Source organism: Acomys minous (assembly GCF_964271855.1).
Source record: "Acomys minous genome assembly, chromosome: 13".
NCBI classification, from domain to species: Eukaryota; Metazoa; Chordata; class Mammalia; order Rodentia; family Muridae; genus Acomys; species Acomys minous.
In genome coordinates this window covers 30194993-30339171 of record NC_140495.1, presented here as the reverse complement: position 1 = coordinate 30339171, position 144179 = coordinate 30194993, and the positions used below count along the sequence as shown (strand labels likewise).

General features: G+C 37.6%; 1 protein-coding gene, 1 long non-coding RNA gene and 1 pseudogene across 4 annotated transcripts in view; 1 reads left to right on the top strand and 2 right to left on the bottom strand.

Moving 5' to 3' along the window:
• The window catches only part of LOC311580814 (protein arginine N-methyltransferase 1-like), a 1097-nt pseudogene extending 802 nt beyond the window's left edge, over positions 1-295 (bottom strand). Inside the window, exon 1 of the transcript in view lies at positions 1-295. This exon is cut by the window's left edge and continues 802 nt beyond it. The product of the transcript in view is annotated as a protein arginine N-methyltransferase 1-like (transcript).
• A 75686-nt stretch (positions 296-75981) lies between these two features.
• Positions 75982-140595, top strand: LOC311580465 (phospholipid scramblase family member 5-like). The gene is made up of 9 exons (XM_084752087.1): positions 75982-76080; positions 124432-124601; positions 128510-128694; positions 133162-133204; positions 134066-134286; positions 135611-135772; positions 138054-138215; positions 140330-140412; positions 140499-140595. Exons 2-8 carry the CDS (start codon positions 124589-124591, stop codon positions 140366-140368), a joined length of 825 nt encoding a protein of 274 aa, XP_084608213.1. The 5' UTR covers positions 75982-76080; positions 124432-124588; the 3' UTR covers positions 140369-140412; positions 140499-140595.
• LOC311580467 lies at positions 118591-133238 on the bottom strand. Of its 2 annotated transcripts, XR_014773467.1 has the most exons (5): positions 132941-133238; positions 131282-131404; positions 130447-130507; positions 125759-125840; positions 118591-118985 (listed from the first exon to the last, which is right to left on the bottom strand). It is a non-coding gene; the product is annotated as an uncharacterized lncRNA (long non-coding RNA). The 2 variants fall into 2 exon arrangements; XR_014773468.1 differs by lacking the exon at positions 125759-125840.
• Positions 140596-144179: the final 3584 nt, after the last annotated feature.

The window sequence follows — 144179 nt, the reverse complement described above, 5'->3', positions numbered from 1 at the left end:
AAGGAAACCAGTGCCCAAGCTCACATCCAGCACCACCTTGTCTTTGAAGAGATGCCAATTGTGAAACATGGAGTTGTTGTATATAAGGTCTGCACTTCATACTTCAGCAGCACCTTGTGGATGCCAAAGTGAGCATAGGAGTCAAAGCAGCAGTCTTTGGATGTCATGTCCTTAGCGTTGGGCTTCTCAATACTTTCTGCTTAGCCGCAGGAAACCTCCATGATGCAGTTTGGGGCCTCGGCTGCCGCCATCTTCACCCAAATAAATACTCTGGCCTCCGAGACCTCCCCACTTCTCCCAGTAAACTATTTTACAAAGACTGTCTGTGTATCCTAAAAATTGCATGACTTATTTTCATTATAGTAGAATAAAATTCTATGTGCATTATGTATCACATTTTCATTATCCATTAATCACTTGATGGAAATTTAAGTTCTTTCCACTTCTAAACTGTTGGGAATAGAGTGGCAAGGAATATGGCTGAGCAAGTTTCTCTGGAGTAGTAAAAAATAGTTCTTTGGTTTCTTACCATGAATAAATATATCTGGGTCATTTGGTAGATCTGCTGTTTGCTCTTTGACAGTTTTCCACACTGATTTCTTTGGTAGCTGCCCTAGTATGCAATTTAACCAATAGTACATGAGAGTTCTGCTTTCCCCATATCTCTTCACCATCATTTGCTTGTTAGTTAGAATCTTCTTTTTGTTTTATTTTAATTTCATTTAATTAATTTATTCAGATTACAACTCAATTTTTATCCCATCACTTGTATCCTCCCATTCCTCCCTCCCTTCCTCTCACCCTATTCCCCTCCCCTAGATCTGTGACAGAAGGGGACCTCCTCCCCTACCATATGGTCACAGCCTAACAAGTTTCATCTTGGTAGCCTGCTTTTCCTTTCTCTGAGTGCCACCAAGCCTCCTCATCAAAGGGAAGCAGTCAAATATGGAACACCAGAGTTCATGTCAGAGTCAGTCCCTGCTCTCCACACAACCTCAGAGAGTGTCCAGTCCATTGGCTAGATCTGAGTAGGGGTTCAAAGTTTACTGCATATATTGTCCTTGGTTGGTGCAGTAGTTTGAGCAGAACCCCTGGGTCCAAATCTGCCCATCATGATGTTCTTCTTGTAGGTTTCTAGGACCCTCTGGATCCTTCTATATCCCCATTCCCCAATACTTCCCTTACCTAGAAAAAAAACAAATGATCATCTCCTTAGATGCCGAAAAAGCATTTGACAAAATCCAATACCCATTCATATTTAAAGTTTTAGAAAGATCAGGGATACAGGTCACATACCTTATATAATAAAGGCTATATAGAGTAAGCCAATAACAAACATCAAATTAAATGGAGAGATGCTCAAACAAATTCTTCTAAACTCAGAGACCAGACAAGGCTGCCCACTTTCTCCATATCTCATCAATATATTTCTTGAAGTTCTAGCTAGAACAATAAGACAACAAAAGGAGATCAAGGGGATCCAAATGGGAAAGGAGGAAGTCAAATTATCCATATTCACAGATGATGTGATAATGTACATAAATGACTACCAAAATTCCACCAGAGAACTCCTACAGCTGATAAACACCTTCAGCAAAATGGCTGGATACAAAATTAACTCTAAAAAGTCAGTAGCCTTCCTGTATATGAATTACAATCGTTCAGAGGAAGAAATTAGGGGAACTATACCCTTCACCATAGCCACAAACGATATAAAATATCTAGAAATAACTCTAACCAAGCAACTGAAAGACTTGTTTGAAAAAACTTCAACACTCTGAAGAAGGAAATTGAAGATGACATCAGAAGACGGAAAGATCTCCCTTGTTCATAGATCTAGAGAATTAACATAGAAAAAAGGCCATCTTACAAAAAGCAATTTACAGATTCAATGCAATCCCTATCAAAATACCTACACAATTTTTTAAAAAACATTGAAATCTCAGTTCTCAACTTCATATGGAAAAACAAAAAAACATAGAATAGATAAAACAATCCTGAACAATAAAAGATCTTCTGGAGGAATCCCCATTCCTGATCTCAAGCTGTACTATAGAGCAAGAATAATTAAAACAGCATGGCACTGGCATAGCAATAGGCTGGTTGATAAATGGAATTGACTCAAAGACTCACAAATAAATCCACACACATACGGACACTTGATTTTTGACAAAGAAGCCAAACCTACTCAATGGGAAAAGGATAGCATCTTCAACAAATGGTGCTGGTCTAACTCGATGTCTCCAATGTAGAAAAATGCAAGTAGACCTGTATTTATCACCATGCACAAAACTCAAGTCCAATTGTTAGTTAGAAACTTGATCGTAGCCATTGTAAATGGAGCCACGTGAGATCTCAGAGTACCTTCAACTTGTATTTTTCTTATTGCGGATGCTGCTGAATATGTCTAAGCCATTCTTTATGTCTTCCTTTGGGAACTCTCTGTTTAGATCCATAGCTCATTTTTAATTGGGTTTTCTTTTCCTGGTTCTTTGTTTCTTGAGGTGTGTGTGTGTGTGTGTGTGTGTGTGTGTGTGTGTGTGTGTGTGTGTTGTCTAGATACTAGCACTTTTACTTTCTTCTTTATAGCTGGCAACGATTGTTTTCTTAGTCTGTGTTCTTCCTTTTAACTCAACTGATTGATTCATTTCCTACACAGAAAATTTTCAGTTTTATATGTCTCATTGTTAATTATTTGCTTAATTTCTTAGTGAATGAAGTTCTATTCAGAAAGCCTTTTGATATATATATATATATATATATATATATATATATGTTATCATCCACCAGTTTCAATGTTTCAGGTTTCACACTGAACATTTTAATCTGTCTGAAGTTCATTTTTGTGCAGGGTAATAGAAGTAGGTCCAATCTCATTTATCTACTTATGGACATAAATTCTTCTCAGCATAATTTGTTGTTGCAGATGCTGTCTTTGCTCCAGTATATATTTTTGTAATCCTTATCAAATATTAGATGGCCTTGATCTTTATGCTTAAGAGTGTTTTTCATAGCCTAGATATATTATGCTTCCACATGAATTTTAGAATTCTATTTCTGTGAAGAATATTTTAGGTATATCTTTTGGGGTTGAATTAAGTCTATCACTTCTTTAAATATGCTTAGCCTTGTTTTTTGCTAATCTATAATATAGCTTTATACTTTCATAAACTATGGGCTTTTTATAAACTAAATCATACAGGAAATTGTTTGCAAGGTGAGTTTAGAACAGATAACTAATGACAAAGTTAACCCTCAAGCATGTCAGAGATCTACTTAATATTGCATTTAGCATGTGTAAGCTTATTATGATAAACAGAGGTTTCCAAATCATAGCAGTAGCTCTCCATGATTTCCAAAGAAGACCAGGGCACCACAACAAATAACTTCAACCCTAGATTGTGATGTGCTAACCATTAGACAAGACTGCCCCAATACCTAGCCCTCTGCTGAGGACCAGCCTGAACTGTGTACAAACTGAACACCCAGAGAGCTATTGTTTCATGTTTCTGACAACCAGGTGAAGTCAGTCTCTCCATGTTCTTCTTCAACAGAAAGAGCCTCTTGTTCTGTGTGCCTGATTCCCATGGAGCCATGAAAACCATAGGAGCATGGAACAACTAGGTAGTGGACAATGTCTGACTAGTCATCCCTGTCATTTTGATTAATACCTAGATTCACTTAGGTTACAAGTTATCCTTCTCAAGCCTCTGATCACATTGACCACTAAGCTAATGGTAGCTTGATAGCTAAGAAAGAGGCAACTAGCTCCTTATCCCAAAGTAATTCACCATGTTAATTCACTAGTCAATTCATTAGCTAGTTAAAACTACTAGATAGTAGATTGCTTACTTTAAAAATCAAGCAAGTTTGTTTTACTAACAAACCTCATATTAAAGATAAACAGGCTTCAGATGCCTTCTCAGTCCTCTTCATATTCAGAGGACCAGACTTTAAGGCTCACTCCTAGAGCTGCTACAGTTAGGTTTAGATAACAGCCTAACTTGTTACCAGACTTTAAGAAGCGGGTATCACCTGCAGCTTTTTACCATTCCTTTAGCTAAAGAAGTGACGGCTCACAGAAATTCACCTGTGTCTCATGGTAAATAATTAGATACAGGGTCTGATGCAAAAGTTTAGGTTACAAAGGAAAGCTTCCAAGAAACTATTTGAGGGTCTAAAAGGGTGTTTTTAAGGTTGGCAGATGAGAGCTATGAAGGTCAGAGGGTCTAAAAAGGTGATTTAAGATATCCCAAAAATTTTTAAATGCTTCAGATTTTTTTCTGCCGGTATGCTATTGTTGTATTAACTGTTCAGAGCTTTGACATTAATCACTGGAGCTCTGATTTATTAATCTAACTCTGATAGAGCATTCCACTCTATGATGCACTATTTTAAAGCTCCTTGGTTTGTCTCTTAAATATATACTTAAAACATTTCTCATTGGGCTAGAATTACACACATTTGTTCTTCTAAATAAAGGGACTCTTTTATGTTGTGTAATCATAGTAAACATTAAGATCAAGTGAGTTTTTGCCCTTCTGCTCCACAGGAGGTTTCTGCCCTCTGTTAGGACACCCACGTTACTATTCCACAGATGTCAGAAAGATATGTAAGGCTTCTGCCTTTCTTTAACTCTCCTCAAAGAGTATTTACGCTTTTAACCCAAAGTTTCTCCCCAAGCCTCTACTATGCTATAATACAAAATTATATGTCTACTACATTGTTCTACAATCTGTGTTTCACTGCAGAGAGCAAACAATGGTGATGCTAACATGTCTAAAGTTTATCTCCTTTGTAAATGTAAAAAAAAAAAAAAGCTTCTTGTAAGCTACAGGAAATCCACCTCTCAGGTCAAATGGAATCCAGATAAGCACTGTCAATCATCAAAGTTCCCACGTATCGACTGTCTCAGAGGGTGGGATTCTTCCCCCTTTCCCAGATTTTGTGGCTCCCCTCCCCCAATTTTCTAGTTATCCAATCACTATGTTCATGCATTCAACACTGGCAGATTGGTAAGTCCTCCCTTTTGGTTGGCATAAATGCTTCTTGTCATTCTTGCCAACCTACATCCAAACCCTTCATCTAGGACCTTCTCCTTGGGTGAGATTTTCCCACTAGCATGGATTTCTCTCTCTCCCTTCCTTTCCACAAGCACTCCAAATTATAAGACTAGGCAAACCGTGTCTGTCTGGGCTATGCCGTTAGTTTCTAGCCAGTGCTGAAGAGCCACTGGAACATATTGCTCCAATTTCCTCAACTTAAACCTTGCTCTTGAGGTGCCTTGATGAGTCACTGTCTCCTACTCTCCCCATGGGAAGTCCCTTCACCCTCTGGGATGCCTTCTGGAGAATTTCATGCCTGAATTAAGGACTTCCAAGCTTACACATCTCTGCAACCAAACTAGGCCTTAATATCCCTTAGATGACAGATCCAAAATGAGACCTTTTTAATTACTGCTGGCAATTGAGTAACTGGAAAGAGGTTCCCTGTGTTCAATCTTTTCTCTTCTTTACTCCATACCTTCCCTCTCTGCTCACTCTCCCAAAAGTTTCAAATGTACACCTAAAAGTAATTTTCTCCCTAACCTACTTAACTTTGTCTTCTGGTCACATATATATTTCCCAGTGTCCTGAAAGATTTCCTACACCCAAGACAGCATGATAGCAGCTACCTACAGTGCTCCAGTTTAACCTCATGGATTGTGGCAGCTGGACCTGCATTTTCTCTCATAGCCCCAGATATTCTTAGACTCTGCAAAGCAAATATAACAGCCTTTTTTTTCACAGACTTGACCAACATTTCTTCCTTTTGTCCCCTTATTGCCACCCCAGTGTCAGCAGGAAGCAACCAAAGAAGATTGATTTCTTCACCCCTTACCCATTTAGTATCAACAAACAGCTGGAACGATGTGCTTCAGACCCAGGGCAAACAGCTCAAGGTACTCGCAGCATTACTGCAGGATATGGCTGGCATACCCTCCCCTCTACCCTGAACTTTTTATGGCAGCAACTTTCCCTTCTCCTTCACAATATAATCTGGACATTTTGGTGCTCTTATTTTTTTCTCTTTCTCTTTCCCTTCCTCTCCTTTCATGATGGTCAAGTACTGCTTCCAATGAACTGACAATATATAATTTAACAAGCAGAGCCACTAACTTGCCTCTACATTGCTTATCGTCCACCGGTATTGTCACCTGCTACCGGGTGTGTGCCTGATGCACTTCAGCTGTCACCAGCACCAGACATAAAAGGACCAATACACCACTGTGTGCACTTTTTGTCACTTCCTGGATTTACTTCTATATATCCCCCTAAGGGACACCAACTTCTCCCCCCTCTTTCTCTCTTCTCCTCTCTTTCATAATAAATTTCTTTCCTAATAGTAAATATGTTAAAGCAGATTTCTTAATGATAACAAGAAGAATGGTTGTTTTCACAATAACATGAACATGAGAAGACTTTCCAACTTCTAGAGATCCTTACTTTCTTTCTTCAGATTTTAACCATGTCAATGTATATGCCTTTCATCTACTTAGTCAGGTTAATTACTAGATATTATAATAATTTTTGTTTGTTTGATTATTTGTTTTTGTTTGAGACAAGGTTTCCCTGTATATCCTTGATTGTCCTGAAATGCATTGTATAGACCAGCCTGGCCTTGAACTAACAGATCTGCCTAAGAAGTGCTGAAATTATAGGCATATAATTCCACTACCAGGCAATATATTATAATTTTCCATAACTATTAATTATATCGCTATCATGTTTTATGTTCATATATGTCACTGCACCAAAACAATGTAAAGAAGAGAAAAATAAACTATCCCTAATGAACAACTAGCCTGGAATCCTGTTAAAATACAAGTTCTTATACAATTTAAAGACTCAATATTAACTTATGAAATGTACTTACCCTGTGTGAGACAGATATTAAATACCTCAGCTAATCAAAATAGGATTGTATCTATCATAAGACTGGAAAAGTTTAGCAGTATCTGTAATGGAAGCCGGTTCTCAATTACAGTGGTTGTGGTGGTGTGAGATGATGCTGCAATTACGGAAAATCATAATAGGGTCTAAACGTGTTAATACAGTGACAGATCAACAAACCATGTGAATGTCAACATGCTGTTTAAAAAGTAGATACAACTTGATCACTCTATTATTATACGATGTACTTTAGTAGCTTTCAGAGCCTGGAATAAGATGGAGGAACAAGGAAAAAAAATCTGTCATTCACAAAGATTATGCAAAGTCCCAGAGATACTTTTACTGATTTCTTACATGGATTAATGTCAGCTATAAACGTAACAATATCAAATGCCAATGCAAGACAGGTATCAACTGAAACTTTAGCTTTCAAAAATGCAAATGCAGAGTGTAAAAATGTTCTTAGACTTCTAAAAGCTCAATCAGCACCCATGAATGAATGGATTAGAACTACTGCTAATATTGACCCTAAAGACTATGTACTTTAATGAGAAATAGCCAATAATTCTATATATCAAAATGCCTATTGTTTTAACTATAGCAGAAGAGGTCATTTGACAAGAGATTGTAGGCAAGGCCTTCCTCAAGACTTCTCTAGAAAACCTCATCCATCAGGGATTTGTAGAACATGTAGGTACCTAATCATTGTTACCTAATCATTGTATTTTACAGTAAGATTTCTGATAATAAATATTAGTAATAAAATTTGTATGCCTCTTTCAGTAATGTTTATCACAACCACTTCATCTGCTGACTTTTCACATCCACCTATTGGAATACTTAAGACAGGGTGTCTAAGATAATAAATCATATATTTACAACAAGCTATTAACTTAAGAAACATTATTCAGAGATCAAAGTTAGAACAACTGATCTGGTGCTTTCTCAGAAAACTGGAAATAGATCTATCTCAAGACCCAGCTATTCCACCATTTGGAATAGACCCCAAAGATGTTCCACTACACAACAAGGACATATGTTCAACCATGTTCACAGCAGCCTTATTCATAGTAGCCAGAAGCTGGAAACAACCTAGATGTCCCTCAGTTGAAGAATGGATAAAGAAAATGTGGGACATTTACCCTATGGGATACTACTCAGCTATTAAAAACAAGGAAACCCTGAAATTTGCAGGCAAATGGATGGAACTAGAAATGACTTTCCTGAGTGAGTTAACCCAGACCCAGAAAGATACACATGACATATATTCACTTATAATTGAACACTAGCCCAACAGAGATTTCCCCTGAAAGTCTTCACTTAGATGGAGATTGGGATAGATACTGGAACTTCCTTTTGGGACTCTAGGAGAGAGAGGTAAGGGAGAATGGGTAAATAGAAGGATACAGAGGGTCCTAGAAACCTACAAGAAGACCATTAAGGCTGGTGTATCTGGACCCAGGCAGGTCAGCTCAAACTACTGTACCAACCAAGAACAATGCATGCAGTAAACCTAGAACTCCTATCCAGATATAGCCAATGGACACCACATTCTCCACAATTGTATGGTGAGCAGGGACTGACTTGGACATGAACTCTGGTGCCCCCTATTTAACCACTTCCCCTTGTTGGGGAGACCTGGTGATACTCAGAGGAAGAGTAAGCATGTTACCAGGAAGAGACCTGATAGGCTATGATCTTATAGTGGGGGACAAGGTTGTCTTCTGTCACAGAACTAGGAGAAGGGAAGAGGATGAAAGACAGAGGGAGTGGGAACAAGAAGATACAAGAGAGGGGATAACAAATTAGATGTAATCTGAATAAATTACTTAAATATTTTAATAGTGGTGTCTATATGGAACTCTCTTTTAATTCCAGCACTCAATGGAGGCAGAAGCTTTGAAAGTTTAAGAGTAACCTCATCTGCAGAAGACTCTATTTTAAAACATCTCTTTTGGCCTAGACTGTACCAAACGTGTAGCACAGATAACATTGCTTTCCCTATTCAACAGACCAAATGTCAGTGGCATGCTCTGTCATCCTGTCACCAAGATTAATAGTATCCTCACACTCGTTCTGCAAGTCCTAGAGTTAATAGTCATAGCTAGAACATGTCTTAGTAAATGGCAATCAACTAGCTGACCACACAGGTTCACCAGTAGTATCTATGGTAAAGATGCCAATGATAGAAATAACTACTGTCCAAATTTTCTTGAGATGTCTGCCCTTGAATTGAAGCATCATTCCCAGAGGTCTCACAAGTGGCTTTCAATCTAGTTCGTCCTGAGCCAGAGGTTGAATGGAATCAGTTCCTCTCAAACATTCTATGACATCAACCTAAAGCAGCTTCCTATAATTGCAAATAATATGGATTTTTTATACTCTTTATATTACTGTCATTATAATTTTTACTACAAAACAAATGTACATGAGCACTAAAAGAAGAGCTGTAAGCAAGAACAATACTTTGGGAAATAATTCACAAAGATTAAGGAGAGAAAAGGATCCTTAGCTGTAAAAACAACTACCTTTCAAATCAAATGGCTTAGTATGTACTAAATATAGTATTAAACACATAGTCTTAAATGACAATATATTTTCCGTATCTGTAGATCAGGTGCCCTTGTCATATGCACCCTGTGTATTTCTACTATATCCAATGGCATTATTATTTTTAAAATACATTCCTTCCACACTGAGCTTGAAGTCTGGAAGGATGGCATAAGAATGTAATGTTTTTGATTATTCAGTCATATTTCCAATACCTACGAGATACTGTCCCAAGATATCTTGAATTGTTTATGCTGTTATTGTGTGTTAACAGTCTTCATTGACCCACCCTTGGTTTTGTATTTTAGAATTTTTAGACAGGCATTGTAAGTGAGGAAAGGAAATACAAAAAGGAATAAGGAAAAATATGAAAAGAACGTTTCACTTACAAAAGCAGTATTATGAATCAGGAACCACATTCTTGCTGGTTCTCTGTACACATCTTATTGTTGCAATGCGTTGAGAGCTGTTGTTGCTGGAGAGTGACCAGATATGATTTCAAACTGGAGACCTGTAAGGCCTTTTTTTTCATTCCCTCTCTCCCTTGTTCACACATAGAAACAGACCATGCCTTCATAAAAATGAATAGGTTGCTTTAATTTACTTTATATTTTAACTAGGGTTTTTATTACTTCAGAGAAAATGGTTTGTCATATGAAAATAATATGTTTAATTATGATGTTGAAAGTATGTTTATTTTACTTATTATTTCTGTCTTTTTATTATGTAAATATATATTATACTTGTTAGTTTAGATGCATTACTTGCTTTACTACAAGTTATTTATTAAAAAGGGCCATGACATAATAAGAACATAATCTTTATATACAAATGTATATGTATCATAGAATCCATTTTTCTTATAGTAAGTTACATTTTTATCAAACTTACAAAATAAAAACAGATGGTTATTACGTAAAATGTTAGATTATAATATCTGATACATATATGCTTTGAACATATTCTCATTTTTACTTAAGGCATTGTTACATGAATTTGGAGTTCACTGAAGAATAATTTGAGATTGTTTTGATATATCTAAAAGAAAAACGATATAGCTCTGGAGGTCTTTTGATATATCAGAATAACTCAGACAAAGAATTGCCATGTGAAAATAGACATATCTTCTTGATATTTTCATCTTGGTTTGATTAACAGAAAGAATATTGTCAAAATCACAAATATCCTCATTTTTTATCGTAGCCTGCTAATTGTATGTCAGATTTACATACGCTTATCTTCATGAAGACATCATGCCAAGATGATAGACAACCAATATAAGAGATATTAAACAAAGTCAAGAGACCATGTCTGTATGAATGCATACACTGTAGATATGCTTTCATTGAAATCTTAGACTCATTTGAAGCACACCAAAGACAGAGAATTTTAGCTCCTTCTCCATGAACAATTCCTTGCCTTGGCTTTTGAAAAGAGATTGAATCAAAGGAAGAATTGATGCTTATTCTGCTTTCATCACTTTATTGTGGGTAGAGAGCACCCTCTACTTTCTCCTGTTTAAATAACACCCCTCTTGAAAGAAAAGAAATGGCTGCATCCATGTAGACAATTTGCTCAGGACATCAGAAGAAGGGATTTGTTTATAAGGTTCATTAGCGCATGGCCTCTACTGGCAGTAACCCATGTTCAGGAGACCACCATTGTGATACCCTCCAAAGATCTCCCAGAAGGAGGCAAAGTCTAGGAGGAGAATGCCTTCTCTGAAGTCTCCCACTTTCCATGAACTGGCTCTGCGGAGCCACCCCAGGAGGGGAGACGGGCAGCTTTGAAAGCTAACACCTTTGTTATTCCAAGTGTTAGAGATGAAGCTGAATCTCAGATGCCCCAAGGTCTGTGCATCCTTCACCAAACACAGATGGAAGCTGGACTCTTTGAACTGCTTTGAAAATCTGTTACTAAGCTTTGCTTCGGGTCTGCAGAGCAGCCATTGCTAACCTCTGACTGCTTGCAATTTTTATGGCTGTGTGATGACAAGGGATAAAATAGCTTCATTTTAGAAGCAAATGGTTCATATGCCAAGGATGAGGGGAAAAAAGGGGCACCACCTTAGTAAGATTTTTATCTTAACTACATAGTAATTATACGTGATAGTATTTTTTAAAGTAACAGATTTATAAATAAATCACAAACATTAATATTAATTCATTCACTTTATTATGACAATATTTAGGTTTATAACATCAATAATTTCAAATACCACAATATGCAAAGATGAATAAATCACTTATTGGCATACAGTTCCTTAGAGGTTTGCAGTGATGTTGAAATATATTGATTCTTGAATTCAGAATCAGAAACATCTGGTATAGTAAGTCAATGTCAAGCTCTGGCTTACACAGTGGTTGCATTTAAAAGCATGTTATATTTATCACCATAGCTTTCATTTTCCTGTGGTAGGAAAAACATTCAATTAAAATCACTCTAAATAAACCATCTCCCTTAAGTCAGATTTAGTCAACAGTTTATCTTGTATCTTTTTAGCCTGTTACATGTGCTAAGAGAGAGTTCAGCTGTTCTTGCTTTCCTTTCAGAGATCATTCAGTTTCTGCACAAAGAATCAAGAACTCCTTGCAAACTTGAGGATTTCTGTTCTATTGTTTTTAATAGAAAAAGCAAGATTTGATTAAGATAGAAAGCTGTAGACAGTGGTATGTTCTCAAAGTAGTTCATTGTGCTTTTGTAAACATGTAATATTGCACATTTGTGTGGAAAGTGAGTGTTTACATCTGTGTCCTCCCCATCCCCCCAAAACAATAAAAAAACTACCCATTCAGTCAGCATCATATGGTTTTACTTGTAAGGTGCCTATGGAGACATTAATGTAACTGTTACTTATGGGCAGCTTTTCTAGGCAGGGGTTCAACAGGACCAAAGAAGTCTCCATACAATATATATTTAATAAGAACACAGACTGTAGCCACAGCAGGCTTCCTCCCTGGAGCATGCTGAGGATAACTATGTGACCTGCTACCCTGTCTCAGCGGGTTAGCACCAGCAGGAACTAGCCTACTCAGTAATCTCCACCCGGGACCTCTTGAACTTGCTTGCCTGCTTGCTTTAAAAAAAAAATAGATGTATGTATATATAGAGAGAGCAGGAGTATGAGCTTCCTTCCAGCTCTCACCCCTAGGACACATCAAGAGACTATAAAGTTCTTTATGCTCTCCTTCCTGCCACAGCATTAGCCATGGTAAAAGGAAGACCCTCCCAGCCCGAATATTTACAATCCCAGCCTCGTAGTTGGGTTTAAATGTTTGTTTAACTCACAAGTGGCACTGAAACATCAGTGATGTTTCCAGAAAAGGTTATAGCGGCCATTGCTGGTGATTCATAATAGCTACCTCGTGTGAGAAAAAGAATGTAAAAGGAAGGCATCCCATGGCTGAGAGGAAGTGAGCAGAGAGAGGAAGGGAAGAACATTTTGCCATCTATTTATCACCTACTGCTTGTGGCCCTAACAAAATCAAGTGTGTGAGAGCTCATTCTCCATTCCAAAAAACAAAACAAAACAAAACAAAAACAAAATAACAACAAAAAATTTTAAAAGCCACTTTAAGAAAAATTACTAAGATGAACATTTTAATACTCACGCTTTTATTTTCAATTCTTTTTTATTTAATTTTAAATTAAAATGTAATTACATCACTTTCCTGTCTCCTTCCCCGTCTCCATACTTTGCTTCTCCCAGAGTCAGAGAAATAAATGAGATGATGAAATTTTTAAATGACTAGACATGCATAAAAATCTGAGACGCCTCTAAATACATATACATTACTTGGGAATTGGGCTTATGTCAAGGGCTAGAAGCAGAATTGTCTTGATAGTGGACACCAAGAAAGCTCCAAGCAAAGGATAAAGTAGGGCATGACACTCGTGTGCCTTGATCACCAAGAGTGGATTCACAATGTAGGGTTCATGGTGCAGATGATGCTGAGACGGGGGAGCCTATTTGTGTTATTCACATACAGAAAGGGGGAAACTTAGGTTCACACTCCCAGACTACAACTGTTTCGACACTGGCTTCACTCAAAAGGACATCGTATGCCTGGGAGAAGCTTTGTGACCATTTCTGGCTCATAAAAACAGCTAGTTCCAGGTCCCCCGTTTTTGTTTTTGTTTTTTTTCCAATGCATGTATTACTTAGCTCTTAGAAGAATAGGAGCTCTGTATTCACGGAGTTCAGTACTGTAGTCCATGATGAGTTCAAACCTTTCCTCTGCATGTATGCTCTATTTTCTCCCATCTTTGGGTGCTTTAATCATCCCCTTGTCATGAAGGCCTTACAAGTTACAAAGAAGTTACTGCTGTCAACCCTCGAACACTTTGGATTCATAGTCTTGTTGTCATAACTATACTTTATTTAAATTCCTTCCCCCAAATTTAAGTATTTAAAATCATATAATGTATTCTGCAAGAACTATTTGGACCTTGTCATGGTTTGAATACAAAGTATCCCACATTGTCTTAAATGTTGAATGCATAGTCCGCAGACACTGGCACAATTTTAAAATCAAGGTTCTGGAAGTATCAGGAGGTGGGGACTGGCTAGGGTTATGCCTTTGAAGCCTACTCTACAACTCCTTTCCTTCTCTCCACAATGAGGTGGAGACTAACCTCTCCAACCAGGTTGTTCTGTTCAAGTTCACAGATCCGAGTAACCAAGAAGCCATGAGATATAATTAATCTTCCCAGTATTTGCTCAAAATAAGTTCAAAGTAACTGACACGGGCAAAATAAAATATGATATGATGATACGAAGTAATTTAGTAAAACTTCATTGCTATTCCATACAAAATCAAGGTTCACGCAGCTCCTGACTGAAAAATGCATTAAGCCACATGGAGCAAAGCACGGAAAGAGCTTGCGATACACTTAGCGATTTAGCTCTCATGGCATTGGTGGGCAGCTGTGTCAGTTAACACCCCAGAGCCGACGCGGCTGTCTACTGATGCCACCAGCACCCCAGACTTCATTTACCTGTCATCACAGCCTCTCTTGGTAGGTGGCTTTCTCCTTCAAAGTCATAGCAGTGTCTTCACCATCTTCTGTCACGTGCTCCAGGACGTAAGAGGAGATATGCCAATAGCATGTCAGTTTTTCAGAGTCTCAACATAAAGACACATGTTCCTACAGTTCCGATTATGCAGGGAGACACAACAAAAACAGATTTTTGGAGTGATGCATTTTTCACTTCCATTGAAATCAGTATTGGGGCTGGAGAGATGGTTTAGAAGTTAAGAGTTCCTGTTTTTCTCCTGAGTATCCAGGTTCAGTTCCTAACACCCTCATGGCGGCTCACAGGCATCTATACATCCAGTTCCAGGGGAGTCACCCTCTTCCATACGCACAGGGCACGCATATATGTGCATACAGAAAAGATATCCATACACATAATATAAATAAATAAGCAAATCTTGAATCAGGTTTGTTTATACAAGAAAGGCAGCAACTGTCATAGAATCTGTTGCTGTTGCTAGGAGCACCAGATTGTCAAGTAAAAGCCAACTACTCTGTAAAGGATTTTTCTCAATGATGACTTTCAGAAATCAATTACCTTTAAATTCAGTTTAATTTCAAGATTTTATACAAATTTAGTTCACAAAGAACTATTCTGAAAATATTATGAAAAAACAAGATAAGAATGAACAAGGAATATGGTCTTTCCCTAAGTATCAAGTGAAAGGAAGAAATAAATTCTCAGCCCAATTTACAATAAAGAAACATCAGCCCCAGTACAGAAGTGTTATTTCATGTCCATCATACGGACATGAACTGATAAGTTGAGCAACAAAGATTTACCCTGAAGTGAGATGGTGACGGCCCTTAAATTGTAGCTGAGAGTATAAGTTACACATTTTTAAAGCAATCATGTGCTACCCCTTAAAACTGAAAATATGCAAACTTTGCAGGCTCTATATCTGCCAGGACCTATGCACTGTGCAGAAACTTTTCTGTAGACCCACAATGCGCATGCGCACAGACCACCTTGTTATGATTATCCCCCTACGTGAATTGCTTACGTGAGCATGTTTTTGCGGCATCTGGAATTAACTTTTAAGCGCTTTCTTACTGGTTGCCTGTATCATCCATCCATTTTATGGCTGGACCCGAGATAGCATGCCTGCCAATTCAGTCCTCTACCTAGGTAGCAATACTGCTGTAGGGAGCATTTACAAGTAGCCCTTTTCAATTACCTATGCAGTATTGGAGTCTGAATAAACGTGTTCTGGTTTCATTATTGCTTTGAAAATTAAACAGAACAACAAAAAAATCTTTCCTCTGAGAAGAGTTTTGTTTTCCAGTTCTGTGGGCTGAACCTAGTGCCTCAAAGATTCCAGGCAATTGCTCTACTTCTGAGTTACATCTCAGCTCTCAGAAGCACTTTCATAAATGTCTATGCGGAAACGTCTGAGGTCCTGAAGTCATCACTGAGCACAGTGATGATTCTTTTCTTTCAGAAAAATGAGTAATAAATTTGGCAAAATTTATCTGTAGTGTGATGAAGCAGGGCACACAGGTACCTATCACTCTATTGGGAGCTTGATTTTCTAGCTTTCTATTCCCCCAAAGAAAGGATCAACATCTTGGTTTTCTTTAATAGATCTACCACCTCACAAATTATGAGTTAATTATATTTAAATTTTGATGCTTATTTTTGTGTGTATGTGTCCTCACTGAAGGTTCTTTTCTTAGAGGCCTAAATGTTGATTTTCATACTCACTCATAAAGTTGTCCAGTGGAAGGTATGAAAGAAAAATGCTCTTTCTGAAGAGAATTGAATTTAATACATTTTTGGCATGGACAAACTTCTTTATCTTTCATGTGTCATGCAATTTTGATTGCCACTAGGAAATCTAACAGTCTGCTTCTGCTTTCCCTGATTTGATAGTAATTTAAAGTGTAGACAATTGTTTTGAATTTCAAAAAAAATCCTGATGAGACCTGAATTCCCAAGAATAATACTCTTTTTTCACAATTAGTAAATCAAAATTGATTTTAAATATTTGCATTGAGATTAGCGAGTATAAGTGTGGTATAGAGTGTACTCTTGATGTGCTCAGTAATTTAGAATCATGAACTTCAGCTGTCTAACAGTGACCTCTCTCAATACACTATCAAAACCAACTCTATCTGGAAAAGAGAAACCTATACGTGGATGGGCACTCAACCTTCTGCAGAAAATGTGTCTGGCAAAAACAGCTTTGCTTTAGGAGATTATTGAACGCTTTAAGAGATATTAATATTGAATTCCCCTTTCATGACACCTTAATCAGCTTTTTGGAAGAAGTTATGTACATTATATACAGACCTAAACATTACATTACATTCTATAAAATACAATTTGCTTTTCAAACTAAAATAAATAAATTTAATATAAAAATATTAAGTGAGAAATCATAACTGTATAGTTGTATTTCATGTTGCAGAATTTCCATAGGAAGGACTTGTCCAATGCTTTGGTATAGTATTTATTTATTTAGAAACATATATACCACATATATAGGTGGTATACATATGGGTATCTCTCACATCAGCTATTTAGTAAATATTTATTATATTGACACATAATTAAATAATAATGAGACATTTTTCTTATTTTACGATTTTTATTTAAAATATTTTTCATACATTATATTTTGATCATATTCGTTATTCTTCCCAAACTCCTACCAGATCCTCTCTATGCACCCAATTTCATCTTTTCGCTCTCTTTGTTTAAAAAAAATAGCAAAAACAAATAAAAAAGAAAGATCTAGACAAGCTAAGGAAACAACACAAAATGAGCACACACACACACACACACACACTGGAGTCTTGTCTGTGTTGGCCAACTACTCTTGGGCAAGGGGCCTGCCTGAGGGCATGGTTGGTATAGCCTATCACACTCCGTTGAAGAGAGATGATACTCCCTTTCCCAGCAGGCATCAGTTGCAAACAGTTTCTTGGTTAGGCATGACACTTCCTCTCTGCATCTTACAGCTGGGATTTTTTCTGGTTTAAACCAACACAGGTCTTGTGCATGGTGTCACAGTCCCTGAGAGTTCATATGCCATCACTCTTTTATGCCTGGAAGAACTTTTTTTTCCTGGAGTTACACACACACACACACACACACACACACACACACACACACACACACACACACCTGGTGTTTCCAATCTTTCTCTTTCTCTATATCATAGGTCTCTGAGCCTTGAATCAGACATTCTTTTGTGTTTCCCTTCTCAATTCTGTTCCTGTTACTCAGATAAGGCAGCTTCAATGTTTATTAAATGTCTTAAAATATTTAATAATAAATACCTCATTAATAAGATTTGCCAATTCAGCATTGAAACGTACATTTTCCAATGGAAACATTTAACAATTATTTCCATATATTGTGAATATGCCTACTTCTGTAAATAGTAAAACACACTGATGTATCCTAAACATCACAGCATGTTTCAGGCATATATATATGAACATAATTCTAGACAATTGTTGAGTTGCCCTGTTCAGGATGGACCCTGAAACCTTTGAATCACAAATGTCAGCAGCTTTGATTTGTTGTTGTCTTTTAGAAGCAGAAAATTCCTCAGCTCTCTCACAAATTAAACACTGAGATGGGGACCTCCTCCTTTAGTCCAGTGTGAGTCAGGCATATTGTTGATCTTCATACAGCTTTCAGCAAAAGTTTTGACTCCAGGCTCTTTTGATTCTCAGACTTTACATTTTGTATTTATTTTTGCCTAACTTGCTAGTTTTATTACAGACCTACCTACGACTGATTATTAGTAGCCACACTGCACAATCAATATCGGAACTGCCTTGAAATCTCTTTCACTGAACAAATTAATGCATAACTTTTTATTTTCTTTTGGTCAAATTCTTCTGACAAACATAGAAAGCAGTCACATTCTTTGCCAAAATATCACTATAATGATTGCCAGTGCACTTGCCATACTATTCTCCCCTGAAGCTCCTTGAGTTGGTCGGCCACAGTCCATACTGGTCTCAACACAACTGTCTACTGAACTCCAAATATGCTAGAGTTTGAAAGAAACCCTTTCATTAGGCATACAGTTTCAGAGGGTTAGAGCACATGATGGCAGTGCAAAGCTGCGGTGTCGGGAACAGCTGAGAGTTCACATCTTGGTCCACGAATAGGAAGCAAAGAGAGCTAACTGAAATTAACATGGATTTTTTTTTTTGAATCTCAAATTTTCCTTCAGTGGCGTATTTCCTCCAGCAAGCACAAACTTCCTAACACTCTCCAAGCAGTCACTGACTAGACACTAAATATTTACAACTTATGAAGCAGCTATTCTTGTTTACACCACCACATTGTCACAGTTGCTGTTGGTTATTATGTGCAACTACTCTGTCACATCCAGAAAATACCAAGTTCTTGTAGCCACCAACTCCAGCTCTTACTCTTCCGTAATATCCCTGAGACTTGAGAGATTGGATATAGATGTCCCATCTACCTCTGAAAATCTTTCAGCTTTTTATTGTGTGTACAATGATCTCTTCTGAGTCTGTGTTAACCAGCATCTACTGCAAATAGATGTTTCTGTCATGATGTTGAAGAAGTGCCATAATCTATAAGTATGACTGATCGTTTTTAATCAGTTTAATACTACATATATTTAGCATCATAATGGTAGTGGGCTCTCATTTAAAGCCCATGACCCATCTAACCACAGGTTCTTGGCCCCACAATGGTATTAGGTATGGGTTTCACCTTGTGAGTAGAGCTCTAAACCAATAAGAAAGTGATTGCTTACTACATGGTATTCATGCCACTATTGTACAAGTGAGCGTATCTTTCCAGACCTAGAACTTATTGCAGAATAGTTGATGATTCCTTCTCTTCTTCAGTAGCTTGGTAAGACTGACTCCTAGTTTTCTCCTCCAGCAGCACGCATAACACCTCCCACCACAATGAAAGTTAGACAGTTTCTCCCATTTTCTAATAATTGATTTTGTGGTGCCTTCCACTATAGTCACACTGTCAAATTCTTGAGAGTAGCCAGGAATATTCTTTTTTTTCCAAGATATATATTGTTTTATTAATTTATTCTTGTTACATCTCAATGGTTATCCCATCCCTTGTATCCTCCCATTCTTCCCTCCCTCCCATTTTCCCCTTATTCCCCTCCCCTATGACTGTTCCTGAGGGGGATTACCTCCCCCTGTATATGCTCATAGGGTATCAAGTCTCTTCTTGGTAAACTGCTGTCCTTCCTCTGAGTGCCACCAGGTCTCCCCCTCCAGGGAAAATGGTCAAATATGAGGCACCAGAGTATGTGAGAAAGTCATATCCAACTCTCCACTCTACTGTGGAGAATGTTCTGACCATTGGCTAGATCTGGGTAGGAATATTCTTAATAGGTTGTAATGTTTGGGAGTCTGTAAGTCCTCACTGGCAAATACATTCATGAAAAAGTGACCTATTCCTGAAACTGATATTTTATTTGATAGCCTGTGGTATCTTGCAGGGGCATTGTCATCCCATTATACATTAGTTGCATTTAAATTATTTTTATTATGGAAGGTGTGTCCTTGTTTGAATAGTCTCTCTGTCTCTGTCTGTGTCTGTCTGTCTCTCTGTCTGTCTCTCTGTCTTTCTGTCTCTCTCTGCCTCTCTGTCTCTCTCTCGTGTCTCTCTGTGTCTGTCTGTCTGTCTGTCTGTCTGTCTGTCTGTCTCTGTCTCTGTCTCTGTCTGTCTCTCTCTGTCTCTGTCTGTCTCTCTCTGTCTCTCTCTCTCTCTCTCTCTCTCTCTCTCTCTCTCTCTCTCTCTCTCTCTCTCTCTCTCTCTCTCTGCTTGCTGCCTGCAGATGAGGATATAGCTCTCAGCTCCTTCTCCAGCACCATGCCTGTCTGGGTACCAGTGTACCACCATGGAAGCAAGCCCCCAATTAAATGGTTTCCTTTATGAGTTGTCTCGGTAATAGTGTCTCTTCAAAGCAATAGTACAATGACTAAGCCAGTATGTGAGATAATTAATATAAGTATAACATTTTATTTTACAATTAGTTCTTATTCACTCTCTCCTTCAATACCACATACTTTTCCATGCCCCAATTCTGAGTTCATATCCCATATGTTCCAATGCTCTCTCATCTTTTATATTTCTTCTTTTCTTCAGCTATCTTTTTTCCCCTTTCAAGGGGTACTTTCTAGGGTTTTGTTTAATTATAAATATACACCATTGTATGTCTGTCATGCACACACTCACACACTATGTACACACATGCAATTATGCACATAAAATATAGGATATTGAATCTGAATATGGGAGAGAAATGTGGTGTCTATATTTCTGAGTCTTTGAATCTGGTTTATTACATAATAATCTTTAGTCCCATCTGTTCTGAGGGTCTTACCTTAAAGTCCTTGCTCCATTTTAAATTCATGTTTGTCCTGGATGAGAGGTATACATCTCCAGCCATTCATCTACCTGTGCACATCCAATTAGTATCACTGCACTGTTGCATTTCCCTGACAAATAAAAGAATAAGGAAAGCCGGGCATGTAATCCCAGCACTCGGGAGGCAGAGGCAGGTGGATCGCTGTGAGTTCGAGGCCAGCCTGGTCTACAAAGTGAGTCCAGGACAGCCAAGGCTACACAGAGAAACCCTGTCTCGAAAAACCAAAAAAAAAAAAGAATAAGGAAAGTGTTTATGAACTTTCAATAAAAATAATCAAATGTATTCTTAGACAAAATTAAGTCCCCCAAAATTGGCAATCCACATTGTATTATCAACATTTATTTGTGAAGCCAAGGCAGAGGATTGTAGCAAATTCTTAGCCAGCCTAAACTAAAGCATTGGCAATAGGACGAAACCATTGTTAACTATGGTTAAGTATGGGTTATTCCACTTTTTATGGTACTCACACATTATTTTCTGACTTTATTTATTTGGTTATAAATTTTGTGTAGCTTTGAATCTTAAAAGCCTTAAAGCTATTTTTTATATGGAGTATTTTTGCAACATGCTTACCTTTATTAAAGCCTTATTTCTAACAGGAGATACTATATCAGTACACAAAATCAGAACATCAAAACTCCTTCATGTAAACTTGATGTGTTCCTGGCACAAGCTTTGTGAGGGACTAACATGAGCCAAAATTATTTAATTTCAAAATGTAAACCAGTGAAAATAATATTTATTTTCCTGTGCTTTGAAGTTTTTGTTTATGTCATTTTCACATGGTACTGTGTTATATAAGGACATTATTTTCATACAAGTCCATAAAATGCATCAAACATTACACCATACCTTATTGTCCTTTGACTCTTAGAATCCTAGAGAGTTCCTCTAGACAGTTTTATTTCTATCTACATTTATACTACTACTTATATTTATAAAAATCTAGGCAGCACAAATGAAAGAAAATGTTATATTGATCTTTCAACTTATTTAATTCTCTTAATATGTGTGTTTCCAGCTGTATTTGTTTTCTTGATACTGACATGACTTCATCCCTTATTTGTATTTTAAGATGCCAAGATCTTCAGAACTCCCTCATCTTGAACTTCAGACTTTAAGACAAGAGAGTTTGGAAAAATATATCATCTCAATCTTACATGCTGCCTCTATTATAAGACACATGCTTTTTAATCAGTCCCTGTACCTTTATCCTGTTAAAATACCTGTGAATTTCAAGTGCAATATAATTGGCATTATAACAAATGATCTAGCAGAGTGTTGTTGAACATTACAGGACACAGAGCTGTGATGCTCCATTGTTGCTATGAATAGAAACACCCAGACACCAATTACCATCTCATTGCTGTGGCTGCTTACTGAGCCTGTTGTGCTCATCAGACTTCCATCTTTCTAGTTCATATTTTGATTTCAAAAAGTTGTGCTAAGAAAAGATTAAATTTATTATGAATGCAAATAAATGTGAAGCACACAAAGCTAATTAAGTTTATAACCACTGAGAATAAAATGAATAGGAAAATTAAATTGCTTTGCTTCAAGGAAAATCTTTTATGAAACATTTGTTGAGTAAACACAAACGCATGTAAGAATATTTTCTTACACAGTTGATATTTGACTAGTTTCACCAGTGACAACTATACGAATTTCCTTTCATTTTTAAGGCACTGAAGTACCGTCTTTACATCATATCACTTCTGGGTTTTGCGGTATATGAGTGGGAAGAATTATACTTGCTAAACATTTAAATAGAGCTTCAAAATTTCTCAAAGCTATTGATGGAAAAATAATACATTATAACAGTGAAAAACCTGAAATTAAGCAGCGAGAAAACTTACAAGAAGAACAAAATGTGCAGCTGAGAGTTTTCAGGCAGAAATAATATGAGGTAATAATGTTTTCACATTTGTGACATGAATATTCTCTTCATTTTTTATCTCTGTGATTTCCTAAACCCTTAGATATTTGGCAATGATACTTAATATACAGACACATATTTCAATCATTATGGAGGGAGGAATTTTCCATTTTGGAATGCATCTGTGATCATTTTTATTAGTTCTAAATCTTACGCAACCAATCAGTTTGTTCAGCTGGACATTTGGCAATAATAAGATCTATTTTGTTTACCAGCTGACAGGTTTGTTGATGCCCCCATGACGCCTTTCCATGGCGAGGCAGAGTTTACGTTGACTCTGGGGTATTTACACATGATGGAGGTAATCTCTTTCTTTTTCTGAGACTCACAAACAAAGCAGTTAAATTCCCATCACAAATGACTATATTGGGACTCATTACACTTTTCATAGGCCTGAATCTTTTTGTTTCTGAGTCCCTGAAACATTTATATAGGGCAATGAAATTTCCAAAGAACCTGAGCCAATTCCTTTAACAAAGAATAAGACTCGTTGCTTTGAAAGATTCCATTTTCTTTTGATAGTGAGGATATAATCCAAAGACTAAGAACCAGAAGAATAAAGATTAAAAACTAGAGACAGTATAGGGACACTTTTCAAACATTTCTTATTTTACTGAACTGTTCATTTCCTTACTATTGTCACAGACTTGACTCTAGGTACTACCATGTCCCAAGCTGTGTGTAAGGAACTTAGGTAAAACAGCGAAATGACCTCAGATCAGTTTCAGCTCAGTCCAGCAGAAGAGAAAAACCTATGAATGCTTTCCTTATAACAATGGGATGGAGTCTACACAAATGAGAGTACAGAGTCCCTATATGGAAAAGAGAAGTGGCTGTGGAAAGCTCATTCAGATTAGGACAGAGGGGTAAAGCTTGACGGACAAGCCCTGTGGATGTTTATGGATGTATATTCACAGTTTACAAAAGGTAAAGGGGTTTATGTTGAAACTTTTGTTCTGAAATTTCAGAATATTGACTTACAAGGTGAGATAAACACAGCTTTTTAAGAGGAGATTGATCCTGTAGCCATTTGCAACTCATGAGTACAAATTAGAGATAAGTTGGTATATACATATAGATTTGGATATTGGTGTGTATTCAAACACATATTTTGGTACACCAGGTTGAAAGCTAAAAGCACGGCTTGTACAGGTAGTGACTGACCTCCATGACTGGGTATATTGCATTAACAGGACTGTAGAATGAAAATCAGTAATGATGTTACTGAACAGAAGTCTGGTGTTTAAATGTAGCAGACTCTCTCACCATGCACTCAAACTGTGGTCCTTCTGAAAAATAATGTATATTCATATATAAATACTACATATATCCCTTAAAACCTCAAATATATTTTAATTACTACTATTTCTTTGAGAATTTCATGCGATATATTTTTATCATACTGCCCAACTGCTGCTATGTCAATCAGTCTTCCCTATATCCTCCCACACTTATGACTTTTTTTTTTTTCGAAAGCCAACAAAGTCCGTTGTGTGCTGCCCATATGTTTTGGGGTGGGTGGGCATTCCGTGGAGTCTGATCAACTTACCAAAGGACAGATAAAGAAACTGATTTCCCCTTCTCCTGGAAGCAATCAATTACAAACAGCTTCCCAACTACGGTTGCATTTTAAGACTTCTGCCTACCGTGTCCATGTTGAGCTCTCACTCAGCTTAAGCTTGCACAGTCAGAACTGCTCTGTCTTCACATGAGCGTCTGCCCTGTTTCTCCGGAAGACAGTGCTTTCGTGTAGTCATCTACCACCTCTGACTCCTATCTTCTCTTCATGCTCTTTTTTTCAATGATCTGTAATCCTTGGATAGATGGTATATGATAGAGATGTGCCATTTAGGGTGGAGCATTCTGCAATTTTTTTTTTGTTCTCTCTTATTTGAACAGCTGTGAATTTCTGTGTTAATCACCATCTACTATTAACACAAGCTTCCCTGGTTGGTGTTGAGGTATGCATTAATTTATGTGTGTAATTTCAAGACTAATTTTAATATTGTGTCTGTTTGGCAGAGTAACAGTGGTAAGTTCTCCCCTAGAGCCTTTGACATATCTTTCTAAAACATTTTAGCCCCAGTGATGCTGCCAGGTATCAGTCTTATCTTGTGGTGTTGCCTTAAGACCAATCAGAAAGTTGATGGTTATTTTGATGATGTGTGTGCCATTGCTTCACTAGTATACCTGCCATCATTATAGGTAAGATTGATGGGTAATTTTCTCTTCTAGTAACTGGGTAAGACTGATGATCACTTTTCTCCTCTGTGAAAGCTAACTAGTAAGGGATGAAATTCCAAGTCGATATTAGCTTGATTTCTTCATCTTATATGGTAAAAGTAAGAGATGCTATTAGCAATTTGGTTTTACCATCATGTGGCCCAATAGTAATGGCCATAACTTGTCATGTTTGAGGCTCTACATAACTCCACTGGGCAGCAACTCCAAAAGAGGTAGCCCATCCCTACCACTGTTTGGCAGAGTAACAGTAGCAAGTTCTCCCCTAGAGCCTTGGACATATCTTTCCAAAACGTTTTAGCCCCAGTGATGCTTCTTAATTGTTGATCTGTGGTGTCTAGAAGGCGCATTGTTGTTCCAGTATAGAGTAACTAACTCCATTTTATCTATTTTTATAAATATACAAGGATATGGAGATACATATTAGCTAGACAGATGAATGAAATGAAAGATGCATACACATATAAGGAAGCTTCTACAGTAATAGATTGCCAAAGGATCTTCCTAAGGACCTGCAGTGTTAGCTATCCTTCCCTGTGTTCCTTCCTCTACCCTCAGCTCTCACTTCAGTTTAACCTTTCTTGTTCTATTGTTCCCCTTTAGCCCTTTATAATACCATATTTTATCTTTCCTCCTCATCTCTTCCAACACTCAAATGGGTAGCATCTTTATCTTTGGTTGCTATCATTACATATATGTGTTTCTTCTCTTCCTGGAGCAGGGGCGGGGTGGGAGACAGGACTGTTGGCCACCAGCCCACCAAGGCAGAGAGGAGTAGAAGGCGAAGCACAGAGCTTGGAAGGTAGGAACACTCTGGGAACCACTTCAGGGAGTTAGTTCAACTTTACTCATAGAGAACAATGGCTACATAGTCCTTAGGGAGTGGCTCAGGGCTTCCAGAATAGGTGTACATAATTGCTTCAAACCAGGCGCTTTAAGGATGCTTGTTTTGCGTTAAAAAGGGACACCTTACCTTGTTAACCTATAGGCAGAGGGAGGGGAGAGCTAGTGGGGATCTGTGTCAAGGGCCATATATCAAATGTGGTTAGGGGCGTCTATGTCTAAATACACTCTCCAGATGAACTCAGGCAGAAAAGCCCTGGAGGGGAGGGGTGTGTGTGTGTGTGTGTGTGTGTGTGTGTGTGTGTGTGTATTCACATATGTATGTGTGTGTAAAAACACCTATAAATACAACCTACTGAGTACATATTTGTTGTTTGTGTGAAAATGGTTTCAAGGTTGGCCACTCTGCATTGGCCTATGAATAGGGGGCCTGGTCCTTAAGAAAGGCTAATTTTACTTTCCCAGGAACCATTAGTTGCCTGCAGTTCTTTGCCTAAGGGTGGGACCACATTAAATGATCTGTCTTTGGTGTTAACATGTCCATTGACACTGTCATTTTTAAGTCTTCTTTATACAGCCATTTCTACAATAGGTAGAAGCTTAAAAGTGAGAAAAAGTATCCAGGTGATGATGGTGATGCACACCTTTAATGCCAGGACTTTGGAGGCAAAGGAAGACAGAATTTGATGCTAGCTTAGTCTACAGAATGAGCTATAGGACATTAAAAGCTACACAAGGAAACCTTGTCTCAAGTAGCTGAGAGGGAAAGAGAGAGAGAGAGGGAGAGAGAGAGAGAGAGAGAGAGAGAGAGAGAGAGAGAGAGAGAGAGAACACGTACTATTTGTCTTAGCCTTTCTGGCTGTGCGTGATGACATTCATAACATTGCTTCCAGCTCCTTCGTCTTACCTATGAACTTCACACTTGTTCATTCTTACAAACTGAATAGCATTTCACTGTGTAAGTGTAAAACATTTTTATTATTCACTCCTCGGTGGTGGATATAGAAGCTGTTTCCATTTTCTGGATTACGTGCGTAGAGCAGCAAAAAACATAGATGAGAGGGTACTTCCACAGTAGGATCTGGAGGAGTCCGTTGTGTGCCCATACGTGGCATAGATGGCTCGTGTGGTAGGTCTACCTCCAGTTTCTTGAAGGACACCACAATGGTTTCCCTGCTAGCTACACCAGTTTGCAGTCCTACGAGCAATGAACAAGCATTCTTCTCTCCACACTTCCACCCCTGCATTTGTTGCATTTGATGTTTTTATCTTAGCAAGTCTGACTGCAGTGAGATGAATTCTCAAGGCAGTTTTAACTGGAATTTTCAAGAAAGCTAAGGATAGTGAGCATTTTTATAAACATTTCTTGGGTATTTTTATTTTCGTCTTTTGAGAACTCTCTATGTAGCTCCGTGCCCCCATTTTAATTTTTTTTTCTTTGTTTTCTTTCTGTTTTATTGTATATTCTGGATGATGGCTTTCTATCATATGTATGTGTGGTGAAGCTTTTTTAAGCCTTTTCACTTTGCTTCAAGTTGAAATTACTATCGCTTGTTGGTCTAAGCCTTTTCCTATGCCAATAAATTCAAGCATATTCCTTACTTTATATCATCATCAAGGTATCAGATTCAAGGCTCAGCTCTTGTTTTACATGGAATTGAGCTTATTGTAGGATGAGATATAATGATTCACTTTCATTTAAATACTTTTATAAATATATTATCTTATAAGAGATAAGTAACTTCTCATATATACATATATACATATCTTTAGAAAGTGTGGGTGGGTGTGGTTTATAAAAATAATTAAAGGTGCACAATAGCATAATAACATTGCCAAGATTATATGGTCTCACAAAGATGGCAGTATCATCAGTTCATTTAGTTAACCAATTACTGGTCAGAGGCCCAGAATTTCTGTGTGCAAAATTCGGAGTTAGATTACCACATTGCATAAACAAACAATTACACAATTAAATTATTACTACATTCCCGCTGATAAAGTTGACTGAGAAAAAGGAATAAAAAACTATAAATAATCTCCTTTATGCAGAAATGAAAGTTCCAAATAAACTCCTAGACCAAGATTATGAGTAATGAAGCAGTAAGTGGACATTACAGTTTGTTATAATACAAGGATTGCCACAACAAACTACCCTAGCACCCACCTCAGTGAGATATTGATGGTTTATTAAAATGCCACACCCCAAGAATGACCATGGCCAGGGCTATAGTGGACTCTTGAGAGCCAAACTGTGACCCTGGTCTGTTTCTAACCATACCCAGGTAAGAACCAGGTTATCAGGAGAAAGCAAGGGAGATACCAGCATTAGATCATTTTGATTAGCTAAACATAAGAATAGATTTTGTTCTGAGCATGACGTATCCATGTGGCTAGACAAAGCATTTTAAGCTGATTGGCTATGATATAGGTTTGGGAAATTTCCAGTTGCCCACTGTTCTTGGAGAAAGGACATTGTGGATTTGTTTACATAGAATATATATCATGAATTCAAGCAGAATGTTCAACAAGTATTGAATTGTAAGGAAAAGTCTACTCAAGCTCCCTGGCAGGTACAGCTGGAGAACCGGAACTTAATTTCACCTTATGATCAAAATGGAGACTCAAAAAAACAAAATGGTTTCTCTTATGTAAAAGATGAAAGGGAATGTTAAAAGAGGAGCTACAATTTTAGGCAGGTTATAATTTGTGTTTCTGTAGAGCAACAGAGAAATCTACTCTGTTAGAATTCTAACAACCACAACTGTGGGGTCAACAATCAATAGAAAAGCATTGGGGCCATTGTAAATGTGGACCAAAAAAAAAGTGACTTCAGGCCATTTCAAATACAATTGTCAGTAATGTGGGAATAGGAGGTAAGTAATTACTTGTCAGTGAGATTGTCAAAAATTACTTAGCAAGGCTAATTTTCAATCATGAAAAACAAAACTTTCTACTGAAGGTAGGAATGGGGTAAAAATGCTGAATTTTTCCTGATTATTCCACATTTTTGAAAGGTTTTAGAAAATATAATGAAATGAGATATTAAAATAAATGTGCTTATATTACATTTAAAATACATAATAGGGTACATGGAAATTGACAAAAGAAAAATAAATATGTGGGGTGAATTACAAACAATTTACTTACTAAATAACAATAATAGAGGTAACTATTTTGGGTGACAACCAAATTATGTTCAATAAAATTTAAATATATAAATTAAATACATAGATCCTAAAATAACTTTAAAATTGTTTGAGAAGAATCTCTAATAGTAGAAAATCTAAATTAGAGTGACAATCACCTCATTCACGTTAGGGAAATTAAATCAACTGATAGTATTTGCTGCTTGCCATGATTCTTTCTTTTTTTTTTTTAACCTTTTTTTTTTTAACTACAAAGATGATTTATTAAAGTTACAATCAGGGACAGGTAATGATGGTTTATCAGTTAAGAGTTCATGTTGTTCTTTTTTTAATGTAGTTTATTAATTTATTCATATTACATCTCAATTGTTATCCTATCCCTTGTATCCTCTCATTCCTCCCTCCTTCCCACTTTCTGCCTACTCTCCTCCCCTATAACTGTGACTGAGGGGGACCTTCTCCCCCTGTATATGCTCATAGGGTATCAAGTCTTTTCTTGGTGACCTATTGTCCTTCCTCTGAGTGCCACCAGGCCTCCTCATCCAGGGGACATGGTCAAATATGGGGCACCAGAGTTCTTGTGAAACTCAGTCCCCACTCTCCACTCAACTGTGGAGAATGTCCTGTCCATTGGCTAGATCTGAGTAAGGGTTCAAAGTTTACTATATGTATTGTCCTTGGCTGGCGCCATAGTTTGACCAGGACCCCTGGGCTCAGATCTGCCCATCATAATGTTCTTCTTGTAGGTTTCTAGGACCCTCTGGATCCTTCTGTTTCCCCATTCTCCCATACTTCCCTCACCTAGAGTCACAATAGGATGCCCTCCCCTCTGTCCCAGTTTCCTAATAAGTAAAGATTTTCATGGGACATGCCCCTTTAGCTCGTGTCCAGATACAAGTGAGTATATACCATTTGAGTCTTTCTGCTTCTGGGTTAACTCACTCATTATGATCATTTCTAGTTCAATCCATTTGTCCACAAATTTCAGGAATTCCTTGTTTTTAATAGCTGAGTAGTATTCCATAGTGTAAATGTACCACAGTGTCTTTATCCCATCTTCTGCTGGGGGACAAATAGACTGTTTCTTGATGGATTAGAAGCTGACACTGCTTACTTCTGTGACAGAGAGTTTTAACTCAGTCTACCAGTTTAAATAGAAATCTTTTCAACAAGACTTTTCTTTCTAATAGACACACTCAGAAGTAAAATTTATTATCTATAATGGAATTCCTTAGTTCAGCTTAGTTGAAAATATAAAATTAACCATTACAAGATGAGTGGAGATGTGAAATTAAAAAAATAATGAAAGACCCATATGTATGGTGCTGAAGAAGATGCATGGATCATTACAAATGCTGATTATTTTCAGAGTAGGAATTTGACTGATTTCTACTTTATTCTTTGTGTCATTAAACAGTTTTTTTACAGTGTGTGTTTTTGTGCATAAATGTATGTATATGCATATTTATATATTTTAGGCGTAGTCAGGAGAACCCACAGCTGTTTATGTGGAGAACGGAAGAACAACAAGCCTCAGCAAACAATGCTGATGAGAAGTCTTGCTGCCATTGAACCTTAAACATCACATAAAGAGGAATTCATTATCATTAAGCGTCATTTGTAGCTGAACTTCTTTTCATCATTCTGCAGAGAAACATAAGTTGCTTAAATTCACAAAAGCCTGCAATTCACAGATACAGCTTTTTTGTCTGCATTACTCTGGTAATATATCAGCAAATGCATGTCTCTATATTTGAACAGAATAAAACAAATGCACACACAAAGAACAGAGAGAGAGAGAGAGAGATAGAGAGAGAGAGAGAGAGAGAGAGAGACAGAGACAGAGACAGAGACAGAGACAGAGACAGAGACAGAGAGACAGAGAGAGACAGAGACAGAGAGGGAGGGAGGGAGGGAGGGAGGGAGGGAGAGAGAGAGAGAAATTTTCTTAGCATATAGAGCAGAAGTACATATACTGGCCTGAGAGCATTATAATGGTAGATAGAATAACCTGAGGTTATTAGCCTTTTATCATTTCTGACTAATATTGCCTCTGACTTCCACACTATAACACACCCATTTCCATTTCTCTTTTTTAATGACTATCAAACTTGAAGTGTGAATGATGGTATCAGTCCCCTTTACTGAGCTCTGTAACATTTGATCAACACTTTTCCTGATCCCCATTCTTAGATTCCTTAGATTTGTATGAAGCCTTTAAAGTCTAGACTGTTAATATTTTACCCCATGACCCACTTCAAAACTTTGTTCTCTAGGATTTCCCATTTAGAAAAACTGCATCAACAGTTGAGAATGTAAGATATAAGGAATTGTTCTTGTCTTATAATTTGTCTCTCTTCCCACAATGATAATTATTTTATATCTATACTTTGGGAATTTCAGACATGGCTATACTGCATATATGCCATTTCCATTCCCTATTCACCCACCTCCAATTTTTCCCAGCCACTCTATCTCCTTCTAGAATTCTTCTTAACTTGTTTAGTTTTTAATAATATTTATGTGTATGTTTCAGTTTTTAAAATACATAGTATATAATATAGTGTGGATATGTGTAACAATTGTTTCCACATACATACACGCACATACATATACATATATATACATATATATATATATATATATATATATATATATATTTGAATCCACCTAATGTTCTTCTCATGTACATGTTTATAGGGCTGTACACATGGGATTTGATTAGACCCTGTGAAAAACTGATGATTATTCTCTCAGCAACCACTCACTGTCTGTAGTTCTTTATCTAGGGCTGGAGCTTGTAAACTTTCTCCTATACTCATTGGCATGTCCACTCCTCATCACACTAGATTGCTCTAAGCAACCACACCTGAGATTGAAAAAGCACAGCATCCAAGTCACATCTAGAAGACACTATCTTGGAGTAGGCATCATTGTCTTCAATTCAACACTGCCCCGAAATATTATGTATGGTCCAGGTGTAATTTTGTCTAAAAAAATTTACTTTGAAATCTGTTTTGTCTTCTAAAACTGTCTTTCTCTCTATTTCCCACTTTGACTATGAGCCCTAATGAAATTTACACAGGGAAGATATTTTCCCACAGAGAATGTTGAAGGAAGGCATCTGACCAAAGGCTTGAGACAATAATAGATTTCTTGGCTCAACTGCACGCAGTCAGGCAGAAACTGCTTGGGAGAAAGTTAGGACCTTGACATAACAGTACCTTACTAGATACTGCTAGTCAGAGAAAACTTTCTTTAGAATCTGCTTTGGAAGCACTAGAAGGTGGGATTGGAACATCATGCTTTACAGATTTTTTTTAACTTTTCAATTTTTTTAATTAATTTATCCTTGTTACATCTCAATGGTTATCCCGTCCCTTGTATCCTCCCATTCTTCCCTCCCTCACATTTTTCCCTTATTCCCCGCCATGACTGTTCATGAGGGGGACTTCCTATATTTTATAACAGAAGACCCTTGGCAGTTAGCCTAGGCTTAGATAGCACACCTATTAGTTTGAGACTGGGTGTAAGTCAAGTTTTTTCTTTATTAAAGAACTTTTAATTCAAGCTATGATGGTATGACAATCATGTAAACACAATGGCTTTAGCCTGGGAAAATTTATGATTAAACTTTCCCAAGTATTGTTTAAGAAATAAAAATCAGGTTATGCTGTCCATTGTTTGGAAATTGATTGATTTTTGCTGTATGTTTTTTTTTGTAGGTTATACAGAACTGTTTCTATTTCCTTATTAGACTGTTCTCTTGCTTTATTGATTTTTGAATGCCCTATTGGTTGTAAAAGATGAGAAAAATCATAATGTAATCTGTGATGAAAACAATTGAACTTCACTATAAATAAAATATTGGGGTTGGCCCAAGGAGTGAGAGAAAGCAAGACAGAGACAGACAGATAGTAAACATGTGAGAGAGACAGAAAAATAAAGTTCTTCTATGCTTTACAACCTTCAGTTTTTGGACCACATATGCCTGGGTCTCAGTATTTCTTTTTTCCTCCATTTCTCAACCTCTCCTCAACACATAGCTCCTATAGGCAGCTGTTCCCCACTGGTTTGTTTCCCTCAATCAGGTGTTCACCACCTGTTTAATTCTCCCTACTGTGGATCCACCAAGACTTTGTCTTCTTTCCTCTTCACTGTTTCTGGAGCTGGTCTGTGGGAGCAGCAAGTGAGAAATGAGACCCACACTTCCCTGTTGTTGTAAGGATAGGCATTTAGGATATAGTTAGAATCTCGATTAATTAAAAGATGGAAGTAGGTGGGTTCTCCAGTGGGGTCCATTTCCTCTCCAGACATTAATAGGTATGTAAGACCAAACATGAGCCTTAAGTCCACTTATATAGTTGTGGATTATTCCCAAAATTAAAGTGACATTGTCCCACTGTTGGGGGGGGGTCTCTTGCAGAGCAGGTCACTGTGTCCCATAGGCTTTACAGCTAGGTAGAACTATTAATTACTTTTCTCCTTTGGTAGCTTGCACAAAAACTTCCCATGCTATGAGAGACAGACCATTTCCAGGGTTGGATATAGCTTGATTCCTCCAGGTTCTGTGTCCAAAGTGTTTGCTCTCTTCAGCAATATGGTCTTACCCTACAGTTCTGAGGGGGAAACTGAGTGTGATAGCAATGGTCTATATTCTTATAAGGGTCAAGGGTCTCTTGGACACTTCTGATCAAGTTGAAGGGGAGAATTCGTCTGTCTGGCACTGTGGTATTTGTTGCATGGTTTGTGGTTCTTGGAGTGACCAATTTTTCTTTTATTGAGAATCAGTTATTTTCTCACACAACACATCCTGATTATGGATTCCCTCCCTCTACTCTTCCCAATTCATCTGCACCTCCCCTCCCTTCAAATCCAGTTCATTTCTGTCTCTCACTAGAAAAGAACAGGCTTGTAAGATGTAGCAACCAAACATAACAAGATAAAATATAATAAGATAAAATAAAAACCACCATATAATAAGATAAAATAAAAAAACCACCACATCAAAGTTGTACAAGGTAAATCAAGAGAAGAAAACTGCCCCCAAGGGAAGACACAAGAATCAGAGACCCCACTCATTCACGTACCCAGAAGTGCCATAAAAATGCTAAGCTGAAAGCTTTAATATGTATGCGGAAGACCTAATGCAGGCTAGTGTTAAACCTGTGCTTGCTACTTCAGTCTCTGTGAGGTCATGTGAGACTTTTTCAGTTGATTCAGAGGTACTGTTCCACTGTCCTCTGACCTGTCTGTCTCTTACACTCTTGGCAAATGCTTTTAATCCTAGCACCCAGGAGCCAGACACTGGCAGATCTCCACGAGTTTAAGGCTACTCTATTATACATGGTAATTTTCACACACCCAGGGCTACATAGTGAGACCATGTCTCAAAAACAGAACTTTGGAGGGAGCCGTTTCGCCCTAGGTGTATTAATATGCATATATGCAAAAACTTAAAAGACACAAAGACAAGAAAGCAAATGGCCCAGTCAAAAAATAAGTTATGGATCAGAACTGAGAATTCTTAAAAGAAATAAAAGCGGCCAAAAAAAAAAATGTTAAGCTGTGTTATGTGAGCTCTTATTTACTGTTAGTGGGATTACAATCTGATGCAGCAATTAGGGAAATCAACATGGGAATTTCTCAAAAAGCCAAACGCAGATCCACCGTATGACCCAGATATACAGTTCTTCAGTATACACTCAAAGGATTCAATATTCTACTACAGAGATACTTGGATCACTGATGTCCATGGCCACCTAATCACTCTTAGGCCAAGGTAGTTGTGGACCAATAAGGCATGGCTACCACTCAAGCTCGTTGCAGGACGTGGGGTCATGCACATGGCCCTAATTTTTCAAGTAAGCAGAATGTAAGATTTGTAGATTAATGGCTGTTTCCACACATATCCCAAAGAAAAGGCCAAGGAGACCAGGAATTATAATATAGGTTGCTCTACAGGCCCCTGCATAAAGCTACGAAGGAAAGGCATGAGCCACAGTGTAGACATCACCCCCACCTGCCCCAGGATGTTGGCAACTTTAAGAACATGGAACAACCTCGGAGGAGAGATGCAAGAAGGAAAAGCAAAGGCATCCGACTTGCAGACAGCAAGGCACCTCTAGGCCTGTGGAGACATGTCATGCCAACACATGCCTTAGGTATGCCAGGAAGCTACAGGAATTAATGTTTGTGTAAGTTTTGTCTCATTCTTGATTCCGTTGCGTTTTTGCAACAGGAATGTTCACTTTATTTAACTTAGAAATATATAACTCGCTTTTTAAAAAAGAAATTCTACAAGTCTGTCTGTCTTGTGTCTCAAAAGAGACTTTGAGCTTTGACTTTTAAATGACCCTAATGCTGCACTGTGAAGAGTTTGTAGATACTTGGAAATAAAATAGATACATTTTGAATTATGAGATGGACATGAACATTTGGAGGCTGGGCAGAACGTTTTGATTGGACTATTAGCTTTTTTTTATAAGCTCATGGGCTGATGGCTTTGTCACAAGTTGATGGTGCCATTTTTGTAAGGCATAGGAGACACTAAAATGTACAGCCTAGTTAGAAGAAATAAGTAGGGGTGTCCTCTCAAGGAGATATTTTATGTTTCAGATCCCATCCTGTAAATCTTGGCTTCCTGAGGGTGGATCAGTCGGATTGCTGCTAGATTGCATTACTTATCAAAAAGTATAAATATTTACATGCTATCAGTTTCTCATATAGGAACACATAAAATACAGTAGGTGTTTTCCTTTACCTGTCTATCTTGTTGCACTACAACTTTGACCATAATATCCTGCCTCTGCACAACCTACACTGACCACAACCATCTGAAATGGACCAAGACATTGATTGATCTTGGTGTTCTGACTATGTTTGAGATAAGTGGCTCCACTTAAGGGATACTCAATCATACACAGTGATTTGAAGGCCTTAGCTCAAAAACAAAAAGAAAAAAAAAAACATTGTGCTCAGAATTAGCATTTATATAAAGCAAAACACATTGAGCTAATTGTTTTTTTTTTCCTCCTTCCACTTTGATTCAGCAAATGAACGAAGCCTAATAAGAATCTTCATGTGTAAGAACTATAAATAACGCATCTCTACGATGATACATATTTTCTTCAAGATTGATTTAAATGTCAACAAACTTGTGCATATGCAAATAAATTGACTCTGATTTAACATATTAACCGGGAATACATCAGACCAAATTTACTAGGTTCATTAACTTAGGGAATTAAATTTCAGAAATCTGTATTTCTTAGTAATAGATTCCAGGAGTAATATTTCGCAGCCTATCTAATGTGTGCCTCTTATCAAGGAAATTGACACTAGTGATCAGAGTACACAAGTAAAACGGGTGTTTTTTTTTTTTTCAGACTCACGAAATGTTGACGCTAACAGTTCAGCATAAGTAGTGCCCTGCCGAACATGCGCACTCTGTACCTTCGGTCTCATAAAGATTCAGACACTTATTTAGTTACACTATTCCTATTCTTGATACAGCTGTTGGGTCAGGATTCATTAGATTGCTGCTAGATTGCGTTACTTACCACCAAGGTATAAATATTATATGCCATCAGCTTCTCATATAAGAACACATAAAATTTTGGGGCATTTTCCTTTAGCTGCCTAGCTTGTGACAGAGGCAGTAATATGAGAGGAAATTACTCAGTGTTATATTTTCTCAGAGGACCTCCATGGTTAAGAAAAATAACTCTGAAATGAACCCTTTTAATTTCCTGGTTTCTGCTGTTGTTCCAGCTTATGTGCTCGTGGCTACACATTTGGAACTAGGAGTTTCCGGATGAGTGAGACTATGTCAGGTTTGTGTTTCTAGGTCTGGGTTACCTTACTGAATATCATTTTTCAATCAATTTCCCTCCGGTTTTATTATTTTATTTTTCTTTCCAGCTAAACAGTATTACATTATGTATATGCACCACTTTTTCATTAACCATTCAACCTAATTGTCCTTCAATTTACATTTCTTTGATTATTTTTCACATAAAGCCTAGATTCCATTTATGAGAGAAATCGAGTGTCATGGAACTTGGAGTTACAAGAAGCTGTGGGTGACCTTGTGGGCACTGTGATTCAAACCAGGACCCACCAAAAGAGTAGCCAGTGCTATTAGCTGCTAATCTGTTATCTCTAGGTCCTAAACAGCTCAATGTTTGAGAGACCTTTAAGGTGGTTTCCTTTCCTAGATATTGTAAGTGGAGAAGCAATGACCATGGCAAAGCAAGCATCCATGGAGTAGGTTGACCAGTTCTTTAAGGACGTGCCAAAGAACGACATAGCTTGGTCATATGGCAGTTTTATTTTTAGCTTTTTGGCAATTCTCCATACTAACTTCCAGAGTAGGTGCACCAGTTTGTAATTCCACCAACACTGACTGAGGGTGCCCCTTTTCCACGTCCCTTCCAGTACCTTCTATAAGCTGTTTCCTTCATTATTGCCATTCTGATAGGAGTAAGGTGAAATCTCAAGTTGTTTTTACTTTCAGCCCCTTAATTTCTAAGGAGACTGAATATATTTTGAGATGTTTCTTAAGCATATATGTTCTTCCTTTGAGAACTCTCTGTTCAGATCACAGGCTCATTTTTTAAGTGGGTCATCTGTGTTTATGTTTATTGTTTTTAAGTTTTACTTTGACTTTTGTTTTGTTTCGACTCATTTGTTTTTGGACACTTCATATATTCTGGATATTAATCCTCTGCCAGATGAATAGCTGGAAAACACTCTTTCCTATTCTGTGAGAGTCCTCTTCATCCAACTGATTTTTTTTTCTTTAGTTTTGCAGAAGCTCCCTTAGTTTTAGGAAGTCTCCCTTGTCAATGGTTAGCCCTAACTGTTGTGTAAAAGGAGTCCTAATCAGCAAGTCCTTTCCTCCACTGACCTCAAATAGGGAACTTTTCTTCCAGCAGTTTTAGCATTTGAGGTTTCACATTTAGATATGATCCATTTGGAATCAGTTTTTGTGCAAGAGGATATAAATAGGGTTAATTTTATTTTTTATGACACTTATTTTTAATATAAATTTTTTTCTCATACAATATATTGGCATTTCCCCTCCCCCAACTTCTAGATCAGCACCATACAACCAACTTTCTGATCTCTGTCCCTGTCTCTCTTTCTAAAGGAAAAACACAAAACACAAAAATAAAAACCAAAACAAATAAGAAAATACACTAAGATAGAAATGAAATGAAACAAACCAAAATAAACCAAAAGTCTTCCCACGTGGACATCCAGTTTTCCTAGCAGCAGCATTTGTTGGTGCTGTCTTTTACCCAGCATGTGTGTTTTGCATCTTTATCAAGCATTAAATGCTGCAATTACATGTGCTCATGTTCAGGACTTCCATTTGTTCCATTGTTCTAAATATCGTTTTTTTGCCAGTACCATATTGTTTGTATGTTTCATTACTATGCCTCAGTAATATATCTTGATTGGTCATGGTAGTCTCTCTAGAATTGGGTCTTTTTGCTCAGCACTGTTTTGGTTATCTGGGGTCTTTTATAATTCCCTGTAAGATTTAGGGTAGTTTTTTTTTTCTATTTCTGTATAGACCTAGCGAATTCGGCCTCTATACATTTTTTTCATATATTATGTATTTGCTTTTCACTGACACTTTTGAACATAGAAGAATGAACCGGGGTTTGACTGAGAGAATGTTAAACTGCACTAAAATTCAAAAAAGTTGTTTAGGGGTTAAGATGTCTTCGGGTCTAGATAGGTGTTTTAAGTTGATAATGACAAGACATGATAGATATTGATTTACATTCAGAATTTTAGATACACCAAGGTAGAAAAGATGTTTTCTTCAAAACTGCCAAATACAAATAGAAAAAAACATTATTAATAGAACATTTATATAATTCCTGGTTCTTCTTGCTGTAGGTAGATTATTATATATGTGTGTAATAGTATAAATGTATATGTAAAAAAATTTTAATTTTAATAATAAAAAATAAATACAAAGAAATCTGATGTGGCAGCTTGAACAGAAGGAGTGGAGATTAAAATCTTAGTTAGAAAAAGGAAAACTCTTGGAACTAGTTTTAAAAATGAAGTAGAACCCTGTCCACTGCTTTAGATTTACGTAGCATTTACATGAAAGAAGACATTTGACCAAATAGCGTGGAGTTTTATTCCCTCTTATAAAGCTTATGTGAAATCGTATTCCTAGTTCTCTTATAAAACTGAATAGAGTAAATTAAATATCACTTCTAGTACAAATACTTAGAGTTAAAAATCTAATTGGAAGCATAAAAACAAATATTGTCAAACAAGAGCTGGGCACTAGATGTGCTTGCGTGGACAGGAGGAAATCCCACCAGAAAAAAAAAAAAACCTACACACACACACACACACACACACACACACACACACAAAAAAAAAAACTACAGGAAACTAAGGAATGCTATAAGTGAGAGAAATAGCCTTCCCCAGGGAACAGCACACCAACTAGTTATTCAACACAAAGTGGTCATCCTTGAAAACACACATATAAGACCATATAGAGACTGAACAGGATATATTGCTGTACTTAGAAGTAGGTGTGTGTGTGTGTGTGTGTGTGTGTGTGTGTGTGTGTATAAATTAAATATATATACCAAAAAATAGTGAACAATAGACCATGAATTTGAGAGAGCAAGGATAAGTACATGGAAGGATTTGGAGAAAGAAAAGTGAATGGAGAAATAACGTAATTATATTATAAATTTAAAAAATAAATAAATGTTGTTTCAATGCCTCCTAAAAAATACTATTTTCTCCCAAATAATATGTTACAATGTTAAAAAAAAAGTTTTGCTCATGCTGATGATCCAAGTCATGTGCTAGGAGAACCTCCATCTGGCAGCAATGAACCAACACGGACAGCCCCGCTATGCACGCACGCTGGAAGCTGCCTGTGGGAAACATGGCCGCTGAGAATATTGCAGCTAACCCTGAGGGGGACCTGAGAGTGTTGAATCTACCATGCTGCCTGCATCGGGATACCTGAGTGCTACATTTTCATTGCAGCTGCTATATCAATTATACTTGAGCAATACCATAAATGCCATTTACTCCTCCATCAGTCTCCAGTGAATTGAAGTCTGAGGAAACCCCAAATAATTCTCAAAGATTCTCCACCTTTTAGGTTCCCACCTATAGAACTTTGTATTGTGTACATGTTATGTAATAAAAATAAAGAACTTCGTTGTTTTTCTTATAATGGAAACAATCTCTCTATTGTTAACATCTGTTCAAAAAACTAGTGTGTCCTAGAGTTAGCTAGCTTATAATTCACTGGACAGCACTATTAAAATATTATTTGTTGATATATCTATGATTGAACTTTGAGGGTCATAGGAAATGTCTGTGTTTAGGTCACAGAATTACACTGACATCAACAATACATGGGATTCTCATCCAGTCTACGTACTCAATAAGACTGTTCTCTGGCTTTGAAATTAAAGGGTGTGGAGGCATGCTGATAGTCTACTAACTTTCTAAAATTACACGATTCTTTGGCAACAAGTCAAGTAAAGTTGGTTGTCTTTTCATAATTTGGCTATCTTTTCCTCATATATTTTTAAGAATCCATACCAGTGAGTCCTTCTTAAAAATATGTGTTAGATAGGGAGGCCCGATGGCACTCGGAGGAAGGATAGAAGACTATCAAGAAGAGACTTGATACCCTAGCATCATATTCAGGGGGCTGAGGTCCCCATCAGTCACAGTCATAGGGAAGGGGAATGGGGTGAAAGCGGGAGGGAGGGAGGAATGGGAGGATGCATGGGATGGGATAGCAATTGAGATGTAATATGAGTGATTTTATTTTTCAATAAAAAATATTTTTTAAAATATGTGTTAGGACCATTGTCTATCTGTGCAAGTTGGCTTACTATAATGTCACAGCTTAGTTTCATGAACAGAATATATTGATAATGTTTTCATTTTTAATTTATAGTTAAATTTTGAGGGTTTTAATTAAAGGGGACTTTCCCTGGTGTCATACGTACTCTAGATTTATTGGCAGAAAAAATGGCATCAATATAGTATTTTAAATACAAGGGTATGTATGTTATTTCCTTAATTAGTCATCCAATTTCTCAGTAATGTTTGACAAGTTTATAGTGGAGATCCTACACGTTTTTTATCAGGCATATTCAAGGATATTTAATTTTTATGTGACTATATAACACCATGTTTAGAGAATTTATTTTTTATTTGTGCATATGTATGTTTATGCACATGTGTGTGTGGATACTCATGTGGCAGAGTAGGGTTTCAGATAACTGCACCTGGATTTACATACAGGTGTGAACTACCTGACATGGGCACTGAAAACTGTATCTGTCCTCTGCAAGAGCAGCAACATTCGTAAATACTAAACCATATCACCAGCTCCTTAAAGTGATTTTACTTGTTTGTTGCTAGTGTACCAATTTGTAGTGGTTGTATTATATGCAATATGCATATCCAAAAGATATGCTTATAAAATTTTGCTTTATGGGTAGAATCAATATTTAGCATACATCCTAATCCTTTTGTGGATTTGCATTTTCTCATTGCCTCTTAGAATTATTTTTCTCTTCTCTTCATTCTTCCTTTTTTCCTGCCTTCCTTTTTAACTACATTTCTTGTTTTTGTTTTCTTCTCCTGGCTAGAACAGTTAGTTCCTTTCTGACACAGACACGTCCAACTTCTTTTTTTTTTTTAATTAATTTATTCATATTACATCTCAATGGTTATCCCAGCCCTTGTATCCTCCCATTCTTCCCTCCCTCCCATTTTCCTCTTACTCCTCTCCCCTATGACTATGACTGAGGGGGACTTCCTCCCTCTGTGTATGTTCCTAGGGTATCAAGTCTCTTCTTGGTAGCCTGCTATCCTTCCTCTGAGTGCCATTGGGCCTCCCCCTCCAAGGGACATAGTCAAATATGGGGCACTAGAGTTCTTGTGAAAGTCAGTCTCCACTCTCCACTCAACTGTGAAGAATGTCCTGTCCATTGGCTAGATCTGGGTAGGGGTTTGAAGTTTAGCCTATATTGTCCTTGGCTGGTGCCATAGTTTGAGCGGGACCCCTGAGCCCAAATCTGCCTATCATAATGTTCTACTAGTAGGTTTCTAGGGCCCTCTGGATCCTTCTACTTTGCCATTCTCCCATGCTTCTCTCATCTAGAGTCCCAATAGGATGTTCTCCCCTCTGTCCCAGTTTCCTAGTAAGTGAAAACTTTCGTGGGACATGCCCCTTGGGCTAGTGTGCAGATATAAATGAGTATATACCATTTGACTCTTTCTGCTTCTGGGTTAACTCACTCATTATGATCATTTCTAGTTCAATCTGTTTGTCCACAAATTTCAGGAATTTCTTGTTTTTAATAGCTGAGTAGTATTCCATACCAACTTCTTCAGTAATATACAGAATTAGCTCAACAATATTGGGCATCTACTCTCTGCCTTTCCTAGTTCACTAAGAATATTTCTTTATCATATTGATTTGGATAGAATAGTTATTTTTCAGGAGTAATAAGGATGGTTATATATTCTTTTTATCTGTTATCTTTGTGATGAAAATTAATTGATTTTAATCATGTATTCATACCATTAACGAATTGTGTAAATTCTTACCATTTAACTTTGATGCAAAACCTATTTTTGTATGCAAGACCTATTGATTAGTAAGAGATCAATTACTCTAGGTCTGTTTTGTTTTTTATTTTTGTCGTTTGGTTTGGGGAGTTTTTGTTTGTTTTGTTTTGTTTTTTCTTGGGTGTTTTTTCTTTAGACAGGGTTTCTCTGTGTAGTCTTGGCTGCCCTCGACTTGCTTTGTAGACCAAGCTGACCTCAACCTCACAGCAATCTGCCTACTTATGCCTCCTTGAGTGCTGGGATTAAAGGTATGCATCACCATGCTCAGCTCTAGTATTTTTCTCAAATGTGAAGATTTTCTTTATTTTATTTCTTAAAATGTATCCTTAGGTTTTCCTCTGTTTTTTTTTTTCATATTGTTTTAGGATTTGCCATTGCCACATTTTTGGATTCCATATGCATTATGGGCAGTTTCTTCCTGTGGCGACTTCTATATATCATTAGGAAGTTAGGTAAGATTTTACTTTGTTCTGCTTGGCCCATTTTTTTTAAAGATTATTTTTTGTGGGGAAGAGAGAGGCTCAGAGGTGAAAAGCTCTTGTTATTTTTCCCACAGGACCTGACTTCCATTCCTTTTACTGTCCCCCAGCACCTCACAACCTCCTGTGACTGTAGCTTTAGGGGATCTGATGCCCTCTTCTGGTCTCTTTGGACATTTGTACACATGAGGCACACACATGCTCACACACACACATACACACACACACATACATTCATACACACAGAGTAAAAAAAGACGTATAATAAATAAAAAATAATAAAGGATGTGGAGAGAGAGGAGCACTCCTTCATTGCTGGTGGGAATGCAAACTAGTACAGCCACTTTGGAAATCTATCTGGTGCTATCTCAGAAAAATGGGAATAGGGCTTCCTCAAGACCCAGCTATTCCACTCCTTGGAATATACCCAGAAGATGCTCCAGCACACAACAAGAAAATTTGCTCAACCATGTTCATAGCAGCCTTATTCATAATAGCCAGAACATGGAAACAGCCTAAGTGTCCCTCAGTAGAAGAATGGATAAAGAAACTGTGATATATATACATTATGGAATACTATTCAGCTATTAAAAACAAGGAATTCTCAAAATTTGTGGATAAATGGATTGAGCTAGAAATGATCATAATGAGTGAGTTAACCCAGAAGCAGAAAGAGTCAAATGGTATATACTCACTTATATCTGCATATTAGCCCAAGGGGCATGTCCTATGAAAGCCTTCACTTACCAGGAAACTGGGACAGAGGGGAGGACATTCTATTGGGACTCTAGATGAGAGAAGCATGGGAGAATAGCAAAGTAGAAGGCTCCAGAGGGTCATAAAAAATAATAAAAATAAATTATAAAACTGTTCTTTACTATAATTCAATCTGATTTTTTCTTTTTTACTTTGTCTTCTTTACTAACATATTTTGCTAATTGTGTGGATATAAAGCTGTCCATACCTCCTTATTTTCTCTAAAAATTGCTTGAAATATGTTCTTCATTTCCATTAAATTTCAATCATGGGTAAGTGTAGTGAGAATTTTGCTTTGTCTTGTTTTGTTTTTATCATGGAAATGATATGTGAGTAGGTTTTTGTTTTAATCCCAGGTGTAGGATATGGGCTACTTCAAATTGTCCACAGCAGCTCACTATGATTTACCTCATGTTCTAGCAGGGGCATGATTTTGCAAGCTGGGGATAAATGACATTTGAAATTCTGTGGACTCTTCAGAAGGTATATAGATGCCAGAGCCCTTTTGAATAAAATAGGTAATTGAAATGATCTTTTTCATAACAACCTAGGATTGCTGAAGAAGGTGAATCAGTAAAAAAGTGAAATTGTAACTGTTTGCTAGGAAAGTGGTCTAATTATGGACACTCATACATGGAGAATAAAATTTGGCCATTATCTCAAACTGTAAACAAAACATTATCTCAAAGTTGAATAAGATTTATAGAAGAGCTGAGATTTTAAAACTATGGAAAGAATATATAGGGAAATGTGCTTGACGTGGTTCTTAACAATAAATATTTGGATGTGACCTGACGGCACAGACAACAAGAGCAGCAATAGATGAATAGACCTGTAACAAACTTCAAGGTCCAAACACAGCCAAGGAAAAACACAAGTCCATGTAGTAAGTTACTATACATATTTTTATTATATGTATATGGATTTTTGCTTATATATATATATATATATATATATATATATATATATATATATATATATGTACCACATCTGTGTAGTTTCCATGGAGGCTGGAAGAGGGTATCAGGTCCCCTGGAACGTGGAGTTACAAAAAGTTGCGAGTGACAATGTGGATGATGAGAATCAAGGCGGAATCCACTGGAAGAGTAATCAGTACTCTTAACTACTGAGCCGTATCTCTAGCCCCTAAATAGCTCAATGTTAAAAAACAAATAAACTGAAAAGAAGTTGAGATTAAAAAATGCAAAGAACCCAATAGTTATTACAAAAGGCTTTGGTTATTACAATAATAACCAAAGATATAAGTTTGCTTGGTATTATTGTTCACTATTGGGTAAATTCAAATTGACATATCAGCCTAGGTGTCTATCAATAGATGAATAGAAAAAAAAAGAAAACACATAAGAAAGTTTCATTCAGTCATAAGAAGAGCAAAGTTACAACATTTGTTCATTTGTTGTATCATTAATCACTGTCTCTGATGGGGGTTGAAGACCAGATAGTTTAGCTGGTTAGGGGATAAGATCTTTTTAAATCAAAATAAATGATTTAAGTTAAACAGAGATGAGATATGACAGATATTGATTTTCTCTTTCTTTCTTTTTGTTTTTTTTTTGGGGGGGTTGTTTGTTTGTTTGTTTTGTTTTTTAGACAGGATTTCTCTGTGTAGCCTTGCTTGTCCTAGACTCACTTTGCAGACCAGGCTGGCCTAGAATTCACAGCAATCTGCCTGTATCTGCCTCCCAAGTGCTGGGATTAAAGGCGTGTGCCACCATGCTCAGCCTAGATACTGATTTTCACTCAAAAATTTAGATGCAAGAAGATAGGAAAGATGATTAATTCAAGTTTGACAAGTAGCCAAATCACTACGAATGTGACATTTATATAATTCATGCTTGTCTCATGGTTCTTCCTGCTGTATGTAGTTTGTTTTATTCATGTGTAATAATATAAATGTATGTGTTAAAAAAGAAATATAATAAAATAATTAAAAAGTCAGACTCACAAAAACAAATGTTACATAAATGTAATCTAGTCTTTATGTGTATGTGTGCATGTGTGTATCTGTGTGTAAATATACATACCTATACATGACAAGAGTGTAGAATTGGAGATGTATGGAAATAAATAAGTTACCAGCATGAAAACTGAGGAGAGAGCAATAGGGAAAGAATATAGTTAAAGCATGAAACATACTTGTTTGAAATATCACCATGAAATCCATCACTTTCCAGAAGGAATATGTGCTATATGGTTAATTTTTTCCAAAGGCTCAGAGTGACAGGTGGGCCAGAAAGGCAGAATCTCTGGTCACAGCTACAGATTTTAGTTAAACTGGAGGAATAATTCTAGTAATTTTTGTACTACATGTTGACCATACTTAATGAAGTGTTGTGAACTTCAAAAATACTAAAAAATATTTTTAAAGCACATGGCAAAAAATTTTAAATATTTTATTGATGACTCTCTTAGCACTTCATTTTTTATATTTTATATTTATAAAAGTACATTTACTTTACTATATTCCGCCAATAGAGTTTGCAAATATGAAGGATAAAGGTGTAGTTGAAGTCACACTTAATTTTATTATCAATGTTCATGTTATGTTTCGTGTATTTAGAAGAGAATAACAACAAAAAAGTTGTCAATAAACTACACTCCCAAGGTCACCAATTTGTAGTACTAAAACTAATTTACAGTATTATTGTTTGAGGAGCTCATAAATTTGAAGAGGTAGTGAGTGTAAACCAAATAGCTGATTTATTGGATGCACTCCAATATAATTATAGCTATTTACCCCTGTGACTCTGTGTGTGTGTGTGTGTGTGTGTGTGTGTGTGTGTGTGTTGTTTTCAAGCTATTGCCATTTCTCAAGCAATACTGGTAGCATTTTTGAAATAGTTGCAATTGACTGAAATGCAAAGACTCTGTAAACTAGAAGAAAAATACTATCTCAAATAAATGTGCAAGTAAATTTAATTATTATATTAAACAAGTACTTTGGTATTCAAGTCAGTTCTTAGCTTGTCACATCTTGGTTTAGAACTGAGTTATCTCTAAGTACTCAGTCACAAAATAGTGTATTTCTAATAGACGATTGTAAAAAAAAATCATCAATCACATTTATTACTAACATCTCATAAAACAATAAAATGTTTATGGGATTGTAGAAGGCAGGTAGGTTTTTCTGTAATATATAAAGATTTGCATGTATTAAAAAAACAGCAGGCAACAAACAAGGTCTCTTATAGTTTTCAAAAAACACAATCTCATTTGGTATAACATATAAGTTCTGTCAAGATACACCCAATACATTTGTGGACAGCATTGAATTCCTACAGTCCTAGTTTTTATTTTGTAATTACCAAGAACATGTCTCAATACATTTCAGAGAGTTTCTCTTCCAGCCTTGGGGATTAATCAGAATGCCACAAATGTGTTTGTGATATTAAATTATATTACCTTGCATTTCATACATATGTGAAACTGTTGTTGTTTGTTATTGTTTTGCTTTCTATGATGAACATATTTAAGTGACAATAGTATTCCTAAAATAATTCACTTTATAGTTTACACAATTGGCGTTGTTTGTATGTTGGTAAGAATAAAATGCGATTTTATGGATAGAAAATGGAGCTAGTTTTATCTGTAGCCTTAAGGCTGCCAACTGTCAATACCTTAATCCAATAATCCCCCCTGTAATCATGTGTTCACGTGCTGTGCTAAGACTCAGAAGTCATTTTAAGAAATTCCCTTTTTCTAGTGAGGAGCATATTCCCTATAGGCTGTATGTAATAAAATGGCTAATAAAATATTAGAATATATAGATGCTACCACTGAACACTATTGTTTTAAGAGTGCCTTCTCCTTTTACAATAACATGTAAAGTAAAGAAACAGGACAGTAAAGAGAAAAAGGAATGACATCATATTGTGAGATTTACAGGAATTTTTTACAGTTGGCTTTCAACTATTGTTTTGAAAGACCTTGCCTTGTGTTTGCATATCAGAGACTAGATTTAATTTTGCATACTATATAGAATTCTCCACGCTAAGACACTGCTATAAAAAAAAAAATCACTGACTGTTTTAGTGGTTGGTTCTTGTTGACCAAGATGGGCCTTTCCAATTAGCTTTTCTTTTTTTTTTTTTTTTCCACTGAGAAACGCCTGCTGAGGTAGAAATCTGACTGCTGCGCAAAAGAAATGTATGGCTTCTTCAAGCGTTTCTGGCGAGCAATTTGTATGGCCATCAAAAACTACACTATTTTTAATGAAAATCACTTATGGATTTAGCAGAAAACTCCTAGTTAAAATGGACTAACTACCCACTCTCCAGAAGTATTAGCATACTGATTGGCTGTTACTTCTGTCATTCTTCTGACTAAAAAATTATGACAGTCCCCACAGCAGGAAGCAAGTCATCATTAATACCCTGTCCTCTGGGACACAATAAACTGTCATTCACTTGCATACAAATAAAATACAGAGGGTTGTCAGCAAAGAGACCCAGATAGAAAGATGCTTCTTCAAAATGTCTTGATACTACACAGAGCTGGAAACATATAAAGTGTTTTGTTTTTTCAGTCTATCTCATCATGAATGGCAAATTCTTTTGTATAGATTTTCTTTGAAAATATACTATACTTCTCTTTTTGAGCTCTTTGAGATCTTCAGTTAAATGGGAATTTTTTTGTCATTGATGAGGAAAAGATATAACGCCTTTGTGACCCTATAATCAATCCTAAAACTTGGAAACCATGAAAAAACGTTAAGATTCTATTAAAATAGGCCAATCTTTTGAGTTCAAGTACAAAATTATCTTACTGTCTTTCATGACTGTAAATTATCATAAGTTTCATTGCAACAAGAAAAAATGAAATATACTTCCTACCACATATTAGATAAAATTAGTCAACACATCACCCAGTTGAAAAATGACTTAAGTATGGCATTATAATTGAAGCTTGGCTATCAAAAATCAGCATAAAACTTAAGCTTTCATAACTATCTTATGACTAATACTATAGTCTTTGATGAAGCATGAGTTAAATTAGGTGAGTATTTTGAAAAAAAATAAGAAGTGACCACAAAATATCCAATTTTATAAAAGAGTAATTATTCTAATATTTAATTTTCATTTGCCTAACTTACTTCTACTGAAGACTCACAGATAATAGAGATGTCCTTGGAGGCTTTCTGTGCTTTTGTGATTAGGTTTTCACTAGTCCAAACTCACTATGCATTATTCTGTAAATGTATAAAATTCACCTATTATACTAAAAGAAAGAAAAGAAAGGATACCTGAACACAGAAAAAAATAAGAAAATAAAATAAAATTCACCTATTTATAAACTTCAATTTTAGTTTGCTTAATTAAGTTACTATTACTTACTTTAAATTTGTATTCTCGGAGGATCCAAGATGGTGGCAAGCAGTGTGGACCGTGTTTGGAAGCTCCAGTGAACAATTCAGGGAATTGCACAGATTTCTGAGCCAGGAACACCAAGGTCCCCACACCACAGCAGCAGGAGTGCTCCATGGTTCAGAGGGACCAGAGTGCAGAGGACCTGCGTGCCCCTGCACATGGGAAGAGTGCAATTTTCTCGGATCAGAGCAGCAGTGGCAGAGGCACCAGCAGCGACAGTGGCACTAGCGGCACCAGCGGCAGTGGCTGAGGTTTGCAGCTCTGAGCCTTCCAGTGGAGGCAATTGGTGTGGTGGCCAGTGAGAGTTGCTGTGGGAGAGGGGACTCTGGACAGGATTTGGGTCGCGTGGTGCCTTCAGACCCAAACTGGACTCGGTAGACAGTTCAGCCCCAGAGTCCCGGGTTCACTCAGTGCGCTGTTCTGTGGAGACACTGGCTCAGCTCAGCAAGCAATTCTGCCTGAGGCACTACCTCAGCACAGCCACAGCTCCCCTGCTGTGACACAGGCTGGGCCGAGCGCTCAGTTCCACACTAGACACCAGCTCAGCGCAGCCGCAGTTCTCCTGCTGTGACGCAGGCTGGGTGGAGTGCTCAGTTCCACCTGAGGCATGAGCTCAGCGCAGCTGCAGTTTTCTTCAGGCCCTGAGAATCTAGCTGAGCTCGAGGCGTGGTTCGGGCCCAGTATCCCTGGCTGGGCTTGGCAGGGGACCCGGAAGGCTGTGGATACCTTGGCCTGACCCAACACTCATTCAGAGACCCAGAATGATTGCAGGACCGACAGCAAAGGGGAGCTGAGGATCACTGGCTGTAAGAGCCCAAAATGACAGGGCTAACCTCCTACCATTCACACCAGTGAAGCATCAGAGCTTTCAGCCTATGGAAATCGTGAGAAAACAAGTGAATCTATCATCAGACTCCCTCCATCCAACTCTGGAAGTTACCCAACAAAAACAGAGATGGCAAGATGTCTAAAGGACAGCGTAAAAGCATATGCAAAAAAAAAACCCAAAAAACAAAACAAAACAAAACAAAACAAAAACAAAACAACATGGCATCTCCAGTTTCCAGCTATCCCAAAGAAAACAACTCAGAGAATTCAAATACGACGGAAACAAAAGAAAATGACCTCAAATCCTTGGTAATGAGGATGATAATGGAGGAAACAAATAAAATTCGTAATCAAATGCAGGAAGACACAGCCAAACAGGTGAGAGACATAAAAGAAGCACATAGAGTGGAACTGAAAAATTTTCAAGAAAATGCAAACAACCAGATGAAAGAAAGAAATAAAACGTTCAAGCTCTGAAGACCTATAAAACGACAATGGAAGAAACTCAGGAATATACAAAAAATCAGACGAAAGAAATCAAAAAATCTGTTCAAGATATGAAGATGAAAATGGATTCAATGATAAACACACAGACAGAAGAAAAACGAGAACATGAGACCTCAGAGAAGAAGGCTAGTGACACAGAGGTGAGCTTTTCTAACAGAATCCAAGAGATAGAAGAACGAATCTCAAGTCTAGAAGATACAATCACAGATCTTGAAGCAATCATTAAAGAAAATGCCAAATCTGGAAAACTCGTGACACAAAACATCCAAGAAATTAAGGACACCATGAAAAGAAGAAATCTGAGGATAATAGGTATTGAAGAAAAAGAAGATATCAGACTCCAAGGCCCAGAAACTATTCTCAACAAAAACATAGAAGAAAATTTCCCCAATCTAAAGAAAGAGATGCCTATAAACATACAAGAGGCCTACAGAACACCAAATAGAATTGACCAGAAAAGAAAAACTGCCCGTCACATAATAATCAAAACACAAAACATACAGAACAAAGAAAAAGTATTAAAAGCTGCAAGGGACAAGGGCCAAATAACATTTAATGGCAAACCTATCAGAATTACACCTGACTTCTCAGCAGAGACCATAAAAGCCAGAAGGGCCTGGACAGAGATCCTGCAAACCCTAAGAGGCCACAAATGCCAGGCCAGACTACTTTACCCAGAAAAACTATCAATAACTATCATTGATGGAGAAAACAAAATATTCCATGACAAAACCAAATTCAAACAGTATCTAGCCACAAATCCAGCTTTACAGAAGGTACTAGAAGGAAAACTCCATTCCAAAGGGTCAAGCTACAACCAAAACTACTCAGAAAATAGATAACTATACCATGGCAAAAACACAACTACACAAATGTTCGACTGGAATCAACATCAAAATTAAGACGCTTAACAGGCACTGGTCATTAATATTTCTCAACATCAATGGTCTCAATTCTCCAATAAAAAGACACAGACTAATCGAATGGGTGCATAAACAAGATCCAACATTCTTCTGCATTCAAGAAACACATCTCACCCATAACGATAGGCATTACCTCAGGATAAAAGGTTGGAAAAAAAATATTCCAAGCAAATGGTCACAACAAGCAAGCAGGTGTAGCCATTTTAATATTGAACAAAATAGACTTTCAACCAAAATTAATCAAAAAGGATGAGGACAGACATTTCATACTCATCAAAGGTAAAGTCAACCAAGAGGACATCACAATTCTGAACATCTATGCTCCCAATACAAGGGCACCCACATTTGTAAAAGATCTGCTAAAAAGGCTTAAACCACTGAGACAGAGGGGAGGACATTCTAGTGGGACTCTAGATGAGAGAAGCATGGGAGAATAGCAAAGTAGAAGGATCCAGAGGGTCCTAGAAGCCTACAAGTAGAACATTATGATAGGCAGATTTGGGCTCAGGGGTCCCGCTCAAACTAAGGCACCAGCCAAGGACAATACAGGCGGTAAACCTTAAACCCCTACCCAGATCTAGACAATGGACAGAACACTCTCCACAGTAGAGTGGAGAGTGGGATATTACTTTCTCACATACTCTGGTGCCTCACCTTGGACCATGTCCCCTGGAGGGGGAGACCTGGTGGCACTCAGAGGAAGGACAGCATGTTACCAAGAAGAGACTTGATACCCTATGAGCATATACAGGGGGAGGTAATCCCCCTCAGGAACAGTCATAGGGGAGGGGAATAAGGGGAAAATGGGAGGGAGGGAAGAATGGGAGGATACAAGGGATGGGATAACCACTGAGATGTAACAAGAGTAAATTAATAAAAAAATAAAAATTAAAAAAAATTGTATTCTCTCTATAAATATCAAAGACCGGTAGGGTAGGCATTCATGGATCCCTACATGGAACAATTTCTAGGCCAAGTGAAATGAACTATAGCTACCATAAAACTATAAATGAGTAGCAAATGTGCTACACCGAGTCATGGAACCAAGCCTTCTATATACCATGAGATTGCAATCATATGATATTATGTTAAGATGTGCAACAAGAGATTTAAAAACCAAAGTAGTGTTTGTTAGAAGCTGAGAGTGTGATATAGCACTAACTACAAAGGGAAAGGGAACTTTTTGGGCATAGTGGATTATTTTTTGTTTTTGTTTTCAGTGATACTTAGACAAGTATCACTTTTGTCAAAACTAACGTAACTATGTATTAAAATGGGTGAATTGCGCTGTATGCAAATTATACCCCAATAAACTTTAAGCACAGCAATGCCATCAGATCTCCAGAATGTTCTAAACCAGGGTCATTTAGTTGGGCATCAAAGCAAAAAAAAAAAAAAAGTCATTCATATCTTTAGAATCAGAGAGCCAGAAGCATTTTTTAATCGCCAACAGTGATCCTGCTCCCAGTGTTGTATGTAGAAAGGCAAAACACTGATTCAAAATACTCACAGCAATTGCTATGTCTCCCTCACAGAGCATTTAGCAAAAAATACAAAATAAAATTGAAGTATGTCATTTAAAGTTCACCAGGGAAAGAGGCTATCATTTTCGATTGGAAAACACAAAGTGTCATCTCTGTTAGACAAGCCCAAACCCTTCCCTGCTCCCTGTGCTGCTTCTCACGTTTAAGGCCCCGACCCTTTGGCTGTGCTGACTAATTCACATCCTCACTTACATGGCAACAGGAAGCAGTAGGAACTATTTTCAAAAGTGAATGGATTACATGCTATAAACATAGAAATGGATGATGTCATTTCTCAGATCAGACAGAATTATCTCCATCACAGCAACACCCAAGAACAGGACTGTGGCAGGAAAATCAGAAAAGAACCCTTCTTAAATGTCACTGAGTTTTAGTTGTCAGACTATAAATGTCCAACTATACTCTAGACAGACACAAAAGTTGAAGTCATTTACAACTTACTGGTTGTTAATTAAGTCAATGAACAATACATTAAAATATCTTAGCTGTTAGGAATACATAAAGAAAAGCATTGCTATAATACACAAGGAAATAAAAATCAAGGTATGTGTATATAACCAGACATAGTTGCATGTGCTTGCAACCCCAGCAGTCAGGAGGCTGAGGCAGCAGGCTTGTGATTAGAGGTCTGATTGGAAGGGCCATGCTGGGTTACCTAGAATATCTTGTCCAACATGTATTATAAAACAAGTCCTGTCTCAAAAAAAAAAAATGCATCAATCAAATAAAGGCAAAGAAACTTCCTAGACAAATATTAAATTGGATGAGATGAATAGTAAACAAGCATTTAATAATAATTGACAACAATCCATCTTGCTGTTAGAGATACAGGCAGTCATTTATGAGAGATTCTTCTTGACTTTATGGGATAAAATCAAACTATATCACCCAAAGAATGTAACTGTCGTCAAAATAAGAATGAGAAAACAAGAAATTATTAATGTATTTTTAATTTTTAATTAAAGCATAATCACAAGTCTCGCCCCTTCCTTCCCTTTCCCACCCCCTGCCCCTTCCATGTCCTCTCCCTCAAACCTCTCTATCCCATCCTTACTGTCTCTGAAATTCATGTCCTTCTTAATTATTATTTCTACATATATATAGAAATAAAATATATATACTCTAATAAATATAATAAATGCATGCCAACATCTATAAACACAGCCTGCTGAGTCTTCTAGTTTGTTTCTGTGTGCGTGACTTCAGCGATGACCAACTCTAAGACAGATGTCTCTTTGTCCATTTTAGAACCAGAAACGGTGTTTATTCTCCTACAACTTTAAATTTGAGTCAAATCAGTTCTTCTTAATCTACAATGGGCAACGGTTTAAATCTTGCACCTTAAATTCTGTGCCAAACCCGACTTCTCAAACTGCTCTTCTGGGCCTAGAGAGTTGGCGATGCCTTGAAGAACATATGCTGCCCCTTGCTGACAAGCCTAGTTTCAGCCTTGGTGCCCACGTGCTAGCTCCCAGATGTCTGTAACTCCAGTTTAAGGGGTCCAATGCCCTCTTCTGACCTTTGCTAGGAGTGAGCATGCACATGGTGCACACATGCAGCCAAAACCCTCATGCACATAAATTAGAATAAATGAACACTTTCAATGAAACAATAACTATTCTCCTAAGTCTTTAGAAGCAATAAACTCATTTGAGCTCTTGAATAAGTTGCCATTATTCAACATTGGTCATTTCTTACTATTCATAGCTAGTGCCGTCAAGAAATTTTTCTTTTTTAAATTTTTTTAAATTTTCATTTTAACGTTTTTTTTTTTTGACACTTTCATTCATTATGTAATCTATCTTGATTCTGTGTCCCCTCCTCACTTTTCTAATATTCTCTTTATACACCACTCATCTTCTTATCCAGCTCCCCTTCTTCTTTTAGGTCCATTCTGTGTATGACTCATTAATTATGATGTTTATAGAAGTATGGACAAGTTATGAATGGTTAAGCTCCAGAAGAAAATGCCTACTTCCGCTCACGCCCCCTCCCCTCCACTAACCATTAGCTACCAATAGCTCCCCAGCAAAGGGCAAGACCTTGACCTACATCTCTGCCTTCATCAGTCACTTTGAATGTTCTCCAAACAGACCAACTCAGAATCTGTAGGTCTATTAACAGAGAGTAAATTTTTTTGTTGCGAAACTCGTCTTGCGATCCATTTCAATACGTGCATTCCATCTGAAATGAACCACTATGCTGTGAATATTACAAAGTGGTTCTCTTTAATATGCCTTGCTCAAATACATCTTATACAAACCTAAGACACACACACACACACACACACACACACACACACACACACACACACACAGGCACTCTGTCAGCCAGATGTCACCAGTGTCTGATGTCAAGGCTGACTACCATAGAGGCTACATTTCCAGAGCCTCGTTCCCTTGATGTTTCTGTCTTCAAGAAGAAACACGCACATCAGATTCGGAAGGAAATAAGTCAGTATTCTTTGGTTATATTTGTGGACAAATGAATCAATGTTGGTTTCTTTTATTGTTATTTTTTATTTTTATTTTATTTTTTTTTTTGCTTAGCATGCAAGAAATAGAGTTCACTGTGACTGTGGTGGTTCAGATAAGCATAACTCCCATGGGCTCCTAGATTTGGAATGCTTGGTCATCAGAGCGTGATGTTACCTGATAGGGATTAATTAGTGTGGTCTCATTGGAGTAGATGTGGCCTTGTTGAAGGAAGTCTGTCACTGGGGGTGGCCTTTGAGGTTTAAGATACTCAAGCCAGTCCCAGTGTCGCTCTTTTCCTACTGCCTATAGATCCAGACGGAGACATCTTAGCCTCCTCTCTAGCACCATGTCTTCCTGCATAGCAACATGATTCCCACCACGCTGACAATGGACTAAATTTCTGCACCTAACTGTAAGCCTGTCCCAATCAGATGCTTTCTTTTATAAGGGTTGTTTAATCATGGTATCTTTTTCAGGGCCATAGAACACTGACAAAGGCACTGACATTTTCATGATATGTATGTATGTATGTATATATGTATGTATACACTTATGGGTTGATACTTTCTTACTTAGAATTATACCTCACTCTCCTCTCTTAGAGTTTCTTTTCTATTTCATGCCCTACATTTACATATACGCATATATGTGTTATTATACAGTTATATATATATGTTTATGTATATATATGAAGGAATATAATGGATTGAATTTATACATTTAACTTGTGATTCCATATGCAAGAGAAAACACAAGATTTGTATGAATTTGCTTCATGTTATTTAAAATAATGATGTGAATTTTTCTGAAGACGTCAACATTTCACCCTTTCTTTTCAGCAGAATAAAATGTCATTCTGCATGTATAGCATATTTTCTTTATCTTGTTGTGGACAACTAGGCTGGTTCCATTTATCTGTTATTGCAAACAGTACAAAATAAACATGGATATTCAGGTATTTCTTTGATAAGCTTAGAAGTCTTGGATAAATGTCAGAAAGTGCAGTATCTGGGTCACATGACAAAGGTATTTCTAAGGTTAGAGTTTTGAGGACCTGCTCTAATGTTTTTCATAGTGGCTGCACTAATTTATATTTTGTAGAGTGTAAGTGCTCTTCTCCTCCACAGCCTCTCCAACATTTCTTTGCCAGTGTCATTTTCTAAGCAGCTTCTCATTGAGCTTCTGGGAAATCACCATCATTGTTTCTACTATCTGTGATGGTCTGGAACATACTCAGAAGTTGCTGGCATTTCAGGAAGATTCTGTGCAAGCTCTTAAAGACAGTTGAAAGGGAAAGGAAGACAAGAGATGAGACGGGAAGGCTATATGATATGGGCATTATATACATGTAAGAAAATGGCACAATAAAAGATGGCCCAACATTTTGAACAACTACTATACCAGTTCTCTCCAAGCTATTGCACACAATAGAATCAGAAGGAACATTACCAAACTCATTCTATGTGGCCACACTCACCTTGATACCTAAGCCACAGAAACACCCAAAAAAAAAAGAGAGAGAGAATTTCAGGCTAATTTCTCTTATAAACATTGATATAAAAACACTCAATAAAATAATCAATAACCAAATCTAATAACAGAACAAAATTATCATTCACTGTGATGAAGTAGGCTTCATCTCAGGCATACAGGGATGACTCAATATATGGAAATCCATCAATGTAATCCACCATATAAACAAACTGAAAAAAAAAAGAGCTACATGATCATCTCCTTAGATACCGAAAAAGCATTTAACAAAATCTAACAGTCTATTTTCATCACAAGAATATACACCTAGATTGAACAAATATATAGGATTCTATAGATAGATAAGGTAAAATAGTTAGACAAGGTCTTCAAAAACCTTGGAGACCTTCAAATATGGCATTTAAAGAAGTTTTTATGATTTTAAGGATCTTTCGACAATAAGAAAAATTAACTCCTGGAAACACCCGGTCTACATCAGAAAAGATGATCAACATCAAAGAACCTCCTTATGGAGATGGCTTCAAATGTTTGCATTCAGTGTTGTAGACTCACCAAGATAGGAAAGATGTTTTCTCCAAGGTTGTTAACACAAATAAGCAAAACACTATGAATGTACCATTTATATAATTCCTAATTGATTCATGGTCCTTCCTTCCTGCTATAAATAGTTCATCGTGTGTCTGTGTAGTAATATAAATATATATGTAAAAGTAAAAATAAAATAAAATTTAAAAAAGACAATTATCAGTAGTTTTTACTTGCAGTACTGGCAGGAATGAAGTTGTTAATTATCTGTGATGGAAGGAACTCTAGCTGGACGTGGTTCTGACGAGTGAAGTGGGGGGCACTAGAATAAGCCTGCAGCTGCTGAGTGCATAGTCACACATAAAAATATGAGCGCATATAAGTAAGTGCACGAGTAAGCAGGACACCGAGAAGGCGATGTGAGGCAGTGTCAGACTAGTGAATCAGGCAATGCAGTGCCACCTGGGACAGCAATAATAAACCTGAAGGGAAGCCAGGAGAAGCTAGTTAGAATGTGTCTCAAAGCAGTGGATGTGATTCTTTAAAGGAATGAAATGCACCTCTCACTGATAAAATGCAGAAGAATTCTGCTACAAGGAGAGCACATATTCTTTGGCTCCGTTTATATACAAAGTCAGAACAAACACACTTTATTTTGTTAGAAGTCAAGAAAATTGACATTCTGGGAAAGCTCTCCTCAAAAGAGACGGGCTTAGGCTTGCAGCAAGTGTTATGCTCTGGAGACTATTTCCATAAGCACATCCAGTTTGTGAAAAAAAAAATCACCAATGTATAAACCTACAATATAGGCATTGTTTTCTGTCTTAAGAGCACAAAAATATGAGTATTAGACCTGGAGGCAGTAAAACAAAAAGCTCATTTGACATGGAAGCAAATGTTAGTGAGGAAAAATGGCACCGCACACAGTGTTAGCTGTTATTTCGTTCCGTGTGCTTTTGGTAGCAGAGACAGCAAGTTTATATACAACAAATGCAGAGAGTAGAGGAGGAATTATCATGTCAAAAGAAAGAGAAATTATTTTGGGTGGTGCCTTATGACAGTAAAAACTGAAAAAGCTCATTCAAGGAAAGAAGGTCCCTTAAGCCACAACGCGAACTGCCCAGCATCAGCAGGGAGAAGAAAGTTTGTTGGTGACAGAGATGTGTGAGCAGTTTCTCCAAAAATGTTTTGATTTTCCAGGTGAAATGACAAGAACATCAGCAGCAGAAAATATAAACAGGAACTAGTGAAGGTGTATAAACAGGAAAATAAGTATCAGCGTGCACCATGGCAGAAGAAACAGGAAATGGAAATAATCAGAATCGACGTATGACTGCATAGCCAAGAACAGGAAGGAAATCAACAAAGCAAAAAAAAAAAAAAAAAAAAAAGAAAGAAAGAAAGAAAGAAAGAATAATATATTTTCTTTATATATTCATATATATATGAAGATTTTTTTCTAAATGATACTTAAGCCAAAGAAATGATGAGAATAGGACATTAAGAAAGTATTGTGATGAATGGATAGATGTACTGAAAATATGCAGAGTTGGGTTCTTATAACCTAGATATAGAAACTATTATCAATGTCTTGTCACACTGTCTTAAGCTATTCTTGATCATCAATACTTGTGCAATGTAAATTCAGTCTCTTCATACTAAAAAGTATCTGAGAAATATTAAGGCATTGTCTGCTTGTAATAAACTTTCAGTTCTCATTTTTCTCAAAGTATTTTGGTTTTATTTTTATTCTTGAAAATAACATTTTGTCAGGAATACTAGGTTGGCAGCTCTTTCCTCTCAGATCTTTGAAAATATTATTCTATCTCCTAGTTTCCAGAATTGTGATTGATAGAACTCTCCTCATCCTAGTTGCGATCCCTTTGTGAACACTTTCTCTTCTTTATGGAAGTGCTTTTTGTGATAGTCAAGTTTTCCTAGGTGTTCTGTAAAGTAGCTAGCATGTGTCTGGCTATGGGCTTATTTTTACTGACCCTACATTAGATACATTTTGTTTTAACTGAACCTGGACATTATTGCTTCACAGGAATATCTTTTGGAGATAAATTATACCATTTTAAGCACGATGGACTTGTTTTGAAATTTGTGCAGTCATCAGGGAGCAAATACATAAGAAAATGAAAACCATCTGGCTATATTCATAGGACGCCAAAGTGTTCAAGCCTAATACACATGCCATACTTGCCAAAATACTGTATACAGATCTTATCTTTATAGTCATAGCATATTATAAAAACTCAAGATACATCTCTGGGTCCCATTCATCTGAGCATCTAGTAAATTTTGACATGGCAATCAGTTTGTTCCTTTACTTGTCACATTTTTCTGAATCAACTCTAGTAGGAAGCATGGCAGAGTGCAACTAGATTCCCCAGGCAGCAGGAAGGAAGAGTGAACCACTGGTCCTAGTTTGAGCTACTGAAACTTCAAAGCCCACCCTTGGTGAAACACTTCCTGCAATGAGGCCACGCCTCCTAATAGTGCTGCTATCTATGAACCTGTGGAGGCCATTTTTATTAAAACCACCACATTCCCCCTTGCTTTCTTTCAAGTTCATGCCATCTTTTACTATCAATTATCAATGTATATATCTACTATACATATATATTCTTAAATGCATAAATACTACTTGTTCAGTTTTATAATGTTAATTATTTGTGTATGTTTTCAGTGCTGACCATTTGATATTTGACAACCAATTGATGTACTCCTTCCTGGAGAAGATTTTTTTTTTCTCCTACTCTCAGCATTTCTTAGTTGGTTGTAGTTCTTTTTTTAGGGTTGCAGCCTCATGAGCTTTCCCTGCTCTTGTTAGTATGTCTATTCTGGTGCTTGTTTAGCTCATGTTCAGATAGTCCTGCTGGTGTTACTTAAGAATGTAGCTTCTGATATTACTAGGAGACATAATTTCAAAGCAAACTTCCCAGTGCTCGGCTCTGACAACCTATCTACCCCCTCTTCCACAACGATGCCAGAGTGTTAGGTCCAAGAGTTTTATGTTGTAGATATATCAATGGGGATGGGTTCCATAAATCAGCATTTTGATTGGTTGTGGCTTTCTATAATGGTCTCTGTCTTTTGAAAAGAGAAATTTCTTGATGAAGACTGAGAACTAGACTTATCTGTGGAGCAGAAGTTTTGATTTCATTAAAATCTCAGTTATGCTATGTAAACATGTTTTTGTTTTCATCCCAGGTGTGGGATATGAGGCTGCTTCAGTTTGTTCACAAATGTTAGCTAGGATCATCTCATGCTCTAGCAGGACAATGATTTGTTGTAGCTGAAGATAGTTTAATTCTCAGGACACTAATAGGGGATAAATGCCAGACCGGGGAGAGGTATGGGTCTCTGAGAAAGAAGAAGGCGGCTGGTGTTTCCCACTTCTGCTCGTGGCTGCAGAAAGTTGCTAACCTTCTTTCTTTCCTACCTCGTGTTGGAGGTTAGAAGGTATTAGGACAGATAAGGGTTGGAAAGGAAGAAGAGGCTTACATAAAATTAGCTCCCAGAGCTAAGATTATTCAAGCCACCATACCCAGCTTTGGGAATCAAGCTCAAGTCCTCCTGTTTTCAAGGTAAACACATTATTGACTGAGCTTCCTTACCAGACTTCAGTTGTACATTAAGCTGACTGTATGTAAATATTTTAACATTTAAGAATGATGTTGTAGAGATTTGGGAGCTAGCTTAGCAGTAAAAAAAACAAAACAAAAAATAAAAAGCTTTTTCAGAGGCCCAGCATCTAGTTGTCATTATCTGTATCAGCTGCCTCAAACCACCTGTAACACCAGCTCCAGGCCCTCTTCTTCCCTAACTGGGCAGTAAATGCACATGTGCACGCATGTGCACACACACACACACACACATACACACACAAACACACACATGCGCGTGCACACGACAAATAAAAAATAACAAGAATATTATTTAAAGTTTAAAAATGGTATTACATATCATAACATGCACTTTTAAAACTGAACATCAACTTGTGAATACTAGGAACACATTAAGATTTCATGATAATTCACTATATTAGCATATAATAATTGAACAGCAAAGTGTTTCACTACTATTTTCATTCACATGATCTACCTAACTACTTTTTGAATAAAATGAGTTTCAACTAACTGATTCATAAGCTATCATTCTAGCATTTTCTGTTTAAGCCTTTCTCTGGGCTATGCAAATCCCAGCTATGAGCAATAAGTAGAGAATCTTGGGATTAGGTGGTAAATTTTGAAAAATACATTTCCAAGAGGATTTTCTGAAATCTTCTTTAGAGATGAGATGATATTTTTCCATACACATGCATATCTGTGAAGTCATTTTTATTTAGTCCCTGTGTAAATATATTAATAGAAAAGTCTGGTGATAGGTGGCCATATTCTGTCCTGTTATTTATTCCCAGGATTCTCAAGCTGATGACTGTAGAAATAGTTCACTCTTCTAAGCCCAGATTACTAAAATATTATTATGAGCAAAAACTTCTCTTCTCTGAGTTTTTCCCCAGAAACTCCTTGAATCTTGCTACCTCTCTCTGTTCTCCTTCCCCCTAATAAGAATACACTCATTTTGTGATGCAAATCAGAAAATATTTCAACTGCTTGTGATGTTCTAAAGAAAAGAGAAAGTAAGCAAAAGTAGAGCCACTCCCAAGTGTTTTGTTTGTTAGTTTAATTTAGTTTTTGGTTCTTTGTTTTGTTTTGTTTTGTTTTTAATTTCAGTTACTTTGAGAAATTATCACAGAACCATTAGAAACATTGAGTTTGGGAACAGAAAGTCATATATTTCTATACTGATTTTAGGACTTTCTTCCTTAAATTTTTTCATCTATAGAATGAAGAAAATCATGCCAGGGGCAAAAGTTACAAAGGAAATAAAGATTTGCAACATGTTCAGAGATCTCTCTGTTTCTGTAAACTTTATAAAAGTCAACCACTCTGCTGTTTCCCTTTAAGACAGTGCTTCTCCGCCTTGCTAGTGCTGTGACCCTTTAATACAGCTCCTCATGCTGTGCTGACCCCCAGCCATAAAATTATTTTTATTGCTACTTCATAACTGTAATTTTCTAGTGTTATATCAGTCATAATGTAAATATATGATTTGTAGAATATTTTGATATTTGACACTCCCCAAAAGGATTATGACAAACAAGTTGAGAAACACTACTTTAAACCATGCTATGCTAAATTTCATAAGCTTCACAATCCTACACAACCCAATTCTGTGCTGTTAACAGTAAATATTTGTGGAGAAAATTAAATATTTAAAATCTTTCTTGTTCTCTCTCATAGTCCCTTTATTAACATTTCCTTATGTTTCCTACTTCTATATATCACTAGAAAAAAAAAGTCAAGAATCCACTCTATGCCAGGTCAGATGTTGAGATCTGATGCTTTTAAGCACTATGTGTGTACATATCCTGATATCTTTCAAATTTACAACTGGTTATACATGATAAGCTTTAATAAATAATACGAAGATTACAATGTCAATGCATATTTTCAAATATGTGTTCATTTGTATTTTATGTATTGTGTTTTGTCTCCATGCATGTTACAAAAGATTGTGAGCCACCATGAGTGAGCCTGGGAACTGAACCAAAGCCCTAAATGCTCTTAGCCAGTAAGACATCTCAGGGCAGGGCGTGGTGGTGCACGCCTTTAATCGCAGCACTCAGGAGGCAGAGGCTGGTGGATCCCTGTGAGTTCAAAGCCACCCTGGTCTTATAAGTCCAGGATAGTAAGGGATACACACAGAGAGACCCTGTCTCAAACACCTCCCCGCCAAAGAAGAAAAGAAACCTCAATACTGCTCGTTTGCTACATTTGTTAACTGAGATATCTTATTTTAGTTTATATTTGACGAAATCTTAAAGGCCCAGTGTGAAAATTTATGTTCAATGACAAAATTTAAATTCAGTAACTTCAATTGTACAACTCTCTTGTGAGTTTTAGGTATTGACTGTTTCTCTCTATTACTATGTAATTCATCTAATGCTAGACAGCCAAATTCTAATTCAAAATATTACTTTGAAGATGCTAAGTATTAATATTAACAAAAATGTAAAGTAGTCTTGAATTCTATCCCTGGAGTCAGAACTGGCTTCAAGTTCACACTCAGATGCCTTTTGTTCACTGGGGAGAGTTGCTCACAAGCCATTGTTTCTCACATCCTTATGCTATCCTGACTGGTCTTACTTCATATGGCTTTGGTGAACAAAGACATGGGTAAAACTGTACCAAACTACTTAAAATAATTTTGTATTGACTTATTTTATTTTAAAATTCTGAGGTGGTGCCAACTGAGAATCCAATTTAGAATAACCTGTTTGGTAATAATTAGTAGGTAATTCCTCTGTTTTATTCCATTGGCAAAATCCTATTGTAAGACAGATAATTTAGAATATATTTTGGTTTCAGTTTCCACATAGGAGTTACTTGTGACTCTTATCTACGCAAGGCAGTAAGTTTCGGAACAAATGTAAGTTTGTTAGTCATTGGTATATTTTAAAATGCAGACCCAGGATACATGCATTAGCAATTATGGGTTATTTGATTATAATTATCCAAATATTCCATTTGAAACTCCGTTAGGACTATGTCAGGAGTTCATTTGTTCAAACTCGGGAATGAATTCGTACTTTTCTGAATGTAACTCAAAAATACCAAACTGCATGACCTGGAATCACAAGCACTACTGAGCATGCCCCAGTCCCAGTGTGGAATGCTGTGTCCTGAGAAAGTAGAAGACTTCTCACGAGAATGCTGACATGTCATTCGGGCTCCTCTTAGATCAGAGTGCAGGTGGCTCTACAAAGCATCCGCTTGAGGCTTTGTGTTTACACAGTTGTTGCTTCAGGATGGTATTGATTGGGGAGGCGACTAATAAAACAAGCAGCGTCGCTTTCATCTAGGAGCAGTTGGGGGCTTTGTAAAGGCAGAAAAAGTGGTTTTAATTAGGACATGTTCCCCTTCATGTGTTTTACTTTTTAATTCTTTTTTTTTTTTTCAAACTTGGCCGTTCTGACTCACATCCTCCTTATAGTTCAGAATTTCAGTCCCTGCGCAACCCCCTAATGCTATGAAGGGAAACGGTCCTAAGAAAGACGTTGCTCCTGTGTCCTCACATGAAGCTTCGGCATCAGTCAAACAGTGTCTATTCCTTTTCCAGGACAATTCCTTTATCTATATTCTGAAGCTGTGTGGATCAAGGAATATCACTTTAAAATGAACTGAAGTTGGAGTGGGAGATATGAAAAAGGAATCTTAATCTGAGATGTATACTCATTTACAGGACAGCCACGAATTCAATAAAGCACAGTGTGCAGTGAGCACTACCACCAAATTCTCACACCACACATGCGTGCACATAAATAATCCAGTCGAATCGTTTTAAGCCTATCGGTTTATATATTTGTATCTTTCCTATTTTTCTATAGCTTTGCTGTTAATTTGTATTTTCATATTTCTAGTCTTTTCCGGTTGCTTTATATTTCTATTTTCATCCCTTTTGAAACTTTGCAAAATATACCGTTCATTTTATAATTAATTGATATCCTAAAAATTTAAACACAATATCCAGATACTAGAGAGATAGCTGTGCAGAATATATTGTGAGGGAAAAGATGGCTTGGTTTTTTTTTAAGGAAACTAAAATACAAGTAAGGTTGGAAAACATTAAAAAAATCTGACCACATAAATTAGAACACAGCTGTTTATCTAAGAGTTCTCAGTGAGAAATATAAACTGTAATAGTACTGACATCATTTTTTTAAAAAAAAACAAGCAGCTAGTAGGAAAGTATTTAATACATAATTACTATATTATTTGGTTGAAATAAAAGATAATTCTTTCACTTCCATTCAAGAAACCTCAAGCAAAAGACAAAAAATTCGTTCTGATGGAACTGAGATTTTTAATAGATAATGAGTAAATATAATATAGTTTATATAATGGGGGGGGTCAATTCATTTGAATGGGCACATTCTAAAATTAACTCTTAAATGTCCAAAGTCATGTGGAAAACAGACAAAAGACTATTTCCCCAAATTTCAAAGTGCAGTCTCTGGCCAAGCAGTCCCTCTAGCTCAGAGAGGCAAACAGTCTCAACCACAGGTTGAGGCTCTGTGTCAAATCTCAGTGTTGCCTTCTATATGTCGATCCTAGCTTCAGAGCTTTAGTTTTGTATATTTAATTTGCAATCTGAGGCAACAAAAAGGGAAATTTTGGGAGGGACATGTTAAAGGAAGGGAATAGTGTGTTTTGGTAAAACAAAGGCAAAGAGGTAGAATAAAGTGGCGGATAGCTTGAACAGGGTGGGGTGATGGAGTATGGGGGGGGGGGGAACAGGCAAAAGCAAGGGTTAAGTCAATGGGAAGCCATATGGAAGCCTAATATCTCACAACCCAACTTAAAAGTCAAGCAAGTAGAAGGAGAGGAGAATACAAGTGAAAATAAAGAGGAGAGACGCTGAGGGTTAAAGGACGAATCATGAACAGCAGTGAGACGGATGGTGAAGCGCAGAGGGCAGTGGATGAGTCCGTAAGCTAATGTCAAAGTAAAGCTTCAACAATAAAATAACTGGAACAGAGTCGTTCTAGATAGGTGGACAACACCGCTCCAAGGCTTATTAAATGAAAATACAAGGAATAGGATATTATTCTTTGAGTTATTAGATCAAAGAGTGTCTAGTGACCTTAAAAATAACACAGACTCTTGTTATTATGCACCATGACTACACAGTAAGACCCCTATTGCTGAAGACGCCACAGACTTTGGTTGTAGGACATAAATCATTCTCGAATTAACCAAGAAATTTTCTGCCTCTTGCTAGTTTCCACAGTTATGAAATGTAATATTAAGGCTGCTTGTGGAGAAAAGACATCAATAGTCTCACTTTATATAAGACCTTGTATGCTGCAAGATTGTTATGAGGTAACTGTTTCTAGTTGGATTTGAGGCTTTTGGATAATAAGGTATTTCATGCCTGGTACGGTAGAAAAATTATAGCTTAGGAGACCAAAGGCCCAGTTTAGGATCTGCTATTGTTGTTTTGCTAAATGATCATGTTGTAAAATTGCCTTTTAAATATTTATGCTTATACCCACAGATCTGGGCTGCTCTCAACCTTGATCAGAGAGATGTGTTTTTGCAGCGAACAGCAGTAATACATCGATGCATAACCAGTCTGTGTTCAATGCTCAGCCTTAAATGGGACATCTACATAAGACCTATCACCACCGAGGCTCAGAAAAGACTGAAAAGGATACTGAATGAAAATATAAGAGCCAGTGAATAGGGAGAAACCTGAAATGTTCTCTTATGGACATTGGCATGGTTGTTGCAACCATGAACTCTTGGTTACTGTGAAAACCCTTACAAGACCAAAACAAGAACAAGCCTTCAAATTCCTAGCATAAATGGTGTATATGACCTACTAGCCCTACCTTATATGGAAGCAATGGAGAGTCAGGAGGAGAGAGATTCTTATTCTTTTTTGTTTGTTCAGTTTTCTTTAAGCAGATTCTGTGTATATACATTTGTGTATACACATGCACACATGAATGTGTGTGTGTGTGTGTGTGTGTGTGTGTGTGTGTGTGTGTGTGTTTAACAAACACAGTCAAAGAAAAGAGGTTATCAACCTGAAGGGTCATGGGAGAAGTTTAAGAGAGGCTAACTTGGAGGGACTGGTGGGAGGTGGGAAATGGGGGAGTGATGTAATTCTATTTCAATTAAAAATAAAAGAAATCCATTTCAAAAAGAGAGGGGAAGAGAGAATCATTCTTTTTTGAGGACGTGGCCACTGGCAGGTTTCCCATGCCCTAGCACATGGCCCCACACCTATGCACATATGGACATATCTAACTTATTTAGTACAGTATTTTTAAAAGACATGGAATTGGGCATTTATGATATGTGAAGACTTGGAAGAAGACATGGGTAGGAGTTGTTATAATGATATTCCTTTGGGACAAGGACTCCAAGACTCTGCAGCCCTATGAAACATAAACTAGGAAGATGGTCATGGTATGCACTGGGTTGAAATAGGCTAGTTAAGTTCTAGTGTTAACAACTTAGACTAGTGTAAATAAAAAAAAAACTAGAGGAATTAATAATCAAGTGTTCTTCTAAAATCATGATAAATATTAAAATTTTCTATTGATTTCGCCTCAAGCCCCTGAACTCAAGCACCATATGCTACATCTTGAATTCCTTGGCCTATCTTCAATGCTTCGCTTTCTTTTTGAGATGCACATGCATATAACTGCAGCCCCTCTTATATAACAAATACTGGGCTAGCCTAAGGCATATTTCCATTTCGTAATACTCTTCCAAGGCAAAAGACCTGTTCTCGTTTTACTAGTTTAGGGTCTTTGACAAGATATTGCCCTTTACTACCATGAATGAATGAAACACCGCTCCTGTCTGTTGAAATTTGCTGTTTATTTATCAGTGGCATGCCGTTTTTGTTTAGCATCAAAGAAAAGAACATGTTGCATTAGCTGTGAACACACAACTGACCCGTATGCCTCAGCTTCTCAGCAGTTAGAAGTAACTAGATGGGTGAGGGTGAGAGACAGACAATTCCAGCCTTTAAGAGTGTTTAAGATATTCCTTTATGTACATGTATGAAAGTTTCAAAAACAAGGAAAAAGTGTTAAAGCAAAGGGTCAGGCCAACACCCATGAGGGTTGAATGAACTCTATAGACAATCCTACACCTTCTGAAGTATGGAAAACAACAGGAAAGGGGACGAACATTTTACTACAGAGGTAGACTCACTAGTGAGCCTAGTGACTTTGATCAAGTTGCTTTAACTTGCGCAAAATGGAGAAAAGGAGTTATTCTCTCATAACATAGTAAAAATTAAATGAACTAATGTATGGGGAGGGAACATGGGCCATTTTTCATAAAAATGAAAACAACCCTATTATTAGTATGTTCAGAATGCACCTGCTTGATTCCTAGTGCTAGACTGCAGTTGCTTTCATGAGGGGGTACTCTATTATTTTCTACTTTATTGTGTTATTTTGAGTCAGCGTCTCATTCATCTGGCACATTAGGGTGTCTTTGAGAGACACTGGCTCTTTCTCACCTTCATTGTGCTTAACTTGAGAGGTTGAGGTCCTGGGAACTCAATGTCCACCAAAGTCAACCTATGCAAGAGGTTCTTGGGTTCTTCTTCCACAAATTTCAAAAACGAAATTCACAGGAGACCACATTGGGTGACTTCTAGTAAAAAAGAGTTTTTTACTATAAAGGCTCCAAGGAAAGAAAGAAGGCAGAGCTCTTGGATGGCAGGAAACAGTCGCAGAGAGTGGGTGACCAATGAGCTTTACTGCCTTGGAGCTTACAACTTAGTGCATACTGAGTGAGAGTGGAGAAGGAATGGACTGGTCAGACCAGTTTTCAACCCAGGTGTGGAGATTCTCCGAGTTCCAACATGTCCTTCCTATGGTTTCCAGGAAGTGGATATTATTTTAGGAAAAAGAGATAAAGGAAAAGCAGTCCTCCTTTCTACCACCCCAAGCCTCTGGCCATGGCTGTACCACAGATACTTGATTTACACACTTCTGAAATCTCTAGCCTCTCCCAAGGACATTTCTGACTTTTAATCAAGAGAGAAACTGCTCTCTTTTCTTTGAAGTCTTTTTTTTACACTAAAGTGTCTAGCCAAATTCTACCTATTGATATCATGTAGCACAGGCTATCCTAAAACTAGGTATGTAGGTAAGGATGACTTTGAACTTCAGACTCTTCTGCTGCAATATCTCAAGTGATAGATGTACAGCATCATCCCTGGCTTATGTAGTACCAGTGACTGCATCTAGAGCTTTGGGCATATCATTCTACCAAGTAAGCTACCTCTCTAACTGGAAATAATGTTGTTTTGTAATGAAAATTAATGCTTTAGTCAATCTAGTGACAATCTCTGAGCAATTTATTTTCCTCCCAACACCCCCCAAAAACATTTTTAAATAATATTCTTACCAATAGATGGAAGGAATTTTGTCTCAATTCTTTATCACTTAGAATAAAGAGCATTGACTTATTGTGTGGAGAAAATGCCTCAGGTTGTGCAAATTAGCACCAGCATTCAATGTACCTGTCACACTTAGAAGCAAGTTGCCTTCAATATAGAATTAGAACCAAATGTTTTGACTCTGCACAAACTTTCTATCAATAGTTCATACTCAATTATTAAATCCTTCCTAACCAAGTTTCCAGTGGTGATGCTATAGTTATAAATCAACAAAAAATAAAACTTGAGGGAATGTTCGGGACTAGCTGGACAGTTTAAATTCTTAACGTAGATTTTTTTAATGTAGGACATACTTCAAAATGCCACTGGAAAAATCATATTTAGAGAATATTGAGGCTGTGTTTGTTTTTCTATTCATCTGAATATTCTGCCTGAAACATCAAGAAAACATTCTCAAGAGAGAGTAGGGAATGTGTAATATTTGAACTAAAATAGTTTGGCCCAGAATACATGACTTCCTTTGCTGTTCTGATAGTTCAGAACAACACTAACTCACCCAGGAAATGAAAGAATTTCCGTAGAAATAACAAGCAAAGTTTACATAAGAAACAACTGAGAAGAACCAGTTGGGGAGCAGCCAGATCCCTCTGTGGCTAGGGCAGCACTCTTCCTCCTCCCTTTCCTTTCCCATAAGGCTGTGGAACCACACAGCATCTGTAAGAGTATATGTAAAGCATCTGTCCTCAATGGTCAAAGTTCCCAGAGTGGCCAAAAGCAATGTAAGAAACCCTGAAGAGTTCCACAAAGGGAAAACCAAGACCTCTTCAGTTGGATTTGCAATTATCCATTTTCCATCCACTGAGGCTGCAGACTCACGGGTGCACACATATATACCCACTTGTTCACACACTCAAGACTTCTTTATTCTTTGTTAACATCCGCTCACAACATTTAATTAGTTCTATGAGAAACTAAGCCCACCGACTAATAGAGCAGCTCGCTGTAAAATTATAACAATAAATGTAAATAAATAAATTATAACAATAAATGTAAATAAATAATTCTGGTGACGCACCTCACTTGTTATTCAGTCCACACCCCTCTTACCAGGAATTGTTGTAATATTATAAAAGAATCTTTATTTTTTTCTCTTTGAAAGTGAACATTAGCCACTAAAACTCCAACTTTAATAAGATTATTATACCAAGGACGTGGGAACCAGTTTTGAAGAAAGCCCATACTCAAAGTCAGACTCCATACCTGTTTATATGCAAAGACTCCTCCTAAAATCAATCAGTGCTTCAGAAATCAGTGGCATAAATGACTAGGAGCCCTGACTTCCAGTCTCCACCAGAGACTGTTAAATCTTACACCATGCACACCACGCTACGACACTGTTAATTTCTATACTTGACTCATGGTTAGCAATCTTCAGCCATGAAAAGTTAGTGTTATTTAAAATCCTTGTAGGCTTATCAGCCTCCAAGACACCTCATGAAGAAATTAGTGGTGCCTGAACTTTTAATTATTCTGAATCATATTGATTGTGATCAGGAAACAAATGCGGTGCCTGTGCTATTTTTAAGTAGCAAGGTTTGCGGTTCTGTGCACAATAAAGAAGAATCCATGAGCAGGCTAGGAGAGAACTCATTTTTAAAAGTCCTAGATGTCAGTTCTAATCAGAAGTGACCCTCTCATGGCTGCTTGCAGTCAGCTAACTCGATAGCTGCTGATATGGGAGATGTTCTTGACTGGCTACAGCTGTAGCTTCCAGAGTTTGAAAAATCAATACCCATTTTCTAAAGGGCAAGCAGGTTGGGGTGAGAGATATGTGAGGAGTTTGGCTCAAACACCACTAAAATACCAAATTTTCAAACTAAGAATAATGACCAACGTTTTAAAGACCGTATGATGTGTCAGGCCATTAAAGTGTGTTTTCTTGCTTAGCACAAATTATTTTAAGCTGTTCTAGTTTACAGATAAAGGGAAGATGTCTAGTAATAAAAATCCATTTCTATTTGTAGTATTTCTTCACAGACACGTACACACTCGGATTTTAACACGCCCGTGGCTGGGCATAAAGTGCTCAGCCTTTTGCCTCATCTGAATAAAAATCACACATGGGTAATCAGAGTTTATGTTTTATGTTTTATAGCAACCATACTAATTCTATAACTTTTTAATACAGTTCCTTCCTCATGTTGTGGATAACCACCAATCATAAAACTATTTTGTTGCTACTTCATAGCTGTAATTTTGCTACTGTTGTGAATTGTAATGTAAATGTTTTAGAGATTAGAGGGTTTCCAAAGGGATCAAGACCCACAGGTTGAGAGCCACCACTCTATAGAAAGGATCTCCAAATTTTGCCTCAAATAACAAATAGGAAAATAGACAGTAAAAGCAGTATACTAAATAATCTATCAAAATTGCTCATTGTTTAGTAATGGCAAAATGCAGTTTCAGACTTTGGAATGTCAGTATTTCCTTTAAACTTCTGTTCATTAAAGCCTCGTCCACAAATAAGTGTCTTCAAGTAAGGCTGGTAATTTTGGTCTTGGCTGTAATCCATCTCCCTTTGAAAAAATATAACGTGCCACAATCAATGTCATGAGTAGTCACTTAAAGATATTTAATATATTCAGCATTCCTATCTTACAACAACTACCATTATTGTATATTATTTTGCCTTCTTCATTTTTTTAGCGTTCAGGTGTTTATTTCTGCTTTACGTATGCTTCTCTGTTTACTATCAAGGTGAAGCCATCCACATATAGAGCAGATTTTTACTTCCTATAAATCTGGGTCTATCATGGTAAGAAATAAAATTTTCACTGTAAGAAAACTTGTATAGGAGATCAAAAGTTCCCAGAGCTTAAGAGTTGGGAAGGGAAGGAGGACTAAAGAAAAAAACAAAACAAAACAGGAAAGCTTTTGGACTAATAGTATGTTCAATGAATATAATCCACAGTATCAAATCCACAGATTACATATGTGTAACCTAGTGTATGTGAGCTATACCTCCATAAAGCCATGAAAAGTAAGAAAGAATCAGAAGTTGAAAAGAAGACAAAGAAAAGGCAGAGGCATAGAGAGGAGTGGATAGTTCATGATTTCCTAAAGGGAAAACAAACCTGGATTAGATGAAAAGCAGACCAGTAAAGGCCTGAATGCATGTTCACTCTGCTCTGAAATGCAGAGATGAAAATTTGCAGGAAGAAAAGAATGGGGCTCAAAGAAGTAAAACATCTTTGGCCTTCCTCCAAATTAAATAGAATAGAAGTCCACATTAATGAACTTGTTCATGATGAATTGGGGTGAATCTTGTGATTTGTGTGAGCTTGCTCACCAACTTCATTATCTTAATGTAATATACAGTGAAAATATTGCCAACCACAATTATAGTTAAGATGGAAATTCTCTGGCCATCTGTCTAAACCTCTGAAACTTGTATCATACCTCATGGTAGAGTTTATCCTGGAAAACTATACAAAACAGTCCTGACTCTGTGATAGAAACTGTATTGATTATATTGTGAGAAAAGCAAGCAGGCAATCTTTAGTTTCCTGTAGGATTTATTATAATTGAAATATTTTCATCCCTGGAAGCTGAATTTCTTCCACAGACTTCTATCCATCTTTTCCACTAAATACAACAGCAACAGGCAAAGAGACAATGATTTTTGAGTAAAAGAAAACATGAATATTATCCAAAGAGCAAAGAATCAAACCCCAAACATCTCAGTGTTCTTGCTCCATTTAATTCATAACAGGACATTCTCATTTGTGATAATAATGAATATTGTTTTTATCAGCTCCCTTCTGTCTCTTTGGTGTCTCTATTTAGCTGTAAGAACAGATGCCTAATAAACAGAATTTGCAGTCCTAGTATGCTTGGCCAAGCTAAGCCTCTAGCTCTAATTTTCTCTTCTTTGTTTTTATATTGGTATGAATCCAAGCCATTTTTAACATTTTTCTAGTACAGTGTATATAGTGAACTTAAAGATCCTGTTACCAACAACTTGTGTGACCCTCTGCCAATGGAGGAAATAAAGATAAATTAGAAATAGTCCTGGCACACCTGGACCATCATTATTTCTGGTTGAAATAAGACATTGTACAATTAGCCAATGATCACTGCCTTTGCTGATCACCTTCCAGTCTCTCCAGCAACAAGGACACTGGGATACTTAGAAATCCTGGAGAATCCAACAACTTATATGTCAGTGGGCAGTAGAATGGGCAACTCCAAGTCTTTGCTCCCACACTTCTCCAGCATCTTCAAGAGTTACTATTTATAATAATAACAGTGATCATGATGTGAGATTTTTAAAAGATTTTATTTATTATTTATACAGTGTTCTGCCCCCTGTGTACCTGCATTCCAGAAAAGGGCACCAGATCTCACTATAAATGGATGTGAACCACCAGGTGGTTGCTGGAAATTGAACTCAGGACCTTTGGAAGAACAATGCTCTTAACCTCCGAGCCATTTTTAAGTATGCTAGGAGATCAAAAGATGTGGTGAATGGATCCCACTCTGAAGACAAGCAGTTGAGGCCCACTCTTCTAATACTGTTTCTTTGGTTTTAACTGTCCCAATACTATGAAAGAAAGCTGTTACTGTTTTTGTTTCACTTAAATAAGATAGGTGACATAAGATGTAAGTCTCTGATCAGAAGCTTGAGGATGTGACCTTCATCTCCAACCACGAGCTTTAGGTCTACCAAGAACCACTCCATCTGACTCATGGCCTTTGAGTCTCTCTGCACTTTGAAACCAGAGAGCCATCATCCTGGTCTGTTCTCTGTTGCTCTGATAAACACCATCAACAATTTGGGGAAGAAAGGCTTGTTTTAGACCTCACATCCATATTACAGTATATTATTGATGAAAATCAGGGCAGGGGCTGGAGAGATGGCTCAGCGGTTAAGAGGACTGACTGCTCTTCCAGAAGTCATGAGTTCAATTCCCAGCAAACACATGATGGCTCACAACCATCTATAATGTGATCTGATGCCCTCCTCTGGTACATTCAGGCAGAGCTCTGTATACATAATAATAAGTAAATCTTTTTTAAAAAAAAAGAAAGCAAAGAAAATCAAGGCAGGAAGCATGGAGGAATGCTTCTTACTGGATTGTTCCCTATGGCTTGCTCAGCTTTACATAACCCAGAAACACGTGCTCAGAAGTGATACAGTACACAGTGACCTGCGTCTTTCCACATTAATCACTTATTTAAAAAATGCTCCATAACTGTATGCATAGGCCTAGCAGATAGAGGAAATGCCTAAATGGAGGTTCCTTTTTTTTCTTTAATTTTCAGATATGTTTCTTTCTGTTTAATAAAGGTTTGTGTCAAGTTAACAAAGCTAACTAGAAAGCTATGAATTTGAATAATAGTAGATGGGCATGAATACATTTCAAAAATGTTTTCAAACAGTGATGACTGAAGCCAATTTTATAAAACTGCAGTTGAACTCAGATTTCTTTTGACTGTGATCTTTTTCATTCATATGTACTTAACTACATTTAGGGATGCTAATAACAAGACAAGACCTTAGTCAAATATTTTTCTTAGAGAGAGAGACTTTGTGGCTGTTACCCTTCATGTGTACCTTGAAATATGAAAATGATAAAGGCAAATTTTTAAACAAAAAGAGGGACAAATACTTGAAGCCTGCTCCTTAAAAGCTCTGCTGGATAGGAAAATCTACTATGAAAAAAATAAGCCATATTTTACACAGCATTAAAATGGTAGTTGCTGAAAATGTCTGCAATTATATAGGATTCAAGAGGGCCACCCCCCACTGTTTTCCATTCAAATGAATGGGATGCACATGGTTAAATTACCACCTGCAGCGTGTGCGAGCGGACAGTGTACGCAGCTGTCACTGTAGCCCTGTAATTATGAAAGTATCTTTCCACTCTTTTTCAATTAGAAGACCCTATCTTTCTTTCTGCCACTAGGTAATGTTTTTGCTGGTATCAAAAGCACATAACTTCCTCTACTTGTTACAGCACTTGGCACTTCTGTCGCAAGTGAATATAACCAGTTCTTCAACATCATTTTGGGGCTTTTGAGAAATTTCTATAAAAATAAGGTTGCCTGTCATGTTTCTGTTAACTCATTTCACAGAGGAGTAAATTACAACCTGGATCTTCTCACAAGTGGTCAGCTCTGTTGAACCTACAAGATGAAGGCAGTGATGATGGTTTGTCCTGGAAAAATAAATATAGTGGTTTGAAGGAGAAATGCCCCCCCCCACACACACACACAGGCTCACGCATTGAAACACTTGACCACCTGTTGATGGCGCTGTTTAATGTTATTGAACTGTGAGGATGCAGATTCTTGCTGGAGGAGCCGAGTCACTGAAGGGTGGGCTTTGAGCATTTACAGCCTGACAAAAGTAAGTACTAAACCACAGACCATAAGTCTGCTGTTGTTGTTGTTGTTGCTGCTGCTGCTGCTGCTGCTGCTGCTGCTGCTGCTGCTGCTGTTACTTTCCAATATACAAAGAATCAGCGAGCTGTAAGATTGGGAGAACAGCTGCAAAATGTCATCTTCTGGCCATGCCACAGCCACTTCAGTCCTGAGATCACGACAGCAGTTACCAGACTCTGGGCTTGGCAGAAATCGTTCGTGGATGAGGCTGAGGCTGAGGCTGAGAGGCATCTCCTCTTCCCTGTTGAACTGGCAGCTACCGACAGAGAGAAGGGTGCCTTGTTTTCAGTGAGCACTTCCTGGTGAGCCTACCAGACTCTAGGAAATAGTTCCATACTTGTGGTGGTGCTGCAGCTGTCTTGTTCAGTTCAAGAGGGCACAAAACAAACAAACGAGTAAGAATGTGGGAAAGGCATTTGTAATGTAGAAAGGAAATTGACGGAGATGGGGAGGGGGGGAGAAAAGAGAGCTTGCGGGTGAGAATAATCAGAATGCATATATACAAAGATGAAATTGTCAATGAACAAATTTAGTTACTAAAAATCAGCAAACTGGCCATATAGAAGTGAGAATCAGACACAAAACTTTTGTAAGCTAAAGTTTTAAAAATCGAAACAAGATGATTGAGAAGCGAAGAGCAAATCAAAACATAGATTATTCTGACCAAAATTGTGGCATCAAAAACAGAAGCATAAAACCTCACAGAACTGCATGTATCATCACACAGCTGGCTGGAAGGTACGCTCTTCTCCCTAGCTCCCTGACCAAACCGTGGGTTGTAGTCATTCCCACTATGGGCTCAGAGGTGAGCATTTTGCAGTGTACTATATACACACTGGCATGTTCGGTAATTGTTAATACACGTCAAGTTTAGGTCCTATAATATATTGATTTCACCAAATATATAACATTTACTCACCAAGGCAAAATAAGTACTCAGTTGAACATGTAAGAAAACAAAAGGAATCATTTGGGATACTGACCCACTAGTAAATTAAACATTTAAAGTAAACAAATTCCTAGGGGAAAAAAATAAATTTCAGAAGTTAAACATCACATAGTAGTTAAACTTGTGTTTCTCCATCACAACTGGCAATTAGAAGGCATCAATAATTCGTCATCATTCATGCTTTCATCTATGCTTCCTACTAGTTCTGAAGGATACACAAGAATTACATGTAAGTATCAGAGGCTTAGCTTTTTCTTCACAATTTTGATATTGTACCCATCAGTTTTTTTTTTCTTTAGACAAAAGGCAAATATTTTCAAAACTACTGGTTGGGAGCTAAGTTGTTTTTAGCTTTTTAAAGTGGAAAAAAAGAAGGAAAAAAAAAACCCTTACAAAGTGCTTGAGGATCAGCAAGAAGGCTCAGTGGTTAAGGATGCTTGCTGTCAAGCCTGATGTCCTGACTGTGATCCCTAGGAGCCACAGGGTAAAAGGAAAGAATCATCTCCTGAAAGTTGTTCTCTGCTCTCCACATATATGCTGCAGCACACCTGCCTGCACCCAGGCACAAACACACATGCAGGCATTCATGAGTACACACACACACACACACACACACACACACACACACACACACACACTAATGTAAACATAAACAATAAATAAATAAACATGGCAGATTGAGTAACAAATGCCCCCCATAGGCTCATGCATTTGAGCACATGCCTGCCCATTGGTGGCGCTGTGTACAGTAATTAAACTGACAGTTCCTAACAGGATGTGGAGCCTTGCTGGAGGGGGCGTGTCACTGCAGGATAAGCTTTGAGAGCTTACAGCTTCATCACACTTCCAGTGTTCCCTCTCTGCTTCCTCTGTGTGCGTAAGGTGTGGCTTCTCAGCTCCCTGCTCCTGCTGCCCTAGCCTTCCCCATGTATGGATATTTTGCCCTCTGGAACCACAAACCAAAATAAACCCTTTTATAAGTTGCTTTTTGTCATGATATTTCATTACAGAAACAAAGAAGTAATTGTAATAAGTAACTGTAGTAAAAAAAAATACTTAAAGTTTAACACAATGTCTCTCTGATATAGCATGCCTTTGTATTGTTTCAGAAATGCTACGTCAATTTAGCAAAATAATAGTATAGATTCTCTCCTTAGCCCCAAGCGTGAGCTCTTGGTCAGGTTTACAGTGATCTGTGCCTGATTTGTAATCTTCAACCCTGTGATCCAACCAGCTCTGGCCTTTGCAACCTCTGCACCAGTTAGGAATTGTTACCTAAGACACAGCATCACCATCTTAGTGCTCTCAGGCCAGAACCCAAAGGCACCTAAGATACAGAAACGTCAACTTTTACTGCAAGAGCCTATCTCTTTCTGTTTCTTAGATCTCTGTTTCTATGCTTGCTTCCCTTTTAGCCCAGCAGTGTCTTCAAGACTGTGAAGTGGGTGTTTCTAATTCTATGCTTTTAATTTATGTCTTAAAAGCTTTATTTTTTTTTAAATGAGCAAGTCTTTTTTTTATTAATTTATTCTTGTTACATCTCAATGGTTATCCCATCCTTTGTATCTTCCCATTCTTCCCTCCCTCCCATTTTCCCCTTATTCCCCTCCCCTATGACTGTGCCTGAGGGGGATTTCCTCCCCCTGTATATGCTCATAGGGTATCAAGTCTCTTCTTGGTAGCCTGCTATCCTTCCTCTGAGTGCCACCAGGTCTCCCCCTCCAGAGAACATGGTCAAATATGAGGCACCAGAGTTCATGTGGAAGTCATACCCCACTCTCCACTCAACTGTGAAGAATTCCCTGTCCATTGGCTAGATCTGGGTAGGGGTTTAAAGTTTACCATCTGTATTGTCCTTGGCTGGTACCATAGTTTGAGCAGGACCCCTGGGCCCAAATCTGCCTATCATAATGTTCTTCTTGTAGGTTTCTAGGACCCTCTGGTCCTTCTACTTTGCTATTCTCCCATGCTTCTCTCATCTAGAGTCCAAATGAGCAAGTCTTTCTCAGCAGTTTAGATAATATAACCTTTCTTAAAATAATGAAACAGTCCTCTGTGAACCAAGTCTGATCCCTGACTTCCTCTAGGGATAGAATATCACAATATCAAGAGTGTTAGAACAGCAAGTGAACAAAAAAAATCAGCTCTTCAGTCATGCTGGCTTCATTTCCGCTGCTCACTATCCCATATAGCTACTGAGTTCCATGGTAAGCATCAGAGTGCAATATCATGTTACTGAAAAAAAAAAAAAGAACTGTTAATGGTGAGCAAAACAAGTTACTCCATACAATTTCCTAATTGGCTTCTGTGTTTTCCATCTCTCAACATTATGTGAATATAAAGAATAACCATGCTGTTCAGCAGGGAAAACTGCTGTGTAAACTCTCTTATCATTTGATATCAATTAGTTTTTCCAACACAACTCAACTCATGAATACTTCTCTACACAATCTGAAAATTATCCTTTCTAATTAGAAGTTTATTACCTAGTCATCCCTATAAGGGTTGGCAGTTTTTTGCATCTATATGGATAGAAACACAGGGAACCTGCTGCCTGTCCTTACTGGATTCAGTGGAAAGTGTTTGCTGTTACTTTTAGGTAGCCAGGTTCAAGGATGCTAAACATCTTGCAATGGGTAGGACGACCTTGCACAAGAAGCCTTTCTCTAACAAAAAAGCAAGAGGGAGAGCACACTAGACCTCAAGGAAATGAAAAGTGTGTCCAGAATCATAGAGTTTGACAAATATATATAATGTAAGCATCCCTTTCACAACTAGGTTCAGTCTATTAAACTGACATTAAAAAACAAAGAGATAGTACTTACCTGCTTAGTGCAAGTCTTAAGATCTATGAGTATATTTTAATACTTCAATATATACAACAAATTCACTGTGATGATTATTTTATCTTACAAAAGAATATATGATGGGGGAAATGAAATTCAAGTTGAGAGCAGACTATTATTTTACATTTTAACTTTTATTAAGAGATGCACTCTAGCAAAGGAAAGCTGGTGTGTGTGTACATACAAACATATACACATATTCATTACGGCAAATAAATGTACACCACTGATAAATGTGCTGCACTCTGGAGGGAATTAGTTTGTTTGTTTGTTTGTTTGTTTGTTTTTAATCAGAGCTGTCATCCTCTTGACTTCTTAATACTTGATTGAAGCGAAACATATTTCTCCTTGTACAATATTCTCTTCCTATATGAAACTCTTCATTTTACCTTTAAATAACAATTTGTGAAAGTTAGTTTTACTCTATGCACTTTCTAAAATCTAAGTCTCATGGAAATCTTGAAAATAGAAAGTATATAAAAGCTGGACATCAAAGGAATTCTCATTTCAGAATATCAGGTAACAAAAATGCATGATAAGTCCCACAATTGTCTAAGGAACCCAAACTTTCATAAAGTCAGCATGTTGTTACTTGATTTTTAAATTAAACAAAATATAATTAAAAGTCTGAAATTTAATTCTAATAAGCATTCATGGTAAAATGTGAAACTGTCTTAAACTACTTGTAAATGGAAACAAAAATTCATTTTAAAGAGACCATCCACAGCTTATCTTTTAAATAATGTCTGAGTAAATATAAATACGTTTATATTTTTATCTCATTTGGAATATGTGCATATACTCAAATAGTGATAAAATAGTAGTGTTCCTTTAGGAAGCTTACTTTTTATAATGCCTACTTAAGATGAACTCACTGCCAGTAGTGTCAGAATAAAGTAACTGTGAGTTTTGAATCTCAAGAAGTATTCTTACCAAGAAGAAAAACCAAAGTTTTGAAACTATGAAGCAAAATACATGCCTTCTGGAAAAACACAAACCATGGCATCTTAATGCCATCTATTGTTTAAAATGGGGTTATGCATTAGAAACAACTCCCAAATTGCATACAAATAAGTGGACATTGTAATTTTTGTCACACTAAGAACAGGCATGCACATGATCACAAATGTTCAAACACTGGACACTTTTTTAAAAGTTCATGTTACTTGAATAATTTGTTCAATAAAAGCAGAAATTCCAACCTCCAGAACCCAATATCAAAATCAAATCATGGTGAAAACAAAAACAAAAAAAACCCAAAATGTAATGTACCTCAACGTTCACTTCAAATTAATGATTTAAAATATTTGTTACTTCTTTTACACATCAACCTGGGTGAAGGCACACCTCTGCTCTATGTGCACCAAATTAAAGGGTCAAAATTACACTCTAAGAGGAAAGTGTCATAGTCCATCTGGCCACAAGATGGAGACATTTCACCATTAAAATGCAAATAAGCCTGAGCTAGAGTGTGGCTATTTACCCCCACTTAAAGAAAACTCTTAAATGTAAAACAAATATGTTTCACACACACACATACCAACCTATAGTTAAGTGACTACTAGCAAAAACTCCCATATCGTCTATTTTATTTTATGACTAATTACGCTAATTAAGATACATCCTTTAGTTTACATCAAAGGTTTTTTTGGTTTTGGTTTTGTTGTTTTGTTGTGTTTTGTTAACATTATGGTCGTTGATCTAAAATTGCAGTAAATGGAATTTTCTAGCCCTTGGTACAGTTGTATATTGCCCAACACTGTGACAGCAAACTGCAGTCTCTCCAGATTCATACTAATTTGACATCACATTTAACTACTCCTCCAAACACTATCCTGGTAGGATAATCCTACTGAACGCCTTCTGGATCCCACAGCTGTTCCTATCATCTAGATTGCAAATAGCTCTAGGGTCAGTGAAGAGCTGATTATGGTTGAGTAGAAACACCTATAACAGACAAGACATTGGCCTGCCAACTGGAGGCACTGATCATAAGAATAAAATTAAACCACTAAGCCCCCCCATAACCCTATAAAATAATCTCCAATGGGAATTATCTAGGTGAACACCAGGACAAAAAAAAAATTATTTTTTTTAAAAGATCAAAGAATTCAAGGAGTTTAAAGAGAAGAGGAATAAGCACCAGAACACTGGAGCGAACATAAAGATGATAGTAATAAACTCATGATTGAAGAAACTCTGGTACATTTACACAATGGAGTGTTACTCAACTATTAAAAACAAGGAAATCGTGAGATTTGCAGGCAAATGGATGGAACTAGAAAATAGCATCCTGGGTGAGGTAACCCAAACCCTGAAAGATATGCATGGTATGCACTCACTTATAAGTGGATATTAATCATAGAGTACAAGATAACCATGTTACATACCACAGACAGAAAGAAGCGAAGTAAGAAGGAGGGATCAAGGAAGGGTAATTAAATCTCTCTGACGAGAACCTAGCATAACTGTCCTCTGAGAGACTTCACTCAGCAACTGATGGAAACAGATGGAGACACCCGCAGCCAAATATTAGATGGAGATTAAAGAATCTTGTGGAAGATGGGAATGAAGTATTGAAGGAGCCAGAGAGGTCAAGGACACCACAAGAAAACCTACAAATCAACTAATCTTGGACCATAGGGGTTTGCAGAGACTGAACTACCAACCAAGAAGCATGTATGCGAGGGACCCAGGACTCATACACGTATATCACAGATGTGCAGCTTGGTCTTCGCATGGATACCCTAACAACTGTAGCTGTTGGTGCCTCTGTTGTCTCTCTTTGAATCCTTTTCCCCTAACTGGGCTGTCGTGTCTAGCCTCAACAGGAGAAGATGTGCCTAATCCTACTGCATCTTTGTATGCCAAGGTTTGGTGATATCTCTGGAAGGCTTTCCCTTCTCTGAGAAATTAGGGAAGGGGAAATGAGGGAAATGGAGTTGAGAGGATAGGACTGGGAGGAGAGGAAGGAGAAGAAGATGTGATCAAGCTGTAAAGTAAATAAATTAATCAGTAAAGAATCCTATACTTAATATGAGAAAATAGAGACAAGTAATGTAATGAAATAACTGAAGAGTTTGGAAACACAAGAACAAGTCAAACCCAATCCAGTAGTTGAGAAGAAAAACAATCAAGCAACAAAAACAGAAAAGCCAGAAATTAATAAAATAGAAACATTTAACCAAATTAACCACTAAAAGGATCATTGCAGCTCAAACTAATAAAATCACAGGACATGGAAACACTAACACAAACACACACACACACACACACACACACACACACACACACACACAAAACCAGGATGCTATAAGGTAATGCTTTTTAAAAATCTACAAGAAAAGATCAAATTTCTAGATGCATCCAAATCCCCAAAATAAATAAAAAAGAAGTCAGTGGCTTAAGTATAGTCATAAAAAATAAGGATACTAAATCAGAAAAAAAAAAGTCTTCCAGTGAAAAGTTCCAATCCAAATGGAGTCAAAGTGGAATTCTGTCAGACTTTCAAAGAACTATGACCAAGTATCACCAAGTCATTCCAAAAAATAGGAACAGAAGGAGCTTTCCCAAACTCCTACAAAGCCAGCATTACTCTAATCCCAAAACCATATAAACACAAAACAACAACAAAGAAATACTGATCAAAATCCCCATGATATTCTTCACAGATACCAAAAAATACATCATAAACTTTGTATGAAAGTACAAAAGACCTAGAGTGTCAAAAGCAATCCTAAACAAAAAGAATAATGCCAGAGAAATAACCATATGAGATATCAATTTGTATTTATATCATAGAGATATAGTTTAAAAACCAGCCAACTAAACAAAACAAAACACAAACAAAAATTATGTTACTGACACAAAAGCAGATATATAGATCAATAGAACAAAACAGAACCCCACCCCCAAAAAGAGTGTATGTAATTGTAGCCTTTGATATTTGGCAAACAAGCCTAAAACACACACTGAAAAAAAACACCATCATCAGCAAATCGTAGTGAGAAAGCAGATATCCAAATGTAGAAGGATGAAATTAGACCGATAACTATCACTCTGTGTACACATGAGCACACACACACACACACACACACACACACACACACACACGTCAAATCTAAATGGACATAATACTTCAATCTATAGTCTGCAACACTGAAATTTATATAAGGAAATATAGATGGTATCTTACAAGATATAAGTGCAGGCAAGAATTTTCTGAACAGCACTCCATTCCTTCAAGAATTAAGGCCAACAAATGGGACCACACAAACCTTTTAAAAACTGGTACAACAAAGGAAAAAAATCAACTGAGTGACACGGAATGCTCCAGAGTTAGATAAATTCTTTTCTGCCTATACTTCTATTAGAGGATTAAGATGCAGCATACACAAAGAACAGAAGAAGAAGAAGAAGAAGAAGAAGAAGAAGAAGAAGAAGAAGAAGAAGAAGAAGAAGGAGAAAACAAAAAAATCAAGAAAACAAATGACCCAATAAATAATAGGCAATAATTATGAACAGAAAGTTCTCAGAAGAAATAAAACTGGCTAAGAAATACCTTAGCAATCAGTGAAATACAAATTAAAACTACTTTGATATTTCATCTTACTGCTCTCAGAATGTCTAAGATCAAACAAAAGAGAAATCAGTTGGCAGAAAATGCTAGCTAGAATATGAAGAAAGTGTAACTCTCATTAACTAGTTTTTGGATTGCAAATTGCTTCAGGTACCTACATAAATTAGGATGGAGAATTCTCAAAACAAGAATAACAACAAACCTAAAAGCAGATCTAACATATACTTCAACTATGCCACTTTTTAACTTATACCTGAAAGACTTGATACCCTGTAACAGACAAACTAGCTTGGCTTATGTAGACAGTGGTTCTAGTAGCAATAGATAGGAAATGGAAGCAGCCTACCTGTGCTTCAACTTATGAATAGATATAAAAATTACATCATATGCAGAAAGGAACTACATTCAAACATACAGAAAAAAAATGAAGTCATGAAACTTGCAGGTAAGTGGATGGAGCTAGAAAATACTATATAGAATTAAATAACGCAGATCCAGAAATACAAACACTTCATGTCCTCTTTTACTTGAAGTTTCTTTTTTATTATTATTACTTACATCCTAATTGTTGCCTCTCCCAGTCCCATCCACTCCCTTTTATTGCTACCTCCCTTTTCTAGTCTTCATAAAGGGGGAGTCATGATCCCGTACCAACTGACCACAGCCTATCAAGTCTCATCAGGACTGCCTGCATCCTCTTCCTCTGTGGCCTGGTAAGGCCACGACACCAGGGGGAAGTGATTGAAGAGCAGACAGCAGAGTCCATGTCAGAGACAGTCCCTGCTCCCCTTACTAAGAGACCCACATGGAGACTGAGCTGCCTATCAGCTACATCTGAGAAGGTGGCCCAGGTCCTCTCCAAGCATGGTCCATGGTTGGTGCCTTCTCTGCAGGTCTCCCTGGGCCCAGATTTGTGAGCTTTGTTGGTCTTCTTGTGGAGCTCTTGTCCCCTCTGTACCCTTGTATCCCATGACTCTGTCTGGAAAATATCATCCTGAGTGAGGTAACTTAGACCCAGAAAGACACACATGATATATGCTCACTTATAAGGAGACATTAGCCATACAATACAGAATAAACATACTACAGTCCAGAAACCTAAAGAAGCTAAGTAACAAGAAGGACACTAGGAAGGATAGAGAGGATACTTAATTCTCATTCAGAAAGGCAAACAGAATAGACTCCGGAAGCAGATGAAGAGAAGCAACAGGAAAGGAACCTACCATAGAGGTTCCCTGAAAGACACCAACCTGCGGGGGATCAAAGCCAATGCCGAGATTCACAGTCCAACTTCAGGGTGGAGCTCAGGAAGTCTTACTTGAAGTTTCTAACTCTGTATCACTAGACTTGACTGTACACTATAGAATAGCAGCAGAAGTCAGGAAATTAGAAAGGGACGATGGTGGAATGCATGAGGAAGGAGCTCTGGAGATGGGGTTGGCAAGACACAGGTGAAATGAGAGAGGAAAGTAGGAGGATTTATCTGGGGAAGGGACAGAGAAGAAAATACCAAAGGAGAGGGAGGATTAAGTAGAGATACAAAACAGTAAGTATGTTTAGCAAAGTCATAAAACAACATTATTTTATAAGCTTACTTAAAATACATAATACATAAATGTATGTTCATAAATATATAGTAAAGTGAAATTATGCCACCATACAGGGCGACAGTTTCCCTCTCCCACAGATCATAAATTATTAAGACACCAGTGTCAGGCAAGAAAATCTCTCCTCAGTTTGTCTTAAAATGGTGGATTCTGCTAGGCACGGTGGCTCACGCCTTTAATCCCAGCACTTGGTAGGCAGAGGCAGGCAGATTGCTGTGAGTTTGAGTCCAGCCTGGTCTACAAAGTGAGTCTAGGACAACCAAGTCTACACAGAGAAACCCTGTCTTGAAAAAGCAAAAACAAACAAACAAAATGGTGGATTCCTAGACTTCCAAAACAAGATAGTGTCTTCTAGACATGATAGAGATGCTACATCTAAGATTTTAATCATGTGGTTGACTAAACAAGGTATGCACATTGACAACGCCAGTTGGCATACCAACATGGAAGGGAGAAACTTTACAAGGCCCACACCCGCCTCTAGATGAAGAGCTACAGATAATTAATGACTAAGAGGGACAAGCACCTATACAAGTTATTCAGTAAAAAGTAGTCATTCCTAAACACCTTTATATAAGGACTTAGGAGAGAGAGAGAGAGAGAGAGAGAGAGAGAGAGAGAGAGAGAGAGAGAGAGAGAGAGAGAGAGAGAGAGAAATGAAAATAAAAATAAAAATAAAAATAAAAATGAAAATGAAAATGAAAATGAAAGAATAATAGGACTTGAATTCCTAAAGAAGAGGGGATGCATAGAAGGAGTCGGAGGGGCCATAGGGATGAGTGGAAATCATGTAATACAGTACTAATGTTTGAATGCCGGGGTGAAATTTTTGATTGAAAGCATGAATTGGAAACCAATGAGTATAAAATCAATATTGATTATTAAAACTGAATTACAATTCCAGTGATGAGATAAAAATTCCTGATAACTTTCGTGACATGGATTGCAAATGATATCAAATGCATATGTTTGTGATTAGCCACCTATAAAGCAATGTGGCTTCAAACACCACAGCCTAGGGAGGCTCACCGTGTTAGTGCAGGTGAGGAAAGAAAACACAATAAATTATTCACGGATGCTCTGGTATTAATCTAACTTACATTTTAGATCTCAACACCTATACCAAGAAAAACAGATGGAGCACAGTTGTGTTTGGATGTGGTAAACAGCCTCTATAAAATGTTTAAAAATAAAGAGTTATGATTTTTGTTGCACAAGTGTCATAGGAAATTTCTGAAACTCCATTTACTTCATAGGGATGGCTTGTACTAGTAGTTTCTTTTTCTTTTAAAAGACCTAATCAAGAATTTTCTGATTGAGCCAGTGAGATGGCTTATGCCTTGCTCCTCCAAACCTAATGGCCTGAGTTTGAGCCTCAGAACCCGCATTATGTAAAAAGAGAGCTATCTCCACAAATTGTTCTATAACATCTACACTCTAGTCATGGTACCATGTAGATACAGAAAGAGATAACTGAATAAATGTACATTGCTGCTCTTTATGTCAGAGATCCACAACAAAACCAATATTCATGCAGGACAATGGAACTATGAAATGCTAACACTTAATATATGTGCTTCCACTGGGCAGTGGTGGCACATGCCATTAATCCCAGCACCCCAGAGATGACACAAGTCTCTGTGAGTTCAAGGCCCCCTGTTCTATAGAGTAAGTTCCAGGACTACACAAAAGAACCTCTGTTCCAAAAATCAAAAAGAAAAAGAGAAAGAAATTTAAAAAAGGTGTGAGTGTGTGTGTGTGTGTGTGTGTGTGTGTGTGTGTGTGTGTGAGTGTGTGTGTATGACTGAGTGTGTGTGTGGTTGTGGTTGTGTGTGTGTGTGAGTGTATGTGTATGACTGAGTGTGTATGTGGTTGTGGTTGTGTGTGTGTGTGTGAGTGTATGTGTATGACTGAGTGTGTATGTGGTTGTGGTTGTGTGTGTGTGTGTGTGTGTGTGTCCGTACTTCCCAGCAATCAGATGATAGAGGATCATGAAGGTTTTGTGCATCAAAATTCATTCTACATGTTTCAAAAGTATACACACACAAGATTTGGTGTGTATGTCACTTAGTAATATGGTAAGATATAGTATGTCTTTTAATTTCTCACATATGGAAAACATATTAAATAATATATTAGTAAAATATTGTAATTATATTTATAGTAATATATTTATCAGAGTAATTGTTATTTGCACCTTACATGATATTGCATAAAAAAACTAAAATCTCCAAACATAATAAATGCTTGTCTCCATTGCAAACATTGACCACTAGCTGGCTATACTATGAAAAAATCTCTCTTCTTAATTTGTAAATACTTATGAACAAATATTTATACTGTGGTTTAGCACTGAGTTAAGTAATTTATTTTAATAGTTCTTTGAGCGTAATATTAAACATGAAAATAAACATATAAACAACTCATTAATTTAGCATAATTCAGTTCAGGTTACTATATTTAATTATGCTTTGCAATTGTTTCATTTAGAGAAACAAACTTTCCTCAAGTTCACTTCTTTTTTTAATGCATTAATTTATTCACTTTGCATCCCTATCATAGGCCACTCCCTCCCTATTCCCTCTACCCCACAACCCCTACCACACACACACACAGACACACACACACACACACACACAGACACACACACACACACACACACACACACACACACACACATACACCAACTGACCCCAGCACATCAAGTTGCATCAGGACTGAACAATGCCTCTTCCACAGTGGCCTGGCACGGCAACCCCACCAGGAAGAAGTGATCAAAAAGCAGACAACAGAGTCCTTGTCAGAAACAATCCCCACTCCCTTTACTACAGGACCCACCTGAAGACCAAGCTCCCCATCAGGTATATACGTGTAGGGGGCCTAGGTTCATTGTATGCGTTGTCCTTGGTTGGTGCTTCAGTCTCCACAAGACCCCCTGGGCCCAGATTAATTGGCTTTGTTGGTCTTCTTGTGGAAGTCCTGTCCCCTCTGGGTCATTCTATCCTTCCCCTCACTCTTCCACAAGAATCCTTGAGCTCCAACCAATGTTTGGCTGTGAGTCTCAACATCATTTTCAATCCTCTGCTGAGTGGAGCCTCTCAGAGGACAGATACGCTAGGCTCCCATCTGCAAGCATAGAAGAGTATCACTAATAGTGTCATGGGCTGGCTATCTCCGATTGTGGATTTCAGGTTGGCACAGGCATTGGTTTGGACGTTCCCTCATCTCTGCTCTATTTTCATCCCTGCACATTTGTTGGAATGGTAAAATTTGGTTCATAGTTTTGTGGATGGGTTGGTGTTCCCCTCCCTCCACTAGGAGTCCTGTCTAGTTAGAGGGTGGCCTCTTCAGTCTTCAGGACCCCTGCCACTAGGGTTCTCTTCAGTCTCCATGAACCCCCTGACTAGGGGTCTCAGCTAGAATCACCCTACATACACCCAGGAGTCTATCGTATGGTGATTCTCCAGCTTATCTCAGAGATGGCACCACTCATGGTTTCTCTTCTCTCTGCAATCCCTCCGAATGCCAAGCCCCAATCTCACCACATGTCATTCCACCCTCATCACCCTCAACACTCCCTCTCCTACTTTGTTCCCTCTCTTCAAACACTTTCACTGTCTATACTATTTCCCCTTCTGAGTGAGATTCAAGCATACTCCCTTGGGCCCTCCTAATAACTTAATTTCTTTGGGTGAATTGCTGCATACTTGTCCCGTATTCTATGGCTAATATCTGCTTCTAAAGTGAGTACATACCATTTGTTTCTTTCTGGGTCTGGGTTACCATACTCAGGATGATCTTTTCTTATTCTATCCATTTGCCTGCAAATTTCATGATTTCTTTGTTTTTAATAGCTTAGTAGTATCCCATTGTGTAAATGTTCTAATTTATTTTCCTGTTCTTTGGTTGAGGGAGATCTGGGTTGTTTCCCATTTCTGGCTATCATGAATAAGGCTGCTATGAACATAGTTGAGCAAATGTCCTTGTTGTGTGGTAGAGCATCTTTTGGGTATATGGCCAAAAGTGGTAAAGCTGGGTCTTGAGGTAGAGCTATTCCCAATTTACTGAGAAGGTGCCAGGTCAATTTGCAAAGTGATTGTAAAAGTTTGTACTCTTGCCAACAATGGAGGAGTGTTCCCCTTTCTCCATATCCTTTCCAGCTTTTGCTGTCACTTGAGTTTTTTTTTTTAATCTTAGCCATTCTGACATGTGTAAGATGAAATTTCAGAGTTGTTTTATTTGTATTTACCTGATGACTAAGGACATTGAGCATTTCTGTAAGTGCTTCAAGGCCACTTGAGATTTCTATGTTGAGAGTTCTCTGTTTACATCTGTATCTCATTTTTAATTGGATTATTTGTCTTGTTAGAATTTATTTTCTTAAGTTCTTTATATAGAGAGATCATGGGCTCACTTTCATCACATGGGCCTCAAGTTAAACCAAACATTTGTTGGCTACTCCCACAAGTTCTGTGATACCTTTGCCCCAGGCATCTTGCAGGCAGAGCAGAGTGTAGGTTGAGGGTTTTGTGGCTGGAATGGCATCAAGGTATCGCTTTCCATAGCCTTCAACACAGCTTTCCCTGCCAAAGAGACTAGAACCTAGGGGAGACGACTCCATGAAGTCATCAGCTTGACCTCTTTACATTTAATGAGCTGTGTGGATGTTGTCCTTGGCAATGGCACAGTCCGTTTTCAGAAGGTAGCCTTCTATCCAACAACCTTGGTTTGTTAAGGAATCTCCATGGAACCTCTTCAGCCAACACCTCAGTCTTACCGCTGGAAGCCTTGCCTGGCTACAAAAAAAAAAAAAATGGCCAATTCAGACTCTGTATCTTCCATTACTAGAAGTCCTTACTAAGATCACCCTCACAGAGCCTGAAATGTTTCCACTGGACTAGATTTCCACACCACCCCCTCAATGCTCCCCAATTAGAGATGTCTCTCCTTACACACTCTCCTTCCATTCCTTACACTCCCATCTCATCTTTCCCTTTCACGTCCCCAGCTACCTCCAGTTTGCCCACAACATTTATTATATTTCACCTTCCCAGAAAGGACTACAATTCGTTTTTCAAAGAAAATTTTGGCCACTTTTTTTTTTTTTTACATAGAAGCCAATTCACCATTCTCTAAATGGAAATGAAGTATTTCCACTTCCAAAGAGTATTCTATTTTCACTACATGTTAGGGACCATGTCTTGATCTCTTTGTTTGGCAATTAACAGTTTCAGTAGATGCAAGCTTCAAACTGCACAAGTTTTACATAACTGTCTTTACAATTAAAGCCACTGTTTTCTTGCCCAAAACTGCACAAGAGAGAGAAAACATTTCTGTTGAACAAAATTTTGTTCTGTTGAACTAATTGGATTGTTTAGGTTATATGCCAATAAGTTACACCAGGAGAATGCATGCACTATAGGTAAATGACTATTTGACAGATAGGGAACAGGATAGTAATTGTTTCTCTGGCCCTTGGAGGTTCTAGTCTGGGACTTCGTACAAATGTTATTAACTATATGGTAGCTATAAATAGATGACAAATGAATAAGTATTGGGAATGTACCATGAATTTATTTGTATATGAGAGATGTTTTTCTTTTAATGTATGTGTGGCTTTTAGTATTTCTCCCCCCCCCCCATTGTATTTTTTTCTTTTCTTTTCTTTTTTTTTTTTTTTTGGATTTTCTTTTTTTTATTATCAATTTATTCTTGTTACATCTCAATGGTTATCCCACCCCTTGTATCCTCCCATTCTTCCCTCCCTCCCATTTTCCCCTTATTCCCCTCCCCTATGACTGTTCCTGAGGGGGATTTCCTCCCCCTGTATATGCTCATAGGGTATCAAGTCTCTTCTTGGTATCCTGCTATCCTTCCTCTGAGTGCCACCAGGTCTCCCAATTCAGGGGACACGGTCAAATATGAGGCACTAGAATTCGTGTGAAAGTCATATCCCACTCTCCACTCAACTGTAGAGAATGTTCTGTCCATTGGCTAGATCTGGGTAGGGGTTTAAAGTTTAGCACCTGTATTGTCCTTGGCTGGTACCTTAGTTTGTGCAGGACCCCTGGGCCCAAATCTGCCTATCTTAATGTTCTACTTGTAGGTTTCTAGGACCCTCTGGATCCTTCTACTTTGCTATTCTCCCATGCTTCTCTCATCTAGAGTCCCAATAGGATTTCCTCCCCTCTGTCCCAGTTTCCTGGTAAGTGAAGGCTTTCATGGGACATGCCCCTTGGGCTAGTGTGCAGATGTAAGTGAGTATATACCATTTGAGTCTTTCTGCTTCTGGGTTAACTCACTCATATGATCATATCTAGCTCAATCCATTTATCCACAAATTTCAGGAATTCCTTGTTTTTAATAGCTGAGTAGTATTCCATAGTGTACATGTACCACAGTTTCTTTATAGTATTTCTTTTCCATACAAATTAATGGGATTCGTTGTGATATTTCCATACAGCTATACACCTTCAATCAAGTGCATCCCATTTACTTCTTGAATCAATCACATCCGTTCATTCTTCCACATGAACCATCTGCAGCCCCTATGTTGTGTAGCAATTTTCTCTGAAATTGAAACATTACATCTGGGGGACAGTCCCTTAAGAGCCAGAAAGTTAATAAAACTTACAAGGCTCAGGAGATAAACAAGTACTTTTCCGAATTTCTTTTGGAGTGGATTTTTGTTGATGCAATTGCATATTTAGTTACAGTGTCCCTATTAATAAACCTCCTACGCAAATTCCTGCAAGTAACATCAGTAGACTCATTGTTTTCACTCAGCTATACTTAGGTAGAATCATTCTGTGATTGTAATGAATGGATGTGGTTCATTGCTTCTTTTTCTGTCTTCTCTTCTGCTCTCCTGAAGGTAGACCAGATGACTCACTATTTGCTGCCCATGAGCTGCACTTGTCTGGCTCAATCCCACATGTCTGTGCTCCCAGCCAGCTCATGCAGCTGTTGATACTATCACCAATGCCTTCTGTTTTGAAGATCACTGACATATGCATCAATATCAAAGTGTGCACTTGAGTTAGGACAAATGTAAGTAACCATGCCTTTGTAGTTTACATATTCATTTATACAAGCTCGATTTCATAACTAGATTCATCAATTATTGCCACCCTCTTTAGCTTTCTTTATGAGATACTGTGCTATCTTCATTTGACAGACAGCAAGAGTTCAATTTAAAAAGTATATCCAGGCTGTAGTGCGTACATTCTGATAGTTTTGTCTAAAACTTCCATTCTGAAAGAGAAAGTACAATAGTACTATAGAACATGGAAAAGAAACCAGGCCTGAGACAAGCCTAGTCTCACATAACTTGTTCAGTGCCCACGGTGTTCCATTATCCTAAGATTCAGTAAGACCATATCATCTAACTCTCTCCACGACCTCCTGTGAGGAGCTACTCTGGCCGTGCATCTGTATGAATCTCTAGCAGAGAAGGCAAAACAAGAATTTTGTTGATAAATGAGCAGTTCAGTATTTCAATGTAAACTAATGGTAAAAAGTGACTACATTGCAGGCTTGTTCATCAGTAGCTTGAAGGGAAGTAAATTATGCCCTGTGGAACTAGTTCATCATCGTCATGTGTAGAAGTAGCCAGAATGAAAATATACACAGGGTTGTTGGTGTTATGGAATGTCCTTCCCTCTGCTCAGGGGACTAGCATGGAAAAAATTTAAAGACAAACAAGTGTGAAACCAAGTTATACTTCTTAATGTTAAGTAGAGAGAATGAGTATATATTTTAAAAAATAAATGTTAATATCCACCAGAAATTATGCATGCTGCAAACGGGTCTGGGCAATTTAAAACACAAAAGAAAAGCAATGGACATGAACACATGTCTTCATCGGCATTTCTACACTCATAATTGAAGGCACAATGAAGAAGCGGTTGCTAAGTAGTATTCCATTGTGTAAATGTACCACAATTTCTTTACCCATTCTTCAGTTGAGGGACATCTAGGTTGTTTCCAGGTTCTGGATGCTACAAATAAACCTGCTAAGAACAAACGTCCTTGTTGTGTGGTGGGTATATGCCCAGGAGTAGTATGGCTGAGTCTTGAGGTAGCACTATTCCCAGTTTTCTGAGAAAACACCAGATTGATTTCCATGGTTGTACAAATTTGCCATTCCACCAGCAATGGAAGAGTGTTCCCCTTTCTCTACATCCTTGCCAGTATGTGTTGTCACTTGAGATTTGTAGGCAAATGGACGAAACTAGAAACGATCATTTTGAGTGAGGTAACCTACACCCAGGAAGACATGTATGGTATGTACTCAGTTATAAATGTATATTAGCCAAACATAGATGTCCTCTGAGAGAGTCCACACAGCAGGGGATTGGGAAAGATGCTGGGATTCACTGCTGGTCTCGGACCAGAGTGGTATGGAAGAATGGGGTGATGGAAGGGCCCAGAGTGATCAGAAGCCCCACAAGGAGACCATCAAGGTTAGCAGATCTAGACCCAGAAAAGCCTGCGCAAACTGTTGCACCACTCAAGGACAACGTATGCAGCCAACCGAGAGCCCATGTTCAGATCTAGCCAAAGGACAGCTCATTTTCCACAGTTGTGGGGACAGCAGGTATTGCCTCTGACGTGAACTCTGGTGCTCCTGATTTGTTCACTTCCTACTTGGTGGAGGCACACAGAGGAAGGGGAAGCAGGCTATCCAGATGAGACCTGATAGGCTGTGGTCATATGGTGGGGACAGAGGTCCTCTTCTGTCAGAGGTGTGTGGGAAGGGAATAGGGCAGAAGAGGGAGTGGATGGGAAAGGGAAGATAAAAGTGAAGGGATAACCATTGGGATGTAATGTGAATAAATTATAATAAATTAAATTGTTTTACATCACCTTGGGAAAAAAGAAGTGGTTGCAAGGCAGAGATAAGGGACCCATAAACAGAGACTCTCATCTCAAGTTGTGTATGCTGCTGCTCTGTATCTGAATTCAACAATAGGATACATGGTTAGCTGACTATTGAGAAACAGCCTTCCAAATTTCTCTAACATATTTGAACATTTTATTGGCAGAACACTCTGTCTCTGTCTCTGTCTTTCTCTCTCTCTCTCTCTCTCTCTCTCTCTCTCTCTCTCTCTCTCTCTCTCTCTCTCGTATGTGTGTGTGTGTGTGTGTGTGCATATGTGCATGCACATGTGTGTGTGCAACAAAGCAGACAAAGAGCAAGAAGCAATGGACCACATCCATTCACTCCAGATAGGATCCCAATCACAGAACAACTCACCCAAGTATAACTGAGTGAACCAGTGAGTACATTGAAGTTACTTGCAGGAATCTGGGTGAAGGGCTTATTAATAGGGGCATTGTGACTAAATATGACTTATAAATGTAAATAGTTACCAATTTATTCCCCATTATAAATTAACTGAATTCTCTAGGCTTACCCTGTTATTCAACTGTGAATGTACAGTCTCCTTCTATCGTTGGTTTTCGAATGCTCATACTAATTGAAAGAGTTGATGATGATTGCATCCATGAAATCCAATGATGTCCTCTAGCGTATGACACCCTGAAAGCTTGGCAATGACAGTACTTGAATACAGTTGTTTCGAGGTCAGTGCAAATGATCAAGAAGACGTGTTTACTCACTACTTTGGATGCTGAATGCCTTTAGAGATTATCATTTTCTATAATCATGTTCATGTTCTTTCACATTAATTTAACCTAACTTAGGGTCAACGCTATTTACACCTAAAATGTACACTTGTACTTCCTTTCTAGGTTGTCAAGAGCTGAGATGAAGGGATGCTTCTATTCTCACCCAGTTTTTCAGGGGCCACGTTGCTTTTTGAGTTCACACAGTTCACGTTTCCATTACCAGGGTGTGTGACTAAGGCACTGCCTCTGCTTCTCAAGGGAAGGAAACCATCTGAAGTGTAGTCGCATGTGGGAAGAAGGGAGCTGTGGAGCATTCCTGACTTCCCCATGCTCTGTGGTAGTGTCAGCACTGGGCAGGGTCTATCTGTGAGAAAAGTTATATTAAAAAATTAAACATATGCTATTTCATAATGAATCAGCATTGGCAGATGGCTACTTGCCATTGGTTTCTAAGAGCTGGGAATCCTAGCTCAATTAGTGTAATATTTACTTCTGAAACATCCCATTCTTCTTATTTAATAGGCCTATATTTTTTACCCCGAATATCCTCATTTCTTATTGTTTATTAATTATATCAATAAGATTTATGGAAATCTGTTTTCTAGCCATCCTATAAAGACCTCCATAATAGTCTTGATTACTTCTTGCCTTACAAAGAACTAAAACACTAACTACCTGCCTCTCTGTCTGTCATCAGGTACTATTATGGGTCATCCATGTGAGAGACTCAAAGCAAGTAGCCATATACAAACTTGTTATATTATATTTTTTTTCTTTGATATCAACTGTCTAGCAATATTTTCTTTAAGAATAGTTCTACAGTACTTTTAATCACAAGCATCCTGGCAACAAATGGGCAATTGTAAAGTTCCTGTATTAGCGTTTTCAACATAACAGATTCACAGTTAATCTAGTCTGCCAATTGTGTTCCTGTTTAAAATGTTTTTAGCACCATTTATTGCATGTTTATTGTGCAGATGTGTGCATGCATGTGCATATCTATCCCACAGCTGTCAGAGGAGAAGCTGCAGGACTCCCCTTCCACTGTGTGTGCACCCAGGGAATGGAATTCAGGTGCTCTCACCTGGAGGCAGGCCTCTTTATATGCGGAGCCATCTTGCTAGCCCAACCCAAAATTATTTTAAGTGCATTTAAGGTTGAAAATGTAAGAAAACACACTCCATTATTGGTAGTCTCAGGAAAAATACATAGCTGGGAAAAAATTGCAGGTTGTGTTGCTTCTGAATTATATCAAATGGCATGTCAAGAAAACATAGGGATGTGGAATAAGAGTAAGATTTATAGCCAACAGAAAGTTTACAAATTTAACATAGGAAAAGAACTCATGCTCATTAATAATCTTTAAAAATACAGCAATAGGCATACACTACCCTAATAATGAAGCTCTTGGAATACAGCACACCAAGAATTAAGCTTTTCATTAAATGACAGTGCTTACACTGCATTTCTGGGTAGAATTTCAAGACTGTTATTAAATGTATAAAGAAAATTTGATTGAGACTGTTAATACCATTTTTATTATTGTAGAAGATAAATTCTTTGTTAGAAACAAACTCATCTCATGCTTACTCTTTTGGCATACTAATTAATAGAACAGACGCATAGATTTGTTAATTAAAATAAGATACCTCAGGGAATTGAAATTAATTTGGCGTCCTAACAGACAGCCTTATATCAGTAAATTTCCCAGATGTTTTGTCAGCATTATATGAAAATAGATAAAGCCATTTTTAAAGAGTGAGAAGGAATTTCCCAGTATAGGTGAATTACAATGCATGAGGTGGATTAATGTAGTTTTTCATTAAGATTAGTCTCCATGGGTGTGGGAGAGATTTCTTAATATTTTTTCAGATATTATGTATGTGAGTCATTTGTTCAACTGTGAACCAGTTTAATTGTTGCTGAAAGCTGTAACCATCTGGCAGATGGCTCCTGCCTCCATGAAATGAGTTGAGGTGCTCATTTCTGCATCTACTGTGCACATGTCCAGGTCACCGGAAATACCACCACAATTTGCACCCTAATTAGCAATACCAAGTGTGTTGTGGACTGCATTGTTATGGGCCACAGCTACTCTCTAAAGCTGGAAAAAGTCTATTCAAACACAAATAGAAATACCCTTTGGGGTGGGTTGGGGGGTCAGCGCTAGAAAACTTGCATTTTGATGCAATGTGAATTTCAGAACCAACTATTTTCTTTTTACTTGAGATATTTATCTCATTTTTTCTTTCTTTCTATGTTTCTCTCTTTCTTTTTTAATATAAATTTTATGTGTACTGGTATGAGAGTGTGAAATCCTCTGGAACTGGAGCTACAGATAGTTGTGAGCTGCAATGTGGGTGCTGGGAATTGAACCTAGGTCCTCTAGAAGAGCAACCAGTGTTCTTAACCACTGAACCATCTATCCAGTTTACTTTTTATTTTTAATGTGTATATTTATTTTTAATGTAATACAGAGTAAGGAACATTGAGTCTATAGTCTTCAACATTTTTAGAAAACAGGCCATTTTGAAAGTCTGATAAAAAAAAAAAACTACAGGCTTATGCCTTAAATATACCTTGTATAAAACATCAGAGACACATACTTTGTCTTGGCACAAATAAAGATTATATTAAATATGATCAGTCCCTTAACTATCTTATCTACAGAAGATAATATTAGCAAGCAAATGTTTTATTATAATATTAGACCTAGTAAGAATATAAATGGTAAGAATTCTTACCTTCGATAAACTCAACATTAATTCTTTCATATTTTGAACAGAATGCTGGATAACACACCAAACATACCACAGCATACAAACACACAAATACATACACACATACACACACACATGTATATCACACACACCACAACACACCACATACAACGTACACACATACTCATCCATATATACACATAACACACACACGCACACACACACACACATCATACACCACACACACAGTAAACACACCATGGTTGGGATGAACCTTCTGTGCACTGTGTAAAAGTTGTGTTTGTATTATTCAAATGCTGATTTCTGTACTGGCAGCGAGTTGAGAACAGGCTGGACGTTGGTATTGTGATTTTTATGAAACATCACCAACAATGTTTTCCATCACCTTCTGATTGGTTTAGTAAAGAGTTGTCAGCCTATAGCGGGGCAGGAGAGGTAAGGCTGAGACAGGAACGGAGGAGGAACTGAGAGGCATGAGAATTGCAGGCTAGACAGAGGGGAAAGGACAGTGCTAGCACTGAAAGAGCGAGAAGTAATGGCCATGTGGCAAATAGGGTTAATTAAGTTACCCAAGCTAGTTGGGAAATAGCCTAAGCTAAGGCCTGTGTCATTATTGGGTACTGGCAGGTCAAGACAACCCAGCCATACTCCATGCCACATACAACACAACACAACACACACACACACAACACATATATAAACACCACACACAATTACAAACACCACACACATCATACTACTCACACCACACACCCAGCACACACACATACAAACACCATGTGCATCTTACCACACACACCATGCACACCACACACCCAACACACATACACAGCACACACATATACAAACACCTCACACATCATAACACACACACATACACACACACCATGCACACCACACACCCAACACACACACATACAAACACCACGTGCATCTTACCACACACACCATGCACACCACACACTCAACACACATACACAGCACACACATATACAAACACCTCACACATCATAACACACACACATACACACACACACCATGCACACCACACACCCAACACACATACACAGCACACACATATACAAACACCTCACACATCATAATACACATACATACACACACACCATGCACACCACACACCCAACACACATATACAAACACCACACACATCATACCGCATACACACACACACACACATTACAGACTACACACATAATGAAGGACCTCGGTGACAATGAGGCTCTCTGGGCAGTTTCTAGAAGCCCGTGAATATATTGCTTTATCGCCTAAGCTTTCTGACCAGATTTACAAATCACCAGCTGACCCTTTAGACAGGCACAAAGCAGAGATTCAGATTACTTGAAAACAAAACTTATCGTGAAACTGTTGCTACTGTTAATGATGTTAACGTATACTGAAGGGTTGTCTTGTATCCTTGAAATTTATAAACTATTAATGATTGATATGGATAATTATTTATTCATTTTAATAAGCATTTCATACATATCTCCAAACGAGCCTTATGAATTCATATTATGATTTGGAGGTGGATCAAAATTAAAGCCAGCATGTAGATTGGATTCTTCGGGGAGAGAATATTTATTGATAGAATTAAAAAGAACATTAAAGACGTAGTCACAATTAAAAGTCAAGAAAGGAAAACCAAGAGAAAACAATGTCAAATATGCCAAAGGAAGGAACTGTTTTAAAACAAAGGACTTGTCAACAGTGAAGGGCAGGGAGAGGCCACAAGAATCAGGGTTTCAAAGCACATTCAATTTTGGCAAGCAGAGAGTCCTGTTACCTTGGAAACAGCCAAGTGAGGATAGGCCTGTGAATTGCCGAGTGGAAGCCCGAGGTCACTTCTCTACAGAGTGAATGGGTGGCAGGGGCGGGTAGGAAGCAGAAACCGCAAATATTGACGTATATTTTAGGGAGCCGCTTTTGAAACGAAAGAGACAAAGGGGTTGGCATTGCCACTGACGAGGACACAAAGGAGAGAGACGGTGCTTTACATTTTCTTTCAAGTGATACTAAAATTCCTGCACAAAGCATTTCTCATAGATTTAAGACCTTCCACTCAAGAAGGGGAAGTCAATTAAACACTACAATGGATTACTGCGCGTTCTTTGTAGCCGCTTCCCCCTCCCTCCCAGCTAGGTTCACCAAATTCTGCTAAAGAAGCTGGAAGGTGACGAGATGAATCAAAGTGCCCCTCTGGATCCCACAGCAGCTGCCATTTGTGGATTTTTTTTTTAACTCCCTTTTTGAGGAACATATTAGGAGGGTTCGTGGGCCATTAAAAAAAAATTCCTTCCTGGACAAACTAATCAAATATGAAGGAAAAAGTAAACAATGGTCATATATAAATTCTCATTCAATTTTCTTACCTAGAAATACTTGCAGCCAAATTCTACTTCAATTTTCACCTTTTTTTTTTCCTTGCTATTATTCTGTTGCTACCTAAATGATTGGTTTCTTTCTGTGAGGTCTCCTGTCCACTAGTTCATGCAACCATAAGTACATTAAAGCCACAGAGGAAAAATTAGATGAATATCTATCTATACTGTATATAATAATTTTTAAAACTGAGAAGTCTCAAATATGGTATATCTTTCTCCCTAAACCAGCAGACTTGAGGGAAGGTGCAGTGGGCTCTATCACATCCCCAAGGACCTACTTTCATCATCACGCTTTAGTTGCACACAAAAGCTGAAGCTGTTTTGTCTTGGATTGCCTTCACTCTTTTGACGCTTTGGTGGCAGAGTGGCCCAGGCTTTTCGTGTAAATGAATGGTCAGGTTTCTCACTGCCATGCATTTGCAGAAATACAGAGTGTTTGTAGAAAGCAGCATCAGCTTCAAAATACAGCATTCATGTTGTACATGGTGAGATTAAAATTACTTATAAATTCCTCGATGCCATTTTCTTGATAACCATAATAGAGCAGCCAAGTAGAGTGTTCAGAAAGCAGCAATGACAAGCCTCAAGAGTACCATGTAAATGATTTTTGGCTTGGGAGATCACTGGCTACTATTTCTCCTTTAACTCTCTGAAGAACAGCTTGTGTCCAATCACCTATTTAATTTTCTGGTTGTAAACAAGTTAATAGACAACCCTAGGTCTTTGTGAGTAACAAGCTGATTTTTTTTTTTTTTTTTTTTGGTCATGTCTACCTAGGTATAAGGTCAGGAAGTTTTTTGTGCCTCTGACACTTTAGGAGAGAAATCTTTAATGAATACTGAGAAATGGGTAGCGTGACATTTAGTCTTCAGGGCATTTGTCTTAGTAACATACTTAAAGCTAATGAAATAAACCTTCTCCGTCTGAAAACCACAGAGTCCTCAGCCTCAGCTGCTGAGTCACCCTCTGACCTTCTTTCTTGCTTTGTCCCTAGTGCACAGAGATCAGAGAGTTTTCCTGGAACATGAGACTTCATAGAACACGAGACTTCATAGAACACATTTGGAAGTCCCTCTACTGAGTCTCGATCATTTTTTCATTTCTCGCCTAACTTGCGTTATTTTACGGTCCATTTTCTATTAAGTAGTTTCCAACAGACAAGGTTGGTACTAAATTTTGTGGCAGTTAATACATAACATTTATAAAGTAGAGAAAAAGATACCTTCTTTGTTATTATTAGCTAAATCAAGATAAATGTCCCCCTAATCCCTTAATACAGCCAAATCAGTTGCACAATAGTTAGGCCTGTAAATGTTCTCCCGTCCTGTGTTCCTCTCCAAGTAGAACCCCTGCCAACTACTTCCAGGCTTGTTTCACAGCTTATTAATTTAAAACCTTAGTCTTGCTGCAAGACTACATCTGTTACATATTCCCAGCTAGGTGTTTACAAATCCCAAATCGAAGCTTTAAATAAAAATCTAGTAATTCTCAGAGTTGGAGTTTGAGACCTGTAGTTCAGTTTGGGATCAGTTCTCATCTTCTGAGTTCTATAAATGTGCTTCCAAAGAAATAAGACTTGAGTTCACGGAGCCTTCATCTTGCTCTTCAACGTAGTTTTAAATAAGAGACACTACACATATATCCAGGCAGTTTCCTTCTTCAGAATCTGGGTCATCCTTGAGGCAGGGCCTTTCAAGCTGTGTAGTGCATAGCATTGTAATGAATAAGAGGAGGTCAGAAATGCTACAGACAATGAAGTTGTTTTTGTATTAATTACAATGATCTTGGTGATCATTGAAATTTTCCAGTTCTAATAAAATCAGGTAATTTTTCTAGGGCATGAAGAGGTGGCTCAGTGTATAAAGTATTTTCCAGGGAATATGAGGGCCTGAGCTTGACTCATCAGACCCCATGAAAATGTCTGGTGTGGTCCCTCGCAGAGCAAACACCTGTAGCCCCAGTGTTCCTACACTGAGCTGGGACACAGGGACAGAAGAATCTACAGAAGTTCCAGGACAAAAGACTGTCTCGAGAAAGGTGGAAGGTGAGGACGGATGCCAAGGAAGCAACATCAAAGTCATTGAATTCATCCTCTGATCTACAGCTTGTGCTGCCATGATCTTACCCACATGTACACATATAAAAGGGTGCGCGCACACATGCATCATGCCTACACACGCATACACACACACACACACACACACACACACACACACACACACACGATAAAAGAGAAAAGAAAGAAAATGTCTTCTTTGTTCCTTAAACCTACCCATCCCTATCCAGCTCTCTACCAGACAACCTGCCTCCTTTCCTTCATATTCTGGAACATATATCAGTTTAGAGGTTCTAGGAGACAGGAAGTGGAGGACAGTGGGAAACAGTAGCTGGGAATACTGTCCATCTTGGCCCTTTACCCTTTCATCCTTCCTCTGGATTATACAGTAATTTGCATACTCTTTTCTGAGGTGCTGACTTCTGGACCGAGATCGTTCTAGCTCTAGTGCTCCTGTGTTTATAAACAGCCATATGGTAATAAGCCTCCTCAGTCACCTGAGTCCTGGAGGTGGCTTTCACTATACACACAAGCGTGGCACCAAATTTCCTACCTAGGGATCACACTTCACATTAATGCTCTCTGTCCTGCTGCTGCGTGCAAGGCTCATAGGGCAAAGAGAGCCATGGGGCCATCTGAGAATGTGTGGGGAAGAAAACCCTCACAAGAAAAAGCCGTCACATATGTTTCTGGTCATCTTCAATTAGAAGAAAGAAACAATCCTGTACCTTCTCTTTGTTGTGAAAAATACCACTCCCAAATGCAAAAGATCAGAAACAGTAGTTTGAAGTTTGTTTCAGCTGCTCCAGACATCAGTGTCTAACCATACCAACCGTATAAATACCTCAAAACTCATATTCCAACCCAAACACTGGGTCGGTGTCTTTATCCCTCTTTGCGTATACAGCAGATATATTTAAAGATATTTTTGGAACTATATACCCAACCAGAAGATCAAAGATATTATAAAATTCTTATATCTAAATAGTATAAATATCTGAACAATATTTGTAATTTGATTCTAATTTGATTCTTCATTTGTCTGTTTAAGTAATATGTATTAACTCAATTATATTAGATTTTTTCATTTAATATTTAATGAAATTATACTTCATTTGGATACATTTTTAAATGTGTAAAAATATACAATGTCTTTAATGACTTTATGATTTGTATAAATTTACCTTCTATTGTTTAATCTAAAGAAAATATTCTGTGTCCTAGTCATATATTAATTTAAAAAAAAAGAAAATAAATAAGATTGATAGTATGATGACATATAATACTGTGGAATGAAGTTCTGCGAAGGAAAAGAAAATAAAGGACAAATAACCTTAAGCCCTAAATTGTTCACTAAAGGGAAACCATTCTCAGCACCAAGGTCTAATTAATTCTCTTGTCAGACAATCAGTTGCTCAAAATGTCACCCCATGAGTGCCTGTCCCTCCACTTTGAACTGTACATACAGCTATAGTTAATTTTAAATGGAAGAAAATTTTTAAAAATCACCTTATAGTTTATAAATTATTCAAAAATATAGCATTATTTGTTTTAAAACATCAATGGGTTTATTAATCTAAGAAAAAAGTGATAATGAGAATGCAATGATAGCTTCAGGAAGGGTAACCTTGGTAACAGTTTGGCTGGTTTCCATGGTTACAAAGAGTACAGCTGAGCAGCTCAAAGAATCACAATTTCCTTTGATTGGTAGATTCTGAAAATGATGATTTGGAAAGTGACAAGGGATTTAAAAAGAGAAAAAAAAATTCCCTTGTGAGGAATGAGACATTAAGTGTAATAATAGCACATTGATGGCTGGACACAAGACAGGGCTTTGAAATTTAATGAAACCTCCTTTTGCTCTTTCATTAAAAAAAAAAAAGGTGGAATATCTCAATCTATAGCAGCATGAATTCCCAGACAGAGTCCCCTGCTCCTGATTAACTAGCAAGAGTATTATTAGATTGTCTATAATATGTTTTTTAAAAATTTGCTTAAAACCTACCAGTGGATGAAAACCGTGAATAACAATTAAAATAAATTTTTGAGACAGGGACTTAATGTGCATAAAATGAATATTTCAACAACTTATAGTAAACAGCAATAGTAAAAAATAATATTAAGAAATTTAGGGCCATGGGGCTATTTCCTTAGCTACTTGAATATATGAATCTATATATTTTTATTTGTTTATTTGCTACTTGACTTCCTTTTGAAGAATTTACTGCTGGTACTCTGTATAAAAATAATACTGATAGTAATGTGAGTTACTGCACAGCAGATCCTGGATTGGTTATGAAAATAATATCATACATTCAAAATGCATTTTCTAGTCTACCAAAATATAGTAACAATGCCTGTTACCGAGTCTCTGTGGCGGGCAAGGAGCTGCTGAAAGATGCCTTTGATCATCATTGTGACAGAGTGTAGTACCCTGTATCACCGATCTGCGGGTGGAGGAGCTGAACTTTTTCTTTTTAAAAAAAAATTACTGATTTCTTATCATTTTCACGTAAGTTTAAAAATAACCACAACTTGAACCAACCCGTATAAGCAAGCAATACCTATAACACATAATTTTATTTTATTTTATTTGTTGATATAGTTATTTTAGGTTTATGGGTGTTTGGTGTTTTACCTGCATGAATGTTTGTTGACACAGCTATGGCTGCTTCCTACAGAGGTCAGAAGAGGGCACTAGATTACTGGGATTAAGGTTACAGACAGTTGAGAGCTGTCATATGGGTGTTGGAAATCAAACCTAGATCCTCTGAGAGAGCAGCCAGTCTTAACTGCTGAGCCATCTCTCATTGACATGTGATTTTAAAGGCCTCCTTCTATGCCTTTAATACTATTATTTTAGCCGGGCGCGAGGTGGCGCACGCCTTTAATCCCAGCACTCGGGAGGCAGAGGCAGGCGGATCGCTGTGAGTTCGAGGCCAGCCTGGTCTACATGGCAAGTCCAGGACAGCCAAGGATACACAGAGAGACCCTGTCTTGAAAAATCCAAAAAAAAAAAAAACTATTATTTTAAAATATTTTTCTGAATGTAGAACACAAACTTGCAGAAATATCTAGGTCCTATTCAATACATCAGTTTCAGAAGCCATGAAAACAAATAGAAGAAGCCCAAGACTTCATTCAAATTTTTCCAGAAAGAAGGTGTTTAAAAGAAAGAAATGTTAAAAAAAAAAGAAAGAAAGAAAGATATGTTTACCCTGAAGTAACTACTTCCATCTACAAGGCCAATACAGTTGAATATAATGCATTGGAAAACCACAAATCCTGAGACTAGAACTGGATATATGAATGGCCATAGGTCTGTGAATGTTAATAGAAGTTTCTCACATACAATATAGAAAACAAAGTCAAAGGAGGTTTTATATCAAAAGAATAGATGACTGGATGAATCCAAATGCATATGTTTTTAAAAATCCTATAGACAACTAGGTAATAAAAAAGGATGTCTTCGGGAAGATAATCAAGGAAGTCAAGATATTGATAAGGGGGTATTTTCCTACTATATTTTTCAGGGTTCTCTAGAGGAACAGAACTTATAAAATGAGTATGTATTTATGAAGGGGATTTGTTAGAATGGGCTGTGGTCCAGCTAGTCCAAAAATGGCTGTCTACCAATGGAAGAGCCCAAGAATCCAGAATAGTTCAGTGCACAAGGCTTGGTGTCTCAGGTGATCTTCAGTTTATTCCAGAAACCCAAAGAAATAGGCTGTAATGTCAGTAAAGGCATGGACTTGCTAGCAAGGCAAGAGTCTATAGGCAAAAAGAGCAAGGTTCTTTTCCCCGTGTCTTTTATATAGGACTGATTCAAACTGGCTTATCTTGGCTTCTGACTGAATTGTTCTGTCTGGCCTCACACTAATTCTGGCAACATGATTTAATCCTCCAGCTCCTTCTCATTCTTGGGCTGATTCTGTCTTCACATGTGTCTAGCTTGTTCTCTCTGGAGCATGTCTTTGTAAAGCTGTCCTGTTAAGAAACTCTTGGGAGGGGGGAAGAGTGTTTTTCTGTCCCTGTGCTGCTCTTAAGTAGCCTCCCTTTCCTGTCCTTTTCTCATGGCAGTTAGGTATATCCTATCTCTGACTAATTCTGTCAAATCTATCTCTGATACATTACTTTGTATGCCCCTCTAGTAGACTCACTAAAACATGGCTGTTTCCTTCTATACACTATACATTAACCTTACCTTCGGCCAGTTCATACTGTATTCTACAGCATGTCTGCATTCCAGCCCAATCACATAGAAGCCATTAAAGTTTGCCGGATTAAAGTTTCTCTCAACACCTACTGTGTGCTGGTAGGTGGATGGTTTAAATGCCATGAGTTTTCAGATATGGCCTGCCTGTAGTAAGACTACGAAGCCTTTTCAAACATAACATTATAACAGTTCATAATACGGTAAAATGGCACTCAAGGACTAATCCTACATGATGAAATATACGACACCTATACCACATGTTGCTAATATACATAATTATCAAAAATAATGTTAAGGCAAATTTATGTCTTTTGGCACCTGCCTGCAGCCTTAGAACTTGAAAAATAAAGACTTCAGTGTTTATCACATAAACATACTCAACATATAAGGTTTGGTTCTATACAAGTAGGAGTTTTAAATTATTATTACCTTCACCCCCATCCAGTTCTTCCAAGAACCTAATCCACATCACACCTCCTTGTTAACCTTGTGTGCATTATGAATTTGGATAGGTTTTTCCCCCCTAGTTTGTTCATTTAGGCCATTGAAAATGTGCTTGTTACCCAGCTATTCCACTCCTTGGAATATACCCAGAAGATGCTCCAGCACACAGCAAGAAAATTTGCTCAACCATGTTCATAGCAGCCTTATTCATAACAGCCAGAACATGGAAACAGCCTAAGTGTCCCTCAGTAGAAGAATGGATAAAGAAACTGTGGTACATATACACTATGGAATACTATCAAGCTATTAAAAACAAGGAATTCCCGAAATTTGTGGATAAATGGATTGAGCTAGAAATGATCATAATGAGTGAGTTAACCCAGAAGCAGAAAGACTCAAATGGTATATACTCACTTATATCTGCATATTAGCCCAAGGGGCATGTCACATGAAAGCCTTCACTTACCAGGAAACTGCGACAGAGGGGAGGACATTCTAGTGGGACTCTAGATGAGAGAATCATGGGAGAAAGGCAAAGTAGAAGGATCCAGAGGGTCCTAGAAGCCTACAGGTAGAACATTATGATAGGCAGATTTGGGCTCAGGGGTCCCACTCAAACTAAGGCACCAGCCAAGGACAATACAGGCGGTAAACCTTAAGCCCCTACCCAGATCTAGCCAATGGACAGAACACTCCCCACAGTAGAGTGGAGAGTGGGATATTACTTTCTCACATACTCTGGTGCCTCACCTTTGACCATGTCCCCTGGAGGGGGAGACCTGATGGCACTCAGAGGAAGGACAGCAGGTTACCAAGAAGAGACTTGATACCCTATGAACATTTACAGGGGGAGGTAATCCCCCTCAGGAACATTCATAGGGGAGGGGAATAAGGGGAAAATGGGAGGGAGGGAAGAATGGGAGGATACAAGGGATGGGATAACCATTGAGATGTAACAAGAATAAATTAATAAAGGAGGAAAAACAAAAAACAAAAACAAAAACAAAAACAAAAAAAAGAAAGAAAATGTGCTTGTTTTTCTGATTTTTTTCCTCAGCATGTTTGTGTTTGTATGTAAGAAGACTACCAACTTTTGTGTGTCAATTTTGAATCCTGCTACTTTGCTGAAAGTGTTTATGAACCCTAAGAGTGTTGGGTAGAGACTTCAGAGTTTTACATGTAGAATCATATCACCTACACTAGAGATCCTATGACTTCTCCATTTCCTATGTGCATTCCTTCTCTTGCTGCTTCTGAAGGAACCAATCCTACTTCAGGGGAAGCCATATCTAATCCATAGCAATTTTTTTTTTTGCTTTCTTCTCCTCTCTTTTTAAATCCATAGTCTATAAATTTAGTTAACCACAAACCCATTTAATCCAATACCTCCTGAACCATATCTACTTTAATTTACATACAGATGCACATATTTGGATTCATAGGTATATATAAACCTTTAAGTATGTTTTATGTAATATGTTTTAAGCTGTATGTATATAACATATATAAATTTTATATTTATTGTGATACTTTTATTGATGCTTAGGTTTAAAATAAAATGAATATAAAATAAAGTGATATTTCTTTGTTTTATTCATGAAGAGAAGACAGATTGTAATAAGTATAATAGTTATAGTAAGTATACAGTATTTTTGGAAGACGATCAAGCATAAAAAATGTAAGGCAAAGGGGAATAGATAAAATCTGAATTAAGATTGTGTCTGTGTATTAAACATTGTGGCTAGAATAAACTTTATTTACATGATGGTACGTGGATAAAATCATTGTTGAGTTAGGGCAGTTTTACCTAAAAATGTCTTTTTTTTTTCTTTTTCTTTTTCTTTCTTTCTTTCTTTTTTTTTTTTTTGGTTTTTTGTTTGTTTGTTTTTCAAGACAGGGTTTCTCTGTGAAGCCCTAGCTATCCTAGTACACATATTTTAGACAAGGCTGGCCCAGAACTCACAGAGATATGCCTGCCTCTGCTTCCCAAGTGTTGGGATTAAAGGCACGTGCCACCACGCCCAGCGACTGAAAATATATTTTTAAAATATCTTCCTGATAGAGTGGTCACTTAGAACAGATGTCCAAAGTGGAATAATTCCAAGGATGTGCAATCCATAGCAAAGACGACGTGGAAAGACAAGGCTAGAGTTAGAAGCTATGACTACGTGATCAGGTATTATAAAACCAAGGCTACGTAGATAAATCAAAACTATTTTTAAATTTCTGTAAGTTTGCTTTTTACCTTAATAATAAATAGTAGAAGCTGGAATGAAGATAAGTAATGCACTTAGGAGACTAGCATAATAATCCAAGCATGAGGTTTTCGTGCTGCCTAGGATAGGGAACCGTAAGAGTTGAGTAATAGAAGAAAACAGATTCGTGTATGGCTCGTGTATAAGATACATAGCTTTGAATGGATTTAAGATTTCACAAAAAGGATGGGTTACAATGGGTAGATGAAAATTATGGACCTGTTGAAACAGGATGCAAGTAAAGAATTCAAACGGGAAGCTTACACTAGAGATATATTTCGGAGCCGTAAGTGTACATAATGTATTTAACTAAATGAAGCTGGAAGGTCAACCTGGAGGTGAAAGAGTAGAGAAATCTGAAACAGTCCAAAATAGAGAGAAGAATTCTTATCAGCAAAATTCTACAAATATGGCATGCTAAAAGCCTATCAAGGAGAGTTGTGACATAACAGGAAGGGTTGTCAGTAGGATAAGAGGGGAATCATTATGAGTCGTTAGAGTTAATAGTAGGAATATTATCACTAACCTTATTTTTTTAAATGCACTTTTGTAGCATAGTATTGATAAAGGTTTGAATGAGTACTTGAGAGAACCTATTAGAAAGAAAGCAAGAGGCTGCAAGTGCAGAAATCTCTTTTGAAGAGATTTATTACACAGAATATCATAAACATTGCTGTAAACGGAATGAATCAAGAAAAATCAATGTTTACCACAGAAGTAATTTCAGTGTGTGCACTGACAGACAAGACACTGTTAGCAGTGAAATTTGGAGAAAAAAAATTTTTTTAAATGTTGGTTCTTAAGTGTGGATGAGCCAATGAGACAGGAAGCCCACACAGGAAGGAGAGACCCAGAACGATGAGCTAAGGAGAAGCAGGAAGAGAGATCATATGCAAATGTCTTCTGTATTGGGTACATAAATGTGATACTGAAAATGTTTCAGTTATCTGTGCATTTTCATTACTCAATGAAGTAGAATACACAGGCAAAATGCACAGGTGCTTGTTGAAAGAAAAAAAAGTGTGCAGAAGAGCATGTGAAAGAAATCTCCAGCTCCAGTGGTACAGCCCCACCAGGGACAAACCTCCTAGTCCTTCGCAAACAGTTCTACATGCTGCAGATTACTGCTGAAGAGGGGCAGCTATATTTGAAGTGTAATAGTGGAGGACCATTGAGAAGCAGTGTTTTTAAGGCATGGCAGGCCACTGGTCACATGAGCTCCGAGCTACTGTGACTACATGCACAAGCTATATATGAACAAACTATCTCTAATTCCAGCAATTACTGGGGTTTCACCAAGTCTCATCCATATCTCAGGACATACTGTTGGTTCATGGATGTTGAAGGGATGTGGTCTCTGGTAAGTTGTTCATACTCTAGTTGGTAGACCTACCCTGGTTACATAATGTTAGCACCAAGTAGGCTCAATGGATTTAAAAATTGAAAAGGGCATGATGTTAGGAAGGCATGCTGGTGTAGATAGGAGTGACACTGGAAAGTAGTCAATAGAGCATGAGTCTGATTAAGATGTGTTATATTCATGTATAAAATTCTCAAATAGCAAAAATGATTTTATATAGATAGATAGATGATTGACAGATAGATGATGATGATTATAGATGATAGATAGATAGATAGATAGATAGATAGATAGATAGATAGATAGATAGATAATAGAAAAAATCTAAGCAACTATTTTACAAGTACAATCTCAATATGTGGCACTGTGTACATTTGAAGTTCTCATGAGCCACATGTGACTAATGGGTACCATATTTAATAGGAAATCTTTATGAATTGATCTAGCAAAAATACGCATGAATGTTTACAACTTATTTGGTGATTGCATGGATTTCATTAAGTGTGTCTGGGGTTGCATGCTTTTGAACAAAGGTGTCCATATCACCTAGTGGAAATGAGTAGGGGAAATCTATAGTGGGTTCTCAGTCTAAAATAGCATACAGGCATTACAAACAAAAAGTAGCTGTACATGCACAGAACTGGGCTGCGGCAAAAGTGGTAGACAGGAAGACAGAGGAAGCCTGTTTCACTGACAACATCTACCAGCATTTATTATGACTTGTCAGTTATTTTAGATTCAGAGTTTTTGTCTGCTTTTCTAAGGACATTCTGCTATACCCATAGATCAGGGTCTCTCTGGCCATCCTCAGAGAATCTTTCTCAGGCAGTAAGTGGGAACTAACACAGTGAGCCACAACTGGACAATGTGTGGAGACTGAGAGACTTTGGGACAATCAGTACTAAACAGGATGGCTTCACCAAACTTGCACCCTGAGTCTTAAAGTACCTATGAGAGAGAGAGAGATGTGGGAAGATTCTAGGAGCAGGAGGTGATGGATGACTCAAACAAAACAGTGTTACAGAGAATGTAGTGCAAGCACAGAGCCTACACAGGCTTAAGATAGGTGAGTTCTCAGCAGTGAAAAAGTGGTGGATATAATTCCCACGCCTAACCCAGTAGCTTCCTTCAGTTGATACTCACTGGCAAAGGAGAAAATAGTCTCTTTACTGGAGGCTCACATTGTATACAACCCACACTTCAGGGTAGACTCCATGCTTATGAGTAGTTGGCCAACACAAAACAAACACAGTATTTTGGGGGGTGGTTGTTTGATTGTTTGGTTTTGTACATTTTTTGCTTCATTTGAGCTTTCTTTTTTTTCTTTCTTTCTTTCTTTCTTTCTTTCTTTCTTTTTCTTTTCTTTTTTTTTTTTTGTCTTATTGGTCTTTTGTTTGTATATTTTGGGTTTCATTTTATTTTTATTTCTGTGGTGTGTGTGTGTGTGTGTGTGTGTGTGTGTGTGTGTGTGTGTGTGTGTTAGTTGTTTGTTTTTTAAGAGAGAGAAAGGACATGGAGTGGCTGGGGCTGGGTGCAAAGAATCAGGGAAAGTGTAATCAGAATATTGTATATTTTTCAATTAACATTTTTTTTCAAGACAGGGTTTCTCTGTGTAGCCTTGGCTGTCTTGGACCCACTTTGTAGACCAGGCTGGCCTCGAACTCACAGAGATCCATCTGCCTCTGCCTCCTGAGTGCTGGCATTAAAGGCGTGCACCACCACACCCGGCTTTCAATTAACATTTTAAAAAGAAAAATAAGATAAAAATAAACAAGAAAATCTAATGGGACTTTAACTTCTGGAAAAATCAAAACTCCAAAATAATCAAAGTAATTCCAGATTCCCATACTTTTCTCCAACAGTCATATTTAGTATTCCTATTCAGCCAGATTTTAAAAGAAGATACATGTGTTTACTCACACCTTAGCTGCACCTGTTTGCCTGTCTTAGATGCTTCTGTGACTAGGTGAATTTCAGGTTTGTCTGTCATGTTCATCCCTTCTCTCTCCATTTCCACATCACTCTCTCCAGAGCTTCCATGGTAAATTGTGATGCACAAAGGCCTTCAATCTCACCATCAACCTCTTGTTCACCTACCCTAGACTTTATAGAATGATCAATATAAACCCATTCTTCTGTAACACATGTCTTATTCCTCAATAACCGGTGAAATAGAAAAGGAAAGTAGAAAAAGAACAGAAAAAAAAATCCCATTAATTCGGACTTTTTTTCTCCTCCAAGCATGCACGGAAACATGAACAATATATACACAATGAGTATTACTGACCTTACTTTTATATTTATGACATCACAGCTCTGGGACCATGCAGTCAAATATATGAGCCTGTGAGGGCCGTTCTCATTCAAACCACAACACCAAGCGTGAGTTTTGACCTAGTTAACAATACCAGGCAGTAGTTCCATCTTTCATAGAAAGCATTAAATACAACCAGAAGGTGGTTGATTCCTCTTATAATGTTTGTGATATTGTTGCACCAATGGCTGTATCTTTCCAAGCTGGTTATGACTGTAATTTGCAGGGCTCACATCTGGGTAAGATTATTCCTTATTTTTCTCCTTCAGCACCAGGCATATTACTTTCTAGAACCAAGAAAGCTAGCTAACGAAGCTTTTAGGATGGTAACAGCTTGGTTTTTCCATCTTCTACGAATCAAGCATGTGATGTTTTGAGTATCAGGGTCTTGTCAAGTTCTGGAAGGCAACCTAGAGAAATTGCAATAGCCTGCAGTGTTTGTGTAGTCTACTAGCTCCTACTGACTACTACTCAGGAAAAGGTAACCCATTCTTAGCAGTGGGGTTTTTCTTTGATAGCCTAGTACGTCTGGGTAAGGCACATTGTCCCCCTGTTATAGGGTAAATCTATTTGAATTCATTTTATATATGCATGTGTATACATTTAAGAAGCTTCTACAATAGTAGATTGTTATATAACACATTTAAATGCTCCCTAGTGTTATTTATACAGCCATTTACTCCCTCTTCTATCCTCCGATCCCCTATTTTATTTAAACCTCTTTTCCATTATTTCCCTTTGTTCCATTCCATTGGATTCCTCACCCCCATATCTCCTTACCAGATCTGCGTTCTATTGGTATTTCAAATTTAGACATAAACACAGTTGATAAATCCATGCTGCAAAGTAACAGGATACAAAAGTAATACACAAGAAGCAAATATCCTTCTATACATTAGCAAAACAAAAATACTGAGCACAAAATCATGGAAACCATTCAATTCACATTAGCCTCAATAATGTACCGGAAAAATTCAAGCCAAGGAAGTAGAAGCTTTGTAACATGATAATTTTGAGACAATGAAGAAAGAAATTGAGGAAGGTGCTAAAAAAAAAAGTATAGGTCTTCCTTTGATCATGAATTGGTAGGACTAATATTGTTTTTAAAAATGGCTAAGCTACTGAAGGCAATCTACAGATCCAATGCAATCCCCATCAGAATTCTAATTTAATTCTCAGAAATTGAAAAAAGTCATCTCAGTTTTCATATGGAAACACAAAATATCCAGCTAAGCCTAAACCATTCTGAACAATAAAACACTCTGACAGATAAATCACCAAACCTGAGTCCAGGTTATATTACAAAGCTATAGTAATAGAAACTACATGGTACTACAACAAAAACATAAACTATTTTAAATTTATTTCGACTGTTTAAAAGTATTTAAGTATGCTCTCTAGAAAGTTTTAATTACACTTATATAGCTAACAATTTGTATGAGAAAAAACAACTAAGGATTTTGAAAAAAATTATAGAGAATAGAAATATTGTTCCCTTTTTCAGTATAGAATTTGAATGCAGTCCTCATAGGCAGAAGAAAAAGATTTGTAAATCATTTATTAAATAAAAGTCATCATTAATTTGTCTTAGATTAGTTTACATACATGTCTTTAAGAATATATTTGCCATCTTTAATCTGAGCACTCATGGAGGCAAAGGCAGGCAGATTGCTGAGAGTTCAAGGCCAGCCTGATCTACAAAGCAAGTCCAGGACAGCCAAGGCTACACAAAGAAACCCTATCTCAAACAAACAAACAAACAAACAAACAAACAAATGATTTCAAGGTTCTTCCCCATTTTTTTTCTCTAATAGGTTTAGTGTATACAGTTTCAGGTTGAGGTCTTTGGTCTACTTGGAGTTGAGTTTTGTGCAGAGTGCTAGATATGGATCTCTCTGCATTTTTCTGCACATAGACATTCAGCTATACCAGAAACATTTGTTGAAGATGCTATCTTTCCCCCCATTATATGGTTTTAGTTTCTTTGTCAAGAACCAAGTGTCCATAGGTGTGTGGGTATATTTCTGGGTCTTCAGTTTGATTCCATTGACCAATCAGTATGTTTCTATGCCAATACCATGCAGGGTTTATGACTGTTGCTCTGTGGTACAACTTGAAATTAGGGATGGAAATGCCTCCCAAAATTATTTCTTTGTACAGGATGTTTTTATTTATTCTGTGTTTTATGTTTTTCCATATAAAGTTGAAAATTGTTCTTTCAGGGTCTGTAAATAATTGTGTTGGTATTTTGATGGGGATTGAATTGAATCTCTAGATTGCTTTTGGTAAGATGGCTGTTTTTACTATGTTCATCCTATTGATCCATAAGTTTGGAGGATCTTTCCATCTTCTGATATCTTCTTCAACTTCTTTCTTCAGAGACTTGAAGTTTTGGTCATACAGGTCTTTCACTTGTTTGGTTAGAGTTACACCAAGATACTTTATATTATTTGTGGTTATTGTAAAGGGTATCGTTTCCCTAATTTCTTTCTCAGCCCATTTGTCTTTTGTATAGAGGAGGGATGCTGCTTTGTTTTGTTTTGTTTAATATATTTATTTATTCATTTTTAAGTGTATGAGTGTTCTTCTGTATTCCAGAAGAGGGCACAAGATCCCATTACAGATGATTGTGAGCCACCATGTGGTTGCTAGGAATTGAATATGGGTCCTCTGGAAGAGCAGCCAGTGCTCTTAACTACTGAGCCATTGCTACAGTACTGGCTACTGATTTTTTAAAATTAATTTTGGATCCAGCCCCTTTGCTGAAGGTGATTGTCAGCTATAGGAGTTCCTGGGTAGAATTTTGGAGGTCACTTATGTATACTATTATACCATCTGAAAATAGCAATACTTTGACTTCCTCCTTTCCAATTTTTATCCCTTTGATCTCCTTTAGTTATCTTATTGCTCTAGACAGAACTTCAATTACTATTTTGAATAGACATGGAGGCAGGATGAAGCACTTAAATAAAGGCTCAAAATCCTTAGTCATCAGGGAAATTCAAATCAAAACAACTCTGAGATTCCATCTTATACCCATCAGAATAGCTAAGATCAAATGTTGAAGTTATTTTTATGGAACAACACTTGTTTCTCTTAGCTTATTTCTTAACCTGGTTATCACATAAATAATTCCCACTCTCATAATAGAAGGCTTCACAACACAATCTTGAGCAGTTTATGTCTGTTCTTAATCCTCTATGCCATTTTGTCTTACTCTTAGCAAACATCCTCACAATACATGCACTTTGTACCGTTCCTCGGCTCCAGCTTTTTGATTCTGATCTTCCTTGGACCTCTACCTATTGCTGAATCCCCAGCTTCTTCTCCTAACTCCCCCTCCCCCAGCTGGCAGAAAGCCCAGCCCTAGTCTCTCCCCTGCTCATCGATTAGCTGTAAACTGCTTTATTGACATATCAGGGGGACAATTGGGGAGCAGAGTTTACTCAACATTTATGCAGGAAATCAGAATTTAAACTACACAATAACCTTATGCCTACATTCAAAAACTCAAGTGACTATTCATAATAGCCAAAACATGGAAACAGCCTAAGTGCCCCTCAGTAGAAGAATGGATAAAGAAACTGTGGTACATTTACATTATGGAATACTACCCAGCTATTCAAAACAAGGAATTCCCGAAATTTGTTGACAAATGGATTGGATTAGAAATTACCATAATGAGTGAGTTCACCCAGAAGCAAAAAGAGACAAATGGTTGTCCTATTTTGCTTTCTGTGGCTGAAATAAACAGCACAACCAAAAGCAGCTTGGCGAGGGAACTGTTCATTTCACTGGCTGGTTACATCATCACAGAGGAAAGCCAACACAGAAAATCAAGGCAAGAACCTGGAAGCAGGAACTGCAGTAGAGACAGGGAGGAATGCTGCATCCTGGCTGGCTCTCCCAGCCTTACTCAGATACTTTTCCTATACACTGCACACCCATCTCTCTGCACAGGAATGGCACCACCCACAGGAGGCTGGGCCATCTTACATCAATATCCATTAAAAGATACCCCACAGACATGCTGGTAGGACATTTTAATGAAGGAAATTTCCCAACTGAGATTTCCTCTTCTCGGGTATGTCTAGGTTTGTTGTCAAGTTGACAAAAAACTACCCAGCACTATGGCTGGCTTATAGAGACTCATCTCCTTCTTAGCTAATGTTTAACAAAGCATCCCCCTTCAAATGTGCTTGTTTTCTCAACAATTTAACCTATAAATAGCACAAGAAGTAAATAATAAACATGCACTGTTAAACATCAATTGACTTTAATGTGTTTTGCCTATATGTTTAATGTATATTTATTGCAATAATTATCTCATTTTTCATGGGAGCTATGCTCCCGAGGGATTTAAACTCAGGAACGCGATTTTTAATGCTGGAAAAGGAAAGAAACCGTGCTGCACAAAATAACTGGTCTAGCTAGCTGCCTCTGAACTGCAGCTGCCCTGGCTATGCGTGGTACAGATTCAGTCAGTGAAGGGAGTTGTGTACAGAGATGCTGGACTGCAGCTGCAGTGAGCGAAGGGCTCATTGCAGTATTTGGGTGAAATTTGTGAAGATGCAGACAGCCGTTGAGAGGAAAATGTAGCCACAGTGAGCAAGGCACAAGGTAAATATAACTCAAATAATGGCCAAAAGAAAGACTTGAAAGGGCAAAGGAGTTCTTTGGGGAAGGGTAGTTTGAGATCTCTGAAAATTGTGAATATCTCAGTAATCCCTCTCCTGGTTTGCATTGTATCTCCAGCATCCCTCCCCAACCCTTCTCCCACCCCACTCCCCCAGAAAAACTCACATAAGACAGAAGGTCTCAAAAATGTTCTTTTTCCTCTTAGACTCTCAGGAAAACAGCATCAGAGATTATTAAATTGTTATTGGGCATACCAGACAGGTAAGTGGCAGAACAAGGCCATGCAGACAGATTTATGTCCATTCACCATTTCTTTTTATTATTATTATTATTAATTTATTCTTGTTACATCTCAATGGTTATCCCATCCCTTGTATCCTCCCATTCTTCCCTCCCTCCCATTTCCCCTTATTCCCCTCCCCTATGACTGTTCCTGAGGGGGATTACCTCCCCCTGTATATGCTCATACAGTATCAAGTCTCTTCTTGGTAACCTGCTGTCCTTCCTCTGAGTGCCACCAGGTCTTCCCCTCCATTCACCATTTCACCTGAGTCTTATACAAGTAAATGTACAAGGCTGAAACAATGCAAAGAACAATAAGCCAGATAAGTTTTGCTTCTTCTGTGGGTTTTGCAATCTACTAACTGGAGATGATTTATCCACATGGACAAACGGAGTTACTGAGCACTGGTCATCCAATTCATTCTTTTCAACTCTATCCAGGTCAATGAGGGCTCTAGTATTTACCGGGGAATCAAGTCAGATGTTTTCGGCTGGATGTCTCAAGCTCTTTTCCTTTTTAGTCTTCTAAATTATTATCTTCTGTTTTGCTGTTAGAAAGAAAGTAGATTGAAACATTTCTTACTGCCAGCAAACAAGCATGATACAATTTACTCTTCTCATTACTCACAAATGAATATTGCAATAGCTATTACCCTCCTGTTGGAAAGTAGCAGAAAAGGGAAAAATTTAACATGCATGTGTGAAACAATTTATTTTCTATCTTGTTTGAAGACACGTTATTGATACTAATTAAATTGTTTTTCAGAAAGAAAATGGATTTTTGTCATATCATTTTCAGAAGGTAGAAGTTGACTTTTAATTTTCAAAAATAAGTAGATTATTGAATTCTGTTATGATATTGCACTGATGTACACTTTCTCCAGGGTGGAGCCATGTCATTGGATGCCAATATGCTCCACGATGCTATGAACACAGTGAAAAGTTAATGAGTTTTAATATGCATACATTAATGAAATGCTGTATCTAAACAGCAGGTTTGAGTAAATAGTTAATAAGTCCACTTCGGTATGGTGTTTATTTACAAGTGTATAAATGAAAAATAGTGTTGATAAGAAACATCGGTTTACATTAAAAAGTTGTTTATTTCATATTTCATATATAGCTATATATCTTAGAACTCTGGAAAACACCAACAATGATATTTCCTCTTATTTTCTTTTTTCTTTCTCTTACTTATTTCTTTACTTGTATCCTGTCTGGTTCCATGTGCTTGTTGATATGTATGGAAAACTTTTGAAGATTACTGGAAACGCAGAGCCTCAGGTGCCACTGCCGAAATGCTTACTCAACTTCCTATTACAGAAAATCTTGACATGAGCAAAACTGAAAGGCGTTTTTCTATTGCTAACTTATAGTCCTTCTAAATACAGATTTCCACAGCTGGTCATGTTATGGTCAGGAAGTCATAGAACGAGTTGTTATCTGTTATTACGTGACAATGTGGTCAGAAAAGATGGAAAAGGAGATGCACATGAAGGAGTTTACGTTTCTGAGATGACGTAGTTAAGTTCTTTGTGTGCTACTTGCTCATAGGTTAACATTTATAAGTCCCCTAGTTAATCCCCAGCTTCACCCACCAGGAGAAGCCGTGTATTAAAAAGTAGGTGAGAATGAGAACTTCTAGCTCCTACTGTTTGGAAGGTAGTCTGCTGCAAGCACTAACTAAAGATCGAGATTTTCCCAGTCCGCACTAGCCATTCCATGTCTGTATAAGATCACACAAAATAATGGCACGTGAGAAGAAACAGTGCTTATATAATGGAGCCGTCGCTATCTATAAAAAGGGAAACAGCCAAAACTTAATATGTTCAAATTTTTCAGAGAAAAATTCTTTTTAAAAAAATCAATAAAAATAAGTGACTCCTCCTTTATATTAATGTAAATTGTATGTGTATATGTGTATGTATTTATACATGTATGTGTAGAAGTATACATATGAATATATGTGTATTTATATGTATATACATAATTTTTAATTATTATTTATTTATTATGTATGCAGCATTGTGCCCGCATATATGCCGGCATACCAGAAGAGGGCACCATATCTCACCATAGATGATGTGAGCCATCATATGGTTTCTGGGAATTGAACTCAGGACCTCCAGAAGAGCAACCAGTGTTCCCAAGCTCTGAGCCCTATCAAGCCCCTCAGAGACATGATTCTTAATAGCACATGTATTTCATAGTAAAACCAGAGGGAGAGAAACTATCCTAGTGAAGTACTGCAAAATCTAGCTCTTCCAGTCTTCGTTTCTGTTCCAAATCTGTAGTGTTAGGTATAATTCTATTTCCCATTTTTTTCCCCACAATATGATTTGGAGACCATTAGTAGAACTTTTCTTATTGTTAGTTTATTTTGCAATGCGTAGTATGTTACTCTGTAACTATATAGTCTTAAATAAACTCTCAGGTACCTAACCACCAAATAACATGCAATGTTTTAAGCAGGGATTTGCTATTGAATGCATAGAACGGCAAAGCATATTTGATATGTACTGTGAAAAGGTCGTGGGTCTTGTTTTCTTCTGGCTGAAACAGAGCATGTGGGAGCAGACAGCAAGAATGGAGAAGGCCTAGTGTCACAAGTGGAGAATAAGTCCACACAAGGGAGGTGCACACCAAAGGCACAGGGGAGAAACTATAATGGATGGTCAGAGTGTGAACCATCTGTTTCCCAGTCTTGGATCCTATTTAAAGAACTGAAAAAAAGAAAAAAAAGAGAGAGAGAGAGAAGAGAAAGGTTCTGAAATAAACATTCATACAGATTTTCAAATGCAGCAAGAAAACTACTCAAAGACAAAGCAATTGGCATGGGAAGATGGCTTAGTAGATAAAGGTGCTTGCCCCCAACTCCCACAACATGTCCTTTGACCTTCATTCGCACCATCACACACACACACACACACACACACACACACACACACACACACACTATAAATAAACAAGTCAATAAAAAGATAAATCTAAAGACTGGCATGAGGCCACGTGAGTGAAGGCATTTTGTGGCCCAATTATTGTTTGAAACTTCCTTTTATGGGGTTTGAGAAAAGGAATAGCTGGTTACTAAGCAACATAGGTTGTACAGATCTTTATTCTGACTGATAGGCTTAGATTATGTAAGCCTTTGCCCAGTGTAAATGTCCTTTCACATACTACATCTGATTTTAGTGATATTCACATGCAATTATGCATATCTATAACATGGTAAATGGAGGATTCTCCCCAAATATGTACTTGAGGACAGCTAGCTTTGCCTCATTGTGTCTGCATCAAAAACCAGTTCAGGCAGGTTTGGCCCTTCTCGGAATATTGGAAATAACCTTTGAAGATAAACTGCCCAAGTTTTATGGTCAGTGGGAGAAGGAGAAACTTGCTCCATTGTTTGTAGTATGGTGTGTGTGTGTGTGTGTGTGTGTGTGTGTGTGTGTGTGTGTGTGTGTGTGTGGTGGGAGTCCTATCTTGATAATCAATATGCAGGAATGGAGATCATGTTCAAAGTTTGAGCAACAAAGCATCCGGGGCTCCAGAGTATAATGTTATTATAGAGGGCTAGGAGTATAGTCCAAGTCAAGTGGAGTGGAAGATTGCTAAGCTATTCTTTATACTTACTTGCCTCAAAATATCCAGCCAAGAGTTAACAGGGGGGCTGGAGCGATGACTCAGCAATTAAGAGCACTGACTGCTCTTCCAGAGGACCTGAGTTCAATTCCCAACAATTGCACACTGTATATATAATTTTTAAAAAACTTAAAAAAAAAAAAGAATTAAAGAATTAACAGGGAAGGTGCAAGGCCACATCCCTATGCTTTCTAGCACTTGTTTTCAAGGTTCTTTTCTTTTCTTCTTGCAGACTCACTATTTGACTTTCCTGCTTGGCAGTATCTCTTTTATTGTTATTGTTTGTTTTGGGTTTGTTGCTGCTTCTGTTACATGTGCTCATCTTATATTAGCTCTGCCTGATGAAATCAAAATTGGGGATGAGAAGAATGAATCACCATAGCAAGAGAAGCCACTGTCCCTGGTGGAGGGTGTGGACATCTTGAACAATAACGGGGAGGGGGTGGGCTTGGCTTTACTATGAGCATATCACTGTTAGGACTGATAGCATCAAAGGTGAAGATGTACAGCAGCTCCTAACAGCAGCAGGAGGAGAGAGAGAAAGAACGGCTAGCTGCAAAGCCCAAAATAGCAGTTACCAATTATTAAGACACTTGCAACCATTAGCATGCTCGAAGCATCTAAATTTCACTTAAGAGGGGTTTGGACCTCTCCTTGAGAAAGAATATGAATCAGCAAAGAGCAGAGCGAGAGAAGGGAGACCTGAGGCAGGTAAATGCAAGGCATCTGAAAAGACAACAGTCTTGGCCCTGTGGTTGTCAACGCCAAGAGTGAGTATACAAGAGAAGACCTAGGTAGTGAGTGCCATACTTTGCAGGGAGCCTTACCACATTTAAACACGAGGAAATGCCAGGTTGGCCAGCATCATATAAACACTTCAGCTCCCAGTCACATGGCCATATGCAACTGCAGGAACTGTACCCTCTGTAGGCCAAATATGTTTAATGATGTTTTTTCTTTAAATTTCAAAGTTGGTGCTCTATTGAATAGTCAAAGTTATGATGGTCCAATTATGATCACAGCTGAAAACACTTTGTCAGTGAATGTAAATTAGCTTCTTTAAGGACCACTTCCCCTTGGTGGGGAGGCCTGGTGGCACTCAGAGAAAGGATGAGCGGGCTACCAAGATGAGACCAGATAGGCTGTGACCAAATGGTTGAGGTGGAGGTCCCCTTCTGTCACGGGGAGGAAAATAGGGTGAAAAGGGGAGGGAAGGAGGAACAGGAGGATACAAATGAAGGGATAACAATTGAGATGTAATCTGAATAAACTAATAAAAAATTAAAAATTAAAAAAAGATTAACTTTTTTTTTTTTACAACTGCCAATAAAAAGAAAGTTTAACTTAAAAGTAAAAATGTAACTATAGCTTTTCTGTGGAATGAAAACTCAGGTAAGATAGCTTTTCTCTGGTTCAAACTTAACAAGCCAAAAAAAAAAAAAAAGCAACAAAAGGTTGCCTGCTAAATAAGAAAATCTATACTTTTAATATATACCCTGTTGAACTTGAGGCTTTCTCCATTCTTTTACCTTCTGAGGCAACTGCATTATTTAGAGTAGGCAGTGCTTAATGTGTCCTCTACTGTAGTCTCTGAGCAGACTGGATGGAAGAGCAGCAGTCACGTTCCTCTAGGAAGCGGCACCCACAAACCACAAACTGGCTCTTTAAGGTTGAAACTTCATTTTCAGTACATGATGAGTTAAAAATCTACAGGCTTTTATTATTTTGAGAAGCTACCAAGACTTGGTGCTTCCCAATTCCCGTGATTAATCACATTTAATTTACACATGAAAATAAGAATTATTTCTGTGCAGAAAGGGTTGGGAATGTATCCTCTTTCAGTTTTGTGTTTGTTTGTTTGCTTGCTTGCTTGTCTTGCTTTTTTGAGAGGTGAAGGTTGGACAGAAATCACATGACAAAATAAGGACGAATGTTGTTCAAACATTTGAACATATAAAGAATTGTGGTTATCAGTCATAGGGGAAGGGAGTAAGGGGAAAATGGGAGGGAGAGAGGAATGGGAGGATACAAGGTATGGAATAACAATTGAGATGTAATATGAATAAACTAATAAAATATTTTTTTTTAAAAAAAGAAAAAAAGAATTGTGGTTATAGCTATGACAGTGTCAAGGGTAATAGGATGCTCTACACAGCCTTTGACTCTGAGAACTTAACAGATCACATCCGAACCAGGACATACCGCACACCTAAGCGGCAACACGGCGATGTGAACGCTGTGCCTATCTTTCTTTTAAGTAGCTCTTTCGGCCACCAAGTTCTATAACTTGACCTTTTCCAAGTAGGTGTTTTACTTTCGCGAGGGCTTCATCTCCCCCTGTTGTCCAAACAGATAAAATCAAACACTCTCGAACTGGCAAGGCACTGTTTCTGCGGTCTGTAAACTGACATGAGGCAGACGGAGGGAGTTTTACTTACTCTGCGCTCTCCGTGTTGAAACAGGAAAAGCCTTTCCACCTGGCCGCCTTTGAAGAAGTACCCAGACTGCCATGGCCTCTAAAGGTAAGGGTGACTATAGGCGGCAGTTAACTTTGTCCTCTTAAATATTGTAACTAGTGAATGACAGCTGGTGAAGTTGGTACTTTAAAAGCTGCTCTTTATTGCTCTTGAACGCTGGAATTTAAACTAGTTTACTCCAATGTTTACTTTGTCCTAACTTAAAATACACACACATGTTAACAACAAAAAAAAAAAAGTTCAGGTGCAAAGTGCGTTTTCATTGTGGTGAATGTAAACCTAGCAAATTAATAAGAACTGTTGTAAAGCAAAATTGAGAGTGGGATTATTTAGTTTAAGCACAGCAATGTGATGAAATTTCAAGTTTCAATGAATCTGAGGGAAAGATTCCATACACTCATTTTTAAAAAGTCATTCAAACATTTGTAATTGCCCATTTGTTATTCAAAAGCCTGTGACACACAGTGCAGAGAACAGAACACCTGGGTGAAGCCTCAGCTTGACACTGTACAACTAAAACGTTTGCTTACAAACTTACAATACTTCCAAAATACTCTGGTAGTAAATCAATATAAAAACATCAATAAAAATGGTCAAAATATCTAATTTAAGCAAGCAGATCAATTAGGAACATTAGGAGAAAAGGGTACAGTTCCATTCAGGACCCTGAAACTATTGAAATATCTGTTTTAATCAGCAGTTTCCAAAAGACAAGAGGTATGGTTTTGTTGGGGGTAATAAGTTATGATAGCAGTAAAAGATTTTTAAAATGAAATTATAATCTATTTCATTCAATTATCAAAACAAATCATTATTAAAGTCCACACTATAGTGAAACATTTCAAAACGAAACAGCGTTTGATTTGTGAATTGAGGGAGAACATTTGAAACTAGTCTCCCAAAAAAGATGACTCTAAAATGTACACTTTCCTAAATTATTTAAATAGTTGATTCAATCCAAATAATGTATATACATTCTTGTTGGCTTCATAAAACACATCTCTGACATCTACTAATCAAATTAAGTAATCTTTGTGGTTTTCATGCTTATTTAATGTAAACCAGTCCCTGAGACTCCGTGGGAAAGCTTAGAAACAGATTATAAAGTATATCAGAGAGAAAAATATTGAATTTTAATGTGTGTGTGTGTGTGTGTGTGTGTGTGCATAACGGTCTCTAGTTGAAGACAAATAAACACAAACCTCAACAAACATTTCTTGAAGACTGACACTAGCACGGTCCAAATGCCTCTCGTTTTGTAATTAAGAGCAGCAATAGAGTGGCCTGCAAAGGGAAGAGTTGCAGAGTGTGTAAAATATTTATGGTTTAGTTATACATTTTTAAAAGAGTAGATAGAAATTCAAAGCCAGATAGCAACTCAAAGGAGTTTCTTATTCATCTGGTGGTCTGGGTCTTTGAAGAAAATGTGACTAGAAAGCATTATTGTGATTAATCTGCCAAAAAGAAGTGATGTTCGGTAATGAAAAACGCTTAACATTCAACCCAGAGACAAACTTTGAGACAAAACAAACACATCTGTAACCAGAGAAAAATACTAACCCATGCCTGGATAGAACATGTAATTACAAAGTCAACGTGACAACACGGGGTCGTTTCTATAGGAAATCTTGTTTGAACAATTGCTTTATCATCTTTTTTTTTTTTTTTACCTAAAATATGTTTGAAGATTTGTTTTTCAAAAATATTGTAAGGAAATGACCATGGTCTATGGCTTAGGAAGCCGCATTGTCGGGTAGCGTCATCTCAGAGACTGGAGGTTAATGGGGAATCTTGTAGGCAACTCCAAGACCACCTGACCTGGATGCCAGTAGATTCAAACCAATGTATCTTGTCCGTCCAGAAGCTCTTCATATGCGAAAGTATACTGAAAGGCATCCTCTGAACCTGCTGTTAGTGCAGAAACCTAGTAGCCAAGGTCAGGGCTATGCAGCCGCTTTCCAGACACTGAAATCATCTAGTATAGTGCGTTAAAGCGCCATGGTTTACAAGAGAAACTCGGGAGTAATTTACTGATCTTTTAAAAAAAAAAAAAAGGAAAATTGCAACAGGAGATAAGAGAATATTCTAGCAACTTTTGTTATTAATTAACCAAATTTGCTGTTGTGACCAGTAGCTCCCCTTTGATTCAAAAACAGATTTACATAGTTTTCTTGGTCTTGGGGTCCCCCCCTTGGAATTCCATTCCATGTTGTTTCCTGAGAATAAGAGGCCTTATCCCTTTCCTGTGTGTCTGCCCCAGAGGTCAAAGCAGTTTTGGAAGGATCCTTGCAGGAAGCCAATGGCTGCAGCCTTATCGCTTACAAGCTCCATTCCAGTGGGGCCAAAGGACAAGTTTCTTCATTTGCTTAATTCTCAAGCAAGTCCTGTACAGATCTCAAATGCCACAGATAAATGCAAACTTAGCAACCCGGCATCAATATTAATATATACCCAGTCAGTTCCTACAACGTTAGGGGTAAATAAATAAATGAGTCATCTGGCAATTGCCGCTCATTAACACTTCCTGTATTCACAAGGTTAACAGGCTTGTCATTACTAGAATCAATTTATTCCTTTGTCCAAAGGGCCATTCATGGGGTGTCTGTGTTCCTTCATTCCTGTTCAGACTAGGCTTGGGTTTTCTTAATGATAGGCACTTACTATCTTAGAAAGAATCTCAATATATTTTAAAACCTTCTTTGTGATTTAAAGACAGAAAAATACCTCAAACACAGAAATCTTGATAAATCTGGATATCATTGAAGAAATAAGACTATTATAATTTATTACTAAGTATGTATATAGTACCTCAATTTTACTATATGCTCAATGAGAGCACTTAACCAAATCTTATGCAGCTGTTATAAATTTACTCTTTGTGTCTAGAAGCAATCCCTTTGTCTCATTCATGGACATGTTACCAAACAATTTTGTGATGGGCCACAAAAATGGTGGCCCATAAAATGCTGTTGCCTAATTATGTGAAAGTCTGTTTAGTTTTAAACATGCTCCATGACCTTTACACAGCAGCAAAGTCACCTTATGATCCATATATTCTCAAAAGAAATATTTGTGCTGTTAAGCACTGTGATGCTTAACTTGTTTGCTTTCATAATGAACCATCTTATATTTGAAAAAAAAAACCCTGGTTATTCACTTTGTTGTGAACCAAGAGCTAAGCTGAAGCGATGTTGACAAACCACTTAAGTTTATTTACATGTTTAAAAAGTTGACATTCTACGACGAGAAGCACAGACATTGGTAGTCTGTGGGAAAGCATAGACTCTAATGAGAGAGTAAACATAATAATATTTATGAGCTGGGAATAAGGCAACAGTAGTAGAAAGCTACTGTTTATATTGTAAGATAAAGATTCTGCTTGGGGCATAGGCATAAAATCACATTGACGAATGCACAATAAAGAGGAAAGTCACAGATTTTAATGTGAGATGACTGAAATAGAAGTAATATTGATATCTATCAATATCTCTAAACTAATAAAGTCACCTTCATATAATTCTATAATTATGCTAAAATACTCACAGATAAGTTATGAGCTTCCTCAAGTTTACTCAGTTTAGCATTGAGTTTTTCAAGAATAGGCTCATACCATTAGGACTACTCATTTTACCTGGAATCTTATCAAAATGCAACTTGACAAGCCTCGCGCCCCAACTTCTGAATCAGTAAATGGAGGAGGGCCCAACACCTGTTTTGATAGGTCCTTCAGGTGGTTCTGATGAGGGTGAAATGTGAGATTCAGTGGTGTGGCTAATAAGTTAGACAAAGCAACTTCACACAGTACAAGGTAGTGTTGAGTTGTGAAAATAGAGGAAAATGCGCTACAGTGAGAGAGACATCAATCAAGGGACAAACTGCCATCTAAGTTGAAAATTAGAGGAGAAAAATCAACCTAAAATGTAATACACATCAAGGTACTTTTTCTCTTGCAGATTCACAGAATCGAAATCCTCGATTCTTGCCTGGATTTCTTCCTGGACCTACAAACCCAGATCGAAAGCCTCAAGCAGCTTCTCCCAATTCCAGGAAACAAGCAAGGCAGCAGCCTGATGTCCCTCAGCCAAGAAGTTTCCTGCCAACAGCCAGTCTCCCTCCTGGTCTAGAGTACTTAAGCCAGGTTTGCAGGCCTTTCCATTTTTAGTAGTGTGTGTTCCCTTTAAAAGCAAGTCAATTCAATTTCTTGTTTTCCAGCCAACAATTTAACGGAGTACAGAGTGCATTGTAAAACGTGAACTTATAACGTAGTGATTTTATTAATTTTTGCACATTTATCCACCTTCCGTTCCTGGCTCAAGGTGTGGAGATAGATATTCTCCAGGAATTCTCAGACTAAGCCCCCTCCAGCCATTTAGTTAAGCATATTTATTGAGCACTTGCTGTACTCAAGGCACATAAGAAGCATAAAACCTGTTCCACCACTTAAACATTTTGTAAGTTAATGATCAAACAAAAGAAATGTTGATCTAAAAATAACAGAGCACTGTACAAAACCCAGGAAAACACACATCTTTAAAGGAGAAGGCAGGCATGGAGACCTGTGCAAAGAGTTGAGACTTTTTGGCAGATCTCAACACTAGTGTGAACGTCCAATGGAAGGCAAGTTACTGTCTTCTGATGTCTGTGTGTTTACAGGCTAACTTGCTTAACCAATCAGTATTTGGTATAAGTGATTTTCTAGTCATGGCACGGTGGATACTTCAAGCCTTGTAAAAAAAAAACCTTGTCACATGGCAAATAAGTAGCCATTGCCAGTCATGGGTGTATTATTATTGTCTTCGCACATTATCTCACACAAGATTAGAAAGACTCTTACACTAATATTGAAGTGTCAGCACATCTGCTGCCATGCTCCCCAGTTTGGCACTCCTTCAAACATAAGTCCATCTCTTTTATCACAATCAAATCTCTCTGTTAATTCCCTTAAGGTACAAGAGATTTCTGTTATGCCTGATAGGGTTTAAGCTGCATGTAGCATATGTTCCTGGGAAAATGTTTATAATTGCAGATGCCATCTCCAGAAACCCACTGGCAGACAAATGTTCTATGGAGACCGGCGAGCTCAGGGAGCTACGAAACGGAGCTGAGAAAAGATAACCTACGATCTTCCATCTGCAGAAAAACAGGATCAGCTGTAATAGCTCACTAGAGTTGATTAACTGCTGCAAGCTGTTTGCCAGTGTTGTCAGACAAGGTTTTGCCAAATATAAAAGTGAAATACCAGCGCCGGAGGGCTGGGGTTTGATGATCACATATGGTCATCGCATATTCTTCTTCCACCCATGAACAACGACACACCATGGCCAGATGCGTAACATGAACATGTGTCCTAATGCTCAAGAAATACACATAAGCACTCATGAGCTCCGGTGTTAACTGCAGTCCGTCCTCTAAAAGCATACTTCTGAAAATATATTTTTCAGAAAACAAAATATGCCACAAGCTGTTAATATCTGACTTCTGAAAGGAAAACGTTATTCATTTTTTGTATTAAAACAATATGGGCTTACATGGATTGGGCCATGTATGTATAGGAAGATAAGTAAACATTTCCATAGTATTTCACACAGTTCTGTAATGTGGCTTAGTGGGTGTAACTTTTTTCCTTTTATTGAAAATAGTTTTTTTTCTTCACATATATATCCTGATTACAATTTCCTCACCCTCTATTCCTCCAAGTTTCACCCCACCTTTCCTCCCTTATGGATTCACCCACTTCTGTCTTTCATTAGAAAACAAAGTTTTTAAGAGATTATAATGTACTATGATATGATATGATATGATATGATAAAAACTAACACATATGAATTGGACAAAACAAACAAAAGGAAAAGAGCCAAGGAGAAGGCACAAGAAACATAGACCCACTCACTTGCACACTCAGGAATCCCATAAAACACTAAGCTGGAAGCCATGGCATATACACAAAAGACCTGTAGGGTTAAAAAAAAATCAAACATACATATTTATATGTATATTCATTATATATTAAGGAAATTTTTAAGGGAAAAAAATTCTCTGACATGACACTGCAAATCAAGGAACCTCCAATGATGCCACTGAGTTCATTTTCCATTGGTCATCTCTGCTGGGCAAGCAGCCTGCCCTTAGGGGTAGTTTGTTTCCCCAGTGAGACTCCCTTGGAAGAAACTCGATTTTCATTTGCAAGTAGTTTTCAACTGGAGATAGCTTCTGGCTTAGGGATAGGGGCCATGTTTCCAGTTCTCCTTTGAGCTCTAGGGCACCACCTGGTGCAGACCCATGCTGACCCTGCGCCTGATGCCTCAGTCTCTGTGAGTTCATATGTTGCCCATTTCTTCTTAATTTAGAAGGCCTTGTTTCCTCAGTGTAGCACATCTCCGCTGGCTCTTTTATGTTCTTTCTGCCTCCTCCTCAATAGGTTTCCCTGAGCCCTGAGAGGAGGGATTTGTTGAAGACAGCCAATTTAGGGCTGAGTGTTCCAAGGTCTCTATCCTTTAAGTAATGTCTGGCTGTGGGTCTCTTCTGTGTTTGGTCCCACCTGCTACAGGAGGAAGCATTTCTGATGATGACTGAGTAAAGGACTGACCTGAGTATAGTAGGGAGTCATTATTAGTCACTTTATTGCTATGCCTTCTTTTTTTTAGAATAGTAGTATTTGGCTTTACCTTAGATCCCTGGGCTAGTCAGTTTCAGGTCCTTGGTCACCAAAAATGTTGAGTACTTACCTTAAAGGCAGACACCTTAACTCTGACCTCAATGCTTCATCTCTAATTTGATTTTCCCCAGAGCTAATAACCGCATTTTTTCTGAAGTTTCTTTTCCCTTCTTCACCCACAACTCTTGGTGTTCTGCAGGAAAACAGAACCAATGGGATACACTCAAAACTTGCTGCACTTAAACATGCTTTGTCATTATTATTAATATGACTTTAGAGCATTTCACAACATAGATGGCCACGCTGTATTTTTCATCAGTGTTAAGACAATAAGTGGAAATGTTCTACCTCACTTCAGGATATTCAAGGACAATGAAAGAAAATAAAACCACAGCCTTAATTTTCTAGACTTGTGGATTTACAATCACTACCACATTTGATCAAGAATTGCATTGGTTTAAATATTCCTGCAGAGTTTACTTATATGATTAGAGAATACAGCGAAGATCACTTCAAGATGAAGCATTACAAACACAGTGACTATCAGTTTAGTCGAGGCTCGTGATTTGGCTCTTGTGGGTCTGAGTCCTGAGGGTTAAACTAAAAAGATACAAATGGCACTGATCTAAAACACAGATTTCAGCCGGAGAGATGGCTCAGTGGGTAAGAGTACTACCTGCTCATCCAAAGTACCTGGGTTAAATTTCCAGCATGCACATAGCAGCTCACAACTGACTCCAGTTACAAGGGTCTGGCACCTACATATCAGTGCACATAACATAAAACTGAATAAAACACATATTTCATATTTCCTTTGGAAAGGTAATATATGGGTTAGTAAGATGACTCGAGGATAAAGGTCATCCACAGCAAGCCTAGCAACATGAACTCCAACATGAAGTCTACATAAAGGTAGAATAAAAGCAACAACCCCTAAAACGTGTCCTCTAACTCGTACATGGGCACTGTGGTACGTGCAACATACACCATGAACATGAATACACACGATAATAGCAAATAAATTTCTTTTTTTTGATGTTTTTTTCTCCTTTATTAATTTATTCTTGTTACATCTCAATGGTTATCCCATCCCTTGTGTCCTCCCATTCTTCCCTCCCTCCAAAAGCAAATAAATTTCTAAACAGCAATTTGAGTTACATACTTGATCTTTAACTACCTAGGCCAAATGCTATGGTGAGTATTCTGCAGCAGAAGGCTTATTCGGCTTCAGGTGACATTCTGTTGGTGCCGGGAAAGTTTTCTGTTTTCCCTGGCCTGAAGGAAGCTGAGGACTAGGACCACGTATAAAAACACTGTCGCTCAGCCTAAACAGATGTTTATCCCCGAAGGCATGGTGCCAACTGAAGTAGTCAGTGAGCACACGAGGACTGGGAGGAATCGACTGCCCCAATCCCGAAGCTTCTTTCCCTCAGGAGACATCAGGGGGGAACATCTTAAAATGTCTTCTACATTATTATTCACACCCTGTTTTCAAAAATCTCCTCAAAAATAGTTTGTAGGATCACTTCTTTTCCGCACTACCACACAGTATGAACACTGTTGCTTTTCTTACTCTTGGCTACTGTGAGTGGGGGGGGGTAGTTTAAAAGTTCTGTAAATTATTAGTTGAACGAACATTTGGTGAAGACAGCTCATAAGCCCTACAAATGAGACACGGCCCCACAGAAGAGCTATAGAATTATTATTTGAGAAATCAATTCTTCCTTACCGAATTTGCTCTTCAGTTGAACCATGGTATGTGTTTTGTCCATTGCAATAGATAAAAGTTAAGTTTGTTCTTCGAGCTTCCTTTGATTACTGACTGAGGCTAAGTCTTTGCCTTTTACATTGCAAATGTTCCAAATGTTTTAATAAAATTGATGCATTTCATGTTTCTTAGTAAGGGCTATGATGGAACGGTTTTCACATCCTCTGTATCATCTTTTGCAGCTGGACCTGATAATTATCCATCAGCAGGTGGAACTCCTTGGAAGTAAGTATTCTGCAATTATTAAAACTTCCAAAAAGGACTTAGTGTTCAGAAGGTTCTTTACATCTAAAAATGCTATAAACAATGGACAGAATTAGATTAAAGGATTGCTTGACCTACTTTTTAAAGCAAAATTAAAGTTATTAGCTTAAAAAAACATAAGTATAAAAGTAAATCTTTCATAATAGCAGCATCCTAATGCTAATAGATTCCATTTTAAAATGACAAGTAGTAATTAATATGTCAGGTATATTAGTCATTCAAATTTCTTAATATTCTGATAAGGGAAAAGCACAGTTGAAAGCATATTAAAATTTCATCAATACTAATGCTGTTGTTTCCGCTTCATGATTTACTCAACAAAAGATGCATAGAATTTATCAATAAACAAATGTGTAAGGATGATTAATAATTTCAAATTACTTGTGTGCATTTTGTTTATAAGATTCTATATTACTCCAAAATATGGCCAGCACTACTACTGTGGATCTTAAAAGAAAACTTAGACGTGGTAATAGATGCCTATGTAAGTTGTTCCAATAACTTGCATAAAAAGAATAGGCTTAATATCTGAGAAATGAATTTTTCCTTGCACAGTTTGCTCTTTGGTTGAAAAATGCCTCGACATGTTTGTTCAGAGTTGTAGAATTAAAATTAGCTAGGCTGCTAGTTTTGTTCTCCGATTTTGCTTTGACTTCTGAGGCAAAGTCATCAGAGTTTAGAGCATGAGAACAGATTTGTATGAAACTGAGACTATCAGCTCAGTAACTCTGCCATAACTCTATGTTCTCTTTATATGCCTTTCCTTTTGACAAGTGGTGATGCCAATCAAAGCATGCCTTCATAAGCTGTGTTTTCTGATAGTGATACTCGGCACTGAAACCTCCAACAAATATGAGATCAAAAACAGCTTGGGACAAAGAATTTACTTTGCAGTTGAAGAAAGCATCTGTTTTAACCGTAATGTATGTTCCACACTGCGAGCCTGCACCCTGAGGATCACAGACAACTCGGGTCGAGAGGTGATTACAGTGAACAGGCCCCTAAGGTGTAACAGCTGCTGGTGCCCTTGCTACCTACAAGAGGTTGGTCACTGCCTCTGAACATCTTTTAAGATTATCCCTTGAAGTGGCATTCATCTGGAGCTACAAGACAGCCAGCCTTACAGTTGTTTGAATTTATATCCTCTCTTTTAGGATAAGGAAAACTTGGAGATTTGGTGAGGCACCTTTCTCATTTGTAAACCAAAACTATAGCAGCTACCATGAGATTGCATGGGAAGGAAATCTCATGTGTCCTGTAAACAAGACATAGCCTCCTGACCTGAGTATTAGCCAAGGGATTGTAATGTCTACAAATTCCACCACTATACAAATACAGTCATCTTCTCCTTTGGTAGCAATGCCCAGGAGAGACCATGACACTTGACCTTTTCCAATGTGTTCTCTTCCCTGGGTGTTATCCTGCTCAGAATGACACCTAGCATTTGCATGCTTACGAAATCTATGTTATGCAACAGAGTGACATTACTCAATTTTTTTATCTTAGCATAATTGGTTGTCATTGTTAGTAGAACTGGAACAATAATTTCCACTGATGCAGACATCTGCTTAATTTGCTATGATGTCTCTGTGAGCTGGAAGAACGTGGTTTTATTCTCCATTCTGAATAGGTGTGTGTGTGAAGTACTAAGCATGTAAGTACAATGAATCCTTATCATTTCCATGACAAAATACAAAATTTCAAAAGAAAAAAAAACCACTTTAAATCCTAAAAAGTGTATACATAGTCAATATTATATATATATACTTATGTATATACAAATACATTTATTTTACTATCCAAGAACACTGTAGACACTCACACAAGATGATGAACTTACTATGAGGGGAAAATGAGATAAATAGGTAGAAAACTGATTTACTTCAAAGGAAACATTTTCTACTTGTCCCCGCACTCCAAAGTCTCTTACAAAAGGATTTTATTTGGTTTACACTCAAATGCAAAAATGATGCCTAAAATTACAAATGTGAACGTTTCACAATTGGAAGAAGAAGTTGAAATAGAGAGCTGTTGTGGGAAGGAGTTACTGAGTTTGCTCAATCTAAACTCTGTAATTGCCTCACTGTTACAGAGGAAATGAAATGGCCACTGTGCCGAGGACACCACGGCATTTAGGGGCAAGGGCTAGACACACAAGTGTAATGGATCCTTGTCGTTTTTCACTATATAATACAAAAGGTGAAAAGAAAACACCACTTTGCATTCTAGAAACATATATTTATAATGGCTTTTTAAATACAACACTTATTTCATAACAAATATTGTGTAGATGTAAGTTGACATTCTTATGTGATTAATGCATTATAACCACAGAAAATCTGACTTTGTTACTATTTTCTCTTACAGCTAGAAATACAAGCCCCTCCTGGTACCATAGTTGGTTACGTTGCACAGAAGTGGGACCCCTTTCAACCCAAATTCACAATCCAAAATGCAAACAAAGAAGATATTTTGAAAATTGTTGGTCCTTGTGCAACCTGTGGGTGTTTTGGTGATGTGGACTTTGAGGTATGAATGACAAAGAAAGTTTTGCTTGGGTTCTGATTTCTTGGAATGGAATTCAGTTTCTAAAACATCTAGATAATGTTGTATCCTTTAAATACACTTTAAGAATTGCATATTAGGGGCTGGAGAAATGGCTCAAATATTAAGGACACTGGCTGCTCTTCCAGGGGTCCTGAATTCAATTCCCAGCAACCAAATGGTGGCTCACAGCCATCTGTAATAGGATCTGATGTGCTGTGTCATGTAAGGAGATGTGCAGATAGAGCACCCATATGCATAAATAAATAAATATATCTTATGTTTAAAAAAGGAATTGCATATTAGTAAATCATCCTTTCATGCCTATAATAATAGTCATTACTCCAGAGAGTCAAGTCCACGGGTTTTTAGCAAAAATAATGCTATGATGAGATATGGTCTTTCACCATTGTATTTTTCATAGATCACTGCACATATTATTTAAAGAAATGTTAACAAATTAAAATGAGAATTATAAAATTAAAATTCTTGATATATTTGCTTAATACACTGATAAACTACTGTATCACCTTACCTAAAACCCTGTCTTGTTTTTAACTTAAATTAACTTAACTAAACTGTTAAACATATATATTTTTATATAATATATATTATATATAGAAAAAGGGTAGTGTGTTTTTATATAACTAATATACTGTGCTTCCTAAGAATTATGGTAACCCTATGTTTGATGAGGTTGATTCATAGGAAGTTAGAAGCACACATAAGACAGGGTGAATATGTTTTGGTTTTTTTGGTTTTTGGGTTGGACTTTGTTGTTGTTTTGGTTTTGGATTTGGGGTTTTGGTTTTTCAAGACAGGGTTTCTCTGTACAGCCTTGGCTATCCTGGACTTACTTTGTTGACCAAGCTAGCCTCAAACTCACAGAGATCAGCTTGCCTCTGCCTCCCTAGTGCTGGGACTACAGGTGTGAGTCATGGCACCCGGCAGAATTATGTGTATTTTGAACACCAAAATTATCTATGCCATTTCCTGTTGTCCTGCCTCATGGACATTTAGCCTTGATCAGATCTCATTTCAGAAGCATATTCCACTATATATATAAACTCTCTCTCTCTCTCTCTCTCTCTGTGTGTGTGTGTGTGTGTGTGTGTGTGTGTGTGTGTGTGTAAGACCTGCTAAATTTCTTTTGTACAGTAATGTACTCTCAGGTTTCTGGAGCTGAGTATTAACATGGGCCGTTGCAAATTTAGCCTGTAACAACATATGTTCTCTAAACAGATTATCCTGAACATACATCATAGGCAGGGGAGCATTTAAATTTAAAGCATCTATTTTTCATTATTCATTTGTATTCGAACTAGGTCTCTTTTCAGACTTCTGAGTGAGTCTATACACATAGAGAACACAGACTTTGTTAGGTGACTTGTCTTAGGCTCCTTAACATGATTGAGGAGAATTTAAACATTAGGCTTTAGTATTCATGCTATAACTATGTTCTAAGAAACCTTCCCTATTTTCTAATTTCTACCACTGTACAGGAAGTGTAGTGCCACATTAAATAAGTGTCAGAATGAGAAGCAGGATAAAGAAATAGTTGACAGAGTCAGCTGTAGATCCTTCATTCAATAGGTCAGGTAGACTTCAATGTCAGATGCATCTCAGTGTTCTGGTTATACACTAGGTCAAGGTGATGTTTTAACACTTAGTATTGGTCAGAAGGGAATTGGTTAACAAATGTGCAAGTAGTTTGACAATGTATTATGGTTAAAAGTTTTAATAATTACATAATAAATTTTAAAGCTTATTAATTATACCTAGAAAATAATTTAATTCATCAAAATAATTTTATTATCTGCATACAGGTAAGCATGTGCACACACACAGCATATATATATAATATATATATTACATATACATCTTTTATAATGGCAAATTCTGGTTTAAACAATGAACACAGGCAAAGAAATTCCCTTCCTGCTTAGCTAGCTACATAACTAAAAGATGTGCCTGCTGCCATCTTGTGGCTGTCTGGCCTTAATTACTTACTCTATCTGCATAGAAAAATGAAAGATGAAAACAAACTACAATGGTCTACAAACTGTGGCAGTCAGAAGTTCTTGACTACTGTGGAGGTAAATATCCACACCTGTGCCCAAACACAGGCGCAAACAACATAGTGCTTCCATTTGGCGGTGGTGATTAACACAGCAGCGCAAATTCATCTATAATAGCATAGTGACAAATGTCAACCATCTCTTTTATCTGCAGATTTCATACCTCTTTTTTATTTTTCTTTGCAAAGGTGAAAACTGTTGATGAAAAGCTTACTATCGGAAAAATTTCCAAGTACTGGTCTGGATTTGTCAATGACGTGTTCACAAACGCTGACAACTTTGGGATCCATGTTCCTGCAGATCTGGATGTGGCACTCAAAGCAGCAATGATTGGTGCTTGCTTTCTCTTTGTAAGTTAGGTGTAAGCTGTGTGGTGAGTTTTGTTCTAACTAAGCAGACTGTGCAGAGCTAATCCTCCTCCACATAGTCTTGACCTACAGAGCATGCTCTGTACACAGAAGCATTTTAAGATAGGATCAGCATCCTTTGGAAATCAGAAGTGAACGGTTTACGTTTCACTCAGTCTGATAACCCAGGCATCAAGTAACACCTTTGCCTGACTAACTTGATGAGCTTCACTGCCTCCTGCCTGAGTAAACACTTTAAACTCAAAAAACATGTAGGGTTTTGGTTTGGTTTGGTTTGGTTTTAATAAATCAACATCTTTCCTCTTCCTTTTGTTGCTCTTCAGAATTTCATATCTCAACCCTAATGAATACTTCAAATTGCTAATCCTGAGATTCACCAGAAAAACTAACTCCGTGATTTCATTTAAATTAAATTTATAACAAGCATTTATTAAATATTAAATACTGTCCAAGCGATGGACTTTGGTCAGTACCATTACCCAGAATGTCCCAGCTGGAATGGCCCTCGAACCATTCAGGGACTTATAAGGACAAACTTATAGGCCACCATACTTTCCCAATAGGCTCTGTTATTTTCCAAGAGCTACAATTTCCAGTATTCCGGGAAGTTACCTGGTTCCTGGGCAGGTGGGACTTACAGGTTAATTTTTGGGCATTACACAATCTATGCTGCTGTTGAGTAAGTCAGCCCCATGTATTGGTTCTCTGCTAAAGACATAGAAAATACACAAACTAAAAGTAATTCCATATTTATATCTTTGATGGACACAGAACTAGGTAGAAAATTGGTAACTAGAAAGACATGTATATTATTTCTTCAAAATCTTTTGAGAAATCATCTTAGCTATTCGTTTCCTATCATTAGTAGTCAGTCCCTATTTTTATCTACAAATCAACATAATTCTAATTAACTTTGCTTGTCATCAAATATCTATTCTATTCCCCATTCTCCTTTGCTGATAGTACTTCATCACTTCCTGTTGACCCTTCCCATTTTTTGGTCATTCCACACTTCAGCATTAACATTTCATACACACACACACACACACACACACACACACACACACACACACACACACCACAAGACAAGCACACACACACAAAGACAAACACATACAGAGGCAGAGACTAACACACGTACATAGAAGAACACATTCTCAAACAAACACACGTTGACATCACCTTTCCCTTGGGGGTTCATTGGATCTTTCTGATCAAGTTGCTCACTTAACTTTCATATTAAAAACAGTTCATCTCAGATCTTCTCTATCATCCCGTTTTGCTGACAGGCTGGTGCCAAAACAGTGGTGGGAAACAACAGATGTTTTCATGATCGCTGACCTTACTGAATTTTCCTTTTGCTCACTTTCAGAAGCCTTCTGAAAATGGAGCTTTGACGAATGTGTTTTCCTTCCTTCCCTCACATTCTTTGAGAGTTTAATGTGATATAGGCTTAGATCGCACCCACTCCGTATGTAGCTCATCTCACAATCTCTGCATGACGCATGAGCTTGTAGAATCTCAGCACTAACCTGGATGCACCAAGCCAGTACTTAAACATGACCTTGAATCGGTCCTCTGTGCCCAATATCTCAAATGAAGACTGATCTAGAAAGTTCCGTAGTTATATGAATGGGTAACTATGGATAACTTTTAAACTCCAGCAACTAAGAGAGGCACCCACTTAGCCAACCATAGAAACAACTCCACCCACTTCTTGTTAAGTCACAACCTTATGGAACCTTTGCAACTTGGCCAATATATGTTTTGAGACAGTTTCTCAAATGTGTCTGTAAGGAAAATTACAACAATTTCAAAGGTGATGCTGGTTATAAGTTTTTCTTCTGCTTTATAATGTTTACAATTGAATTTTACAATCTTGATTGATGATGACTTGATTACATACTGCACATTCAACTTGTAAGAATCATGAACCTTAAAACATTATCATTTTTATTCTTCTAATAAAATATGCATTGCTGAAACACCACTGGGAACATCATTGGTTTGCATCATCAAAGCTGGCATGTCAAGCTCTTGATTCTAATTGTCGCCTCTTTTATAAATTCATTCATATTCAGTTTATTTATTTGTAGGATTTCATGTTCTTTGAACATTCACTTGCCGGATTATAACAAGCATGATGATGAAAACAATAAAATATGCAGAACACATTTCAGTAAGTAAAAGGCAAGTTTAAATGATCTTCTTCCTTTGAAGATGTCTATGTTTGACACTATCTAATTCTTTTTCATTTTCTTCTAGATGTCCCTTGGGCTCTGAATTTCATTTCTGAATGGTTTGAGTATTTGGGTTTTTATATAACTAAATGTTAATTATTATATTTATTAAAACACAGTTTAATGAGACAATTACCTGGTTGTGAATGCATGATGGCTAAATATGCAATTACTAGCATGAGTACAAGGTTACTCTGAGAGATTACCGTTCTCTTTTTATCCTTTTGAAGTCACTGCAATGGTAAGCATGAAAGATGAGAGCTAAGGCTTGCAGCATCACTGATGGGAATTCACTGTTTAGAGGACACTTTGAAGTGTTTCTGGTCCCACGGGTGGTTACTAATCAAAAGGCTTGAAATTTCTAACATATCTTTTCAAAAGTAGTTCCTTTTGGCTTTCTTAATTTTACTTCTTTTTAAAATTTTCTCGGGTAGTCTTAATGAATTAAAACATAAGCATTATTTTATAAGGCAGTTCTCACATTCTCTGAGAGAGAACCTCTTGTTGGCCAGATTATGTTAAGTTTCTTATTGGAGTAAACATATCTTATTTATATTGGGAAAGTTGGACATTGAGTCAATAGTATGTGTAAAGATCTAAGGGAAGATAGATAGCTTCCATTTGTTCAAGTAGCAGAGGCACAATTATATTCCGTAAGGCAATTACCTAAAGCACTGAGCAGATTCCTGCCAGAGATTTAAATAGCCATATAGATAGACTCAAAATTAGTGAAAGCAGTCTTATCTACCAGGACTTCATCTAACTGCTGTGAAGTTTCTGCCAGCTAAGGGATATAAGACTTCAAAATGAAAAAATGGACAATTCTGGAATCAAAATCAAACAAACAAAAGAGGCAGGCCCGAATCCATGCAGCAGTGCAGAAGTAAGAAAGCATAGTAAATGCAACTGGTTCATAATTCACACCGTGCTGGGGAACACTCCTGATTCCTACCTCCCACTTGTCCACTTGATTCCCAAGCCCTGCAGCCAGGCTCCACCTCCTGAACCACCCCAAACAGGGCACCAACTGGAGAGCAAATGTTCAAATACATGAGACTGTGCAGGACATTCTCATGGAACTCAGCCTTGAGTTCAAGACCATCCTGGGCTACAAACTATGTCCCATCTCAACCTCACCCACCCAAATCAAAAGAAATGTCTTACTTAGACTAAAGCTGGGGTGCGGTAGCTGCTGTTTGGTAATGTCATGAAAGATATTTCACATTGTCATGCTCATGTAAATACTTTTTGCAAAAAATCAGTCTTTTATTAAATCAGTTTACTGATGGCTTTAATTATTACCCATTGGAATGATAAGCTATCAATCAGTTTTCCCCAAGAAGGGCAAGAGGTTTTTTTTTTTTAATTTCCAATCCCAGGATGAAGTGTAATTCAGGATAAATAGACAGAAACAGAGCTGTTAATTTGAACATAGAGGGGGAAAGTCAACAAGAGACAAGAGCATTTACAAAAGAGAATTCTTGCCAATTGAAAAAGAAAGCACAAAGTCTCTGAGTCAGACATGCTGGTCAGGTCTGATAAACACAGGAACCCTATGGCTGGAGTGTACTGGACAAAAGGAGGTTCACTGTCAATAGGCTAATAGGCTATCCTTTGTGACCCATAAAACCTTGCAACAACAACAACAACAACAACAACAAAACTAAAATTTTCTCAGTAGTTCTTTATGAATAAGATGTTTTACCTGGTGCAGTGATGTGTGCCTATAATCTTGGTACTTAGGAAACAGGAGAATCTAAAGTTTGGAGCCAGTGTATTACGGAAAACTCAAGATGAGCCATGTCAAACACCAAAACAGTTACCATAACAGATAGGGAGATGCAATTACACAATACAAAAGGTTGGGGTATAGTGAAGTGAAAGAGCACTGCCCTAGCACATGCAAGGATCTGGATTTGACCAGAATTTTGGTTAGAAAAGGTGAAAAACAGGTGACACTTGGGACCACATAATAACAGCTCAATAAAATTCTAAATCACTTCAGTCCTAGGTAGCACACACACAGATTTTTATATCTGTAATTTTTACTACCAAAATAACAAACTTTGAATGCTTTCATAATCTGACAGAATTACTATTCATTTATTTTTTATTTTCCTATATGTATATTTACAAACCACTTGAGTGTCTGGTACCCATGAAGGCCAGAGGAGAACATCAGATTACCTGGGATTGCATGCAGTTACATACTGCAACTGTGAGTTGCCATGCGGATGCTTGGAGGTGAAGTCAGTCAGGTCCTCTGGAAGAGCACCTCCTCCTCTTAACCCCTGAGACACCTCTTTAGTTCATTAGCATTTCTATCTCCTGAGCCTTATGTCATTATTTCTGTGTTAAAATTAGAGAGGCTTGAATTATTGTTTATAACATTTTGACTTCTCATGTTACATAATTTCCTTTCCATAAAATTGGACTTTTTGTGGGTCAATATTTTGGGGGGTTTTGGTTTTGTTTTTAGGTATACATTGGGAAGGCAAAAAGCCAATTTTTAGATGTTTCTCACAAACTATTCACCTTGGTTTTTGACACAGGATCTTTCACTGGCCTGGAAGTCACAAAATAGATTAAGCTTGCTCTCCAGTAGGCCCCAGGTGCCCAACTCGCTCTGCTTCCTCAGTAATGGCATTGCGATTGCTTTCCCCTATACATAATTTTGTCTTTTTTTCTCTTTTTTTATTAATTTATTCTTGTTACATCTCAATGGTTATCCCATCCCTTGTATCCTCTCATTATTCCCTCCCTCTCATTTTCCCCTTATTCCCCTCCCCTATGACTGTTCCTGAGGGGGATTACCTCCCCCTGTATATGCTCAGAACATTCTCCACAGTAGAGTGGAGAGTGGGATATGACTTTCTCACATATGCTGGTGCCTCACCTTTGACCATGTCCCCTGGAGGGGGAGACCTGGTGGCACCCAGAGTAAGGACAGCAGGTTACCAAGAAGAGACTTGGTACCCTAGTTTTGTCTTTTGATGTGGAATCCATGCTTTCTCAGCAAAAGCTGATCTGTTTTTAAGCCCTAATTTTTTGCCTTTCTTATTACATTTTTAACTTATTAAACTCGTATTTTGACAATTTCATACGTGGGGACAATGTATTGATTAGTCACTTGTCATCTTCTCTCTACAAGTCCCTTTGCCATATTTACATGTTTATTGTTTGTTTTGAGACCTAATGTGTTTATAACCAGGGTCATGTGTTTTACTGTGTTTGGAGCTGTGTATTAGAGCCTATTAGGGTCACCAGTAGTTATAAAACTGATGGCAGTTACTCTGAATGTCTCAGAATCTATCACTAGATTCTGGACACTAGTTCAGTAGAGTCAACAGGGACCCTGAGCTCTTCTATAATTGACTATTGATAGGTCCACTTTTGGGCAGAAACACTATAAGCAAGCACAGTTGCATTGAGCTCATTATTGGGATGGCTGAGTGATAGCACTTTTTAGCACTTCTTCAGAACTATCTTCCAGCTCTTACATTCTTTCCATATCTCCCTCAACAATGTTCCTTGACCCTTAGCAGAAGGGATATAAATGTCTTATTTACGGCTGAGCATTCAGCCTTAACTCATTCTCAGATTCTTGATCAGTAGTGTGTGTCTTTGCACTCACTACCTTTCACTGCAGAGAGACAATTTTTATTAAGGCTAACATTAATATTAATCTATGTCTATAAATATGAAT

What these genes read in the sequence shown, in the direction of transcription:
- LOC311580465 (XM_084752087.1), top strand. An exon ending in GCCCTTGCTACCTACAAGAG is followed by an intron (nt 134,287 to 135,610) that starts GTTGGTCACTGC and finishes TTTCTCTTACAG; the next exon opens with CTAGAAATACAAGCCCCTCC. An exon ending in TTGGTGCTTGCTTTCTCTTT is followed by an intron (nt 138,216 to 140,329) that starts GTAAGTTAGGTG and finishes ATTTATTTGTAG; the next exon opens with GATTTCATGTTCTTTGAACA.